The 144,179-nt window shown below is 32.5% G+C and overlaps 4 protein-coding genes across 7 annotated transcripts; 2 read left to right on the forward strand and 2 right to left on the reverse strand.

Annotated features, from left to right (window-relative positions):
* Positions 1–24,468: 24,468 nt before the first annotated feature.
* LOC139086222 (putative lysozyme-like protein) lies at positions 24,469–67,415 on the forward strand. Of its 2 annotated transcripts, XM_070634602.1 has the most exons (8): positions 24,469–24,919; positions 43,578–43,712; positions 43,873–44,025; positions 50,676–50,822; positions 50,894–51,048; positions 51,387–51,577; positions 51,720–51,875; positions 66,541–67,415. In XM_070634602.1, exons 1-8 carry the CDS (start codon positions 24,908–24,910, stop codon positions 66,570–66,572), a joined length of 981 nt encoding a protein of 326 aa, XP_070490703.1. In that variant the 5' UTR covers positions 24,469–24,907; the 3' UTR covers positions 66,573–67,415. The 2 variants fall into 2 exon arrangements, with proteins under 2 accessions (XP_070490703.1, XP_070490704.1); XM_070634603.1 differs by lacking the exon at positions 51,720–51,875.
* Positions 67,416–69,265: 1,850 nt separating this feature from the next.
* On the reverse strand, positions 69,266–75,615 carry LOC139086545 (uncharacterized). The gene is made up of 4 exons (XM_070635010.1): positions 75,479–75,615; positions 75,324–75,416; positions 74,608–75,008; positions 69,266–74,550 (listed from the first exon to the last, which is right to left on the reverse strand). The coding sequence occupies exons 3-4, from the start codon at positions 74,999–75,001 to the stop codon at positions 69,266–69,268; spliced, it is 5,679 nt and encodes a 1,892-aa protein (XP_070491111.1). The 5' UTR covers positions 75,002–75,008; positions 75,324–75,416; positions 75,479–75,615.
* Positions 75,616–81,203: 5,588 nt separating this feature from the next.
* LOC139086165 (GATA zinc finger domain-containing protein 14-like) lies at positions 81,204–89,843 on the reverse strand. The gene is made up of 8 exons (XM_070634520.1): positions 89,706–89,843; positions 87,194–89,556; positions 86,883–87,078; positions 86,681–86,824; positions 86,306–86,615; positions 86,128–86,243; positions 85,533–85,802; positions 81,204–82,343 (listed from the first exon to the last, which is right to left on the reverse strand). The coding sequence occupies exons 2-7, from the start codon at positions 89,276–89,278 to the stop codon at positions 85,534–85,536; spliced, it is 3,120 nt and encodes a 1,039-aa protein (XP_070490621.1). The 5' UTR covers positions 89,279–89,556; positions 89,706–89,843; the 3' UTR covers positions 81,204–82,343; position 85,533.
* Positions 89,844–90,811: 968 nt separating this feature from the next.
* On the forward strand, positions 90,812–94,003 carry LOC139086048 (M-phase phosphoprotein 8-like). Of its 3 annotated transcripts, none has more exons than XM_070634334.1 (7): positions 90,812–90,974; positions 91,084–91,152; positions 91,218–91,354; positions 92,422–92,595; positions 92,713–93,366; positions 93,433–93,581; positions 93,669–94,003. In XM_070634334.1, exons 1-7 carry the CDS (start codon positions 90,929–90,931, stop codon positions 93,700–93,702), a joined length of 1,263 nt encoding a protein of 420 aa, XP_070490435.1. In that variant the 5' UTR covers positions 90,812–90,928; the 3' UTR covers positions 93,703–94,003. The 3 variants fall into 3 exon arrangements, 1 of the variants encoding a protein (XP_070490435.1); XR_011543972.1 differs by having other exon boundaries at positions 90,813–90,974; positions 93,433–93,681; positions 93,755–94,003; XR_011543973.1 differs by having other exon boundaries at positions 90,813–90,974; positions 93,433–93,681; positions 93,816–94,003.
* Positions 94,004–144,179: the final 50,176 nt, after the last annotated feature.

The raw sequence follows: 144,179 nt of genomic DNA on the forward strand, positions 1-144,179 counted from the left end.
CATTAATTGACCAAATAAAATTACAAATTTAAATGAAAGGAATTAATTCAAAACAGAACATGATGAAGACATCCAAAAGGTCAATCAGACTTTTAGGTTGAATATTTTTAGGGAAATAAGCAAGAATCTAGGAATTTTAAGTCCAAAAAGTTGACAACTTTATGAACTTTTCTTCATATTTTTGCTGACAAGCTTATGTCCTTGTGTCGGCAGTCGATGACCCTTACTCTGTGGGTATTTTAGATCTTAAACAGCATAAACAATTTTCCACTCGAGTGAAAATGACAAGGAAAATTCTAAGAAGGAAAAGGAGGTAAAATTTCATGTTTTTTTTTTTATTTTTTATTTCATTAGAAATTCAGGAAACAGCAAATAAAAGCTTGATTAAAATCAAATTAGCCAATTCCAATCCTTCCGAGAAATTCCTTAACATCTTCAATATTTTCCTTATAAATTCAACTCACGACTTTTAATCCATTTAATTTCGCTGTTTTTGACATTTCTTCTTACTCTTTCTTAGAAATCAATCCGTAAATTTTGGTAATTAATTTTTCACAGAAAATTGAATTAATTTTTCATTCAGTCCAGCCCATTCCAACTCTAGGTTCTTCTTAAAATCCAATTTAAATTACATGAAAAACGCCTTTTTAATTAAAAAGTTTTTTTTTGTCTTCATTTTTGTGTGTCTTGAATTTTTGACTGAATTTATGCAACCATGCATGCTTTGAAAGAGATGAGGACCATAGTTATGCATAAAATGTATCTTCATGTCTATGAAGACATGCATGTAGCTCGATGTTGTTTAGGATTTTGTATAGGAAGTCGATTGACTTCATATGAAATTCAAGTCGATTTTGAGCTCTGAATAGGGTCGGGAATTTTCTCGGGAATTCCCGTTTCCGATTCCCGAAATCAGACGGGAATATTCAGAGCCTCTGAATCAAACTTATTTATTTTACAAGAATTTAATGGATGAGTTTTAAGGATTAATTTGACGTGTTTAAAAGACAATCATGAAAAAGGTTAATTTTCATTCCAACCCATCCTCCCCCTTCTCCCAAAAATACACCCCTATTAAGTCACTTAATAACTTTTAGAGAAGGCATGATGAAAACTTATTTAGGGAAGAAGTTAGATAATTAAACAAATTAACTGAATTTTAAAATCTTTCACTTGACATAACACAAGTTAAACCTTATATTCTATGGTACGCAACCTGTGTGCTACGAGCTTACTTACTCACTTCCTTGGTGACGCACGAAGGCCCATTGCCACATTTAGAATTCGTCAGAAACTGGATCTGTCTCCAGATAATTTCTGCCTGTTTCTAATTCACAATACTTTTGCATCGTTGCTCAAATAGCAATTCCATGAACTCTTTAGTCAACCAAGAAATCTCAGTTATACTTGAAAATTTGGAGACCTGCAGCAAAGGCTAGAATTTTGTATGAAAAATTCGCTCTGACAATTAGCAAAGGACGGCCAGCGATAGAATTAGTTTTAGACATCAACTGAGAGAGGCAATGGATCATAGATCTGTTGACCAGCGAAGTGTCTTGCTACACTTTGAGCTTTACAACATTGGTATGCCTAATGATCATTTTTGTTTGACATACTGTGCATGAATAATTTTCTAAATCTGAGTTGTATCGTGACACAAAAAAGGTCACACACCACTGCCTTATAATCATCATCATCATCAGTATATCTTCAACATCAAAATAAATATTCATGAAATATCCGATATTTAATTAGTTAATTATTCATCAGAAGTAATGCTAACATCATTGAAGAAGAAATTATGCTAAAGTAAATCATTTTCTTTATTTCTCTGTTAACTGTTCTAAGAAGATGAAGATGGACATCGCAGCTACAATTACTAATTCATTGGGATTCAGAGCGATGACATTATAATCATCATTTTATGTCATCTTTAATTTTTGAATTAATATTCATTTCTGTGAATAGAGGAATTAGTATGAATGCTCAGTTAGGATAGTTATAGGAACTTAGAGTTAAGGATGAGCTGTGGTAAGGTCAAGAGTCTGGAAATATCGCAAAAAATCGTAAAATTCGTAACTTTTTACAGCTTTTTAAATTGAAAATCATAAAAATTGCAATTTTTTGTGACAAAAATCATTAAAAAGTGAAAATTACAATTTTTAAGGAAGTGACTGATCCCAGGCTAAAGCTCCACACTTTCCAAACTCTCTATGGACATCACTACAACTTGGCTTCAGTATCGTAAAGACTAAAGTATAAAATTTCAATTTTCCTCAATATCCTTACGACCCACAATCATAAAATTAGGTTAGGAGTCCCAACTGACTACAAAAATAATTAGATCCATCGACAATATCCAATTTCCATAAAACAAAGCATTTCTTTTATTATAAAATTATATATCATCAAGTGTTATTGTAATTTGATCACTTCAATACTCATTACTGTCTATTATGGACTGTCGGAACTGAAGGATATTTGAAATGTGATATTTTAGAAAAAAATTTCATACATCTAATGGCACCACCTTCAATGTCGTTTATTTAGAAGCATCTGCAACGTAATATAATGTTGAAACGTAAAACATGAAAATCTGTTTGCAGTTTGATAAGGTGTAGGATGATGATTTCTATGGATGTTAGATTCAATGGAATTAAGGTAAACAATTTGCATCATAGAAGTTATAATTAGAGTAGCACTTCTAGTTTCAATGCGATTTGAATATAATGCCACCTTCCCCCTGCCTTTCTTGGATCAATACCCTTGGAAATCTTCAATTTGCAGGGGTTTTTAGTGAAAATTTCTATTATATAGCTGTACATTATAATGGAGAATATGACTAGATCCCTAACAAGCAAAGAGCATTTTTTGATGGTCCAGAAAGACCAAAACGACACCTACAAGCGGTTTCTATCCCTGTTGTGGGAATATATCCAGAATACTCTCACCATTCACAATACAGATTCCCTCCCATAATCTCTAAATCTAGAACACTAGAACTGAATAATTCACAGAACAGATTATCAAAAGAATACTCGAATTTGATTGAAATTTGCATTCATCAAATGCATTGCCAATAGAATTAATATTTAAAATGATCTGATTTCATAAAATCTCATTTTATTTCAAATCTGATGAACATTTTCAATTCGACATTGTTGAATTCTTTTGTATTTGAAAAAGATATTGAATTTGATAGAAATCGTCCCGATCGATACACATTAAGATAGCTTGGAAACGGAGCTTTAGGACAGAGTTGCAAAAACAGGGTGCTGTGACAGGAAACGGCAACAGATCTGTCACAGTTTTTTACTTTTGAACATGCAATGAATTTGTTTTTGAGCTTCAGCAAAGCTCTTTATTCAGTAGCAATGAAAAAACGCCTTGATAATCACTTACTGCATCCATGGTCCTATGATCGCCTATGGTCACCTAATCTGTACAAATTCTCTTTCCGCATGTTGATTAGACATTCTTTCATTACTGTAGCTTTTAGAGCTTCTGGGCGCCGTTTCCATTGTAGATTCCATCCATGGGCAACCATATCGTTCCCTAAAATGTTCCGTAGCGTACGCTTCTTCGTTTGTGTCGGCCGGGCTTTAGATTTGATATAAAATATTTAAGTTTCATTTTACGGGTGGAAATAAAAATTCAATCAGTGTGGCACAAATGGACAATTGAATTTAGTTTTATTCAAATTATCAGATAAAATTATATAAAAATTTCGTTTGACTCACCAGATGTGCATGTTACTGATTTCAAAGGATGACAATTTGCAGGTAATTGTGAAAGAATTGAAGCAATGAAATTGAAATTTTTGGTGCCAGATGAAAGAGTTTTTGTAAATTAACAAATCAAATAGGCCAGAAGGGGCCTAATTTACAAGAATATTACTCAATGTCAGGATTTTTTTCCTAAAAGTTGATTTTCTTGACTTTATTTTCAAAATTATGTTTAATATTTTCATAGCTCGAAGTCAAGTAGATTCACAGTCGACTTTGGTTGAGTTAAGTCGAGTCGTCTTAGTCCGAGATGCCCTAACTCGATGTCAACTATCTACACTTCCAATTCTCATTTCTCTCCTCTACAAGATTCAATTTTCAAACTCTAAACTTTAAACAATTTCTCACAAAAAAAGCTTCTTCTTTCTTCCTTAAAGAAATTCATGAACTGTTCACAACACGAGCACATTTCATGACAAAAAAAAAAGAACAATAAGCCATAAGATAACGACAGATGCAAAACGTGCGATATTTTTTTCAAGACATTAAAACCAAGCAATTATATAAAAAATCTTTGCATTTCTCCATGATTCATCATTTCTTAAATTTGGGTCACAAATGTGTTCGCCAGTCTGATTAAAAAAGTGTTGTTGTTGCTGTAATTTCATTTAGTAAGTCATTGTGGATTTTCAGTGCTAAAAACATTTATCTCTAACAAAAGTTTGGCTAATTAATTCATCAACAGAAGCATGAATTGTGTTGAAAAAAAAGAGAAGAAGAATGGCCGATAAATGCCTTGCTAAGTTTTGTTAAAGAACGGAAGGAAAGGAATAGGAATCTAGATTGGATAGAGCTTTAATGTTGGATGTTTTAGGGCGCATTTTAAGAGTTGAGCAGTTGAAAATTGAATTTAAAGTTTGAAGCTTTCCCTTAAATTTTGACTTGAAATTGAAGTTTTGCCTCAAATTTGACTCAACATTGAATCTTTGCCTTAAATTTACCTTGAAATTGAAGCTTTGCCTTAAATTTTGGCTTTAAATTGAAGCTTTGCCTTTAATTTGACTTGAAATTGAAGCTTTGCCTTAAATTTGACTTGAAATTGAAGCTTTGCCTTAAATTTGACTTGAAATTGAAGCTTTGCCTTAAATTTTGCTTTATTTCAAAATGAAGCTGTGCTTTACATTTAACTCAAAAAAGAAGCTTTTCCTCACATTTCTTGCTGACATAAATCCAAAAAAGCCATCCAACCTTAAAGGAAGCCATCCAATCATCCCCAAAACTGCCCCAAATCACACAATCTTCACATTTTTCCTTCCTCAAACTTTTCCTCAATCCAATCAAGACAACACTAATGACTAAATCGCAATTAATAAACATCATTGTGATATTTCCAGTTCCTTCTACTATCCGTATCCTTAATTATATTCAGTGACTGTATCACGACAGCTATGATAATACCATCACATCCCTTTTTTTGCAGCTGTCTGATTATCATTCTGCTAACAACAGCTTAACATAGTCATGGTCTCTTCCTTTTGTTCAGAGCTTTTCTTTATAATAAGGAGGATTTTAATTTAGCACAAAATGTTTAATGGTGCGAATGAAACGAAGAAAATTTTTGCGTGAAATGAAAATGAAAATGCGAATTTTTCCGCTAATTAAAAATGTTTTCTTTTTTGCCTTCCTTTTGGGGAGCTTTCAATGACGGCTTTCTATCTATTCAACTGAATTGATTCACATTTCATGCCATTTTTAGTGTTTGGTGGAAAATTGTATATTTTTTGCAAATCTCTTCGACGTGAAATTAAACAGACATTAATGTGAGGTGATTTTAGAGAAATTTATTAGTTTTGGATTGAAGATTTTAAGTGGATATTTAATGACAAAATCTTATGTTTGATGAAAATTTAATTAAATTTTCTCAGATGCAGGCTTGAAATTTAATCTCATAAACATGCTTGATGACGGGTAATTTTGTCAGTTGGGTTTGGCGAAGTCATGGTTTCGATGAATTTTCGAGATCAAAATTGAGACTTATACCGAGACACTGAGATCTGACCGACACTGAGACACTAAGTCACTAAGACATTAAGTCACTGAGACACTAAATCACTGAGACACTGAAACATTTAGACACCCAGGCTCCAACTAAAACATCGAGACACCAAGATACCAAAACTTAAACACCAAAGCAAGCTTAAAACCTTCCTAAAACCTCCTAAAGATAGCATTATGGAAGTAAAATTCGCTACATTTGAACTAATTTGAATTTTAACAGACTTAATTTTTGTAACAATTTTAAAATCCATTGAGTTTTATCGAGCAATAACATTAGATTAAATGAAGACTATGGAAAATGTAACAGATAAGCATTAAAATTGAATTCATGAGAAATATATTTGAGATATTAGTATTGAAGAGCGATTGGATATTTTGAATATTGTGAAAGATTTCGAATATGTGGAATTGAAAAAACTGATTAAAGATATTGAAAATGTTCTTCATTTTTGATTTATGTTAAATAGATTCCTGAATTGCATACGTCGAATAATGGAATAATAGTCGAAAATATCGAGACTCAGGACGACATGATTCTAACGAAGTGCCTGATCTGAATTCGTTTTGAATAGAGTCACGCTGGTGACCACGGTGATTAATCAGGAGATTTTTAGGGTTCGTTCGTTTAGTACGTTATAGAATAACTTTTTCAAAAATGAACAGTGGAATTTTTCGAATTTCCATTGTGTAAATCAGATTACTTAATTAGAATTACTTACTTACTTTGCAGACCGAACAGATCAAGTGTTATGATAAGGATGGCCTCCCTCAGTCGGCGCCTGAAACTGGCTAAATCGCCGTGGCGTAAAATTGCCAATTACCAATCTTAAGAGCGATACTATCTCTATCAAATCAGATTAACCCCTACAATCCTTCTACTGTACACCCTAAAAATTGAACGAACCTTATCTAAGAATGTCAACCTCGCAGCTTTAAATAGCAGCATAATTAGAATTTCTTTTTAGTCCAAGAATATTAAACATTCATTCTCTGGATTCCAAATCAGTTTAAAATTGATATTAGAAAAGTTGCTGTCGACATTTTTTAATCAAGAGATTTTGTTAATAATTTTATGAGTAAGGATGCATCTGAAGACAATGAACACTAAGCGCATCCAACGTAGCAGCTTCACAGGAAATTCTTAATTCCAAAACACAGTAAATTTGCATCTCAATCTCCATTAAAAATAGTTCAGTAAGTGTTAAGCGATAACACTTGTTTGCCAACACCCACAAACAGCAAGCATCTATGCATGAAGCCATACATAAAGTTCAATATCCAATTGAAATTCACATTCAAATCCTCCTATTCAACTTCTTATTGCATTATCTAATTAAAATGAATGGAAACAAAGTCCGTCCATTCACTATGCATTCACATTTTACCCCTACTCGATAATCGATTTATAATTACAATTATTATTAATCCACTTAAAAGGAATGAAATGAAAGCTGTGAATTCAATGTACACTCCTTGTTATTTGATGATAGCAAATGGAATTATATAATAGTTTGCAAGGAGGTTCGTGACATGAAGGATTTGTGGAATATTCTGAGATGATTTTGCACTTACTTTGTTAGATTAAATAGAGGGAATGCATGTTGCATGTGGTTTTGAAATAGACGTAAGGATTATTAAGCGTTGGATGGTTCTAAGTATGAGTATTGAAGGCCAAATGTGTGATTGAATGGGGTACGATATATCGTGGTGTGTGGAGTGTCGACAATGTAGCAATTGGGGTTGGCAATTGGCAAAGGGGAGTCAGCGACAGAGCTAGTTTTAGACGTCAACTGAGAGAAGCTATGAATCATAGCTGATCTGAAAGGTCAGCGAAGAAGAATATGAAGTCATGGAGCGTCTAATTGTTCAAAAACTTAAATAGTCACCTGAAAGCAGTTCTTTATCTTTGTTCAGAGCAGAACATCACTGTTATGTCTAAGTATTGTAAGAATCCTTGCCATATCGACAGCATTCCATATGCATAATGATTGAGAGATCGGTCTCTAGTAGGAATCGAACCCTCGCATTTAGAACTGGATGATACAGATACCCGGTCAGCTGCATAACCAGCCGACCACAGAGGCCTTACTCTCGCATTAGCAAAAAAGCAAATAAATGGCTCGATACCAAAAATTTTACTCTGTTCAGCTACCACAATCACAGAAACTCCAATGTATCCTGATTTTACAGCACTGAATACTTTTTATCGATAAACAAACAAATACTTAATTCTAATTACCACTCAAGATTGCTCCCAAATTCTTCATTCAGTTTTCAAAAATAACTCTCCAGACCATGACTAGCACAAACCAATCTTAACTTAATTTATTGAAAGTAAACGTAACTAAAATTCACTAATTTTCAACTCTACCGGCGCCTAAATTCGTACACAAAAAAAAATCATTAAAATTACCATTATGTCAGCATCTAATGTGCAGCAGTAGCGATCGTTAATTTCTGTTCAATTTAATAAGATTACATCAGATGCATTAACAATCCAAAAATTTCATATTTACTTCTTGTTTTCATCCAAAAAAATGTATGACTTAATTACGATGAGATCTAGGTGCGGCATCTGCATTAGTTTATACGCAATTGATGCATGAAATTTTTCTTATTTTCTTTTCTTTCACTAAATCTCAATTTTTGGCAATAACCAAATTGGCACATACGTGTATATAACCTGTTACTTACTCTTTGGTAAGTGATTTTTTGCGGCTATATGCTTCTTATTATTGTCATTTTTTTGTCTATCGCCGAAAGTCCGAGTGAAATGAGATGATGACAAAATGAATTGAGTCAAAAGCACTTTAATGCTCGGTCAGACGAAATTGGAAAGATAAGTCAAATAACCTTGAATTATTCGCTTGTGCAGTCGATGATTGTAAATCTTGTTTTGTGTGTTGCACGTAATCCTGAAGTCATTTAGATTATTTATTGAAGTCTGGAGAACCTTTCTGTCAATTTTGATAATTGAGGGAGAGTTTGATGTCTAGGATGGGATGTTGAAGAGATAAAAATTGTTATAGTGATGCATTGAGAATATTTAATGGATTGGAGATTTCAATTTTAAGGATCAGAGGATGGAAAGTCTTCTTGGTTCGACATTATCGAGTGGGATACTGTAGGAAATTTAAGTTTATGAAGGCAAAATCAGCTTTTAAGGAGCTTTTAGGGCACACTACTTGTCATTTTATGAGTTATCGTCAATTTAGTGATGTATTGACAGGATGCGGTTCACTTAGATAAAGAAGTTTGTCACTTTTGTCCCATTATCGTCACTTTTGTCCCATTTTTGTCACTTTTCAACTAAGTTCTCCACTTACCATGCATTGGAAACCTAATTACCATCCATTCGTGCCGATAGCAATCCATACAAAGTAAAAACACTAATCGTAGCTAGTTTGTAGTTGTTCAAGTATCATAGAGCATACCCGATCGACACGAATGACTAAAGCTCCCCTGTAAAGCTTATAGGACTCGTTACTCGCTTTTTCTAGTTACTGGAGACTTCTTATTTTCTTATTTACTTACGTCGCTGATCGTACAGATCAATTGTGATCCATGACCTCTCCTAGGGGTCGCATGAAGCTGGCTCTATCGCTGACTTCCATTTGACAATTTCCAATTCCAAGCGCAACACTATCTCTATAGACAGATTCCATCCAAAAGTTCTTTAGTCGTCCGCGAGTTTTTTTACCATCCAGATAGTCAGATTTGAAGAATTTAATTATTGGAACTTCTACAGGTCTCCTAATAACATGAGTAGAACAACCTGGAGACTTCATTGCCTATAAACACATTATAACGACCAATGAGCTCTGCTAAAACTAATCTGAAGCTGGTTCTTTCATTAACTATCAACTGTTCATTTCTAATTTAAAATTCAGCACAGCTACTTACAGCTTTAAACCATTTATTCTTAAAAAATCCATCAAAAATAGCCATAAAATTGCTATTTTAACACCAAAATCACCCAAAATCACATCCAACAAGCCATTACAAACTCCTGCAACCAATCAAAATCGACACTCAATATCCATCTGATTTACAGCCTTTCAAGCTTATCAACTAGAACAAGACGCAAAGACATAAATGACAACCTTTCTCTTTGAATCGCATTAAAAAAAAGTAATTTAATTGAAGTCAGAATAAAAGACTTAAAAAAAGTTGATTTAATTGCCATTAAATATGTAAATGAACTGTGAACATGTCTTACGTAATTGTAGCACGAAACAGTTCCTTTAATTAAACACAAAAGACCGAAACAAAATTAAATGCACCATTTTTTTTTTTGTGGCTTTTGTATTCATCGCGACCTCGACTCTTTCTTGTTAAATTTTATCGTTATTTCATTAAATATTTATTAGACCAAATTAGTCGGTACCTAATCGCAGATGCAATTTTTTTTTTTATTTGGGAAACTGAAGGTCTTGGAATGGAAATTTTCAATCATTTAGAAACGATTGTAAAAATTTATTGCACTTGCTAATGGACGTAATTGTTAAGTAAATATTTAGACAGTAATTGTAAATTAAGCGTAAACTTCGTAGGAAAGTTTTGATAGATTTGTTCAGTAGACCCTAAATAAAATAGACGAATGTTTAAGGCAGACAATTGGTTGACTTGTGTTATTTAACTGTCTACGTGATGGCAGGCTGATTGGATTCGAAGAGTTGGCAATTGCCTGGAATCAGAAAAGCTTGCTGAATATCATTTACCATCAATTTGCATTTGGTATTGGCAATTGACAGGCGACAGCCGGTGATAGAACCAGCTTTAGGCGACATCTAAGGGAGATCGTAGATCACAATTGATCTGTACGTCCATCGAAGTAAGTAAGTAAGTATCTGCAATCAACGGCAATCGACCGACACCGATAATAGGTGTTAACGGCCCCGGCCAGTCTGCGGTGAAAAGTATCACCAAACGGCTTTCGATGGCAGATGTCAACGGCCATCGGTCGAGACTAGTCGCCGTTGAAAGCTGGTCGCCTAAATTAACATCCAGCAGATTGCCAACTTTGTTTAAATTTGTATCAATTTGTGAAATTATTTTGAGAAAAAGCTTTTATTGATAATTTAAAGACTTTTACGCTCGTGTAAGCATGGCACTCTTGTGTTAAGTTTAAGAAGAAGCAATGAGTTCTCTTTAAATCAAGAATAAATATTTCTTTTTTGAGACTCTTATGAGAACATGTCAAAATTCCTGTTTAAGTACGTCTGATGCCCAATGATTAGATCACAGATAGATCATTCTAATTTTGGCAGTTTTGTCTACATTTAGCTTATTATTCTTGATTCTTCACTAGACAAGCATCAATAAGACTTAAATGGATTGAGAAATCAAAATTTTAACAATGTTGCATCAACCTTGTTCTTTTAATAGTAAGATGGATAATAAAAACTGGTCTGATTGCAGCAACTAGCAAGCAAGCGACTTGTCAAAATGTTTTAATGATTTATTGCAAAAGATATTTAATTATTGTAGCTTATTAAGCATGTGTGGATATTATATCTCTGGAATTGACTTAAATGAGTTTTGTTTGATTAAGAATTACAAGTTAATTATATAAGACTTCAAAAGCTGTGTGGCTGGCAACAAGATTCATCCTGAGCGACGCAAAATGGGAAAGGCTTCAACACGGTGCTTTTAAGGTTCTGCTATAAATAGAATCCACAATTGTTGGCAACCATAAGGACGCCAAACGAAGGCAGCTTCCATTTTGTAACAATAAAAAAGGTTTACCGGAGCCTTAAAAGCTCCATAACTGCGCCTGCTCCATTTGTGTCGCTCAGATCTACATATTGTTTGTCAAAAATCAATTTCTAATGAATTCATCCCATTCGTAATGATATCCATGACAGAAACTCAGCTGTATATCATAAACTAAACCAGAAATTGCATTCATATCAGACTCAAAAGCTTCATCAATAAGTTTCGAATTTCAAAGCTTCAAATTTCCATCGAATTGGAAATGAGACTGCAAAAATCTCTTCCTAGATGATTTAACAAAAAAATTCCATTTTTTGAGGTAATTGAAATGCATAAATTATCATCCGCAATTAAATGGCTAATGCAGACCCAAAAATAGCTGTAAGCATGATTAGTTCCAAATTAAATGATATTAATGAATTGAAGTGAAAATAAAGCTTTAAATAAAATTTTCGAGATTACTCAATGATTGATTGAAGTTGAAAAGATAATTTTCATGAGAAGTTATTAAGGCACAATTTATGAAGAAATAATAATTATAAATGATTGAATGTATTTACTAAATAAACGGAGCAAATATTTTTATATCCAAAGTAATTTGGACTTTGAGATTTTTTGAATAAATAAAATGAATGTTTTTGGCACTTCCATGTGAATTTTTTATTGATGCAATGAATTTAAAATTGTTTTATTTCATTAAACCTGTGTGCCGTGGGACCATGAAATGTTTTGAAAATTGAGCCGTTGTTAGTTTGTTTCAGTGGTGGGCCAACTTGTTGCTCCGACTTAGAGCCTGGATTGCAAAAATATGCTTTCCATCTGACTCTGTTTCTGGCTGTATCACAAAGCTTGTACAAATTCTCAGTTTTGACATCTAAATGACATTCCTTAATTACCGTCGCCATGTTGTTCTTGGAGCACCTGGGCGCCTTTTCCCTTGTGGATTCCAACCAAGAGCAGAATAGCAAGGTTTAGTCTCACTTCCAGCTACATCACCATTTCTTAATCCTTCAGCTATCAAGGTGTGCCTCAACACAAAAAGGTTTTCCACCACTGCGTTATTTCATCAAATAATTCTAATTGTTGTCATATAATAAATTTATTGTATTAAATTTGAATTTCTATCAATATTATGGATGATGTTAGTCCAGAACTATGTGAATAATGAATCAGTTCTATTGATTGGATTATCAATTGTAAAGCCGCAATAATATGCAATTTAATTATTGGCTATAAAATGAATTGCTACCATCAACTTACCATAGATTTCAAAAGTGAGTTCAATAAAGCTACTAGCTAGTTATTACCGTGCGACTATAATTAGCTTAAGCACCTCGATGGTACAGAGATCTAGCTCTTTGGTACTTTCAAATTACAAATTCTCAAGAAATTCTGATTGCAAATTCTGGGCTCGAAACCTAAGACAGCGATAATTCAAGTCTAGAACATCCAATTGTTGACAACAGACAGGAATGCAATAAACCTAACCAATCTAAATATTACTATAAGCTCATTCAAGAGGCAATCTACAGAATTTATCAGCTGTACCGACTGTATCAGCTATTATCAATCTATTTTGAGTGACACATAATCAGCTGAAGTAAAATTGGCATGACCAATGATTTTACAACGTCATTTTCATGATGTGTCAATGAGGAATGGACTTATGAGGAAATTAGAACATTCGATGGCAATACAGTCCAAACTGTGTGTCACGGGACACTAATGTCTTGTATATGCCATGTATATGCCGTTTGCGGTTTCGGTCGTGGCTTATCACTAAGGTGTACTGGGACACAAAGAAGTCATGTTCTATGTCATGTCACTTGCAATTTATTTCTTATTTTTTGTTCATTTACACTCACTCAAATGACTACGATATGCCACTCGAGTCCACTATCCCCCTTCAATTCCAAAAACTCTTATTAACCACCCAACAAACAATAACAAAAGGATGCAAATTGCGTGCATTCACTGGTCATTTACCCCTCTATGGAGAAAATTATTGAATTCATTATGAATATATCTTGAATTTACCATCTTATTATGTCCACATATAACATAACACAGCTGCAAGTTTCAACTATAGATGAATAATTCATCTATTTGGATTATGAAAGTAAAAATTTTATAAAAATTAAAAAGAGTATTGCGGATTTGTTTCAGTCACCTTGAAGCATTGGATAATTTTAGAGAAAATTTATGGTTTGATGCGAGATGGGATCATTGATCTTTGAATATTGACCATAAGCAATGCTTATTATTAGCTGTACAATCTAAAGACATTTACTCTAAATCTGTCCATTCGTCACATGTTGTTATTAATAATTATCACAAATATTTTTAATTTTTGATTGACAATTGCGACGACCTTGCTGTATATTATGGACTTTGTCGGAGGTGAAGTGGCTTGCAATATGTATCTTGGGGCAATGAAGTCATTAAAGTTCAATCCTTGTGGGGAATTTTGTGAGAAATATTGAGGAAAATGATATAAATGGTCAGTTCTTGGGTTAGTCATGATGAATTCTGGTTATTTGATCAAGGGGTCTTGGGTGTCAGTTCTTCATGCATTATTTAGGGACAGAAACAATAGTTGTCCTTATTGTGTCCATACCAAGGATGAGGAATTGACTAAAATGACCAAAAATTGATCCAAATTGATGTAAAAGCCTCAGTTCCGAATTAATGCTCTATTCCTACAAAAAGGACCCACATCTGGAAGGTAACCTGCTAAACAACAAACCCCAACTCTGACAAAATCCATCATAAGGGAAGGAAGAATAATTAATCTAAAAATTAATGTTAAAAAAGCTCACATGCAAGTCGCAATGAAATAAGAAAATATCTTAATTATTTTTTTAAATTTATAAGATTGTTTGATGTTGGAGCTGAATAAATTAATACTAAGCATGACAGAAGTTAATAGCATTTTTGTTTTTTTGTTAAGCACAAATGCTGCTAATTAGACGTACTTCTAATTATTGTGGATTGACTTTTTTATCTGTAATTGGAATGAGGTCGAGAAGGGATTAGCTTTAGGGGATTCTTTGAGGTTTTTTAAATGATTTGAAGGATTTGTGATGCAACATTGTTGCCGGAACAACACAGTGTATTCATTAGGCAAAAATACGTTAGAACTAGACACCAACTGGTCGTTAAATTGACATCAACTGATTACAACGTATTTTTGTCCACTCGGGATTATGTCGACGTATCAAGACAAGGCGTGAAGTTGTCTTGATGGCAGATTTATACCTTATTGTGCTGCTCGGGTTGGTTGTTATTGAATATTTAATTAAATTTGAATTAATATGTCAGAAATTCAATTAAATATTCATGTATGCGATAAAAAGCTTTAAATTGAAATTAAATTATTCTAATTCTATGTTAGCTTAGAATACAAGCAGGAAGAATTAATACATTGAATGACTTACTTACTTCGCTGGCCTCAAAGACCAATTGTGAACCATGGTCTCTCATATATGTTGCCTAAAACCAGCTCTATCACTGGCTACCGTTTGCCAATTACCAATTCCAAGTGCAATTCTGTCTCTATCGCCAGTTTCCTTCAACGAAAGACTTAATGGATAGAACTCAGACAAACCTTTGACAATCCAGAACAAACAATTTGTATTTTCAATTAAATTGATTGAGAATACTCATGGAGACGCTCATTTAGATGAATATGTTCACTGTTTATTGGGGTATATCAGAACAGTCATTAACAGGGGCGTTTGATCTCAAAGTTGCTGAATACTCCTCCAATCAATAACTTCCCCGAACAGCACAACGTGTTCACTAGGGTACTGCTATGTTGCCATGTTAACGATAATGCGCAGAGTTGCTCAGATGGCACCTTGATGGCCAATTTCGATCTATTTTCCAGATAAAAAATACTTTTGACTGCATTGTGCTGTTCGGGCTCAAATTCTGAGTAATTAAATTTATTCAAATTGTTACATAATTCAGAATTCCAACAAAAATTATTCACATGAGAAATAAAAACAAATAAAATTTTCCACAAACAAACAAACATTAAACTATCATTAACAGTCCCCAGCTGGCAGCTCCAAAAAATTGAGAACACATATTGAGGAGCTGCATACAAAACAATTTATCATAATACGTCATGTTAACAACAGTAATTTTTCATAGTTTTTTATAGCTAAGTAAGTTATTAATTATTATTATGCATTTGTTGTCTGTACTTAAACCTTTAAAAATACAAAATATGAACAAGTTTTTTCTCTCTTTCTGTTATGTTCAACGAAAGGAACTTCCCCAATGACGCAATCCATGTCAATAGATTAAATGTTAATCTCAAGTTTGTAGAGTGTGAAATTAAGTATATGCTCGTTGGATATGCTTTTTTTTTAACTTGATGCAGATTTTCAGCTTAAGCTCTTCAAATTTGCATGCATTTTTTTAAGGTTTGTAATTTTTAAGTAGATTTAAATATAAAATGAATTATTTCCGGATTGGAATTTGAACTGTTAATGAACTCGACTAGATTGAGCGAGACATAGCAATGAATTGCATTTGCTGCTGTAATAATGAGTTAAAATCAGTCTTCACGGTGGTGTTAGGGCAAATTCATGTCTTATAAATGGATATATGTTGAGTCGGTTTCGAGATCTGGAAGCGTCGCGAAAAGCTAGGTTTTCCCGCTTACCACTCCACTTTTTATCTGCTGCTTCTTTTGTAGGTTGACACCGCCTACCGTTGAACCCTTCAGCAGGTCATCGACGTCCAATCCTTCCAATGTAAGGTGACAACCCTTGTAAAGGTTAATCTGCGGAACGTGGACTGAAAAGCGGTCAAACTTCACTTTTGCCAACTCTGTCAGAGCTTGAAGTTGACTGAACTCACAGCTCGAACAGCTCAAGTTTGATCTTGATGTCAATTCTGAGCTCTAAATTAAAGACAGATTAAACTAAAATTTATTGGAAGATTCAGTAAATTTTATTGTCAAATCTAGTAGAAATTTAATTCAATTTCATGTCCATTTAGTGTCTTCATGAATACGCTTAGTATAAAAAATTGTCTCTAAACTTTTACGACATCATTTCCATGAAAAACTGTTTTCATTTCTTAAGAAAATACTGTTGAATGCTTGACAAAAACAATCTTTCAAATTCACATAACAGTTTATTTTTATTATCTCCAACATATAGCTTTAATGATGTTATTTCCCCACAAAATTAAAACATCATCACTTATAGACAATATTTTCACATTAATTGGTGATTTTGTAAAGAAATTAAGAATACAAAGGCAAGAATTCCACAATTTTTGTGCCAATATTTAATTACAAAGCTATAAAATGTCCTTGTCAACCCCATCCTGAATTTACTGCATCCTAAATTGTTTTCTTGCTGCTTAATCACTTTTTGTTCAATGAATTTTGATACTACGAAATAGAGAGGATGCAATTAAAAGCATAATACCGTACATCTTCTAAATATAACTTAATTAATATGAAAACTATTATTTTTTATACTCGGAACTAACGTTCATTTACTTCAGAATATTTAAACTTTTAAATGGGGTTATTTTGGATGCAATGTTATGCTGTATAAAAGCTCTCAATAACACAATTTGAATGCATATTTTGAAAGCTTTAGAATGAACAAATCTTTAGTTTAAAAGGAAGTGGTGCAATGTTCTTAAAAAGGTTTCCTGAATACTCAGTTTCGACGAATTATTGAGACTAAGACCGGAGCCGAGACCAAGATTGTAACTGAAATAAAGCCGAAACCGAGACCTAAATTGGAACCGAAACTAAGACCGCAAGCGAGATTAAGACCGGAATTGAAAACAGGACCAGAACCAAGATCGTAACCGAATCTTAGACCCAGACTACACAGGAATTCTTCAGAGTTTCGGTCTCGACAAATTTCGATAACAATACCGTGGAAGTCTTAATCTTGGTCTTGATATCCTCTAGCTTTTATCTAAAGCGTCGCAAGAATTGTAAAAGTCCTTGGTCATGTCGACATGGGATTTTTGCAGAGCTTGAACTTAAGTCGAATGTCATATGGAATCGAGTTGACTTCTCTATACAAAATCTGAGTCGACTTTGTGCTCTGAGGATTTTTAAATTTAAGATTTAGAAAAACATATATTTGGTCTGTTGCCTTACCACTCGGCCTTAAAAGCTTTATCCTCGCATGGCTCTTGAATCAGCAAATTCGCATATTTATGATTTAATACCCTGAATTCTTCAATAATTCAACATCCATTCAACTAGCAAACGAGGGCAAGAGAAGAAATTAAATTCATTGAGGAGATAATCAAAATATTCGATTTTACAGAAACTGCACAGATAAGGCATGAAATTGCTCCAACGGCCTCCTTTACAGCTGATATCTGCCGATTTCTATGTCAAAAAATGGAATCAGCTTCATTGTTCTATTCAGAACCAATTCCTAACCATAACATTCAACAACCCCCAAAAAGCACTTGAGAAGTTTGTTAAAACTGAAAGAGTAGACACCACAGCTGCTATCTTTTTACCTTAAATAAATTTTATACAAGAGATGAATTGTAAAAGTTTTGTATTTCAAACTTCATGTTCAACTATTGAAACTTGAACTAGTTTTAAAATTAGTAAAAAAAACTATTTTTTGTGCTGATAAAGAGACCTCCAATTTACATATATGTACAGCATGACTGCTCTTACAACTCTCTCGAAAAACAAATAAATTGACCTTATGAATATATTTTTTTTTGATAAATTAAAAAAGGCGTCAAACAGCTGCTGTTGGACATTCATTCAGAGATTAATTAATATCTCCAGGTCGTGACAATGATGATTGAAATTTATTAGATTCCATTGAAATTTTGTGTCAGTATGTGACCCAATTTGTTTGATATATCATCGCGAAAAAAATTGATATGATTTCTTAATTGCTGAAATATATTTTTTGATACATACTTTGTCAAGGGTGCGGATAAATGCGTGTTTTAATTGATGTTGAAATTGTTTACCCTTTTGACTGAATTGGAATTGGATTTTTATAGAGTTTGAACTGTTGATTGTCATGTTATACATATTAAAGCAGTGGTGGGCAATCTGGCAATTTGGCAATCAGTTGCAACGCTAATGTGACGTCAAATTTCATTGGAATTGTCATGACCTGCATGCTGTGTGCGGTTTGGGTCCTGGCTTATCACCAATTGTTGCTCAATACTGAATTAAAGCTTTTTTTGAGCATTTATTTTCAAATAGATAACTTGTTGATTTGAGTATGTTGCAGTAAGATATGAGAAGCTCTTTGGAATGAATATTTTACTGGATCTAGATGTCTAGAGTCAGACTCTTATTAGTATTATCTTTATTTATTTCTGAATTGAAAGAAAAGAAAAGCCGCCTTAATCTGGAACACTAGAACACGAGGATGCTCGAGGATGGTGCTGATGGAACACCATCTCGAACACTTAGGTCCGTAGCTAGAAATTTGATTGGAGGGGATGTGAAATAGTTTTGCTTGGATCATAAAAATGTATGGGTAGAAGAGGAGTTCTTATGGGATTCTTGATTAAAATCCAAGCAAATTAAACAAGAAGGCCGGAAAATGGTGAACACCAGGATCCTGAATACCTCATTGTAGACACTATTATAGAATTTGAAACATTTTGTCTGATTCAACTTTCATACTTAATAACTTCGTTGATCGTACAGATCAACTGTGATCAATGATGATGATGATTAGTTCCTACTGACCCACTGCAAATCTTATTAATTTGAACTGTGATCTATGGCTTCTCTTAGTAGACGTCTGAATCTGATTTTGTCGCTAGCTGCTCATATCTGGTTCAACCAATTTAGAGTAATTGATATTGTCTCAAAAACGACTGCAATAAATGATCCAAAAATGCATTCTTGTGTAACTATAAATATTAAACATATTTTCCAAGTCTTTAATTTATCTAAATCTCCAAATCTTGATTGCTCTTGATTGGTTTCAGACATCGAGAAAGTATAAAAATTAATTAAAATTTTGTGCAATAATTTCACCAATAAAATCCAAGTCATCAATTGAAAGTTGCTAAAAAAATCATTTTTTTGCACTAAATATCAAGAAGCAAAATGCCAAAAAATCCCCAAAAAAAAGCTTCATCCCATTCATCTTTACCAAAATTAAAGAGAGTACTTTCATCACATAGCTCAATTAATGATCAATTAAATTCACAATATATTCATTATGATCCATTACATCCAAAAGTAAATCTATTTTGATTTTTTTAATGAGTCAAAACATTCATTATTATATCACACGTGAATCACGTACCGATTAGCTTCAAAAAAGTGAATGTATTAAGTAAGATGAAAAGAAGCATCACTAGGCGAAAATAAATAAGTTTTAATGAAATAGCTAAGTAGATTGAGGCATTGCAAATTTCAAATTGCTCCCAATATATCGCTGCTGACTTCTTTTTTTATGAATTTCGAATGTGAATGAAGAAAAAAATTGCACATTTTTAATAATTTTAATATTGTTCATTATGTTGCATGAATTGAGCCTAATTTTGTGCTGTAATCAATTGAATAATTTCATTTGAAATTTTTGGGGAAGTTTTTTTTTTGTCGGGTTTTTAATTGAATTTGGCTATTCAGAGGACATGATAAGTTATGAATATTGCAATATTTACAATTAAAAGGAAAGCAAATCGGCTGATGTTGTAACGAGGTCTACTCAGAGGTTAAGAAGCTGTTTAAGTCAATTTGAGCTTGGCAGTGGCTCCTAAGTGTCTTTAAATTGCCTCTAAATAGCAATGACATTCTATTTACTTATTGAATGTTAAAAATAACCTTTATCTATCAGATCATGAAGATCCAGAGCTGGACAAAGACTAATTATTGTTTAATAAGTGATGATCCGCCAGATAGCCGCTTTCAGTAGACCTACAGTTTATAAAGACATCATAAGCACTTATTTATTGACATTAAAGTCTGTAGCCAACTAAGAAAGGCTTTAAGTATGCTTTCTCGGTATCAGGAACGGGACCGAGACAGGGAAATCTCGGAAAAGTTCAGGTTTCATCTCTTCTCGGTCCCGAAAATCTTCTGGAACTGGGATTTATAGAACGTATAGCTTTAAGTCCGGTTTCCACTTCGTATGATTTGAAAAACGACAGTTGAAGAAATTCTCGTCTCGGAACTCGAACCAATGATAGCAGGGTCAATGTTGTCAGATACGAAGCCACTTACAACTCATTGATAGCAAGTTTTAATTGAATTTCAACGTTTAGTAGTTTTGATCACTAGCAGACCGATTATCAAGCCTAGTCAAATGATTCTTATTTCTACTTGTACTTTCCACTCTAAAGTTGCCATAACTTTGAAAGTCCGGACAGCAAAAGTCCCAAAAGTTGCCTCTACAATCGATTCCTGCCAACTCTTGTCCACTTAATTGCATCGTGACCAAAATTTCATAATTTAAAGCCAATTTTTTGCTACCAAAAAACTTGCAAATTTGCGTCACTAAACGAATATATTTCCTCATCATACAAATCCTTCCACATGACTGCAATGCAAACTTAATAATAATTTTAATCCACAAACACAATCTCAGTTGACCACATGGTCTAGACTGAATACTTTTTTTGATATAACTGAATAAATCCCGTTTGATTGATATTGAGTGCTGTCAAAATTGTGACGACATTTTTGCATGAAAAATTTGATAATTCATAAAAAATAAATTAAATGCTGTTTGGCGTTTTTTGTGCTGATACCCAGCTGAGGTTGATCAATAGATGCATATCAAAGTTGATTTAAAATTGGATTTAATTGTGGTTATTTCAGATCTTTTTGTTAGAAATTTGTTGTCATGGTAACTGTGGATTGATGAAATTTTTTGGGGTTGAAGGTTGAGTCATGTGTGGCTTTTATCTTCTTGTTTGAACCCCAAATGTAGTCAACTTGGGTAATCAGAGCTTGATTTGCCTTGCTTTATGTCTCGTTCTAACCAAAGCGACCCAAATGAGGAATGATTCGCTACGGAGCATTTAAGGCTCCAATAAACCTCTTTTATTAATATCAGATAAAATGCGCCTAATTTTGCCGTCCATATGACTGATAAACGGAGCCTCAACTCTATGATGGAGCCTTTTATACTTGTGTCGCTCGAGGAAGGATGATGCGCCTCGTGAATGTCTATCACTGCTAATGGTCCTTAATTATTTTCGTTTACTGAATAAGTTTATTGAATAAGTCATTAAGATCCTTGACCCATTCTGGGTGTCGTTTGAAACAGGCTTTATCGTTGTCTATCCCTTGCCAATTTTCAATGTCAACAGCTTTCTTCCATCCTTCCAAACTCGATTCAGTTAGTCGTTTGATCAAAAATTCAGCCGCCATCCCAGTGTGACTTTGTCACTGTACCAGATTTAAACCAAATCTGGGACAAAGTTGAAGTTACATTAGCCTGATACAGAATTTTGGATCGATTGACCGACTGTGTCATTCTTTGGATCTTTCCTCATGCTATTTTGCCATCTGGAAAGTCTGAATTATACACAATCTTAAACCGTATTTCTACAGCTGTTACAGCTCATGCAGCCTCTACAGATGTCAAATTTATTGCTGATAACTGATCTTAGACATACAAAATCATTGACCTTTCAATTTCTCTTATCGCTAATCAATAAGTGTGACTCAATTTTGATATGTACATTCATTAAGCCACGACTCAATTTTCACAAACACGACTGCATTGATAAATCTAACAAAACAATCATAATTTACGATTTGTCAATTTACACTTTATGCTACAGCCATAATTCATTCAAGCCGGTTGGCTTATCTGACCCTTTATTGCATATATCCACAACCATATCATATATGACTTTTCCGTTTTTACATCAGCATTTATTTCCAGTCTCTATTACATTTCTGTAAGTTGAATAATCTGTAACAAATCATTGAAATAATCACAATTAAGACACAGAAAATCTCTCTTTTTCGGACCAACAGCACAGTAGCAAGAAGCAATAAAAACAAAAGAAAAAGCATTTATTCTGCATTACCTCACCGGAGTAAATCCGAAAAATTGCTTCCGACTTTTTTCTTTCCATTTCTTTCTATTTATCTGTCTCAAATGTTATTTGTCATACTTTACTGCACACACGTTTGTGCGTAAAAGTCTTTTTTATTCTAGCACAATTGCACGTGTCGCCGTTTTTTTTGATAATGACAAAAATTGATTCAATTGGAGCTTTTTTGATCTTACTTCTTTTTTTGCGCGTAGATGAAGAAAAAAAAAGTAGCAAAAAAGATCAAAATAAATTGGGTTTAATGCATGAAACAAGAAGCAAAATACAAAAGAAGAAAGAAACATATGAAAAGTAAGAAATGGGGATGATGTTGATGGATAGAGCGCATGTTGACTGTTTTTTTTTAATTTATTAATTTTGGATTAACAAATTTGTTGAAAAGTAATGTACTAAGCAAATATGTAGACAAAGCTCAAAGTTAATTCAAATTTTATATGGAGTCTAATTGACTTGAGTTTGGTTCATACAAAATCTAAGTTAACGTTGGGCTCTGTGTGCATTCGGAAGGTACATGAGGTCAAAATGCCCAAAACCTCCAACCCTAGACTAGCGTAAATTTGTCTTCAGGTCGGATTCGATGAAATTTGGCCTTAGGTCAGAGTAAAATTTGTTTATGCCGTGTATTTTCCGGAATAGATTAAGGATCTTTAAAGTATATGAATTTGAATGAAATACTGGCATTATAAACATTCTTATCCATAATAAAAGATCATATTGAATTTAATTGATTAAATTGCCTTAAGTTCACTTCCATTGAAGTCTTGACTTCCAAATTTAATCCACAATGAAGGTTTTTGAACTTTTAATAAATGACCTTTTGCTTTGCATTTCTCTAAAGTTCACATCAAAGTAGTCTTGGAATTTAAAAAAGCCAAATAAATTTCAAAATTTTAATAAAAATTAATTTCATTTCCGTCAACAATTCCATTCCAATTTTGATCGCCTAATTGATAAGCAGACAATTGCAAATATCATCAAAAATACTTTGTTATGTAAACTTCGACAAAAGAAATTATGAAAACAAATCAACAGATAAGATCGTGACCAGGATCAGAGTTCAAAATTTCGATCTAGGCAGTCAAATTAATTTGTATGCAAACATGTCAATCAAACGGATATAGGAAGGTAGGTGTGGAATAATATAAAATATACATTGAAGAAGATGTCTGATTATGAATAAATTTTTGATGAGCATGTCTAATTTTGAAAGGTTTTAAGAGTTGCCTACAAAGCTTTTCTTTAGCTATGACATACCTTGGGTGGCATCGATATTATAATGGATATCTAGAATCGTTAGGCTTAGGGTTTTTAGTATCGATTCCGGAATAAAGAATATCAAAGAAAGATATTTGGTTATTTGTCTAGCCATTTGACCCTATACCCTAAATTCAGTCTCTTTTGATATTATAAACCATTGATGTACAACCTGTGTGCCATCAAAAATTGTAAAAAATTCCATGAACCGTATGTCGCATGCGGTTCTGGTCAAGCTTACCTGCAAAGTGTTCCGCGAAAAATAAAAGGTTGTCCATCACTGTCATAGACTGTTATTCTCTTCTAAGTAATGGAGCATACAATGATTGGTCAACAGTTCTCTAAATATTTGACTAATGTCTCCAAAATAGACACCATTCTGCTACCGTCTCTAAAACCACAAGTACTATAGACAGAACAACAAACAAAACCAGACAAACCGCAGACATAACCTCACATATGCATATTAAATCACACAAAAAAAAACCACGAGTAGCAAAAAAAAAATTGGTTTACAAGTTCGTACTGAAACCAATTCCACCACTCCAACATTGCATTTTACGTACGAATCGCATTAAACGCCAAAGCTGAGTAAAAGCCTATAAGTAATGGTAAAGAAAAAGTTTTAATATTAAACTCAGTTTACGTCTCTTGATGAAAAGATCTCGTATATCGAATTATATCCTTTAAAAATCCTTAAAAATTCGGAATAACCTCAAATAATTATTAAAATTTATTAACCGGCTATCGATTTATTTACACGATCATCAAAAGCATCTGCAAGAGAAAAGAAGAAGAAGTAATAAGAAGAAGTATAAAGTTGTTGTGTGGCTATAAAGAGTGAAAGAGAAAGAAAAGATAAAAAAATAAATAAAAAAAAAGAAAGAAAAAAAAAATTTCTATTTTGAGTCTTTTTTTTTTGAAAGTGAGAGTTGAATAAGAAAAAGCCGATTCCACTCAGTTTCCTCAATACCTTCGGAGGCAACGCGTTAAAAAAATAAATAAAAATTACAGTAAGACTGCTGACTTACTTAAGGAACTTAGATTAATTAATCTCTAGTGATCAATAAATTAAAAATATATACACAAAAATGAATATGAAGGTAAGCATTAATGGCTAATTATTAATACCTCGGATGTTAATCTATCCGCATAGTTTACACAACAATGTCTTGTGCAGTGAAGAGTTTTAAAATTGTATGCAGTTACGGATAATAAAAATTAAGTCTTGTGCAACAATAAAAAAAATTGAATAAAATTTACAGTCGGTGTGAAAGGTCGACTTCCAATAAATTGATACAAATTCATATGTCTGCTAAATTCCGTTTGGATATAAAACGAAAACTTTCCAATTTCAAGTTCAAAGTTTTAACATCAAATCTCTATTTTCTATAATTCACGATCGCGACTTAACGTCTTTTTTTGGTCCGAAGATTTCTACTGTTTCTACATGCTTATTTGATATTCGCATGCATTTTGGTGTGGAAAGAGATCAATTTAAATTTGAAATTTATTAGCAATATTTATAGCGGATTTAATGAAATTGGTTATGAGTTATGATTAGTAAAGGTTGTAGAGAGTTTAGTTTTGTGTTATGAACTCATCATAGTCATGCAAATGCTAATTTGCTTGCTTACTTAACTGGGCATTTCATCAATTCTGGTCAATTGCTTCCCTCAAATGAAGTTTAAAGCTAGTTTTAAGAGACACAATGCAGCAAAAGGCATTTTTCGGTGCAAAAATAGATCAAAATCAGACATCATGCTGTCCTCAGGGCAATTTAGCGTATTACAGTTAATGTCGCGTTCCAATACTGCTTTTCAACTGCCTTCATCCAAGAATTTGGTGGTTTTCCAAGAGCGTTTTGATTCATGCTATAGATAGATGGTGTAATGACATTCAGTGACACCCATTGAGTACGGAAACTGCTTGAAATCCAAACTTCGAGTATCTTCCGAAGTCGTATATAGCCGGGATAGCTCAGGACCTAGTAGGCCTCCCTTTCAGTAAAAGAGCATGCTTTCATGGTACAGTGATTGCCAGAGCTTGAAGTTGAAAAAAATTTTATATGGAAAAAGTCGATTCAAGTCGACTGGACTCCATAAGTAATTTATAGTAATTTATTATCAAAATTTGAATCGATTTCGAGCTATAAGTATTGTACTTTTGTATTTAAAAGCATTGTATTTGTCTTTAGAAGCTCTATAACCATCATATAACCCACAACTGCTTAGACATTCACTCATTACAAATGTATCCATTCATCCAAAACTGTCCCTTAATATTGAACCAATTTTGCTAAGTAATCCATTAAATTCTCCATAAAAAACTTACATTCCAAGAATCTCTTACTTAAACATCAAATTGATTCCATCATAAAGCTTCACAATTTCATTACTATTATTCTCCATTACCATTCAACAAAAATTTCATCATAACCGTACGAATAAAATCACAAATTACACAAATTACTTATGCTAAATAAAAGCCATTAAATACAACTTGAAAAATGTTTAAAGTAAACAATACAGCAAGAAGCATAATCGGCAACATAATAAACAAAAGAAGAAACAACATTAAAAGTAAGCACAGTGAATCAGTGTTTAGTATCAGAAACGGAAAAACAACAATGTGATGATATTATTTGTCATTATGAAGCTTTTGGGAGTTATCGGAAGTGACTTTAATTGATTGTCAATAGAGAAGGGGACTTTTGTGGTTGATATTTGGGTTTGGATTGGGAATTTAGGTTTGGGAATGTTGGGAAATTGAGAAGAATCCAGATTTTAAGAGATTTTTGGGTATTGTTGAGGATTTCTGGTTTTAAAGTGGATTAGAAGTGCTTAAATGCATCTAGATACGTCAAAATGTATGCTAACATGTTGTCCTTAACTCAATGCTAAGCACCAACTCAAAAATCACTTGTTAATCAAACACAAGCCTTCATATTAATCCCCAAAATCACCTCAATGTCCAAAATACCTCAGCATTCATGACACATACATAAATGCGACGAATTAAATTTTCATGCAACAAATTATAAACTAATACACAAAACTAAATCAAATTTAACTTAAATTACTTAACAATCTGCAATTATTTCAAATAATGAGATTATTTCCAGTAATTGAATCTTTCCCCAAAAAAGACATGAAATTTAATTGACTTAAAATCTCACCCAAAATTGAAAAAGAAAATAGAAAAGCTCAACGCATCATTACCGGATAAGTCATAGACATAATGACCCTATCAAAAAAAACAAACAATAAGATTGAGCTAGTGAGATGACAACAACTTCATTCCAAAAGAAATTTATATTCATAAAGATAGCGATCGTACCTCATACAATGAAACAGCGTGGCACTTACTCATGCAAAATATGATCGTAATTGAGTAATGTTTCATTTTGTGTAAGAAATTATTGAAACTTGAATTATCAGTGATTGGCAGCTGGTTTGAGAGGTATTGAATGGATTATTAAGTTGTCAGGTTGGAATTTGTTGGGGATTGATATTTTATTTGAGGAATTTTCATGGTTTTTTGTGGAATATTTTGAATTTTTGAAGGATTTTTTGGGAATTTTGGACTTTAATCCAATATTCTCAGATCTTGAGATATTCTCAGATCTCTATAGCAACAAGTGGCATTTAATTCTTAATCTTAGTGCTCAAATCTAGGTCTACAGCTAATAATAGACTCGGACTCGCGACTTTATTGCCAATTACACTCTTAAATTGGCTGCTGTGAATTCATTTACCGGTATTTTTGATTAAAAAGAGCAATAAGCAGCTCTATAGAGTCATAAACCTAAGATATTTGAAAATTAAATGCATAGCCATGTCTTTTAGGATGGGAAATGGGGATTAATAGAGAATTATAACGTATTTTGAACTGAATAAAATCACAAGAAGCAATATAAAGCCAAGAAAAGTAGAAAAATGAAGGTTTGACCCTCCATATCTCTTCCTGGAACCGTTACTGTTAGGAATTATGAACTATTCACTAAAGTTCGCTATAACCTAGCTAATTAAGCTCAATATAGTCCTCAATACTCCCTTCCAAACCGGAGAAGAACGATTGTCTATAAAATATTGCAAAAAAAATATCAACATAGACTTTGCAGTGGATTTTCATCAATTTTTAGTGCAAATCCGCTGTAAAATCAGTTCATAAACATTTGCACATCCAATTGCTCTCCCCCTGCTTCCATACTAAATACCACACCTTCCATACCTTCCATAAATTCATCATAAATCTCCTCAAACCTACAATGTCTCACATATTTTTTTTCTCTCTTCAATTATGAAGTCATTGACTCACAATCAATCGTGGTCTACAAAAAGAAAGAGCATTTGTTTGCTGTACATGCCGCACACATGAAAACGAAAGTAAAGTCATTGAAGTTTTTTTTTTAACATTTCTATTTTTTTCTTCTCTTCTCCGGTTCCTCTCTTTCTCCCAACAAACCGTGTCTTTTGCGAAAAAAAAACATAACAAAATAAGTTTCGTAATCGTTTAAGGAAAGTTAAACAGCAAGAAAAAGAGCACAAGTTAAGAATACCGTAACATGTTACGGCTATGAGTTAATTTTCGTTGTAATGTTGATGCAGCTTACTTCGAACATAATAAGGAACGACGACGATTTTAATTAATTACCTTTTGGATGGTCTTCTTGAAGATTAAGTTGTGTTGAGATAGTTAAGAGAAATGAGGTCAATTTTAATTGGGTGGAGTGGACTTAAGTGGCTGATTTGGGCAGATGATGGTGAAATGAGATAAAGGCAGTGATTAAGGTAGTATTTGGAAGTAAATGAAGCATCTGGAATTTTAAATTTGGTACTTTGTGAATGATGTTTAAAGATTGGTCCTTAAATCGTAATAATTGAAGCTGATGGCTTAATGACTCCTTCTAGCTACCTCACTGGATACAATCTGTGACTTTTTACAATCAGTGACCATATGCAGCATAGATTCAATTCAGGATTTGATTAAAAATCATTAAAATTCATTTATTTATTGATCATCCCATCCTCATCACAATTTTCCTTACATCCAGCACTTTTAAACTCAAAAGAATCCTTCCAATCCATCAAATCCACATCCTATCATCATTCCTTCCAACAATTTATCTCCAATAATCCCAAATACCTTCCCATTTATTCATCCATCAAAATCCCAATTTAATCTATATTCTTATTACTGTATGCATGACACACTGCATGCCAATACATCTTACCTACTCATATCTCACATGTATCTCATATCTATCTTGACCAAAAAGGAAGCTTTTTCTTCATCTTTATTTCAATTCCAATCTGATTTGCAGCCTTTACATTGTATCAGTCTTCATGACTATACCTTACTATTTATCCTTAGCTGAATGATGTCACGTAATGAATTTTTATTATTTTTACTCGTGCCTTGACTCGTTTGGATGTCTAACGAAGGGACGAAAAGGGATGGCCATTACTTCCTTTTACCCTTGAGTTACGCACATGTGTGGCAATTTGCAATTAAATTTTGAAAGAAAAATGGCTTTTTTGCTTAAATTCTTAAAGCTACCTAAAACGTGGCAGAAAGCATGGATGATGGATTGCACCAGAAGGACTATTCCCAGCTTCTTTCTTAAATTCACTTAAGTGGCGATTCTTATGTAAATTAAAGAATCATTTTCATACAACTCAGCCACTTCCGGAATGATATTTCTGCTTGTGGCATGACTTTTGCATGCTTTTTTGTTGTTATTACTCATTCAATTTTCTCTTTTTTTTATCTTTCATTCTCTCATTCGTTGGACATGGAATGAGTATGGCTTTAATAAATTATGACAATGAGATTATGATTTGTATTCCTTTGGGATCTTCTGTGGGATGATGAGTGGCTGGGGTTGACAGGGATGAGCTGAGGATTAATTGATAGAGATGTTAAAGAGTTTCTGAAGGATATATCCTAACAGAGAATGAGCATACTTACCTAAATGAGCGTGCTTATGAGGCCTGTTTTTGTGACCATACTCATAAGCATGCTCCTTGTCTGTTTGTGATTCTTTTGGTTATTAAATTGTGTTTGTGGCTGAAAATTGATGATTTTGTATTTATATTTAAGGATTGAGACTAGTTGCTTTGTAAAAAGTCTTAATTATGACGTAATGGGTATGTCTGAGCGGTATAAATAGAGATGACTTCAATTATGAGCTTTAAAGGGTCTTTTAAAGTCCTTTTGTTGGCTCTAAATGGAAGCCACCTCTATTTGGCAGCCATATGGATCACGCTTAGTAACGGAGCCTTCCTCATTTGCGTGGTTCGGAATGGAATTGATAAAAATGATCAAGCAAGAGAATAGTCTGCAAATTTAAGAGTTTGTTCCAGAATTTCATTAATTTTTGCTGTATTCTAGCTATTCCACTCCTTGTTTAATCCTAAATTGCTAAAGAAATGTTTCTAAAAATCAAAAATCTTGAGAAAATCCCACGAATCACTTCCATAACCATTCGTCCTCCCATCCACATCATCTCCATTTAATTCCTCACTAATTAAATTAATTAAACATTTCAAAAAATTAAGACAATAAAACCTCATTTCACTCACTATATCACCCTCGCAATTCTGTCATCGTAACACATTAAACTGTCACTGTACCCAGCATAATGAGCAAGGTCACAATACGAACATGAAGAAATGACTTCTTTTTTTATTCGCAGTCATAACAACTTCATACACCTTATCATTATTATTGTACGTGCCAGTAAATAATGATTATAATCTAGTTTCACATGACGTGAAAACTACAATTTCTTGTAACAAGTTGCACTCATTCGGTATATGCTACTCAGTCAATGGCCGTCATAGAAAATCAAAAAATGATAAATTTATTAGTTTTTACGAAATGCGTTAAAACTTGATACAGCAGACTAGGCATTTAATGTAATTCGTTAAATAGTTACCAAATTTTGACCTGATCTCAATTTTAATCTGTCTGTGCACAGACAGACGCATTGCATCTTACGTGATCTTAAATAATAATTTTTCTTTATTATTGTATTGCGGCACTGCCAACGTCTCTAATTGCAGATTTGTGATCTCATTGTGTATATTTATTACCGTACATATAACTTTCAATTGGAACTGACCCATGTCGTCATATGTGTGTGTATAAACACTTAATGTATGCCAAATGAAAGTGAGATTTTTTTTATTTTTGTGGTGCTTGGCGCGGATTGTGAATGCAAAAATGGGTAAAAATAAAATATTGAAAAGTTTATTTTGTTGCTGTAAAGATGAAGAAAAGAAATGTAAAGTTGGAGAAGATGTGATAAAATTTATGGGGAATCATTATGACGATGGGACGTTGACTTATTAAGCGGAAGTAAATGAGTAAGTTTATTGAGGTTTAGTTTCTTGAGGTATGGATAGTGCGGTAAAATGGGGTGTCAGGATGAAAGGATGAGTGTCAAGCAATTTCTAAAATAAAGCAAAATTCCTTTGAATGTGACTTACATAGAATTTATAGCAAGGGTAAGGATCTGATCAAAATGATGTAATAGATGAATTTGTTCTATAGCAAAGCCAAATTCTGATTCCAAAGCTGAAAAAATGCCAATACATGCCTTTTCAAATACACCGATATGAATTGAGCTATTTGCTGAAATTCGGACGTTAAATAATAGAATAAGAGCCTATTCAGACCACCAGGTCTGACGGTAGACTGCTTTACAGTCAAACTTGGATGGTAGCGCTTACTGCCAACCGTTTTTGAAATCATCTTGTCCAAAGAAAGCTCATAAGTTTCCTTTGATTGATCGACCACGGCTCTTTGCTGACACTACTCTTAAACACGCTGTGTTAGTGCATTTAAGTATGTCTATAATAGTTCCAAGTATTTAAAAACATTAAAGTTAGCCTTAAGTCTAGTCAAAACTGTAGCTGAAGCTGTAGCTTCCTTTCAGCTTGTCTTGGGATTTGTCAAGACTGAGTCTTCAGAATATTCCCTCATAGTATCGGTCTTAGTTCCAAAATTTAACCAAAATCAAGACTTCTGGAAACCCTAGTGGTAACTGACTTTTCATGAAAGCAAAATTGAGCAATCCACTCAAGCACACCCAATTGTCCTTCTCCAATAACAACTCTGACTCTCATTGACGACATTAAACATTTTTTGAATGTCACCGAAAAAAACAAAATCGAAAGTAATTATTGACTGACCTAATAATTGCTTTAAACAAGCCATTCACCAATTAATATCAAACATCAAGCTGGTTTTAATGAATTTTTGACACAAATTTCCTCAATTAAATGTCATAAATCCTTAATTTGTTAAATTATTATATCGCTATATGCAAAATGCCAATTTTGTTGTGGCTATTTAGGTTGAAATGGATTCGGTAATGCAAATAAAATTTTGTGCAATTAAAATTATGTTGGGTAATAAAATTTATTAATGTTAATAAAAATTGGAATAGCTACAAATACCTCAATATACAATGTTAAATATCAATTTAAAATGTAAAATTTAGTAAGCACATTAAAGATTTATCTGGAATTGCTTAAGGCTGAGAAACTTATCGCAGTACTTCCGATGATATTCTCAAATTTACTAAGAAAATTCCAAGTCTGACTTTATTTCCATTTTCAACTTGTTATCTTCTTTTTAAAGGCATTAAAGTTTAATCGCTGTGTAGAAAGGCAATTCTGTATAATTGGACAGTTAGGGAAATTAATTCATGAATTTGCATGCTTTTTTTGTTAAAATTTGAATTTTTATCTTTGATTAGCCAAATGTTGTGGAATTTCTTCTTCAAATAAAGTCTTCTTTACGGTTGGGGATTGGCAGTTTTTACTTTGATTTAATGATGGGATTGAGTGTTGGGAATAGAGTGATATTTGCACATTTTTGGGTAGATTAGTTATTGTTATTGTTCATGTTTATCTTGTCTTGAATTGAATGGGCATGATTAGATACATAATTGTCTTCTCCACGACTCAGTGAAGCTGGGTTGAGTAGCTTTTGATATTATCCCAAGTGGGCAACTAGATGATTCTTTTAGTTAATGTCTACTTAACTCAGTGATGGGCAACCTTTTATTTTTTTTTTGGCACAACTTTGTGGAAATGCTCGACTAAAACCAAGCACTCTGGCTCGAATTATTAGAAATCATGGACCTGATTTTATGTTTGATTCGGTTTAGATCTAACATGATGCCAAAGTCACATTGACTCATCGATTAACCAACTCATGCTACCCAAGTTAAGATGAACGAGTAGATTCAGGTGTTGTAGTTGATAATTCCTGTTGTAATACAGCTTGTTTGACTCTATCTGAAGTGCTTAATAAAATATATTTATTGAGTACTTTAATGAGCCATAGACTCACCTAAGTAGGACAACGTAGTCATTAAAACACCATTGAGTCACTATATCAACGCGAAAGTATCCTGACGTCATCATAATGACTGATTTATAAACATTTATATGGTAAAAGATTAAATAGGCCACTTCGGACTGTTCTGTTCAAAACAGTTATGGAAATATCTGTAAATCAGTTTCAAAGCTCTGTCAACGGTTCCAACTTTTTTAAAAGTACCAACTACCTCTAAATTCACAACTTCTCCTCCAAATCCACATCCATGTCCACAAAAATTCATTAAATTCTACATGCAATCCAACCCCCTCAAATTGACCATCCACAAGAAATAGAACATTAAATACCAAGAAGATTAAATAAGATTTAATGAAGTTCTGTGGATATAAAAAGCAAAGCAAAGTCTCTTTTTACCAAATGTCCGACAAAACACAAAAAAAAAAGTTTTCATCCTCCCGATAAATTTCATTTTTTTCTGCCCATTGCGTGTCTTAGATTAATCTAAGATGAATACGCAAAATGTTAAATAAGAATTGAATTTTTGCGTGTTGATCTGAACGGAAATTCCAGATCTTTTTATCGGTTTCCCTCACTTGAATTAGTTTTATGTCAATTTATCCTGGTCAGTTGAATGCTTGGACATGCTCATCTCATTTTGTTGTTAGAGAAACTTTAATTTGCAACAGCAAAAATAACAAATTGCTTAATGAATGAAAAGAGAAATGTTTTTTAATTGAAAATGCAAAAATTGGCAATAAATTTGAGTTTAAGAAAGTTGGTTGGCTGAATATTAACACATTGATGATGAGTCAATTGAAATTTAATAGGAAATACATGCAGGTTTTATTGAATAATTGTTTGAAAATACTGAGAATCAGGATTGAGATGTGGGGATTTTTTGCAAGCTTGAATGGGATAAGTTCCTTGTTGTTCCTTGTTAATTTTGTCAGGGAAATCCAACGATCTTAAATTCGATTTGTGCCATTTGGGAAGCTCACTTACTTACTTTATTGGATCACAATTGATTGATCATCTTCAAGTACAATAATTCAGAATTAATTTGGATTCTTGCTGGTTCTGCCTATTTTCCTTAGCGACACAAATAAAAGTGGTTCCAATATGGAGCTTTTAAGAAAGCTCCATATCTATCCATATCTAATGATTCTCAATAACCACCAGAATATTTCCCATACATTTAATTTCGCTCCTGCTCTTAAGAGCGAAATTCAGAATTTCACTCCTGCTCCTGAGAGTGAAATTTTTTGGGAGTGAAATTAAAAATTTTAAACACTACTTTTAATACTTTGTGACGGAGACTTCTTCGTTTGTGTTACTCTTCTTATGTCTGTACAGAATTATGAGTTTGTAATTAGGTAGCCCTTAACTTTCAGACGTTATTTGTTTGATCTTGGAATCTTTCAAACCGAAATTAAGTTGTTATATACTAAAAGTCCTTTAAATTCAAGCAGGATCTGCTAATATCACGATCAAATCTCACTCAAAACTGTCAAAAAAATAAAAAAAGTCCAAAGTCACCTCATCCAATCCACAATTCCAAAAAGAAGGAATCACCAAATCCAAAACACAATGTAAAATAATTAAATTTACCAATTCCAATGCTTTTTTTTGCATAAGAAATACAATAAAATATCCATAAAAAAGTAAAAATTACTTTTATGTTTTCGCATGTTTGAGCATTCATTGATCCAGCAACAACAAAAAATAATAATAAAATTAATCACACGAAATCAAATTTATTACAACAAAATCTGCTACTTCCTCAAAAATATTAAAAATAATAATAATAAAAGAAGTAAATGAAGCTTGCAACGAAAAGAAAGAGCAAAACAAAGTAGAAGAAATTGTTGTGCAATATTTGCCGTGCTACACTTTCATGATTATTATTACCTACTGTAAAAAAAGCACAAAAAAAAATTGAAAGTTGATAGAGCACCAGACACTCGACACAAAAGGCATATCCATATTTTTTTGCATGTCACTCAGACGCATTTCTCTCGTCATAATTGCATAATTTTTTTTGTTAAGCATTGACGAGATGTTAGGAGATATAGATCAAGCTATAAGTTATTAATAATCCATAGAGTGAAAGGCACAACTGCTCATTATTGACGCCTTTTTTCATTTTTTAAAAGTTGTTTTATTTTTTGGCATTTTTTTTGTGCAAAGAGAGGTCATTTAACTTGTTTGGATATACGACCTGCTATTTAGTCTAATTAACTTGCGTCTTGGAATGGATTGCGACAAACTATTTATTTTGTTTAATGTGAATCGACGGTCAAAACAGATTTTTAATTTGGTATCTTAATTTAAAGTGTCTCAAGGACGTTGTTGATATTTTAATTGAGAGGGAATTGTTGGTCCTTGCTGGAATGCAATGGGTGTATAGCTATTAGCTGTTGTTAATTATTAAATAGGAATTCTTATGAAATAGTCAATTAAAATTGTTGAAGTCAAGCTGGAGGTGCATAAGGAGCTAAATTATGTTGAGGGTCTTGAGGGGGTCATGACTTGTCATACTTACATAATTTCTTCGGATACCGCCTTAAACTGGTTCTATCCCTGGCTTCTGATTGTTAATTTCCAATACCAAATGCAATGCAGTCTTAAATTGTCATATTGATTGAAAATTGACATCTGAAAATTAATTCGGCACCAGGTCAGAATCATACCAGCAAGACTGGATCTATTAACCAAACCTTGTGATATTCGGATAAGCTTTAGACCAGTTGCATGTATTCAGATGCTGAGGTATAATCACACTATGAATTTACATTGGTAAAGCCATTGAAGAATAATCCTAGAATATCCCCTAAATGCACAAGTTATGCACCTAGCAATGTACCCACAATATATCCAATCCCTGACCAAGTCATCCAACAAAATATGTCTTTAAAAATAAATCAGAGCAAATAATTGGGTTAAAAGCAACTCATATGACATGTTTGGGCAGTTTTGCAATACAAAAACCTTTTACGTATCTTTCACCTTCTACCTTTCCCTTTTTTGGATGAACTGACATGCAGCTGGACATTGTCAATGAAACAGATACAAAAAAGTGATTAAAATGAATTATAAAGAAATGCTGAAAATTATATGATTATTAAGGTGCTTAAGCGTCATTAATTGGTAATAAAATTGTAATTATTTTACGAAATTAATATTGACAAATTGTGATTGAATGAGTGGGAAATTTAGAAAAATTAATGAATTGTTTGCTATTTCACAAGAATTTTGAAATTAAGCTTGAGCCCCATGTGAAATTTTGCTTGATACCCACGTGGAAATTTACTTTTATTTAGTAATCAATTAAATATTCGCACAGCTCCAATTCGGCTCAAATTTTAAATGAAGACAAGTCAACTCTAGTCATCTTATCCATACAAAATCCTAGACTACTTTAAGCTTTGAATATTCGAGCCCTCCCAAGTCTAACTCTAACTTGGATTAGGTCCTAAATTTGGCCCCATGTCAGAGTCATGTAGGTCTCTTGCCGGATTTCGGATCGATAATTCAATTTGTGCTATTCAGGGCAATTAATTCCAATGAATTTTTGTTTGGAAATTTTAAAATTTATTAAATCACTCAATCCGATTGAAAATACCATTCGTAGAAACTGATATAATAAAATTGAAAAAACTCTATTTTCCACCCACTTTTTTAATATACATAATAACTTCATTTTTTTCCATATGCAAATTAAAATTATTAATATTTTCAAAGTGTTTCCGTGTTTTACATGATTGTATATCAATTATCACTAATTTTAGCACGACACGTTGCTTGTTATGCTCAATTAGTTGTGAAGTTAATTTTAAAATTATCGCTTTTAAAATTAATTAGGTAGTCTTCAAATTTTTTACAAAATTGAAAGAAATAGTCAGTATTTGGATGGGGATGGAGAGTTATCCTGAGGAGCTAAGGATGTCAAGTCAGTTAATTGATTGAAAATTCGAATCTAAACCGTAGTAACTCTAGCATGGTGTCGGATTCGATATGGGATGGGGACGGTTTTCGGATCATTCGATAAACTCAGGACCAACTTGTGCTAATTAGAAACAAATCACAATTTGGTCAAGTTCTATCATTTCCAGAGCTCAAAGTGGAGTCGGATTTTGTACAGCATCTAGCCGACTTGAATCAACTTTTTCATCCAAAATTTAAGCTCTAATCAGTTCCAAACATTAATTTTTGAATGGAAATTCCAAAAAAACTTTAAAATCTAGAAATAAAAACTCAAATTTCAAAAAACCATCAACAAAACTCAAGCAACCTTCACTTAAAAAACAATTTTCAAGCAACCAGATATGCCATTAAAAACTCTAGATTCATTCTTGGACACTTTATATCATCATATTACATCCAATTCATGCATTTCACTAGATAAGTGTGTCATTCTGTAAAAACACCTCAATGTCGTTTGGAAAAAGTGAAATTTAATAGCTAAAGACCTTCAAAAGTGACAGAATTCCTGTGAATTTCCTTAATGGTGAATTTTAATGGATTGAAAGTTTTTTATTGTGGTACATCATAGGGCTTTTAAGTGATTGTTGAGACTTTTGGTGATCATTAAAATTGTGGAGTGTATAAAGGGCATTGATACATATTTTAGAATGTTGTGGGCTTCAACACTCACTGCTGTATAATTTTTAATTGAATTAATTTGCTGAAAATTCCAAGAAATGTTGTAAAGAGCTTAATGTATTGAAAACTCAACACTTTGAAGGTCATGACAGTTTCCTGTGAATTTTCATCCACTTGAATTCATAAAGCCTTGAAGAATTTTCTAAAATTTTCGCAAACATCTTTATTCCTGACCCAGACAACCTCCATCCTACCACAACAATCTATTGAAATTCACACAATATTCTCGAAATATCCATAATGCCCCGAGCTACACAACATGACGTAAATGTTGCAAATTCAAGATTCTTCATGACATTTTGATGACGTCAAACAGCTGTCACACTATACATCCTCAATTCCAATATGACCGTCATCATGTGCCGCTCGGTACTGAATACACAAAGGACATATCAAAGCCAATTAAATAGAAATGATAAACATTTTACCCGTAAACATTAACTTTACCATACGTGTGAAATTGTGCAGAAGGAACGACATGATGTTTAAAGAAGGTATAAGTGCTCACCTGAATATCTAATTTATCGTTGACATTGCTAGTTCTATCTCAGGTTTACCATTTTAAAATTCAGCATTTTCGTACCTTAGTTGTAGATGTTTGTGCTTTTTTTTACTAGTTTTCGGTAACGATGGAGCAAAAACATAAACAAGTTAGAGGAATTTAAGGTATAAAAAATAGTTTATAAGGATGGAATTTTTCTCACACTTAAAATTGTTCTTATCTTGACAATTTTACATGCTTTTTCTGTATTTCATTCGAATAACGACTTGAGATGTTTACTAATTTTAAAGTAAATGTTGCATTTTGAGGGGTTTTTAATTGGATTTTTTTGTGTTCGAATTGAAATCGGAAGGAATATTGAGTTTTAATTTGAATTATTTAGTTAAAATTATGATGGAACTCCAAAAATACATGATGTAGAAATGGTTAAATATGTTGTTTTAGATCAGCGTGACTGATTTCGCGAATACGAGTTGGTGTGACTAGAAACAACAAAAAAGAATCCGAATCCGACTAGACTTTGCCTGAGATCGAACTCAGATCATTAATGCTGGTTGTCCAACGGTCTAACGACTATGCCACTGTTGCTTTTTTGCTGCAAATTACGTGCTATGTTTCGACTTTTGTATGTCAAGTTTGTAAGGATCTGGCAAGTAATTTTTGAGGATTTTTGAAGTTTCTTTGTAAGAATCGTACAAATTTAAGTAATTTAAGATTCCAGAAGCTCTTCCTATAACCTCCATTCAGAGAGATAACGCTCAGTAGCATGAGTAGCTATCTCAAGTCGAGTAGCCAGCTCCCCCTAAATATATCCTTGTCAAGCGCCTTCCATAATATGATCTTCCATCCTAACTTAAGTTTAATTCAACATTAAGCACAAGATTAAACCTTCGAATTACATCTTTAAATTGCATTAAATCAAATCCAACAGCCATTTCATTTATCTCCATCTATATCCTTTAATTTACATAAAAATAAGTAAATGTAAATCAGCGTGAATATTTAAAACAAAGAAGAAAAATGAAGAAAAAAATCTTTTTCTAGAATCAACAAAAGAAGAAGCAAAGACAAAAAGGAATAAAAAGCTCACAATAGAAATTGCACTTAATATTCAGACAAATCTTTCACTTTAGAAGAAGTAAATTAAAATTGATCTATTGTGTTGCTTGAAACGTTTGTTTGTGCTAATAGAAATGGAAATAAATAAGAAAAAAGTTTAGCAGTTTCTGTCAAATAAAATACGAATGATTGCAGACCCTGTTGCAGACAATAGGAGAGAAATTGAAGGAAAAACTTTAATGCATTTGTGATGAATTTGAATAATAAAAGTTTTATGATTGCTGGTGTCAATCAGAGTTGGGAATTGGGTGACGGCAATCATCACCATTGACAGTCGGCAACTTAACTAGTCTCAATCAGACTTGAAATTGGACAACCATGGTTGACACCTGCTAGCGGCCGGTCATTGTTGACTGCAGATTCCATCAAATTGAAAGCAGAACTCGAATTCGACTCAGATTTTGTATGGAAAAGTCGACTCAAATCAACTTCGAGCTCTAATTGGCATAACGTCAATGACGTCATTTGTACCACCCAGGATGATAGCTTTACAACTTAATTCACAAGCTCTACCCTCAATGACCACCATTGACCATAAAATTTCACATGAATTTAGTTCAAAATCTCCACTTAATGTCTGATTATACACTAAAAAGTGACCAAAACTACTCAATATTCGCAATAAATTCCACCTTATCCAATTTATGTGGTCTGTGATCCAGTTTATAACAACACTTGATTTTAAAGTAGTCATGAGAATTGCAAATTATTATAGATTGTCGATTTTATGATGAAAAAGTCTTTTTTTTTCTGTTCGCCTCATTAATTTCCAAGGATTTTCTGCAATTTTCTTGCATTAATGCACATAAATTTAATGGATAAAGAGGTGAATTTGCACAGATATAATTCATGAATTTATTGTCATACTTTATGGTGCAACTTAATTGCATTTATTATCATAGCTTATAGTTTGATGTTCTTTTTTTCGTCAATTGAATAAGGATGGTAGTTGCTGATTTATGGGGTTTGAGATCAAGTTGAGATTGTCTTTGAACTTTGAGAATTGTGGAATGATTTTTCAATTTTAAAAATTTATAGTCAAATCTCTGAGGAGTACATGACTTCCCAGAAAGCATAGGGTACATAAACAGCCAAAATCTGGTTCCAGGCAGACTTAACTCTGGCTTGAAGTCGAATTTCATTAAATTTGGCTTAGGATAAGAGTTATACTGGTATGACTACGGATTTTATGGCATTTCTAGATACATCGTGTGCTTTTCAGGGTTGTTTGTATTTTAAAGTTGTGTAGCAAGGTAACAGCAGCTAGAATTACAATTTTGGTAACTAGTAAGTCTCAAGATACGGTTTGAGAACCACTTTTGGATTTAGTTCTTGAATTTTGAGTCATTTTAAACATTTCAATCCTTTGCTTACTTCTCCTCAATAGAAGCTAGTTCTAATGACATAATTCAACTGCTATTCAATCATATCTTACCAGAAACAGAAGTTAAAGCTATTTCCAAGTGAAAGATCCCTTACAAATTGAAACTCTCATCAAATTTCAATTTCCTACATCAAGAATGATTAATTAAAAAGTCTATAAAAAAACAACCTTAACATTACCGTAGCTAAGTAACAAACATGTATTCTGGTACTTTTTAATCTACGTCAGTCTTAATTGCCACCTTTGATGTCATTAAAATTTTCAATCCAAGATTACTAAGTCATCAAATGTATTATAAGATTGTTACATAACATCCATATAAAGCTATACCTTATTAAATGCTATTAATAAGCTTCTATATGCAAATAGGAATTTCTGAGTATAAATATCAAAGGTTGATGTACAGTTGTCAAGTTGGTTACCTACCAAGAGGTCGAAGAGAATTTTGTGGCTGCTTTGAAGACATTGAAAATGAAAAATTTTTTGTCATGGTGAAAAATTCTTTATGAAAATTGATGAAAATGTGAAACTTTTTCTCAAATCATTGAGTTCATTTCAATTCAAAGACATGAAAAAAATCTCCAAAAGCATCAAATGTTAAGTCGTAAAATAGATGATGAATAAATTTCAAATTCTACGAAAAGTTTCGCGTCAAAATAATTATAAAAAAGTTTTTAAGAAAGTCTGTGGGACTGAAAAAGGTGAAAAATATTAATTTATATCTATAAATATCCGCACGTAGCACCTACGCTGTTATAGCTTTTAATCAGGCATTGCTTCATGCTAGTCTTACTTTGTATTCAATTAATATTGAGCAGTAATGGTATTTGGCGACCGGATTATGTCAAATATTCTTGCAAATGTCTTACAATGTTGCACTCTGAGCTGTAGATTGTTGCGCACTAAACTCGAATTCCCATGCTTCATGATCTGCTTCAAAATATAGTCAGGAATTCTGGAAATTTTGAAAGATTTGCTTTTTTACAAAAAGGTCAATTTGAGTGGAACTAGTTGCGAGTAGGTGACCTTATGTCTAGTTTACTGATAGGGAACATTTTTCCTTTTCGTGCAACACCTTGGTGATCAGCCACAGTGAGCCGCGGTACGTAAGTTACCCACCACTGACTGGTCTTGTTATACACTTGACATGCTATGACAAGTTTCACATGCGAACTTGAAATCCGCTAATCGTAGTCTGTTTCACTAGTGTGAAGTATTCCCGAATTGCACAAGTCGGGTACTTACTTACTTACTTACTTACTTCGATGACCGTACAGATCAACTGTGATTCATGGCCTCCCTCAGAGTCAAAGTCGATTAATCTATCCAAAATCTGACACAAGGACTGAATTTAGAAATTGTGCAACTTGAGATTCCTGTTTCAGACAAATCCGCCAAAGCTTAGCTCAACCTTATCTATACGCTACCTGCAACAAGCTTTTATCAACCAAAATTCCAATTTTCAGCAGCTAAGTCTGGAACAGTTGACCAATACACACCTCCTTCACCATCCCATATTAATCGACCTCTCTCTGCTCATTAAGTTCTCAAACTACTTTTCGGAAGTACTTAAATAACTTTTATTACACTCATAATGACTCTCATGCATACTTGCAATCTGAATATTTTTATATAAGGTAAAATGAATCCAAGCCGTTGGCGTGGCATGGAAAGAAATGCAATAAGCGAAAAAAAATATTCTCATTTGAACCGAAGAAGTTTCGTGTACAATACTTAAGATGCAAGGCTTCTACACTTTGTGTATGCATTTTAATTGGAACAACGTGTGAGTCGTAAAAAGGTTGGATTTTATCGGCGATTGTGGACTTTTGTATTGTGCTGGATATTATACCTGATACTAGTAATTATGGGGATATTATGGTTGTTGAGATTTTAAGGATAATGAAGAAGTTGTTGTCAAGAGATACTTGGAGATACTCTTTTATGATATAATTAAAATTAATTGAGGGACTTAATGATGTTCGTTGAGGTATTTTGATATGCATAAGCTTGGCATAAGCTTAAAAAGCATCAAGTTTAAAGTATTTGAGACATTGCTGTAGCTGCTATGTTGCAATATGTTGTAGAGGTATTGACAGGACTATAGCAGTATTGGGCAACCTTTATTGTGACACGGCACACAGGCTGCCCATCACTGGACTAAAGTAAATAGCAATCTAAGTGCAATTTCACTCAATAGCTGAGAAGTAGTTCAAAATATAGAAATAAAGCAAAAGTTACTGAATTACTTCCAAATTTCCACAATGTTTCTCACAAAAGAAAGCCTTAAAATTTCCCACGTGCCAAAATAATTTGCATTCTCTTCCAAAATTGGACCAAGGTGTTTGATGAAGCCATATCCAAGCTATATTCAATTATTTAATAATTTTCGTCATTTCCTTTACCAAGAATCTCCCTCAAATTGCCATTAAAGTGATAAAGCCTTACACCTTAGTAACATTAAACTAGGGCAAGTACATGCACAACAAGCACGTTCATATAGTTCATTTTAAATCATTGATACATAAACATTAAGAAAGCTTGTAGTAAGGAATGACATTTTATGTTGCATAAAAATTGCATTTTCCTGCATATGCATTCTATCCTTTATTAATGCTGCTTGTAAAAAAATAACTACATAAAACTTTTTTCACTGCACGAGTTACATTACATGCTGTTTTCCTGCTTACATTCATTCATTATTATTCACCTATTCAATCCTTTGCTTTTTTTATAGATTGCATGCTTTATCATCCTTTCCCTCATACCTGTTGCACTCATGGAAAGTGCTGAGAGTTCAGCTGAATCATCATCAGCCGAGGCAGAGAGAACGAAACGATCTGGATTAGCACCACTCGGTGGAGTTCTTCAGGTAAGCATTAATGTCAAACTCAAGCGGCACACTGGGGCATATAAGCCATTATAGCTGTCGTTTCGGCAAACTCCATGTCATTCTTACAATTTGTCGTCATGTGCCGCTCGGGCAATAAAATGTATAGATAATAAATAACCTAATGTACATCATAAATTAGACACTTCAAAAGAGCGCATTCAGTGCATCAGCATCATTATCACAAGGAAGTGCTAGCAGTGTTGCTGGTTTATCAGGTGCATCATCAGGAGGATCAGGAGGATCTGGTCACGATTCACACTCATATGGTCATGATTATGATGAACATCATCACGTAAGTTTGCAACTTTTTTTACTTGTAATGAGCTTCTATGTAGCATGAGAAATTTTAAAGGATATGAAAAGCTGGATGGAAAAAAATTCGTGATTCATGAAGAAAAATGTGAAAAATTTTAATTTAATGAGAATTCGGTGAAAAAAGTGAGGATGTATAATCATGATTATTAAAATTCTTGGTTATGTTAATGAGAATTGTGGAGAATAGAAGCTGATGTTGGTGCTGAATTAAATTATTAAAGTCAAATCTAGTCAAATGAGCATCAACAAATGTAATACTCAAACTTAGTTGCTCTTAATGAACTCATACAATCTACGCTAACATACAAAGAGCGTACTCATGAGTATACTCAAGAGCAACTACTTTATTATTTATTAACATGCTCACTGTATACTCAGAGTATGCTCTTTGTTAATTAGAGCTAATAGACAATGAGAATACTGGGAGAATACTTACCTAAATGAGCGGACTCATAAGTACACTCTAGGGCAACCATCTGTTTTATTTTAACCGGGACGCTGCTGTACTTTTCTCCCTTGCTACTATGTCTCGATGGTCATCTTAGTATACCCAATCAATTTATTTGAGAGTTTGAACAGTCATGTGCATGTTCCTGGTCTGTTTGGGGACATGACAGCCAAATTACATTGAAATGGCGAGAAATGTAACTCCACACCAGCGTGAGTCTGATTTGATACAAGATATCTTCGAATCTGGCACCAGATCAGAGTTACATGTGCCTGATTACAGATTGTTTGCAAATTTCTATTTCTAAATCACAATTATGGCTCGATCGCTATAGCACACCGTAGTTTACTAGGGCATCCTTACAATTTTTTTAAAGAATCCTTAACTCAAAAAGCTCCCCGTGACGGCACAGTAATAGCTGATTTCAACCAAAAACAAGAAAATTGCGATTGTACAGCTCGGGTTGCTTATTAATCATGCAATATTTATGAATAAATTACCTCATTATTAATTCAATATTTTTGACAAATTTCAATTCATATAATCAGAATTGATAATCAAAAAATTATTCATAAATTACCAATTGGAATCATGATTGATTATTTTAATTACAATTGCATGCAATTCTCACAAATTGAAAATGTCTATAAATATTACAGATTTTGTATCAATTAACATTGATATAAATACATGAATTTCAATTAAAATTTTACATAAATAGCTTACAAATGTTAAGCTTATCTGTAGTTGAAATTGAATATTTCCTAGAAAGTAATAATATCCAAAATCGGATGTAAAATTTTCGATTACAAAATTTCTAAAATCCTTCAAATAACCCAGCAAAATGACAATAATACACAAAAATCTCATCCAAAAATAAAATTTAATTTTCCAAAATATTTTCATAATCCAAATAAATGTATAACAAAATAATTCATATACACATGGCATTCTCATATGTGCTTACAGCGTAACAGAAAATTATTCAACATCCTATCCCACTTGATGAATACTCAATAAAAAACATTTTTTTTGTTCATCTTCATAACATTTACAAAATATGCGTTTTTGAATCATGAATAAAATTCTTGGTTATTGCTCATATTGTCGAGTTTGTCATGGCATTTCTCTCATCAATGCTTCTTCCTTCATTATTATTCAAAAACACTACGAAATGAGACTTTAGGAAGTGGTGGATTAGGGGTAAGAATGAGATGAAGTTAGGAATCGGTGCTGAACAGCACAAGGAGGCAAATTTCAATTTTAGGCATGATTGTGGGGCTTAGATGCAGTCATAACAGTGATGTCGGGACACCTTCATGTATTGTTGTTAATGCAGTGACGTATGATTCCCTAATGACTCCCATAATGACTTTAGGATGTCTTCATCACTACCCCAATGACTCAAGAGTGCCTTTATGACTCAAGAGTGTTTTAGCAACTCCATTGTGCCTTTCGGAGGTTTTGAGAGTTAGTTAAGAGGTTTGAAAAGTCAAAATAAGATGATTTACAATTTAAGTTACCAAACCTCTTATCCAGATCCCTGCCTACAACCCTGCAGCCTCATATCCCAATCCCTGTCTATAACTCTGCAGCTTCCCATCCCAATCCCTGTATACAACTCTGCAGCCTCCTAATCCTTACCTTCAACTATACAGCCTCCCATTCCAATCCCTCCCTATAACTCTGCATCCTCATATTTCAATCCCCTTCTTACACCTCTGCAGCCTACTCAATCCATCTCAGCATTAAAAACCCTTACACAACATTCCATTGCACGTATCTCTATGATAATAACAATAATATTTTTAATAAAAAAGTAAACATTTATGTACCAAGAAGAGGAAAAGAGAGACACACAAGCATGTAAGAACGCAATACAGCATCAACATACAGCTTGTTGACAATTCTAATAGCTAAACCACAATCACGCAAAAATCTAGTCACAAATTTGTCATATGAGAATATGATTTTTTAATGAAGCTACAGTGTCAACTACTTAAAATGCCATAAATGTGAGAAACCTTTCAAGTTGATTTTAGCTTAAAAGCATCATGCGTAGCTAATGAGGGGGCTTTTGATGATTATTAAAAAATTATTTGTTGGTAAGGAAGCTGTTGGTAGGAGGGGTTTTAATTAAAATTCGGGGAAATTAATGCTTTTGGAAATTTTAAGAGGAATTATGAAGTTTCTCGTGTCCTGTAAATTAAAGTGACTGGGTGGATTTTGATCTGTACATGTATAGCATAGACAGTCTTAGCAGGCAAAGAGCATACTTCCATGATACAGAAATACTATTTCGATACCTAAAAGCGGTCACTTTACCAGTTATGGCTGTATTTTAAGACATATGGAAACAACAAATTCAAGCATGTTCTCAAGCCTATGTTACACTTCCAAGTGAGCAGTCAGGATATGTCCAATTGGTTATTCCGAAATCCAATACCAAACCGCCGTGATTCTGGAATACTGTCGGATTCAAACTGAGTCCTGGATCGGATTTTTGATCGCTTAACTGATTTGAGCTATTCGGGGATGGTGCATTGACCGAGATGGGGCAACGATATAGCCTGGGGAAATGCATCGAGCCAGGTATTGGCTGAATCTAGCCTCACTAGCCTAATGTCAACTCGACTCTAGTGTCTCTGTGTGCTACATAGCTCTCTAGTGCTACATTCCATGGATGTCTCCCTTTTCCATTACAAAAACCTTCGAATTTAATGAAAAATTGTCCTAATTAATTAATATTGTTCATAACATTGGCATCAAATGATATATTTATTTTACCGAGAAATTCGATTCCTTTGATGATAATTAAAATAAAAGATGAGAAGAAAAGTAAGAAGCAAGGCTATTGATCGACATTTATTAATGATATTTAAACCAAATGTATGAAGCTGAGCAGAAAGTCGACATCATCCACGCTTTAGCCATATAAATCATTAGTAAATGAAGCCATTCACAAATAGTAGACTAAATAAAAAGGAATCAACTTTTCATCATGCTGTTTACACCAAGAAAAATGATGAAATATGGCTATAGACTTAGTTAATTGGATTAAATTTCATTTGTGGAAGCTCATTCGACAGATGGAAATTGTGACTGAATAGAAGATAAATTAGGATTTTGTGGTTGAATTGGTTTCTAAGACTATACATTTGTGGTCTCAGAAAGTAAATTAAATTTAAGTCAATTGAAAATCTTGGTGGTTCCAGCATTATTTAATAGACTTGTCATGTCACTTTAATGGCTTTTTTTGAAGGCATAAAGCTTTGAGAAATTTATTTACCAAGAGCTTCATTCAATAGCTAAGAATATCCTAATGGCGACTTTGACATTGCTTCCTTGATGTCTAAACACTTGGGTAAATAGAATCATCTATGCAAATATTTCAAAAGCATCTTACAGAAGAAGCTCAAAGTCAAAAAAGTACGCAACAAAAAAATATTCATCCTTAAATATCATTTGCAGCCTTCTTTCTACACCATTCAAATATTCATTGAAAATCGGATGAAAAAAAAAAGCTTCTTACTTTTTCCGCCTAAAAACGGAATCAAATGTCAATAATATTATGTCGCCCGGGTGTCTGTGAATAAATCATCAAATGGTATTGAATTGCTTATGATATTTTGCATTTATAGAAATTTGTGAATCTGTGGGGTTTCATGCGGAACTTGAAAAAAATTTTGGTAGAAGGTGCTCATATGTGGGGTATCGAATGTCTGTGTATCCAATTTCAGACAGTATTCATTGAGTATTTACTTGGAAATCTCTTGATGCTCGCTGGTATTTCCGGTTTTTATATTTTTGGATTTTTTTAGAATTTAAAGTCGTCATGGACACTTTTCTTTGATGTTTAGACAGGCAGTTAAAGCTTTTGGATGACGTTTTTGTCTTATGACTAGAAATGTGTTGGAATAGAATTCATTTAATGGTTTATCAATGTATGGTTTAATCAAAATCAAAATACATATAGAATTTAGATTGCCGTAGGGAGTGAGGATACAGAATGAATATGTTGTATATGACTCTTTGCCATATAATCAACAATAAATCCAGATAGCTCAATGGTAGGAGCAATAGACCGAAAATTGTAAGATGTGGGTTCGAGTCCCAATTGAATCCGATATTCGGAATTATACTTTTTATGTTGGATTGACCACAATTCTATCATAAAATAATGAACATCTAAAGTCAAAAGCTAATTACAAAATCTATCATCTGATATCTAGAATCAAGGCTTACCTGATTCTGTTTGAATCCAGCACCATAAAGATTAAGGCAAGAGCTTGGTCAAGAGTAGCCGGTCTAGGTCAAGAAATCATACGAAATCAAATTTTGGATCGATTAAGCAACTTGTGCGTTATGTTTCATGCTTCTATAGTCTCTGAATCTCTTGAATTCTAAGGTTTCTTTGAAATCTTTCTAATTTAGACAGATTAAGGCAAGTTTTAGATTGTCTCGGAACTGGTCAAGAGTAGCATATCTTCACACTTACACAAGACCCTTAAGGTCAAGAAATCATACGAAATAACCATAACAGTCAAAGAACATGCTCTATTCTTTAATGAGGAAAAAAATTTAAATTTCTTGATATTTATTATAATTAAAATAATTATATCAAATAAATATTTTTATATCTATATATATGAAAAATTGCCATCAGTCACTTTAGCGCAATGGTTTAAGATACTGAGGTCATGAGTTCAAGTCTTGGCATGAGCGAGCTTTTTTTTTTTTTTTGATAAAGTGTGAAAATATGAAAAATATTCTGCAGAATTTCTGCAGCTTGCTCTGCTCTTGAGAAGTTCTGCATGCTCTTTGCATGCTAAAAAGTCACTCCCTTGTTCACCTTTATACCAGATCAATTCAAAAAAGAAGCAAATCAATCCAGACCCAATATTAAAATTACCTCTCAGTACCACATGTCAGCACAACAAAAAAACAGTGGCTGGATAAATTGACGTACGCAATAAAATTCCATAAGAAAACAATTTTTCAATATCACATACCATATTTTATAGCCGGAAAAAAAGCAATGGGTATATAAATTGCTGAGTGTGTTATTCTTTGACCTTGTCACGATTTTTTCTCGACAATTTTATTAAGTTGTTCCTTTAAAGGCATTAAATTCTAAATTTACATTTTCTGACTACAGCCAGAATCTTAAATTTTTGTACAGTCTGAAATCTGAATCTGTGCTTCTTACAAATCCAAAAAATGTTTACAAATTTAATGACTCGTGCTCATATTACATACTTTGTGGAAAGTGCTGAAAGCTTTTTAGGTTTCGGTGTTTGTGCTGCGGTAACATCACGTAAATATTTGTAAATAAGTAGGAGCTTTGCTGTTCTTCAAGGTGAATTTCTTATTGTTACACAATAAAAATTGGATTTTATTGTTAGTGCCAGTGTCTTTAAGGCTTGAGAATCTCAAGTTTGGATCGAGTTTGATGATGATGATGATTAGTTCCTATTGAACCGCTGTAAATCATGAGATGTCATTAAAGGGGTTGAACAGGTTTCGGTTCTTGAATATAATGACTACTTCTGCTAGTTACTTGTGTTGTTGCTCTGCCAGCTTCGCTGTGGCTGCACGTTAAGTGATCAAGTTTGAGCATCTGAATTTAAGTGAGGATTGAAGTGGCTTCCTGCTTTTCCATCTTGCAACACGCTTCGTATTGCCTCAAAAAATCTTTTTAAGCATCCTAAGCATCCTCAGCAGACTTTGCACCCTTACCATCCTCAGCATCAACACAATCCCCAAAATCCACAATTTTACAAATTCAAACTTCAAGAACCAACAATCTACCACAAAATTCCTGCTAAAAACACCCTTAAACACGCATTCAAACCCCAACAAGTTCCTCCGAAATTCAATCATTATTCAAATGTTCACAATCACAGCTTCAATTCACACAAATCACTTCAATTCAGCACCTCTACAATGAAATTTTATAGAACTACTCACTTGACATTCGTTTGCCATTTTCACTGTGGCTTTACATGTGACAATATCACATGTCATGAATATTAAAAAAAAAATGTCATATTTGCGTCGTATCCAAATGATTTTCATTTGCTAGCTTTATTATTCCTTATTCATTTCAATACCTTATGCTTGAGCTACTTTTCATTTTGCATATCTCTCATGCTGTGCTGTGTTATATTATTTTTCAGGATACAAAAGCTTTTGATGGATGGTCTTTGAAGAAATCAATCCTTAATACACTTTTACAAGCTGTGAAGGCAATCGCTGGTGGTGTTACAACATTACAAGGACAACTCATCAAAGGAAGTGGATATTTAGTCACACAAAAGGGAAAGGTGAGCAGTAGCTGCAACTGATTTTGGCATGAAAACATTTTAAAATTGAATTTTTTATGAATTTTTTCCAGCTCATTCAACAAGGTGGTGATGCTGTCTCAAATGCTGGTAAAAATATCATTTCTTCAGCACATTTAATCAAGCCAGATCATGATGATGGACATGGATATTCAGCTGGCGGTCATGGAGGTTCATTCGGTGCATCATTTGGAAGCTCAATTGGAGGGTAAGCATATGTAGTATTTGGTCATTTGTTAGGGGTTGGTTGCTATAGCAAGTCAGCTTCCCAAGCCCGAACCAGCTTCCGCTGCCCCTCCCGTTTGAAAAAAGTCTGGTTGTGGCACTTCCTTTTACTAAACTTATACTAAGCGTTCGCCTTGTCTTGATTTGACCAATTCTTGAGCCCAGACAGAGATTTCTCAGGAATTGTAAATCCAGGCATCAAGAACTCGTAGATATATCCATCCATGCTAGCCACTATGCAGCCCTAGTGTACATCCAGCCCTATTTGTTCCAAAACCACCAAATAACCCAAAAATCCAATAATCTCTTCTCTATTTCCAGTGGATTGGGACAAGCCATCGGTAACTCACTCGGTGGATTAACAAAGTCAATCACAAGCTTATCAGCCGGTTCATCAAGTGGAATCACAAGTGCATCAGGTGCCTCATCAGCCGGATCATCATCACATGGTAGCAGCGGACATTCAAGCAATGGACATTCTGATGGTGGATATACATCATCACATGGAGATTGTAAGTATTAATGTTGTGCTGTACACTTACACATATTGTGTGCCAAAACACTTTTTCCATATCCAAATCACACTTATAACTGTGAGAATGAAAAAAGAGAAAAAAGTTTTAAAGTTCAGAATTAAAACTTATTCTCGATTAGATGCAGCCATCGATCATGGTCATGGAGTTACATATACAAATTCATTCGACAACTATGACACGAAACCAGTTACATACGAATCGTATGGACCACCAAAATCTACTGTTTCACACATTGAACAACCACATGCTATTTACGGTACTCCTGAATATAATGGTGAGAATTGATTCCGTAAACGTAAAAAAACATTGATTTTGATGCACGATAACAAAAAAATTTTATTTCCTGACAACTTACCCGACATAACAATCTGACTGTAATAGGATTTCATACTTATAACATTATCCGTTCATTTCGTTCCTTTATTTCCATCCATCCTGAAAACAAGATTTTGATTTTCTTTTTTTTACATTTATGTAGAACATTGAATTGGTGGTATTTATAGCACATAACATTTTCAATGGAATTAATGTTTTCATCCATATAAACGGTGCATTTTATGTTTGCGACAGGTTCTCAGAAACGAGCAATTGCTGCATATTTAAAGTGAAATTTTGTGGATATTAAGTCTGATTAAATTTGAAATTTAATTTCGGATTTATTCTTTCACGTCTTGTACTTATTTTATTGAATTTTTGAGGATTTGAAGCAGTGGTGGGCAACCTTTGTGGTGCCTAGTTTGTTGCCAAAAATTACATTTACCATGTGCCAATGTGGTTTATAATGAGATTTTATCGTCGAGGCTTACCACCAAGGTGTGCCGCGAATAATAAAAGGTTGTCCAGCACTGATTTAAATTTAAAGACGACAGATTAAATGTCGCTAAATATTGTCATGATGAGACAAATTTTAATTCAAGCTGTAAACAGATTACAACTTTCTTTTCATTGTAAACTGAATGAAGAGACCCGAGCGGCACAAATTGAAGAAGGTTCCACCTCGGAGCTTCTAAGGCTACATCTCGGAGCTTCTTAACTCCACCTCGGAGCTTCTAAAGCTTTGACACGGATCTTCTAAGGCACTGCCACGGATCTTTTACGGCTCCTCTAAATCTCTCTTATTATTAACACCAATTGAAAGCCCTTTGACGTCCATATGACTGTCATCTCCATTTATGTCACTCGGGAGACATTCGGGGTGATTAAATAAGAATGAAGGGGAAGTCAGTCAAGAAAATTCACAGAAATTCTTGAAGATATGAATTATAAAGCTTTATTTCAATTCAATTCTAGAAATTTTTTGGTGCTGTTTCTGATATTTTTTTGGTATTTTTTTAATCAAGACAGTAATATTTTTTTGTTGCTGCTCAGTTGACATTTATACCCACTGGCGCTTTCCTTTTTGTAGAAAATTTCATTAAAATGAACTTGATTCTTGAGACTATGAAATGTTGAAATTTATGTTTATTTCTGGAAGGTATAATTTTTATGGTTATACAAACTTTAAATTTCTGTAAGTTCTTGAGATTCTTGAGTGACATTTTGGTATAAAATGTAGATTGAAGATTAATTTAGTAGCTTAATGGGAACATTAAATCAGTTTGAGGTATTTTCATACTCAAATAATGTCACAAAATTAAAACTAAGTTGGATATAACCAACAATTATATCCTCAAAGCAGCTTAGAAGTAATTAAGCTTCAGTTGTCAGTTAAACCTGCATTTCTGATAAATACTGCATCTTTTTAGCGTCCAAAAAAAGATAAAATGATCAGCAGCACGAGTAGCAAGCTCAAATTGAGTGGATATCTCAAGATATAGCAGCTCCTGTAACTAAATGTCCTCAAAGTCTGTCTGTTACTTACTTAATTACTTCGCCGGTCGTACAGATAAGTTGTGATCCATGACCTCCCACAGGAGTCGCTTGAAGCTGGCTCTTTTGCTGGCTTCCACTATGCTTTCCCAAAATCCCGAAACTTTTCCGGGACCGGGACGGGATCGAGAAAGCATAGCTCCCACCTGTCAATTTCCGATACCAAGCGAGTCTGTCTCTTACCCAGCAATTAATTAAAACAACTTTTTCCAATATTTTCACGAAAACTTATTAAATCTTTTACATTTTCAATTTGTAATCGACATTACAGTAATTCCCCTTGAACTCCTTAACAGATATCCAATAAATTATTTTTAAATTATCTATCATCCTCGAGCACTATCTCATGATTTATTTATAGCATCAAAATCTCATTAAATTCTAAGAATAGAAAACATTTAAATCCCTTCAAAAACATCTTTGAGTTCCTGAAGATTATGAGACACAAATGTCTTTAAGTACACAATTCTTATTTCCCTTTCAATCTCCTTAAGCGTTGAAAAGTTCCCTTTTTTTATTTTAAATGGTTTTTCAGCACATTTTTAATGAAATTACGAAGAATTAAGGATGAAAATTGAAAAGATCCATTTGTGGTTTGTGTGTGGGAATTGATTCATTTTTGTTGGATTTTAATTGGTGAAAAATGGCAACAGAAAGTGGATTATTAATTATTTATGTGGAATAATGAATGAATCAGATGAAAATTAAGCCTTTGAGTCATTTTAATTCAAATTTAAAGAAATTAAATTTTTAAAATAAAGTTAAATCTCGTTGATAGCAAGCTTAAAGCTATACATTAGATAGCTATCGAAAAGTCCTTTATTGTTATCCTTGAGTATAATCCAAATGTCAGTTAGATATTATAGTTAGCTTATTTATTAAGTTTCCGGCTAAGTCCTTCAACCAGGATAGTCATCTATAAAGCAATCTTCAAGTATAAACTTGCTAGAACCTCAAAATATCAATGGACTTACACAATTTCCTCTTCAAATTTTCCCCACTTTTCAACTTTTCTGCAGAGTTAATTTTTCTTTTTTTTCTGTTTTTCTCACAACTTTCTACCTTATGTTTCCATTTATCGCACTATTTCCTTTCCATTTTCTGTTTAATGTCGGAAAAATTGAGATGAAGAAGAACTACAAAGTTTCTTGTGAATATCAGTGCAAGTCAAACTTAATTTTCTGTCTGTCTGTTTTGTGCTTATGTCAGTGCTGTTAAAATCAGAATTGGCAGTATTCAAATGTGGAGGCGACTTCTTGGTGGAGGCGCCTTTATGGACTTTTGTATTCCAAACTCTCTAAGTCTTGCCAACTCTGGTCCAAACTGGGTGAAACTACTACTTTTGAAAAAGCCATGAATGATATTCCTTGAGCAATTTCGGTTGGTGCTTACCACCGAAGTGTGTCGTGCCCCATAAAACTTTAAGCAACACTGACTCATATAGAAAAATCAAGGAAATTCAAATATAATAAGAATATGAGGCAAAGAATTGAGCATTTCATTTCCTCAAATGTAATTTTATTAACACCAATGCCTTACTTTCCAACTTCAAAGATTTCTATTCATCCCTTCTGTTATCGCTACATGTAGAATTTTTCTTCAATTTTGAATAGGATCAATGAATCCAATTTGTATGAAAAAAGGTGTTTGTATCCAACAATCCGAATAACCAGCAGGGATTTTCGGGGATTTTTCAATCAAAACTTAATTTTTTCCAAAGAATTGTTGCTAAATGACGTCTAACCTCGACAAGCAAAGAGTATGCATTTGTGATACAGAAATACCACTATGGTACCTAAAAGCGGTCTCTTTGTCTGTTAGGGTAAGATCAAAATTTTGGCTTTTACAGCCAAATTACACAGGATTGTAGATTTTTTGAAGGTTTTCATTAGTTCTGATCATTTTTAATGCTAAGATGAGTGTATGTGCTTATGAAAGTGCTTGTCATACTCAAAGAGCGATGGTGACCAACCTGTTTTGTGCCAAGTCAAACCTTGGTGATAAACCACTGCAGAAACCGCAAATGATATGCAATTGGAGGCAATTCATAACATTTTCGACAAATGTTGGCGGTACACTGATGTCGTGGGTTACACAGGTTACCCACTACTCTTCCACAGCTTGACACACTTTAACACTTACCTGCCGAACAATTCCCAACCTAAATTTCCATACGCAGCTGTAAGAAAGTAATTGAGTGATTGACCTTATCTAATGCAAACTTCAAAGCGAATTTCCCTTCATTCATCCGTAAATCCTTTAAAAGACATTCAAGGTCTTATACCCTTAAAATGAGATGAAAATGAAGTGAATATAATTTATTTCACTGAAAAAAAAGGCATTAAGATAGATTGCAAAGATCAAAGGTGAGAGATTGGCATTGAGGAGATTTCATTGCCGAAAATGTTAAGCTTTAGACTTTTTTTTGGACATGATAATTTTTCTTTTGTTTAAACGGGCATCATCTCCGTTTAATCAGCTCATAAAGAAGGTCAAGAGAAGCGATAATTTAGAATTGTTCCTTTTCATGCCTGCCAAAAAGGCATGTACTTTAAAAAATATTCAACTCACATTTCAGTTCCACAAAATGTGCCTAAATTACTTCCAAATGATTTGCTTCTTTCCGTCAGAATATTCAGGGTACGGAATTGAAGTTCACTCATATGGAAGTCATTCACATGGGATGTATTTACTTTGTGAATGAAATGTGTAAGTTTGACATGAATTTATGATTTCTCAGCGGCACTGCTTTAGTAAATTTGATGGAAAAATTGAAATTTTTTTGTGGCTTGTGGGAATATAGGTAGTAATTTTGTGAAGGATGTCTTGTGGGAAATTTTCAATTATTTTGTTTTAGTGATGATGCTTCATATTAAGTGTGTTGGATATGCATAGGAAGTTTAAGTATCAATTGTAATGAAGTGTAGAGCATGGAATATTGTAGATTAGTTGCACAGCACGAGATGCATTGATGTCCATCGATTGCACTTATTTTGAGAAGAATGCAGCTATTATTAAGCATTCTTGTTTTCCATAGAGCCTGGGACGTAGCTTGAAGCACCCTAACCTGCTGCCCCTTCTTCTCCCCTAAATATCTTCCTGCATAGTACCCTATAGGGCACTTAAAGAATAATAAACAGCAAAATCCAAAGCATTCTCTCTGCAACACTCAAAAACTATGTCAATGTCACATTGATGTTGCGATAATGTCACAGACACTTCGACATTGCAAAATTGCAATATTCCAAGCAATTTTCACAATAGAGTTTGTCCATTGTTGATTTTTAACAGTTTAAATTCTCTGTTGACTGCTTTTCATGAAAATAAATTGAAAAATTCCATTTTTTCATACAATTGTCCTAAAAAAATTCACACAGCAATTCTAGCACGTCAAACAATGCTAAAAGCCAAACAATAATTGAGTTTTTGGAACAAAAAAAATTGAGAAAATTGCTAACCCTAACATGCCTTTTATTTTAACATAAAAAGCAGCATCCCTGACAGCATCAACAATTTTTTCATGTGTGTAAATTTAATATTCACAATCAAATGCAAAAAGTTCAACCATCTATGCTAAATTACATTTCCATTTATTTTGAATTTTGTCTCAATTCATGTTGAATTTGTGAGCAAAATCACTACAGTTGTAACCAGGCGATACATAATAAAATGGCTTTCTCAAAGTTCGAGCTTAGATTTATTCGAATTAGATTGAAGCTGTCTGTATGTGATGCTCGGGATGAGCTGATGTTTGTGGATTTTTATGAATTTTTAGAATTTGTACAATTTTAGAATTCTGGATTTATTTTTGATTGAAAATGACTGAATTTAGTGCAATTTCTGACATTTTAATCTCAATATCCCTCAAATCCAAAAGTCTCTTCCAATTAGTCATGTCGTATTGTTGAGAATGGATCGTAATCCTTCCTCACCGTGGCAAAAGGGCTGCTTTGGGTCTTACCGTCAATAGCAAGCAAAGAATTTGCTCTTAAGAGCAGAGCAACACACAAGAGCAGACGCATCTAGTATAGTTAAGTTGAATAAGCTCTCGAGAGCATGTTCTTTGCTTGCTAAGGTGTTAATATGGCGACAAAGTAGTGCCTTAGCAAACACAGTGTACTTTTGTCCTGCATACTTCTACATTATGTTCTACATACCTCAATAAAAATGAAATTTCAACCAACTACCTCAAAACCAACTATGATTCAATTTCCATTCATTCCACAGCTTATCGCATGTGTAAAAACTATAAAAAAAATTGTTAATCTAATCAAAAACCTACAAAAGCAATTACTTCCGTTGCTAATGTAAACTACCGATAAAAAAAAGATATGTAAAACTAGCATTAATAATTATCATAATCTTATCTACCCATGTACAACACATGGAAATTTGTCACAAAAACAAGATAATGCCTGTCTATACAAAAACCTTCACAATTTTTATGACACTGGAAAAATTTGTCGTACATCCAAAAAAACTGATCAAATCCATCCAAATAGTTATTTGTCCATGATTGATGAAAAGACATAACAAGCATTCCTATTCCCAAAGCTTCCTCAATCATTGTCTAGTTTTTCATGTAATCCCCTCTCAAAAGAAAATAGATAGAACAAAAAAAAGCCTCAAACTAATGATGCTGAAGGGATGAAAAAAAAGGAAATGATTCTTCTTCCTTCCTTTATCTTTTGTGGATTTCTTGTAAATGGGAATAGTTGGTGACAAGAATAATGGGAAGATGAGGAAATTTCTTGACCTTTTGGGAATATTTTTATTGAAAATGTGGCTATGGAAATTAGAATATTATCTAGGGAATTTATCTGGTGTGTCTTTGAGGATTCAATTCCTGGTTAATGACTTGTCATCTTCAGAAAGGTGATTTCTGACGTATTTCAATCTATATTCAGTCGGAAAAGAACATGTATAGGTATATTCACCTGAATTGGCATGTTTGAAGCTAGCCCGAGTTACATGATGATGCGGCGTCCTTGCAGGCAAGGAGCATGCTCTCAGGAGCAGAGTAAGCAAAGGACAACGCTTAAGAGCATGCTCATCAAGTATCTTTAAGATGTACAAGCTCTCAAAAGCATGTCCTTTGCTTGTTAGACCTTAATAATGTCCCAAAATTCTCTCATTCCTATGTCTTTTGGACCTAAGCTCGAAGTCCACTCAGATTTTGTATGAAAAAGTCGACTCAAGTCGTAGTCACACAAAATTCTATTCGACATCCAGCTACAGTCAAGTCACTGACACAGCGATACCTTAGCAACAACATTATGTGCTTTACAGGTGTTCCTGATATTTATCCCCATTAAACTTAACATTTCTTAGCACGTTTCCTACTCAAAAAAGTCAATTTTACACTCCACAAAAATTCAAAGCACGAATTCCAGTACTTTAAAATTATGTACAAAATCTAGTCAGATTTCATTCCCTTGACAACGTATCTGGATCAAAGGAATGGATATTCCTTCCTACATGAATTTTATTTTTTTATGTAAATTAAAGCTTCTCAATTTTAAAGAAGAACATGTAGAAGAATAGAAAGGAATTTTTAAAGTCATTTATGTCATGATAAAGAAGGAAAGAAGAAAGCTCATTATGAATAAGGAGAAGGAAACAATAGCAAAATAAAGAACAAAAAGGATGAGAGAAAAATTTCGAGAGTTTCGATATCACTCAAGCATAAATTTTCATTTTAAAATGAGAGTGTTTACTCGCATTATAGTCAGTAACAATCGGAATGTATTTCTTACGAATTTTTTAAGGATGTGTTTAATGGGAGATGAATAAGTAATGTAAATTGAGGATGGTTACTGAGGAATTTAGTGGAATATTAGATGATTTGCTTTTGGATGTGCTGTAACAGAGTTTGATTTTGTCCTGAATTTTGTATGGAGTTGAATCGACAATCTGCATTGATTTCTTAAAGATTCATGAATTCCTGCAAAATTGCCTGAAGTCTAGTCGACTTAAACCAACTTTTCCATACAAGATATGAATAGACTTCGAACTCTGACTTTAAAATTCTCGAATTCATGTCAAATTGCCAGGAATCGAGTCTACTTTTCCACACAATATCTGCGTCAACTTGGAGCTTCGACTCCAAGATTCAAGAATTCATGCAAAATTGCCACCTGGAACACCAATCCCAAGCGACAAAACGTAGAAAAAGTCAGCCATAGACACAACCTCAACGTAACTTCCAAAATCAACCCTTTTGTCACCTAGCTGACCAACATTTCATATCCAATCTGTTACAAACTTCCCATGTCCCTCAACCATACATACAATCTAAAAGCCACTAAGATTAATAGAATGACAAACTTTGTTTCTATCCATCAAAAACACTTGCTGGTTACTTTTCATCCTAACCACATCCATATTAAAATCCAAGCAGCGATGAAATATTTTTAATAATTTTTTTTTTTTGTTCCAACAAACAATTTTCCACTTTTATGAGATGTTATGCATGTAAACATTTTTAATTTTCAACTGTGTAATGCATGAATAATACTCGAGTGAATTCTTATAAAATAATAACAGAGTTGGAGGTATTGGGGATGGATGTTGATGAATTTTGGCTGTTTTTTGACAAATCGAGTGTCACTAAGGTCGAAGAGAAGTGTGTCTCTTAAGGCTTAAGACTATACCAACAGCATAATAGCCCATAAAATCTTTTTTAAAGGTTCACATTCTCCAAATGGCCTGACCTGATCTTGTTTGAGTTCTAACTTATTGATAACTCAGAATCATTGATCAGACCTTACAATAGAGGCACATGTCTAGAGGCTTTGGGATGGTACAACAGATGACAGATCGCTGTGCCGATTTTGCCACGCTCTACATAGACCTGCATATTATTACGTAGTATGTGCATGCATAGCCCTACGTTATATTTCATCCCGCTGTATTCTACAATTGAAAATTAAGAATCCCACTCTGGACAACAAAAAAATAATATTTTTCCCCTACATAACGCTTGTGTACATACATGAGTGAGTGTTTATGTGCCATTATTTCAACAATATTTCCGTGTTATGAACTTTTAATGCGGAAATTTTTTTAATTTGGTTGGAGAGGCTTGTACTTGAAGTCGTCTGTGAGAAATTTAAAGTTGCTAACTTGAAAACTAGAGTGTGGAACTGCACGAGCGTAATGGAGTGGTGTTGAGAAAGCAATTAGATGGGAAAATTAAGTAAACAGTCTGAGGGAATTTTAGGGATTTTGATGGAATAGAGGAGATGACCGAAAGGATGCGCGAAGGCTCGGTTTTGATGAAATTTTCAGACAGAGACTCCAAAGGGTGTCTTGTTCCCTAACAGGCAAAGAGCATGCTTTCAAGAGCTTGGTCTACCTAAATATACTAGTTAAGCATGCTTGCGAGCGTGTTCTTAACTTATTCTGTCTTTGAGAGCACTTTGCCTGTTAGGGGTTCTTGATAACGAGTGTCACGTAGGGCCCGATTGGCACATAGAGTCTCTAAAAGCTTTTATAACGTCATTGTCATAATCCCTAACATGCAATGGGTATGCTTATGGTACAGAACTTCGACTAAGGTACTTGAAAACGGTCTAATTGCCTATTAAAGAATGTGTCGCATGGGATATATCAAGAAGCTCCTCATTCTGTTTGTCATCTAATTATCACATCCAAAAGAACTTCTTCTCCCTTTATACAGCTTAATGATACAGCCTCAATGATTTATTTTCTAATCCAAATCAAATCAATCCCAAATTTTCACAAAAATAAATTCATCTCCGACGAATAAAAAAACAGCCCCGAAGCCATCAATTTTTCACGGAAATCTAACCTCATCATCTAGACTCAATTTTGACACATAAAAAAATAATACAGTCAATTCTATCAATAAATTCTCATCTCAAATTTCACATTCGTCAGAAAAGAGCAAATACAAATCAATCATTCTTTGTTCCTCAATCATATCTCCGAGAATCTACTTATCTCAATCAAAATGTAATCGAATATCGAATATGATTTGACTTTTTTTTTGTGTAGACGTAGACAAGAATTAATATCGGAAGATTTCCAATTTCCAATTTTTTTTAAGTGATTTTCTTCAGAATTAAAGACTGAAATGTGTCGTTAAAATGACAAATTGAAGAGTTTAAAGGAAATAAGGGTCGAAACTTTCACGGTCGACAAACTTTTGTGCTATCTCATTCTTAAAAAAGATTGGAAAAAAATCTTAATCAGTTTATGCGATTCAATAAAAAGGCACACAAAAAAAGTTTGTCAATGTTAAGGTCTTCTCAAAGTTCAGGAGTTTTTAGGAGGATTTTGGGAGATTTTTGAAGTGTTCAAGGACATGTTTTGCGGGGAATTTAGAAAACTAACTTGAATGAGCTACTGAACTAGATTAATGTGGGAAACCAGGAAGATTATTGAGCAGCTCAGAACTAAAGCAGTCAAATTTAATCCCAATCAAGTTAATTTGAGCTTCTTACTTAATTTGACGTCAAAACAGAATTCAAAGGAAGCATTTTTGCTGATTTTCATGACATAAATGCATAAGAAATTGTCCACAAACTGTCAAGCTAATAACAAGACATATCGGTCGATTAACGACTTCTTGCTCCACATTAAACAATGATACCCGATCAAAACAAATGAAAATGGTTCATCCACGGAACTTTAAAGACTTTGCTAAACCTCTTTAATTAACATTAAATTGAAGCTGCTTAAATTTGGCAGCCATATAGCCTTATCCTCATTTGTATAGCTCAGGATGATGTCATAAAAATCTCAAAACGTTCAAATTTCTTCAAAATTTCATTCCAAATGTTTAAACTTCTTCTTAGCTCCTTTCTTCAGAATTTCGTTCCATTTCCACTTTAAAAAATTTGGTAAATTTCCCACATAATCAGTTTTCCTTTGCAAAACTGCTTCAACTACGCAAAAATAGATTTTTTTTTTGATATTTGAGTCACATATAGAGAAGTACTTAATACACATACACACATGGAGAAGAGAATGAAAAAGCAATGAAAGCGAAAGTTTATTTAAAGCTAAACAAAAGGAAGAGAATAAATCGATTGAGAATTGAAAAGTTTTAATTCAAATTCCGATGATGTTCAATTTTAGATTGAAAAGTTTTGGAAAAGAATATGTATATGGACAAAGATTTTGTCAGGATTTCCAGGTAAAGGTTTAAGAGATCAAAGCAATTTTGGGCCTTTTTTAAGCATCGCAGTCTGAATTCTCATTAGGATAGAAAAGGAACTAAGTCCGAGAGTGATTCTTAATTTCTTACCTCTATATTGTTTACCCTTCTTTTACTTGGGTTATCCAAATCCTCGTATTCGACGAATTTTCCAGACCAAGGCAGGGACCAACACGTCAATGGATATCCCTGAAGACTTCTCAGACTCGGTTTTCAGAATTCTTCCTTTTAAACTCTTCAAATCCTTTAACAAAAAATAATTTCAAATCAAATCAAATCAATTTAATCTAAATTCCATCTAAGGATGCTTACCCAATTCATCATGCTTACATTATTATCCACAAAATTTTAAACTCATACGTATGTAGTTCATCATCAATTCTAAAGAAACATTCAAAGAGAAAAAGTAGAACAAAACAAAAAGTTTGAGTCTTTCAAGTTCTTTCGATGATTTTGCTTCTTATTTATCATCCGTAAGAGGGTATTTTAATCTTCTCTACAGGATTACTCGATATATGCTCGAATATTCAACGGTAAAGAAGATAAATGTAATGAAAAAGTATTTTATTGTTGTTGGAAAAAGTTTCAATTTTGAAATTTTTGCATCGGTTCGCAATTGAATGTTGAGGATAAAGTTTTTTGAGGGATGTGTAGCTTGTGAGATGGTTGTGGATATCGATTAGGGATTGATGATAAGAAGATTGTTAAGACAAAGAAGGAAATAGCAATAAAATTGATATTCATTGCAATTTATGTATTTAAATTGAATTTAGAAGTAGATTTTTGATATTTGAGGACTTGCTTGCTGTTCCTTATCCAGAGCAGTATAGCATTGTTGATGAAGGACCGCTCAATTGTCATGTTGATGGCAACACGTTAACATAACGTTTAAATCTCATGAATGACATCTTGTCAGCTCTTTTAGATCCATTTTGTCAGTCAAAAACGTAGTATTGCTCGGGTAAACTGCTCAAATAGTAAAGAAATCTACTTCCATCAATCATATCCCACTCATATTGTAGCCTAAAGCTTTTAAAAATTATTCACAATCTTAAATTCTTGCATAATAAACTATATGAAAATGTGCTGCAAAACCATTCAGAATTGACAAGTTGTTGTGCATTTCATATTCAAATCCATACCAACAACATACATTTAAATAATAAGCATCTTATGATGATAACTCCAATGCAAAAAAGCTTATGCAAAACTAAATAAAAACACAAAATGTCGTTTTGTGAATAACGTTTTGGAGTTGTACGTAAATGATGTCTAATAAGCTACTATCTAACAGAATCCTTTCTGTACATAATCCCACAAAGCTCTAAAGCTCCTCTCTCATGTTTCTGAATGTTAGACATCATTTACAAACAATCCCCAAAGTCGATACACAAACAAAGCTTCAAAATTCCTTGTAAAAGTATGTTTAAACTTCCTTTTCATACCTTAAGTATCCTATTGAGAGTATTATAATGCCACAATATACAAAATGTATACAGTGCCTGGTTATCAGCAGGTATTTATCATGAAAACAAATTCCAACAATGTTTAATCCACAAATGTGCTATTGTTCCACTCAATAGAATAAAATATATTTTTTTTTCCATTATTTCCTTACATGCCATTATACATCCATGTCCTTATCCATCCATTTCATGCCGTATAAGAAAATGAGAATTATTTTATGCCTTATTATTATTATTGTTACATGAAAATTATTTAGATGGCAACTACAAATTTGCCGAGACACACACATCGAGTGATGATGCGGATATGCTATCGGTGATATTAAAAAATCTTCCACATAAGCCAATGAAGACAGTCGGTCATGTGTATTCGAGTGGTATATCCTTAAATCAAATTCCTATTCCTAATGATATTCGACCACCACCATTTAAGCCTCTTAAAAATCATCAATCATTTGATGGTCCTGTCTATAGTCATGAAACACCACATTCTCAGTATGGTGTACCACATACCGAATACGGTACACCACAAAAAGAATATGGTGTCCCACAAAAAGAGTATGGTGTACCACATAATGAATATGGCGTACCTGATAATGAGTACGGTCCACCAACTCTTTATTCCTCTTCATCATCCGATTATTCCCAAAAACAGTCCATTATTGTTGATCCAAAGGCATATGATGCATATCATTCAATGAGACTTAAACTCTCAAAACCACAATCAACAGCGACAGCATTGCCGGGACCAATTACATTACTTGATGGTATTGTGAATCATAAAGGACTTGAGATACAAAAAAGCATAGAATATGAAATTAGAACGAGATAAAGACATACACATACAACCTGACCGTTAATAAATTAAATTGTTACTTCCATTATTATAAAAAAAAATTCTCCCGTCTTTTTCTGATCTATGGCTATGACGAAAAGTTAATTATTTGTTGAAAGACTGGAAACATTTTTATTCAGCATAAAAATTTACGTCAGTCTACATAAATGAATTGAATTGACCAAAAAAACAAATCACAGAATACACAATCACAGACATAACAACATGAATAAAGCTTATATACACATAAGACATAATGTACACTATCATATTTATGTATATACAATGTATATATTGTGATACTACATATGAGACATAGGTAAAATGACAATTTTTTTTTGCTGCTTTCTTTCAAATGCACCATATAAAATTTTATTATTCTGATTTTAGTTCTGGCTTGCTTTCAATATGTATAAACGGATTGCTGGGCTTGCAGATTGTGATTAAGGCTTAGAAGCTGATGAACATTATATTGACTATTAGCTATGTGATTAAACTCTATTTAAACTAGGGTTTTCAATCCCGGGATAAAAATGTATGTAATCCCGGGATTGCACATAAATCAATCCCGGGATTGAAACCCCTAATTTAAAGGCTCCTATATAGGATTAACTCAGAGGCTCTTCTGCTAACTACAGAGTGTCTACTCATGCTTAATATAGAGGATCTACTAGTTTAACCTTTTGGACAGAGTTCGAAGTCGACTCGGATTTGACTTAAGGCAACTCAAGTTGATATTTCCGTACAGAAAATTGAGTCGATTTCGTGATCTGCCTAAAAGGGTAAATAAGTCGAGATAAAAGGAAATGACGACTTAAGCCGACTAGACTCCATATACAGTACGAGTCGACTTCAAGCTCTGTCTGTAGGTTATCACTGAGCTCTACTAGAATACTTGCCTTGTTCAATTTTGTTGGGCCTGTTTCATTCATTCTCTGTCATTTGAGAATTCTGGTCACACATATTAAGATTTGGCCATATCCTTGAATCATTTCTTGGCTTCTATTTTCTTCATCTTTGACAAATGATGTCTGAAGCTTTTATCAAAATAGATAGACTCATTTTAGCATGCAGAAATAATTCAAAGAATCAACAACAAGACTTAAAACTTCTTTGATCTAGAACAATGGTTGGTAATGTGCTGCAGTATACAGGTTGCCCATCACTGAACTAGATCAAGGCAATAAGTTTGAGCGATTTCTAATCTCATATCTAGTACCTTGTGGATTGGAACAGTGTTGTCTAAACTGTGTGCTGCTGAAATTTTTGGCAAATTCCGAGAACCGGCATGCGGTGTTGGTCGTGACTTAACATCCAGGCGTACCATAGTACACAACAGTTTGTACAGCACTGAATCAGTCCATCATTCAATTAAAAACCACAGTCAACAAGCCTCGCCACAATAAAATATTCAATTCTATTTTTAAAGCTTCATCAGTTTCATCCTTCTTTCCATTTTATCCAGCACATATTGAAAGCAACGAAGAAGAATTGCCAGAAAAAAAGTCTCCCAAAAAGCAGAATTTAATCAAATTTTTTTTGATATTTTTCCTTATTAAATTTTAAATTTTTTTCTTCTTTTCAGATCATTACTCAAATCGTATTGTTATCGCTTAAACGTAGTGATAGACTTTATTTTTGTATAATAAAATGATCCCCACATCATCCAATTCCTTGACCTGAATCCAGTATCCTAACACAATTTTGCATCGACTACCTTCAATTATTAATATTAAAATCATTCATTTGTCATTAAAAAGAGTCCGGGTATTCAATTTTTACTATTCTTTTTTGGTCAATATTTGCTCAATGTCATTTTGTAATCATTATTTTAATTGTAATTATTATTATTATTATTATAATTATTATTATTATTGCTATTTATATGAATGTGGTTTCATAGTCCATTTTATCCTTTTTGTTCCTTTTTTGGTGTCAAAACAAATATCCATAAATTGTAAATTTATTTTTCCAATTTAACAAATCCTGTTCTAACAAATTTGCATGCTATAATCCTGATTGATGGCTGTGTTGGGCCATATTAATGATTTTTTTTTGTGTATATGAATAGCTGAAAATCCGCAAATTTTTGAGGATTGTCGTGTGTAAATCAATTTAGCGTCAATGACCTCAATTTTTGACAATTCTTAATGTCTATCCATTAATCAGGACCTTAATTCCTCTTAGATTTCCTTAAACTTCCTCAAACCTTAACAAAGTACAGCCTTGTACCTTAAATTTTATCCTTAATTTAAAAAGTCATCTGTTAACTCACAAATCATTCATTAGCACCCTCAACTGACTTAATTCCTCCTTGGAACTGTATCATAAATATTTCATGTTAAGCAACTAAAATAAGTCATTCACATTCATGACTGTAATGGTATTGTGAGATAAAAAAACTCTTCGAAATTATAAAAAAAATATAATAAAATAAATAATTTTGTATAAAATGTGAAATTTTTTGTTGTTGTTTTTTTCAATCATCAGCATTTATATCTGAGTCTGTTTTGGCAGTGGAAGCAGATTTTTTTACTGTAGAATTTATATCGTACATCGTTGAGGATTATATGCCGAAGGGAATTCCAAACGTAAACATTGAATGTCATCAAGTCAACATGTGGTCGGTGAATTTTCTTATTTGTGGTTCTTGTGGAACTCAGACTTGGAAGTTGGGAGAAAGATTTGAAAATTCTATTCATTCCACTGAGAATTGAGGATTTGTTTTCTCTGTTTTGGCTTGAAAATTGATTTTTTTCATTCATTTGTCGACATAATAACATAAATTAAGGCACTCGTATCTTCAATTGGCATAACTTGATACTTTTTGGTCCGTTCTATAAATAATTCATTCATAAGGTAGTCTTGTAGCTCTGTTTCCGCTTTTTCGTACTAAAATTCATGATCCTGCCTCGTTGCTTAAGCCATAGAGCTCCAATTTTGTCCTGATCTCGAGCATTAGGCAGTCAAAGTATCAAAGCATCGGAACACATTTGAAAATGGTTGGGAATTGAACCGAAAACCTTCAATTTACCACAAGTCCATGGTCAAGCGCTTCATGCTGGTTACTCCACAGATGCTCATAAACATTGAGTTAATTTTGAAGTATTGGCACATTATTGCAACTTGGCTAGTATTTTATATACTTACTTACTTCGCTGGTTGCACAGATCAATTGTGATCCATGACCTTCCACAGGAGTGGCCTAAAGCTGACTTCCACTTGTAGTTTGTCGGTTAAAATTCAAATTTAACAATAAACAAAACTTTCCCTTTCAGTTCCAGTTTAATACATTCTTGTAGACCAAACTAGCAACAAACTTGTAACAATCTAATTAAAGTATCCAAACAAGCATCACTAGAACTTTAAATCAACAAGTTACTTCCATTAGATTTCTAAAAACCAAAATGCGCCCATTCAACCCACTCACATTGCCATGCAAAATTCTCATTCATTTAATTCGTAAATTGAAAACTTTGCTTTTTGTTCTGTAAAGCTGTGTACAGATTTATAAACTGAAATGTTGTGAACGTCATGAAGTACAAAATTTGTTGATTCTATTATTATACGCATTGACATAAAAGCTTTTCTTAGTCAACAAATTCACAATTTTTATATCCTTCCTCTGTTGTAGATGGGAAAGGAAGAATGTACGGCTGCGAAAGAGCGAACAATTGAAATAAATTCCAAGTATAGCGTTGTATTAAACAATGAGGTAAAGGATGTGCTTATTTTTTTTATTGTTTTCTTTTAGTGAGATTTTGAAGATCTGGAAAGAGCCTTCCGATGGAAATTTTTAATGCTATTTTTGTTTTAAACAAATTTCTTTTTATTGTATTACAAGAAGGAATTACATGGATTTTGATGGAAAAGGATTTATTTATGTAAATAGTTTGGTAAGATTATGATAAAGATGCAGGTGAGCCATTTTATGATAAATTGAAATTCCTTTTAGAGGCATGAAAAATGCAAATAATCGCAAGATTCTCTCCAAGACTTCTTAATAACTCGAACGAATTTGGTCAATTTGTTCAAATTTTATGAGGCTTTTCACTTTATTGTAATCGCTTAAAATTGAACTAAAATAAATAATTGCAGAATTTATAAATTTTAAATAGTTTTTTAATTTTGAAATAATTTTTGAATAATTTTCTTAAATTCAAATTTATTAATTTTAGGTACTATAACTAATAGTTATTTTAATTTCTTTCCCAGAAATTTCTGTATTTTAGAATTTTAACTGTGTCACAATAAGGCAATTGAAACTTTTTAAATGGAACAATTTTATTTGAATGTGCTGTTTTTCGTTTTTACGATGTCAAGTTCACACAATTGCGAAAGTTCTCAAATTTTTCAATAAAGCATTTTTCGTTATCTTTATCATAAAAGTAATCTACATACACATCATTGTCATGAATTATTTCGATTTCATTTAATCGAGGTTTATTAGAATCAAATATTTCTCTAATAAACTCTTCTATATATGGATAAGTATCGTGTGACATATATCGAAAAAATAAATTACTAAGCGATTTTGATATGAAGATATTTTGTAATTCTTCCCATGATTTTTTGTACTTTTTATAGATTGTGATAAGATATTCTAATTGGTAAGGATTCTTTGGATTTACAACTGTTCCTCCTCCTAAGAAATATAATTTTTTATCTTGATTTAAAATTATGTATAATGGATTAAAATTGTCTTCATGTTCATCAAACAAAATCTTATGCATGCAATCTTTTACAACATTTTCATCATTATTTGTGAATTTTTGTAAAAACAATTCAAAGAATTTTAGATTTTCTGGTTTTTTAATCAATAAGTCTCGGCTTTTATAACTAATACAGTTAAAAATTAAAGATTTTTTTGATTCAAAAACTTCATTCAAAAATTCTTGCAATATTTGAAATGTTGATTCATTCACTTCTGCAAATATTTCTATCAAATTTTGTAAATTAACAAATATATTTTGAATATCTTCCCAAGAATTATTATACTTAGTATAAATCTCTCTCATAAATTGAAATTTTGGAGTTAAGGACTCTGTAGCAGCCTGCAGAAATAATTGTTTTTCAATAATATTTTGATTAAATAAAAGTGGCCAAACAATTTTTTGCACTTTATTTTGATCATTATCATAAAAATCAGTCAAAAATTTTTCAAAAAACTTGAATTCTGATTCATTTTGTAATAAGTTCATTACAGCAAATGAGAAATTTAGCTCATTTGAATAAAGATGTTCATTGTCTTCTTTAAAAACATCTTTAATGAATTCAACAAATTTCGGATGACACTCTAAACTGTAATTATCAAAAGAGATGAATAAACTATTTTTAGTTACAAAATCATTACGAATCTCCTCAATTGTGACATATTTTAGAAACATATCTTTAATAAATTCAAATTCATTTTTGTTTTTAAGATTATTTGTTAAAATTCTTGAGATGTCAATGCGATCAAAAATGATTTTTCTCAAACACTTTCTTGCATCTTGTTGACTTTCGGAAAAGAATTCATAGAAAAATTTCTCAAGTAGAGAAAATTTTTTAGTTTTTGAATTTATAATTGATGAATTGTACTTAACATAATGAATACTTTCAAGTAGGACATGCTTGTTTGCACCAAAAATCTCATCGACAAGCTTTTTAAAATCTGGATAAGATTCATTTGGCATATACAAAAATAGTTTTGATAATATATCCCAAGATTTGAAGTAATCATGAAATTCTTCAATTGAATTTTGATATTTTCTTCGGATATTTATAAATTGTTCTAAATTACCAGCAGAATAATTTAAATATTTATCATCTTCATACAAAATTCTTCTCATTCCTTTTCGTATCAAAACTTCATTTCCATCAAAATATTTCACCAAAAAGTCTTCAAACATTAAAAGTTCTTCTGTTGTAGAGACGCTTCTTAGGTCAATTAAACATTCAAAAAAGGTATCATTATTAGATCCAAAAACTTTTTTTACATACATCGAAAATTCCGCGATAAATTCAGTTGGCATTTCTACTAACAATCCAAAAATTCCACTTCTAGATTTGAATAAACGTTGAAATTCTTCATTAGAATTTTTAAATGTGTCATAAAGATCAAAGAAAATTTTGAATTTTTGAGGAAATTTCTCGTTCTTGTCTTTTACTGATGAAATATTTCGAAGTCTGTTTCTAATTCTAGACATGCAATTTTCATCGAATAAAAATTCTCTAATTTTTTCACGATCATTTTTAAAATTTTTTTCTAAAATTTCTTGCAAACAATTGAGTTTCTTGAGATCGCTTACGCCATTAATAATTGAAAAAACAATAAATATTGAAACATCGTCATGAATTTCATTGTATTTCAAAATTTCATTAAAACATTTTTCAAAATAATTCCCATGAAGTTCATTAAAATTCTTAGCTAAAAAATGTGCAATTTGAAAAAGAAAAAATTTTCTTTCATTTTCATTAAAATTTGCTTTTGCTAAAATTAAGAGTTTATAAAAGTTTTTGAAAAAAAAGTGTATACGTGGGAAATAATCATAAATATCAATTATTGATGTGCCTAGTTCACTTTTATCATCAATGATCAGGTCTTTATCACTGTTATTTAAAATTTTATGCCAATTTGCACCCAAACAATATGTTACAAAATTAAAAATACTATTATGATACCAATAAATCTCTGGACTAAAAAGTATTTTATTAAATAAAGTTTTTTGCTCATTCACTTGCCATAAATTTTTAAGAATTTCATGATCATTTCTCAAGAATGGACACCAAAATGATAGTGAATTAAAATCGCCATATTTAGCATTTATTTTTGAAGATTTTTGTATTTCGTCCACTATCAGTTCTATTAATTTTCTATGAATATTTTCATCTGATACATCCCAATGATTTTTTAAATAATTCATCATAAATCTCCTATTTTTAAGTTTAATTAACTTAATAAGTTCAAATATGAGCTCAATTTCTTTATCATTTCTACTTTCATCAAAAATATTATGAATAATGTAATCAGCTACAAAAAATTCAGCAATTGAATAATGAATAAAGTCAATTGAACTTCTCCTTTCATTTTCGAAGAACTTTAGGTCTAGAATTACAAATCCAAAGCGTTGTACCTTTTCTATAGTCCAACTTTTCTTGTCTTTTTTAAATTTTTTCAAAATTTGTAAGTCTTTAATTTCATTTTCATTAAAAATGAATTTTAGTGCCAAAACTCGATGAAGTGAAGTAAATTCTAAAAATGGATTTCTGTCCTCACTTTCGACTTTTGAATCATTTTCCAAAAATTGACTATCAATAAGTAATTTATATATTCCAAAATAGTCATAAAACCTATCTTTTAAGTCAATTTTACCATTTAGGTATAACTTTGTCACTATAATAATTAGCATAGGATTGTTAAAATCTGAATAACTCTTAAGGAACTCATATATATCATAATAAAAATAATTATAATTTTTGTTAAATTTTTTACAAATTTGAAAAATTAATTGACTTTGTTCATTGTCACCATAAGGATTCAAAGTAAAAGCTTCAACATCTAAAGTTCCAGTAAGCTCATCAACATGTTGTGGACGTGTTGAAACCCACAACTGATTGTTCGTATTATTTCTTAAAATTCTCAATATAAGCATCATGTGTTGATTACATTTTGGACATACTTCATCGATTCCGTCAAGAAGCAAAATGACTTTTCCAGTATTAAAAAGTTTTTTAAAAACATTATATCTGAATCTAAACTTTAAATATTTTCGTTTTTCTTTTGAGCATGGAAAAAGTATATTCGTAATAACATTGAAAATGTCATTAAGGACTGTTGTCTCGCCAATAGTTATTTCATCAAAAACTGACCTAAAATTTCTTAACTGTATAAATGATATCCAAAAAAATTTATTTTTTTCCTTTAATTTTACGGCTAAATTTTCGAATATTGTCGTTTTACCTTCACCAGCTTTGGCAGCAAGAATGAAGCGTTTTGATTCCTTTACTTTTTCGATAATTTGATCAATTTCTTCAATTTCTTTGCATTTTTGATCTTTAATAAATCGAGTAAAGCTTCTTTTAACAAAGCCGTATGAAGTGCTTGCTTTACAAACTTCACCTAATTCTAATATTTCATTATCAATAAGAATATCTTTTATATCATTTGAAGATAAAAACTTTAAAATATCTTCATAATTTTCAATAATTTCATAAATGGATGTCCTTTCACCTTGAAAGTTATAATTTCTTTTAAATATAATTTTAGCCTTCATTGGCTCTGTCAGCTCAAAAAACTCCACTTTCTGATCATCGTCTTGCAACTTTTTCAAAATTGGCAAAACTTTGAGCAATTCTGGCTCAACAACTTCCTTAAAATACTCAAAAAGCTCCGAGAAAATTAACTCACAATTTTTAATTATTTTTAAATTTTCACTATCAATTTTGGAATCTTCAACACAATAATGCATCAACATTTCACAAAATAAAACAATTATTTCCGAATGATGATGTTCGGGTATGTATGAATCAAAAACATTACAGACCATATCCTCTGCTTCCTGATTCTCACGACACTGTTTTACAACCTTTTCAATAAATCTTGTTTTATCTTCAGACTCGCCAATTTGATATGGATCAAAGTCATTGAAATAAGTCATTAGCATAGCAAGATGACAAAACTCATGGATAATCACTCCAAGTACATTATTCTTTTCATTGTCATTCAATAGATCTCTAGCTCCAATATGTATTTCCCCAGTATTGTATATAATTCCTTTGGTTTGAATAGAAGACAGCGGATCAAAGTAGTATGTTGTGCTGTGCTTAAAATCAAAGAAGATTTTGAGCCCGTTGCATGCAGCAGCAACTTTAAGAACATTACTGCAGTGTTCATTTTTATCGATTTTCTCATATGCTTCCAAAATATGGTCTGAATATTCAGGATTTTGATAGTTGTAATCAGCAACTTTCGACTTTACATAAAGCATGTAAATGTGAACTTTTGTAAGACATTTTGCATTGGTTCGATTATTATTACGTATAATTAAAAAATAATCCGAAGCTTCTTTAGTTTCATGACTTCCAATAGATAAATTTAATGATTTCAGAAGCGAGAATGTGTCTGAATCTATATCCGTTCTAAGAGCATGCATCAAAAGTGACACATTTGCTTTATCGTAATAAAAGCTCAATTTATAATTTTGAGATTTAATTTTGTCTTTCAAAGTTTCATAATTTCTCGATTGAATGTACTCATGTAGCTCAATACGATTATTTACTAATTCTTGAACTTTTTTTGATGCATCTTTCATGTTGAAGTTTTTTGGAAATTTAGCATCATAAGACAGAAGCGTAAAAATGATGTTGTTGCTTGATATTTTGACATTTTCTCCTTTTGCTCTTGTGTAGGTCCTCCAAGCTAAGTCAATCAAACTGACTTTTAAATTATTATCTTCTTTAAATTCAAAGTCAACATTAAATTTATGCATGATAAGTTTCTCAACGACTTCATCATTATTTTGTGTTATTGCAATTGAAAGCAAATTATGTTCATCTTTATTTCCGATATGTCGTGGCTTTAAAACATTTAAATCTTCAAAGATTTTAAGAATACCTGTTAAAATTAGAGTTATTCAAAAGAATATCCAGAAAATATTTAATTAAAATTTACCCATTTCTCCATTTTGTAATTTGTCAACCAGAAATTCATGACAAAGTTTTGTCAAAAATCTATCTGAATGATCAGAAATTTTACACAGCTTGAAATCTTCTTGAGCTTCGGTTTTCCAAAAAATTCTACTTTTATTGACAATCGTTGAACTTAATGTGATTATGGCTGATATTTTTGCAACTAATTGATGATCCAATGATAATTTGATGTCTTGTTTATCAAACTTTTCATTGATTTTTAGATGAATTTCAATTATCTGTTTTTCTTGGATGGACTCATCAAAATTGCATGATGAAATTAAATTTTGTGCTTCATCGAGTGAAACAGGAACATCAATTTCACAAAGAAGAGATTGTATTTTAAAGGTGTAATTTTTTTGTTGGTCGGAATCCATTGTGGATCTGCTGATGGAAAAATAAATTTACGAATATGAATCAGATAGGATCTAGGTCATGCTAAAACGGAATTAGAAATATTTGAACGCAGCTTGCCAAATTGGAATTTTTAAAATGAAAAAAACGACAAAAATATAATCAAAGGAAAAATAAGAAGAAAATGTTATAAAAACACACACTCGAATGTGTATGAATAACATGATATGGAGTTGATATGTCGCACTTCTGATATTAATATTTAAATGCCAATTTATACTTATTAAAGAACCAAATGTGATTTTTCAATATATTAAGATCGTTTTGGTTACAATTCATACATACCTTATGGTCTAGTGTGCTCTAATTTGTTTGCTTCTAATAGAAATGTCACTGAATTTTATTGAAGGTGTTTCAAGACTCTTCGAACTAAGTTATCTTATCAGAAATGAACTTTTATTAATTTCTAAGAAAACATTTCTTTAATTTATTAATTTTACTTCAACTTGATGTCTTCTATACCAATTAAGAAACTGTAAATTATTATAAAATTGCTAATCAACTCGCGGAAAGTGTTAAAACGCAAAAATCCGAGCAGTTTTAAATTTTAAATTAATATAACAACTTCAGTATTGAATGTTATCAAGTTTAATGTTATATTATTTGGTAGTGTTATAATTCAGTATTTACACTTAAATATTATACGTCATAAATTAATGAACAATAATTTCTTATCTGTTAGTCATTTATTTATGGATTGATAAATAAAGAACTATATACTGTTTGTTTTTAGTAGGACTTCAATCGCTAAATAGCCAAAATTTTAACAAAACATTAATTCCTTAGTTTTATGTATGTTACATAAGCTCTAATGCATCGCATTATCTTCTTAAAGCATTCGTTGTGTTCATTGTATCCTTAAACTTTTCATCACACATCCGATATTGAGAACTAGTGCTTCAGATTTTAGAAATGAATCCAAATTCACTCCAGGAATAGCACTCGATGATTGTTTATTGATCTTTTGTTTATAATTAAGCTTGAGTTTTGAAAAACATTTGATATCTCCCTAACTCCGATTGTAATCATTCCGAATATAATCAGATCACCCGTTTAACCATTAAAATAAGTAACCCACAACCGAAAAATAGTGGACGTAAAATACTTGTCAAATACAAATTGCAGAATATAATTTATTTGCGTCAGCAAATATTCGATAAAATATCCATAACAATTTAATGGCTTCAAATTTCTATTTTAAGCAATAAGTAGCCAACAATCAATGCTTTTATATCCTCAACAATCTATCAAAAAATAAGCAATAAATACTGAAAACAACATTTTCGAGTACTTTAATGCGGCGCTACAACTTTAACGAGAAGCACGAAGAACAAAAGAATTACGTGAGAATGAAAGGTGAAAATTGGATATTAGCAAGCATATCTAGTAATCCAAATAAATCAAATAACATAAAAATAAATTTATCGATGTGAGCAACGAATTCGTGCGTTCAAAAACATCAGTCAATATCAATATCCAGTCATTTAACTCATTTTCTATTATTTTCAGCATAGTAAATTGTTTTGTTTCTTGGAAGTGCTACTCAAACTCTTTAAGTTCGACGAACTTTAATAGAAGTAGACAAGAGTCTATGCTAGCTTATTTGTAGGAAAATTCGATACCGTAAGAGATTTTAACGTAATTGAATAAATTATTTTGTATGTATAGCTTTAAGTGAGGATATGGATAAGAATATGAAATATTTCAGGCAAAGTTTTTGTACAGCAATCATGCGGATGTGGAAGAAATAGTGTAATTTATATAATTCCTTATTTTTTAACTTGTTTGACCGTCTAGATTAATATTTATTGAGCACTTGCCTCTATTTTTGATAATGTGCCATAAAATGACGTTTAGATTGAACTCAGCACAGTTGCAAGACTCAGGATATATCAATGCAATGTACCTAGCCACAATTTGTGTGTCGTGAATACACAAACCGAGATGGTTGTGATTAGAAATATCCAAAAAATCACCAGAATCCGACTCGACTTTCCTGGAATCGAACCCTGGTCGTTAGAGTCGATAGACTGACATTCACTACGCCACTGCTGCATAAACATCCAAAATCTGTAAGTTTTTCGTTCCATTCACTTAAAAAAATCTAAATCTATGACACACATGCTTTATATTTCTAAAATGTGCATAAATCTCATAAAAAATATTTTCTGAGTACTTCATTCATTATAAAAATAGAAGTTAGTTAAGCTTTATGCTGTAGATTTAGTCATATGATGAATTCTCATGCTATTTTCCATTTAATTTAATATATTCGAGTGAAATGGCATTAAATGGAATGAAACTTTGTGGCAATAAACTTTTACATTATGAGATTTTTGTAAAAGAATTGACAAAGCTTTGTAGCATATTTAATATATGTAAGTATCTTGATAAGTCTTGTGAGTTAATGACGAAGACTGCATTTATTGACGACATACTGTCCGGTTAGTAGCATTTTGCATGTAATTTATGAATTAGTGATTATTTAGGGTCAAGCATATTCAACATAATTTCCAAATCTAGGTTCCAAATAGACGGATACTCTCGTGTCAATCTTCTGTGGACGTCACGTGATGCTTTCTGGTCCAATTTCAAGCTTAAGGCAACTTGTAGCTCTTGTCTCCATCTCTAACGGTACCGCTTCAAATTCATAACCGGTTCCTTAATCCAATGCTGCCTAAAAATGTATGTGTCCTAATGTCCTAAGGGGTAGCTTGATTGGTAAAAGGTAGACCAAGTCAAAACAGACAGAAATATAGATAAGATCCACCCTCATGTCAATTTAGTACCAATTCCATGCCAAATCCTTCTTTTTTGATAATATGCAGTAATAACTTTCTACTTCCCCAAAACGTTCATCACAAAAATGTGAAGAATCAGGAGTAAAAATTTATTCAACTTTCCTTCCACGTCCATAACTTTATAATTTTTTTCTCCCCTTTGAATTTCTTGCATGAGTTGTCATTTTAACATCAATTACAGTCTTTCTCTCTTTTTTGTCCTAACAACTGGAATTGGAGCATAATTAATTGGTGGACGATATGGTTACTTCTTTACTTTTTTACTGTAGAATACACTTTTTTATTAAAAATTCTTGTGTCTTTAGTTTCTCTAGTTTGTCCATCAATTAGTTACAGGAAGGCAGTGTTTCTGAAGCTTGTTTAGTTTGAGTCATTTTGAAGATTCTCCAAAAGATTTTAAATTGGTAAATTAGCCCAAAGAGCACAACTTCTTCGCTAGGGTATTGATGCTTCACTGGAATTAACGATTCTCATTGCAAACAGTCTAGGTATCACTGCAGTACTAAGTGTGCGGCTTGAACAACTATTTAATTTTAGAAAAATTCTTTTGAGAATCAAATCACATCCTTTACATGCTGTTCTTGGTGCTTTAATGAAAAAACATTTTTCATTTTGATGTAATAACCGTAAAGCTCATATTTATCCTTTAGATAACATCCATGGATATATGAACAACCTTTTCAAATGTTAGACAATATAATCATTCCATCATATTAAGCATGTTAATTGTGGATATATGTTTTTATGCTTGTGACCTATTTGAGCAGAAAGTTTGCAACAAGTTTGTTCTAGTCATTACAAATGTTAATTGAATAAATGTTGCCATGTTGGACCTAGTTGATGTACAAAAACTTTATCTAATTTCTGGGAATAAAAGATGATGAATTTAATTATTTCTATGTTCAGGAAGACAACAGAACAGAATATAGGACAAATGCTAGAATTTAAGAGCAATTGAGCATTTTTATAGGCAAGTTAGAGAAACTTTTCCTTTCATGATTTGTTACGGCAGTTCTCAACAATTCGTATGATTTAATGCTTGTCAAGTTTACTCATTTCCTTCCTGAACTATGATCTAAGCATGACAACATCTGAACTTAATTAATATGCTGTCAATTGATATGTAAACTGAACATTTTTCTTTGATTTCAATCAATTCCCTAAATAGAACTGCTATAATAATTATATACACATGGGACATGATAGCTATATCATGGATATACTGAAAGTAGGAAGACCATCATCGAATGTAGGATAATTAGTTATTACAGCTTTTATTGTAGTTGATGACGAGCTTTTAGGAGCCTATTCATAACAAAACAGTTTCTTAAATGAAATCAACAATTTTCTTTGATATTTTACGTATACATCCATGCAAGAATCAAGGGTTCTCCATATGGCACATAAAATATGTTAATTTTATATACATACTATCTATTGAGGTCATATATCCTTACGTGACCAAAAAAATGTTCGAGCTTTTTACACAGCAGATAATTTTAGTCAAATTTTCCAAGCCGCAGCATTAAATTGTCATTTCCTTATCGGCTTTAAAAGAATTAAGCTCCTTTTTGTGTATATCTTCCGAAATTTAGGTCATTCTATAGGAAAAAGATGTAATATATTCATGAGAGACTGCGTCCAAAAAGCCTTCAACTTCCTAAAAATATCGAAAGTTCAATAATCCGTGTCAGCATGTCTTGCTTCATAATGCCATCAAATTAATAATCATCTTCAATGTTTGTTTTTTAAGGCATGTAAGTCTGTACCGACAACAAAGCATGAAATTTGATGATAATAGTATCAAAAAGCAATTTCACGACCTTTTCACACGACACGAGCTTCTTATGGACAATCAATTTTAGTGTTGAAATGAAGTAATCCTGCTTACTGTTTGATGAATTGTGATGGAACTGTAAGATGTAAGGAATAATATTTTGAATGTTGTGCTAGCTGTAAGTTTCAGACTGTGCTTTTGTTCCTGGATGTAGACGTCTTTATATCCAAAATATTAGTAACTAAGTCTTCATTGTGCTGCTTTATCCTTGAAAAGAGTGATTTTAGAATTTCATAAAATGCTCATTCACTTCCAATGTCATGAATGATTAAATCAAAGCTTTTCTAAAGCTCACAATCCTTTAATAACTTTAGACATGCTTCATTACTGGCTACGTCTTTGTAGCTATTATGTAAGCAGATACAAACATTGTAGCATATTGAATAACCAGCATTGTCTACATTGTCCACAGCTGTTAATGACTACAACATTAAGCCCTCCCCAGATGCAGTCACATTCCTTGTTGTTCCTATTCAATTAGCATTTTCTCACACAATCCTGTCCAAGGACATGCACTCATTATGCTTAAATCATTTTCTCATGCCTCATGTACACGTGAAAATAACAATATGATAATAATTTATTACTTTCACTTCCTTAATTTACCGTTCAAGTACTTGCTGTGTACAATTCATGTCCCATGCAGATATGTATGTATGTCAAGCTTTAATGTGTATCATGAGGAAATTATATACGAAAATTTTGTATCGTATTAAAGCGAAGATGCACAAGTGCATTTGAATAAAGCACTATCGTTTTCAATTATGGATAATTGGCTTACTGTTGATAAGTAGATCAACATTTGAATAATTTGGTATTGTTATCAGATTTTTTTTTTTTTTTTTGATTTTACCATATTTCATAATTAGTAAGGGGTAATCTAACCTTGTCAAACATCTCAACGTGCGGATAGAGAATTTGTACAAACTTCATACTTGCAGAACAGAGCCTGTAACAGAGTCAGGTGGAAAGCCTTTTACTGTAACCTAAGTTCCACATAAGGGACATGGTTGCAGTAAGACAGTAACCCTGTCCTGGATTTACAGATCAATTGTGATTCATGGACTTCCTTAATGGCGCCTGAAGTTGGCTGTCACTTGCTAATTACTAAAAATGTCTTATTTTACTCACTGTTCTAGAATTATTAGACCTCATTTAGCCTTCATGCTGTAGATTTTTGGATCGCTGGCTAGCGATTCCTCTTTAATAATACGATGTGCAAAGCTTTTTGTATCAAAAATGGATTACTGTCTACGTATATGTTAAATTCTTAAGTCAATACCAGTGGTCCTCAAGCTTTGTCGATCGTTGTACAGTAAACTTCATAAATTATCTTCTAAATTTGATTTGTTGAAATCCTCATCGTCGAAAATCTGAAGCTATTTTAGTGTGTTGTAGTATGCTCCATTGCATTTTTCGAGTAGGACTGCTCAATAACCTTTAAATTGCTAGAAATAACACAATATTAATACGAATTCAAATAAAAATATCAATAAAAAAGACTCAAAAAAATTTTAATCTCGGTAAAGTACTTTATTGCTGAATAATGAAATACAAGAATGTTCCAAAAAGTTGTAAGAATTGAAAAATAAATTTTTTTTATATAAGGAAAAAAACATAGCAAAAGAAAGTGAAAATTATACAGAGAAAAAAAAATTATTTTTAAAAATATTTCTTTGAAATTTTTTTTAACATAGTTAAATCAAAAAAATCGGAATTGAATCCTCGTGTCGTTCCTACTGAGCCTAGCTACTGGAACTACCGTGAAAAATAAAATATATAAATTTTCCAGAAATTTTAAAGACAAAAATAAAAAAATTTAAAAAAAAAATGAAATTTTGACATTTTTGAGCTCAGCACTTGCAAAATAAGAAAAGAAAAAGAAGAAAATCGACACGAAAATTTTACAGAAAAAATTTTGTATATAAAAAGTTTAAACACAGAACAAAAAAGAAAAAAGGAAGAAAATAATAAATTTTTTTCACGCACTCATATTAAATATTTCTTAATTCTTGATGGCTTTTTTTTTCTCCAAAAATTATAGCCTTTAAGTGACGCGAATCACACGAAAGTTTGAATAGCCACAAAACAGAAATAGAATTTAAAAACCATGGCTTTTTTGGACAAAAATTGTCGGAAATTTTTTTCTGACATTTTTTTTCGGCTTTTGTTTTTTAAACTTTTTTTTTAGGTTTTTTTTTTTGGTTTTTTTGTATTTTTTTTTTTTTTGGATTTTTTGAAATTTTTTGTACTTTTTTTGAATAATAAAATTCAACTTTTTAAATTTTTTTTTGTTGTTTTTTTGGTTTTTTTGTTTTGTTTATCTTGCGGATATCCATTGATTGTTGTGTCTATTCTCATTTGAATTCGTTAATTAAGTTAATAGATCAGAAAAATATTCGCATCAATGATTGTCCAAATTACTTCTATAATATATATACGGGATGAAAATAATAATAATTAACATTGAGATGATCGACGATGAGAATTGCTTGGCGATGATTTTTTTGTTTTTTTGTGGATGTTTCACGAGCTTTTTTTTTGAAAATTTTTTAATTTTTTTTTGTTTTGTTTGAAATCACATTTTTTTATCAATTATCTCATTTTTTTTTTTTTGGAAAATCATCACTTCTTGTATCACTAATCTAATATTCGTAACTTAAACATCTAGAACGAGAAATGATTAATTTTTTTTAAAATGATAATTAAGTTACTACGTCTCATATTAATGAACGAAATACAATTTTTTTTTATGTCTTTTAGTTTCACAGCCTTCTTAGTTTTACTTCTTTTTTTTTTTGTTAGTTTAACTAACCTAAGTGGACTATTGTTTATTTTACTGGCTGTAGGTTTGGTTCTAAACAGAATTGCAAAACAGCCAACTGTCACAAGCAAAAAACCATACAATTGCTTAATAATTTGTATGGTTTTGAAAGAAAAACCAAACACATTATTAAGAAATTGTACGGTTTTCGTGTGACAGGTCCCTGTTACACTTTTATTTTGCAATTCTGGTTATAAGGACAGCAAATTGAAATACTTCTTCATTCCTTCCTAAAACTAAAGCATACTCGTCAATCAATCCCCAAATAGACAAAAATACGTTAGAACTAATCATATCCTGGACACTAACTTGCCATCAACTACTTATAACGTATTTTTATTCCCTCGGGATGTCATCAAGATCCAATTTGTCGTCCTTAGAACCACACACACAATCAGTCAAATAACCATCAATCCACTAAGGTAATGTCTAGTCATTTTGAAGATGCAAGTTCTCTTAAACATTAAAAAATTTTCTTTTTTTTTGTAATTCACTTTAAAAGTTTGATTTAAGTAGATTTTTAAGTGGAATATATATGGCAGTGATGGGGTGCTGATGAAATGGATTTTTTTACTTTTATCTGAGACAGTTTTGGAATTTGTTGGATTATTTGTTGTTAATTTTCGTTAAGAGTTATTTAGGTTTTGTCATTATTATTGAATAAAATCATCAAATTTATTTAAATCTCAATTTTGTCGTTTAAACTGGCCTAAAGCAGACTTCATTGTGCCATTAGGGCGTATTAATGTCAATTTAATTTATGGAGCAACGATTACGACTCCACTTTTAAATGTAAAGAATTTACGAAGTTCTTAAATCTAACTCGATTGCTTGCTAAAGTCGCAAATTCACTGAAATGTTTGTCTGCGTGAAGCTCGAAGTCGACTCGAATTTTATATGAAATCAAGTTGACTCAAGACAACTTTCTCATACAAAATCGAAATCGAATTTGAGCTCTGGCCCTGTCTAAACAATTTAATCATTAAATTAAAGCAACAAATAATCCAAAAAAACCTATTTTTTAACAGTTTATTTCTATAGTAAGTTCTAAATATTAAATTCAGGTCAATTTTTCATGTAACTCAATTAAAATTGAGTATTGGAATTTAAGAAAAATTGAGAATTGATTGAAAAGTTCTAATTATATTTATGATTTTGTTAATAAATTTTCATTAAATTTGCGAAAATCAACTTTGATTTTGCATGAAAAATCTGATTCGTTAGTATAAAAGTAGTGAAGAATTCAAAGTCGACTCAAATTTTGTATGTAGTCGATTCAACTCAAATCGATATTATTATACAAGATCTGAGTCGACTTCAAGCTCTGGTTCAAATTATTCCTAAAATATCCAAACTAGTCCTATTGTAACCTGGTGCATTCTAAAATTTAGTATCAATAATAAAATGTCAATCAAACTTTTCAATCGATTCTCATCAGAATTTCCTAATCACAAAAATGAGTCAAAAATGGCTTTGAGCACATTCTTGCATGAAGACACTGTCACATTTGAATGAAAATGGAATTATCTGGAAGTTTTATCGTCAAAAAGTATTTAACTAGATAAATGATATGGAACTCTAGAAACTAAACATTATTATTTTTTTTTTTTCATTCAGCCTTATTCAAGTTTTACAGCCAAAGCATCCTCAAAATAACTATCGAAGAAAATCTGATTTTTTTACACATAATATGTCGTTAAATTCCTTAAAATCTACGAAAAAAAATTGAAGATAATTTTATCCTCGAATTAATGTTGTTTTTTAGAGGCACAAAACTTACATAAACTACAAATACATAAGCCTTTACACACCTGACACATTAATTAACTATTATGATGTATTTTTCTTTCATTTGTTAATTCTAACTACTTCACTAAGGACTAGATTCTCTATAATTTTTATTATACCATTATATCCAAGAGAAAGAAAAATGCTTTTTTTAATTAAATAAAAGCGCAAATTTTTTCTTTAAAAAATATTCTTCATTGCGCTTTTTTTACTCGATTTAAAAAAACAAAATGAGCGAAAAATTTGATTTTCCTTTCAATAAAGATTTTTTTTTGTTTTTAAGCCTAAATAAATAAATAATTTCAAAGTGATTACAATTTCTTAATAACCTATTTACATGATACATGACTTGGTATTTGATTCGAGTTAATCTTTGGGATGGACGCTGATTGGTTGAGGAATTTTTTTAATTTTTTTGAAATAAAAGAATGTTAGAAATTACCTTTAAAATAGCCGTTAGAATTTGAATTTAAAATAGCCGTTAAAATTTAAATTTCGAAAATCAATTGAATTAAATTTTAAAAATTCGGCTATGACTGAAAGTCAAAATTTGAATTTTAATACGTTACAATTCAAATTTTATAATCTGTTAAAATACAAATTCAAAATATTCGTTAAAATTCAAACTTGAAATATCTGACAAAATTCAAATTTAGAATACCCGCTAAAATGTCAGTTGAATTTTGCACATATGAAATTCTAATCGTGAATTTACAGATTTAGCCTCAATTGTCTATCTTCCTCAGTCACCCTACATCCATCTCAAAACGTTTCTCACAATTCTCGCGACGAGATAAAGTACTATACAATTTCTATACATACTTTAAGTACAAAGACTAATTTTATCCCAATAAAATTTTTTTTTTTGATCAGTCTTGGGTAAATTTTTTTTGTTTTTTCTCACATTTTTAGTTTTTGGGATGTAAAAATTTAGACCTTTAAGTTCACATTATTTTGTTTTCACAATTATTTTTCTTGGTTTGTTTGGATAATCTTTGGTAACACATACGTAGACGTTATGGACGAACTGGAAGTGGAATTGATTTGTGGACTATTATGCTGCCTAATTCAGATTCAAAAACTAATCTTATCAATTTAAATCCTTAGATTAATTTTTAATCCCGATTTAAATGCTCAAATTAGCTTAAATCCACTAATTTCAGCATGAATCCACAAATCAATTCCACCTCACAATACACAAATGTTTCCCACTCAAAACCTCAACATTATCTTCATTGTCATACCTCATGAAGCGATCTCAGAATTCATTTGATTCGTTGTAATTAATGGCGATGAGTTCAATGTTGGATTCGATGCATAAACAATGTATTTAATGTCACTTAACATTTGTTGTTGCTGTGATGTTTGTAAGACGAACAATTTTTCCTGAAACAGCGAATCGAGTGTTCTATATTCTCTTAACAGGCACCACGATTGGAAGAAGACCGACTTGATTTTCTCAAATATTTCCCCGTCATATGCTGATCGGGCGGTGTTGGTCAAGTCAAATGGTTCTGTGGAAATTGGAGAAATTTATTTGATTAATTTTTGTGTAATTCGATAAAAAGAAAATATTTAAAAAATTAACGTTAAAAAACTATTTGAAAAATAACGGCCAAAAAATATTTGAAATGAACACGGAGAACAATGAATTGCCGATGTTGACAGAAGCAACACAATAATTCTTAATACATTTGAATAAACAATATTCTTAAGCACTTGTGAGTTGTCCTCAGGCACTGCACGTGTATCTATACGCTTGTATTCAATATGAATTAGATACACGAGCTCCAGTCTGTTTACAATAAAACAATATGTAAATAAAAAACAAATACATACCTTCAATACACAATGTCTGCCAATGATTGGGATCATTTTTGGGAGTTTTCACGTTACGACACTCATCAATCGACAGTACACCACCCGTTCTTATCGATATGGCATTTCGTGAGTAACTATTAAATCAAAAATGAATTAAAATTACATCAAAAGATCCTCAAAATTATCAAAAACTTACTCAAAATTGCTATAATAATCTAAAAATCGTAGAAACAGTTCTCCCAGTGATTGATAATTTTCAGATCTCCAATCGGTATCAAGTCGTTCCATCATATCAATCGTGGTTATATCATGCAGCGTTTGAAACTTTTCCGGATATTTCTGATGAAGACATGGAAGTACAGGCGGTGATATTGCTGATTGTAGAAAATGTATGACCATTAACACTAAGCTATAGCTTGATATTGATCTATTTCGAGCATCATTTATATTATGATGTTGTGCCCAACGTTTTACAACAATTGCTAATGGACGAAGACGCCAATCAACTGTAAATGTGAAAAAAAAAAATGTTATTAATTAAATTAAATTATAAATTGCGTCAGTTACTTACGTTGTGCATAACAATACAGCAAATGTGTGTTCCGTACACCGATGCAATTATTGTAATTTAAGTCCACTTCTATTGTATTTGTTATGTCACGGAATCTTAAGATAGGAACTTTTGCATTAATCAAGGAAAATTCTTGAAATGGACCTAAAAAATGACAAAATTAATTAATCAGGATCCAGTGTCTAATTATAGCATTCCGTACTTCCTGAACTTGTGAGGTAGTTTTTTAATGCACTTAATGTTATCATTGCCTCAGTCCTTGCATCCAATTGCGGTGCTGTTTTCAGTACTAAACACATATCTACATCAGAACTGTCAAGTCCAAATCCAGAAATCGTTGAACCGACTAGAAATAATCCCCATTTTGGACATGCTCGCTGTTGAAATAGTGGAAATCCCTAGAAAATTATGAAAATTATTTTTAATCCAGTTGGATTTATTTTTAATCCATGGATTAAGATTAAATTTAAGGAGCCAAATTGGCCAAATATCGATCTACAGCAAGCAACTCACCTTAATAAATTCATAAAGATCCCGCCACAGAAGCATCTTACTTCGATATGTCTCACGAGTCTGCTGATATTTTTGAAATTTATTCCAAATCTCCAGTGACACATGATCCCATATTGATCCACAACTTAAATTAATTGGTTCGTCACGCATTTCACATCGTTCACCTCTTGCATAATAATAATCAAATGGATATGTTGGATCATATGTTGGTAATGTAAAATTCCTTGGTATCGGATGTGTTGGTGTTGTCGTTATACCATTTGCGGACGGTGGACGTTTAATGACTGTTATTGGCGTCTCGATATGTCGCAAATTTAATTGTTCAGCACTAGCACTTAATACATTATTTATCGGTGTAAAATGATTATTATTAATCCATGAATTAACAGTATTTTCCTTATTGCTCGTCATCTCATTATCCGTCGATGTTGGTGTGAGCAATATTGTCGGTGTCATTGGATGTTCCTTTGATCCACTTGAAAATGACATTGCTGATTGTGTTGATGACGTTGAGGCTGAATCATCAATTAATTCTGATGTCATTGTCTCTTTTGTATCACAATTTTTATTATTATTATCCTGAATACCTGGACTCGCTGACTTTACAGATGATGGTGGTGTTGGCGATAAACTACGATAATCCTCGGAATTTGTACGAGCATACATGAGATTTTTACGTTTATTCTCTTCATATTGAGCACTGTCACTTTTTGAATGAGATAGTCGAGCATTTTGTTGATCACTTAGCTTCTTATTGTTAGAATTATTATTATTATTATTATTAATATTAAAATTATTACGATCATTTGTACTATTTGCATTGTTATTGTTGCCATTATGACGATTCTTACGATTCTGATCGCGATTTTGTTTCGCACGATGATTTTGGTACTGGAAGGAATTATGTTGTTGTTGTTGCTGCTGTTGCTGTTGTTGTGATGGATAATATGCATTATGATATGAATTTTGCGTTTGTTGTTGACGATTTAATTGTGGATCTTGTTGGTAAATTCTTTGATAATTATTATTATCTTGACGCGGATATATTCGAACTCTATGCTGCATGTGTTGCTGTTGATTCTGATAACGAGCATAATTTTGTTGATATTGTTGTTGCTGTTGAAAGAATAATTGATTCGTATACATCGCACCGGAAAAATGATTATAATATCCGGAATTATCACCAAATGCCATCTTAAGTGCTATTAAATTATTTTCGTCAAGTACTTTTTGTTGAGGTGGATTTTGTGGCTGTTTCTGTGTCGTTTTATTCTGTACGATTGAATTAGCCGAGATATTCTTATATTGATATCCAACTTGATGCAGGAATTCCATTGAATATTTATGATTTATTGTCTCACTATCGCCAGCCATTAAATGATCATATTTTAATCTCGTGTCTACATTATTTGTGGTACTTACGCTTGTATTTAAATGAATACCGGAATCATCAGAAACGTTTTTATCACCATTTGATAATTGTGTATCAACTCGTACCGTCTTATTATTTGAATAATCATCATAATTTTGACTTGCATTTGTTGTTGCTTTTGTAATTCGATGTTTTGGTATTGGTTTCTTTACTTGATTATTGTTAGCATTATTACCATTTAACATTTCTTGATAATTATCACTTTTTATGGCATTATTATTTGTTGGTGTTGAGACTTTTGCATTATAATAATTATTATTACTATGCTGATGCTGCATTTTATCATATTTATTGCTATTATTATTGTTTGTGTCTAATCTTTGCTTTGAATTGTTATTGATAAACTGCTGCTGCTGCTGCTGTTGTTGTTGATGTGATGGACCATTACGATTTTGGCGATTTCCATTATAACTTGGTATTCGATTCGGTTGATATCTGTTAATATTGTTATTATTGCTATTATTACGGCGAGGTGATGTATTTTGATAATCTTTTCCGTCATTTAATTGCATTTTCTTCTTACGATCGTGATTTCTCTCATCAATTTGCTTATCCTGCTGCATATTATTATTATTATTATTATTCCTATCGCCTGGATCTGATGTTATTGTTAGTTTTGTATCTGATGTTGTTTTTGTAACTTCCGTGTGCATCCTTAATTAGTTTTTACACAGCATATGACACAAAATGTCGTCAATAAAATAGCAATTATACATACAAACACATACGGTACGGATTGTTAATAATTCAGTAACTTGTTTTTAATCCAGAAAAAAAAATTTCCTTGCACATTTGATTAAAACAAAATTCGAGCCTAAAATCTTTGCTTTCTATACCAATTATTTCTTCTTGTATTAATTAAAATAAAATATCCTTTTTATCATTTGATGTCTCTTATGTGATTTTAGATAGTCTTTAATTCACAGTTAATCTACGAATTACAAGAAAAATAGTAAATTGGTTATTTGAGGACCTTTTTTTCAAATCGCTCATTTTGCAATTTTTTTTTTCTTTTTTTGCGAGTTAAAAAAAAACACGAGAAATGAATTTTTTGATAAAATTAATGAAATTTTACATTACCTTTTATGACACAAACAATCCAGATATTCTCTAACAGACTCAGAAGCTTTACGTCTACTTTGCCATTGAATATCAAGTTGTTAATTACGAAAAAATGATTTTTAATTAGAGAAATATCAAAAGTGCTCGATAAAAAGTGATTTTCTCACAAATCATAGCTTTTTGTCCCGTTCGTGTAATCCAATGTCAACTGATGGCTGATTTTTAAATTTTATTATGCGTGAAAAGTAGATTAATTAACCTAAATAAATTACAGTGAGTGCTGAGATGATTTTTATTACTAATTTTAAGAGTAATTTTTAAATTCCTTGGCTTATTGCGATTAAAAAATTTATGTTGAAGAATTATTTTCTCCTGGACCCGAAATAACGGTGGAAAAAAATTTAAAACAAGTAAAGTCGAAATGAACTAAAACGCATTTTTTTAATTGGCAACAGCAGAATTGATGTATGAAGAATTGTATATACTAATTTTGAACTGCATACGCAATAGTGATTGTTGAAAGTAGCATGTTTAAATAGCAAAAGTTTTAAAATAAGAAAAACATTTTTAACGGAAATTTCAAATTCAAATTTCATTTTGAGGGGAAAAATGGTCTTAGAATTTTCGAATTTTTCCGTTATACAAAATAAATGGATTAATTGAATTTTGGAGTATATGAAGCATTATAGCACCCAAAAATTCAATAACCATCTCAAAATCCTGCATAATTTCAAAATTTGTTAATTTTAATCTGAAAACCATTCAAATTCTCATTGGCTCTTTAAAACATTTGTAGAGTTTTGAGGCATTTCTGCAGAATTTGTAATGTTTCATTCAAATTTTCACAAAAAATCTGTTATTTTTCATCGATTGATGATTTTTGATATGAAATACCATATTAAGCCTTTCCTGGATGTTCCAGTAGTTCCAGTAACAAAACATTGTAAATTAATATCATTCAGCATAACAATACAAACAATTAATTAAATAAATCAAATTAACAGCCACAAATCATTCGAAAAGTTTCTGTATTTTGATTCCATACAGTACACGTGAAACTGTGTATCCAAGAGAAATCTTCTTAATATGTGTTAGTAAATACGGCCAAAGTGCACGTGCTGAGAACACATTTAACACGGCAGCTAGCTAAGTTTACTGATGAATACAATTTGAAACTTATTTTAGCGTCATAAAATATAAAATAAGTAAATACTTACATTCATTAGTGCTCTCAAGGGTGTATGTACAAAAAGAAACTTGCAATGGAGACATCCAATAATCATGAAGGTATAATAAATAATTAAATATTAAATATTATGTCAAATATTTAACATAAAAACTTTTTTTTCTTCATCATTTGTTGTTTGGAAATACACAAAAAAAAATAATAATCCAGATTCTATGGAATCGATAGACTCTGATCCGTTGGCTCAAGAGGAATCATCGAATGCATTACAAAACGGCGGTAAGTTAAATTAATAATAAAAAACATAAAATCCCGTGATATTAAACGGATATATTTAACTATAGAAAATAAAAAGCCGAAAAAAGGCACGAAAACCAAGAAACGCTCAAAATCGACCATCTTAAAAGTCACTGGCAGCAAAAAGAAGGGAAAGAAAACCAGCAATGAGACACCAGGACCTGATGAGAATGGTGAATATGAAGTAAGTTTGATTTATTTACAAAAAAATTTGATATTATCAAAAATGTTATAAAGCTATAGCTAAAATGGCGGTTAAGATTCAAGTGGAGAAAAATGCTAAGTCCACTACATCTGATAAATTTTGATAAAAAAAATTCTTGAGGTTTTTTTGTTTTGTTTTGGAAAATGCTATCGCTGTTTCTTCCTGTTTGTCTTCTTCTTATGTCGTTAATTACATTGGTTATGCCAACTGAACAAATAACCGTAAATCAGTAGGGCTTCTAATGTTTCGAAACTATTTTGACACAAAAAATTCTAAAAATCTAAATTTTTTGATTAATTTAAGGATTGATTTCAAATTTAAGTTTTAAATTGGATCTTATTTTGGATACAATCTTGTAAATTTCCAATTGTATTCTCATACATTACAAAACTTTGTATGTATGTGTATGTTTACGTATAAAGTTCACGATTTTCTGGAAATTTACACTTTTGCATACAATTCAATATTGCATTTAGCGTTCGATTATATGCTGACAATCGGAGTTCATTCATGTTTTGAGAGAATTCTCAAAAGAAGAAGTTGTTTAAAAAATTTCAAATCTAAATTTTCATATTTTTGTTTTGATCAATTTCTTGATGTTTATTATTCAATCTAAATTCCTAAGGACATCAACATGTAAACTACTATGCATCAATCATTTATTCTCAGTTACTAATCCAGATCCCCTAATTTTAAAACTCAAATTAGCAAAAAAAAAATTCCAAAAATTCTAATTAATTCATCAGATTCTAATAATTTGATTCACAATATCATTAATCAACTCATTTCAAGTTAAAACTCATACAAAAAATATCCAAAACAAATCTTTCTTCATTATTGGATCTTATAGTAAACATCCATACAAAAAACTTTCCCGCCTTTACTGATTTTGCTATTATTTTCTACATTCTACTTATTTCACGACAATCAGAACAAATTACATTCATTATTCTCGAAATTACCTTACCATTATCATGCATGCTACCTGCTAATTGGACTCTAATAAGTTAAATATTTACATTTTCTTATCACTTGTATTATTTCAGGTTGAAGCTATTGTTGATCACAAGAAAGAGAAGGGTAAAACTGTTTATCGTATCCGTTGGAAAGGATATGGACCTGGTGAGGATACATGGCTTCCAGCTAATGAACTGAGTTGCAAAGATCTCCTTAAAAAGTACAAGAAGAAACTCGAGCGTGAGAATAAGGATGTTTTTACTGTAAGTTGAGTTCAATGTTCTATGTGAAACCTGATCCAGTTGTGAGTTTTCAATGCTCACTGGATCTTGTTGGAAACCTTTAAACAATTACTAAATTACACTTTTCTTCAAATCCAGGTTGAATCAATTCTTGATCATCGCCGACTACACGGTAAAATCTACTATCGAGTCCGTTGGGAGGGATATACATCAAAAGATGATACATGGCAGGTTAAAGAAAGTCTCAATTGCAATGAACTGTTGAAAAAATATCACGATGAGATGAATGAGAACATTTTGAAACGTGAAGAAGAAAAATTAAAGGCCAAAGAGAAGGCAAAGAAAGCGAATAATGAATATGAAGTTGAGGCCATCATGGATAAACGTACAACAAAAGGAAAGACAAAGTATTTGATCAGATGGAAGGGATTTGATGAATCTGATGATACATGGGAGCCAGAGGAAACACTTAACTGTCCAGACTTGATTCGCTCATTCAACAAAAAGAAGGGAAACAAAAAGGAAGTTATTAAAATAAAGAAACCAGCCAAGAAACGAAAGCGTTTAACAGATTACAATTCTGATGAGGAAGAATCTGACGATTCTGATGATTCTGATTATGGCGCAAAGAAAGCAAGAATTTCAGGCGAATATGAAGTCTCAAAGATACTCGATGCTAGAATCACACGCGATGGAAAGTGGGAATTTTTCGTTATGTGGAAGGGTTATGGTCCAGAGTCGAATACATGGGAGCCAGAGAGGAATTTGAGCTGTACTAAACTCATAAATGATGTAAGGATTTATATTAATTTAAACTTGATGAATGGCTTAATTGATGACATTTTAATATATTTCTAGTTCCTCGGCAAAAACAAAGTTCCACGTGTCATTCAAGCGAAATTGGAGAAATTAACAGAAGAGGTCACAAAACCGAAATCACCAAGGAAACCACCGACTGAGCGTAAGGCCCTAGCAGCGAGCGCAAAGGGACTACGTGGACGCACCAAGTAAATAATAAAAAAAAAAATGTCTATACACATCAACTGCCGATACTGACGGAAACAAAAAAACTTTTTTTTCTTCTATATTTTCAGGGGAGAATTAAAGGTTCTTAGATTTTCTCTTTAAATATATTTTTAAGATTTCATAATCTTAGTTTTTCATATCTCTTTGCTTTTAGATGCATTAAACAATTTGAAATATAATTTTTTTGCTTATGACTCCATATTCATTTATTCCAGACCACTAAGAATTTTCGATTAAACGTATGAGCCTGATCATTTACATTTAAGAGCTCTTTATTAGCACTACAAAAAAAAATATATATATATATTGCGCGAGAAAAATCAGTTTTTTATTTCCTTTACTTTTTTATTCAATTTTAATGTTTTTATTTGAGTTTGAGAATTAAAGATTACAAAAAAAATCATTAACTTCTTTTTTCCTTTTTATTTCTTTAAATTCTAATTTTTTCTATAATTTTCTGAATGAAAACTTTATTTAAAATTTATAATTTTTAGAAAATATTTAAATAATTTATGTTCTGATACATAAAGTTTTTAAGGTCTTTCATTCAAAAGATACAAATTAAAAATATTAAATAAATATAGATTTTAAACCATAATCGTTGATTTTGATCATTTGGGAAGTTATTCTGCATACTGTTTTTGTTTCAGCTACTCAATCTAGTTACAGCTCTTCATTCTACTCGAATGAAGCTAGTCAATCTAGTGACAGCTCTTGATTCTACTCAAATGAAGCTATTCTGGAGGAAATTTAAGCCATTCTAGTGGAAATTTCAGCTACTCTACTGAAAATTTCAGCTATTCTACTCAGAATTTGGCTATTCAATGGGCTATTGACTTGCAGTAGATTTGAGAAAAAAGGGATATTTTTTGAGTAGCTGAAAATAGCGAGAAATTGTCATCGAGTAGCTAAAACAAGACATTATTGGTTCATAGATGGCGTTAGTAGTTCTAAAATGAAAGGTTTCTTTCAGGAAATTCTGCTTTGTATAGATTGGTTTGCAATGTTTCCTAATTGAAAATGAGCATACTCACCTAAATGCGCGTCCTCTTGAGTATACCTAATCAATATAATTGACCATGTTTAAGAGTATACTCAAATATACTTGAGTATACTAACGAACATGCTTCATGTTTTTTCAGGGTTTTTCATTAGGATTGTTGGATCTATTTGAGTCTAGTCAATGGAATTTCAATTATTGGATCTATTTGAATCTAATCAAATCCAAATTGCAAGAAGTTCTCGAAAGAAAGAGCTTCCATTAGACGTTGTCTTTGAGCGGCAATGGGCCCACGAGCGCCCAGTCGAGGAAGTGAGTATAATATACTAAAAATCAGTAATTCAGGATAATTATTTTTTTGACATAAAGAATCGATTCAATTGATCACAATTGATTAGTATGGAAGATACAAGAGCTGTAAATTCACTGAAAAGTGCTGGTTTACTTATAATAGAGTTGACATGAATATACTTCTAAAATCTGAATAGGGGTTTCAAATAACTTAAAGCAGAATAACCTATGGAACTTAAGGAAAGCTACTCCATCATCTATATTAATATCAATGTGTTAAACCCTTCAGAAATCTAATTTGGATCACAATTGATCTAGTGATGTAGCAGATCTATAAATTCTTCAAAATATCAATATTCAAACAGTCAATTTCCAATGATTATCATCTATAAATTCATCCATGCATGTCTTGCCATCATTTAACTTATCACTTCAAATATCTCTATAAATAATTTTTTACGCTCTTATTCAGCATCTTCAGTTTCATAAGAAAACCAATTTAATTTTATAGATTGATTAAATATTTTCCACACATTTTACATTACTTTTTTTTTTTTTTTTTGATTTCATCGCGTAAAAATTATTCATCGGCAATTTAAGTTCGATGCCACTTTATTTGTTTGCGGAGATATTTATGCGGTAAATTTTTGCTTTCATGTTCAATAATCGCAGTTTAATGGCACATTAAATAATTTTTTTTTTTTGAACAAAGCTTTATACTCGTTCAACGACAATTTTTATGTTTTTTTTTTTTTTTCGGAATGTAATGTTCATTAAAAATTATCTTGCTGGATGGAAGAAGAAGCTGTAAATGTCGAATAAGTATTTCTTTTCAGAGGAGGTGTTTGGTGATTAACGTTCAAATTATGATGTAGAATTATATTTGGTGTGATTTGTTGTACTGGATATTACTGAAAAGTTGACACGAAAGCAAGTCTCAATGTAATAGTAAGTAATGGATCGCGGTTGAAGACAATGTCGAGCTGCATAATATCATGAAGAATTTCTTAAGACTCTGAATTCTCTGAATGCTAGCAATTTTGATATACATTTTTAAACTGGCATCCGCTTCACTTCCGTTGTCATTTAGAGCAATTAAATAACATTGCTTATAAGTCTTCACTCTTGAGTTGAATCTTAGATTCGGTACTTAAGTCAATTCTTGTTCAAATTTTAGTTAGTAATATATAATCCCAAAAGGCATACGGCTTAGAACAGCTCCAGCCCGCCATAACTCTGATGTGGGGCTAAAGTTCATTAAATGAGAACCTATTCCATGGTTACATGATCAAAACGCCACAATCGAAGAGGTTTCCGAAACCGAGAACAAGACTTCCAAGTCTCAAGATTTGTCTAGGCGTAGACTTTGAAGGATTTCCTTGAAGCTTTGGTATCGGTTTCGAAAATTCATCAAAAACTGAGAGTTCGAAATACCATAATTGTGACTTCCGAGATCGTATCCAGGCACGTTGTACTCTTAGTTCCTATCATTGCATTGCTGCACTTTAGAAGCCAAATTTCTAAGCTTCCGAAAAATTACTAGACTGATGATGAGATTTGAACCCAGAACTTCATATTTAACCAAGGGTCAGACACTCCAGTGGTACAGTACTGTACTTACTGTACTTACTGTACTTTTCATACAAGTACAGTAAGTACAGTAGGTACAGTACAATACTACTGTACTTTCATACAAGTCTAAGTATTGTAAGTATTGTACTGTACTCACTGTACTTTCATATAAGTACAGTAAATATTTTACTGTACTTACTGTACTTATATGGAAAATATTCTAAGGATTATTTTGTTAAATTCTCTTGAAAATATGTGAAATTAATGTTAAAAATCTTAAAATTGTAATTTTTTACCTTAGTTTTCTAATAGTAATGTAAAAATAACTACTACAAATCCGAATTTAATTTAATTCTTCTTATTTTGACCTGAATTTTCTTATTTGAAATGAAAAATCGTTCTGAAAAGCCTGATTTGACCTCGAATTTTATATTTAGAATGAAAAATCACTCGGAAAAGCCGAATTTGACTTCGATTTTCTTATTTGGGATGAAAAATCTCCCGGAAAAGCCGAATTTGGTCTGGACTTTCATGGTTAGGTTAAAAAATCACTCGGAAAAGCCGAATTTGGCTTCGATTTTTATATTTGGGATGAAAAATCACCCGGAAAAGCCGAATTTGGCTTCGATTTTCTAATTTGGTATGAAAAATCACCCGGAAAAGCCGAATTTGGTCTGGATTTTATAAGTTAGGTTAAAAAATCACTCGGAAAATCCGAATTCGGTCTCGATTTTCATATTTGGGATAAAAAATCACTCAAAAAAGCCGAATTAGGCTTCGATTTTCTTATTTGGGATGAAAAATCACCCGGAAAAGCCGAATTTGGCTTCGATTTTCTCATTTGGGATGAAAAATCACTCGGAAAAGCCGAATTTGGCCTCGATTTTCATATTTGGGATGAAAAATCACTAGGAAAAGCCGAATTTGGATTCCATTTTCATATTTCGGTTGAAAAGTCTCTCAAAAAAACCAAATTTTGTCTCAATTTGATGAATTTAATTTGGAAAATTCTTAAAAATGTAAATTAGTACATCAGTTTTCTTATATAAAGGTGAAAAACTTTGAAAGACATTCCATTAAATTCCTTTAAAATTAGTGAAATTTAATAATTTTTATCACTTTTTTACTTTAAAAATGATAATACAAGTATTGTAAGTACAGTACAATACTTACTGTACTTTTCATACAAGTACAGTAAGTACAGTAGGTACAGTACTGTACTTACTGTACTTTCCATACAAGTACAGTAAGTATTGTAAGTATTGTACTGTACTTACTGTACTTTCATATAAATTCAACAAGTACAGTAAGTACAGTACTGTACTTTTGGAGTGTCTGACCCTTGTATTTAACACCAATTTATGAGCCCAACATCTTACTAAATGAGCTATCGGGAGCTATCTGGCCACTTTTGCCTTACATCCACTTGAGTTCAAAATATAATTTAGTTCCAATTCAGTCTAATTCCCTAACAGGCAGAGAGTAGCTTTTAGATACCCTGTAACATGAAATCGTGCTTTTAATTTCGTGCTTTTCAAAATTTATTCTCTTCCTGTTTCATCTCCATTCTCACATCCAAGTTCATTTCACCTGTGCAAATAATTCTCCCCAAAATCACGACTGTCAATAAAATCTCATCAAGAATAATTCAGTCGGTTGTCTCTCGCCATCATATCAAATTAAATGTCATTATGTTTTGCCAATTGCCGTGAAAAATTTTTCCCATCGAATTCACATGAAGTAAAGGGAATTGATTGAAATTCAGTTGCATTAAAAAAAAAGTAAACTGTTTGTTATTGTGTTTTTCGTTCATTCCTTTATACTTTGTTATGGGGCGGCAAATTCGCAAATTCCAATCAATTTCAATGATCAAAGACATTCCATCAAATTCTCGAATAAATTCTTTAAATTGATTTTGCAGTTCATTTAATCATTTACGCAATTTAATTATCTTGTTTGATATATGTCGGGGCTCCTTTTTGGCTTTTTTTCAATTATTATCGCTTCACATGGATGTAATTGCATTTGACCGAAAAAAAAAATACAAAAAAATTAAAAGTGATTGCAGTTAACACGCTAGTAGTGGACGAGCAGCAATGACAATTGAAATCAATTAAAACAAATTGATAACAATTACATGCTTCCAAAAAAGGAGAATTAATTGATTGCAATTTTCGATTTTGGTGCTGTTGGAACGTTCAATAATTTTTATGGGGAGTTATTAGACTGGAATTGACTCGTGTCAATATTCTGGTAATTGTGATTGAATTGTTTCGGTTTGATTGGTAAATTGATGATGTGATTTTGAGGGAATGGTGTGAAATTTTGGAATTTCGATCGATTTTGTCCAATGTTCTGAAGTATGGATGGTTGTTAGTCTAACGCACTTTATGCTCAATCAGAGAAGTCAATATACTCTATTATGCTATCCTGAGATTGCTCCATGATAATGGTAAACAAGTTGATCCATAAAATCATATGTTTTCCGCGTTGAGCATATTTAGAGCGGCAATGACAAGAAGTAAGTAGCTAATGAGCCCTTTTTTACCTCTACAGACTCTTAGAAAGATCAACAATTTAACTGAAAACTAAACTGTGTAGATAAAATGCCTTTATGTTGCAAATTTCACATTTTTCACTGACAATAACAGACAGAACATCGTTAAGGCACCACTATACAAACTGTCAGCACATCGATGTAGCAAAGCACTTCAGTGTCCAATCAGCTCGTTCCGTGTTTCGGGAACCCAAATGAATTGACCAACCATCAGGTTGCAAAGAACAGGCTCTCGAGAGCTTGATTTCCTTGAATATATAATTTAAGCATGCTCACAAGCCTTATTTTCATCTTGCTCTGATCAAGAGCGCAAGTACTTTACCTGCTAGACCAAGAATTCCAAATCCTGCTAATTTTCTCAAAATCCAGCATCAATAATCAAGAAAACTGCATCATCATGCATATCAATAAATCTCACAAAAATCATCCTCAAGTCCCCTCTCTCACCTGTTAAAACTTAATCTAAGCCATAAAACATCCAAATTAATTGTTTAAATCAATAAAATCCTTGTATGGATCACCAACCTTAAAGATATTGTGGTTAAAAAGTCGCTCATTCGTTAAGAACAACTACGTGCACATGCAATAAAAAACGGAAATCAATTTCCATGTATCAATTTATCAAAAGACGAAATCACGTCTAGAGTGGTGAGCCGGTTTTTGTTTTACATATTTTATCAATATACAATAATGCATTATACGAAATAAAAAAAAAAAACACAAAGATTTCACGAATGAGCTGGCATAAAAATAACGACACAGAAATAAGTATCAAATAACAAACACATTATTCTGCATAACAATGATATAATGAAATAATCTGAATTATCCAATTTCGTTATTGTAAAAAAATATAAGGTGCATATATAATATATATTTTTTTGCAATTCAGTGTTGGGAGGGTAGGGTAGACTAGAAACCAGATGAACGACTATTTTTATCACTATTTCTGCAATTAGGGCTACTTTTCTTCTGTTAACAGCCTTAGGGTATAGTCTAGAATATGACTTAAGGACAATCTAGTTCATTTAGATCTGGCAGAAGTTCTCGAAAGATATAGCCGACTTTAGACGTTATTTCCACGCGACAATGGGTCCACGTGCACCCCAGTCGAGCAGGTGAGTATAATCTAGCTAAAAAGGCTTTGTGATCTTGTCTAATGTCTATTCCAGTATGCAACTAGACATAAAATTAGGGACACTCCATTTTTCGATTTGAGTGATCGGTTTCTCTGGCAGCAAAGTTACAAAACAGGCAACGGTGACAGGCAAAAATCTAACAAATTCTTGATAATTTGTAAGGTTTTCCCTACAAAACCGTATTATCGTTTTTTAGTTTTTGTCTGTCACAGGTGCTTGTTTTGAAACTTTGTCTGGTAGGAATCGAACCCATGTACGCACGGGGTAATCTGATGGGAATCAGACTCACGTGCATACGAAGTGATCTGGCGGGAATCGAACCTACATATTCACGTGTTACAGAATATCGGTCTGTTGCCTATCCACTTGGCCACAGAGTCTTTAGTCTCACACTGACAGATTTGCCTTTATATGGCACGATACTCCAGATTCCATTCTACTAAGAAACCACAAATATGAACAGATTCTTGATTCTCTTCTCATTCTAACTTCCTAACGCTGTCATTCAGACGATGACAAAGTGGTACACTGCGATTTCCTGGTGGCTCCTTTGTGTTGGTCGAGATCCAGATTCCAATATTGCGCTGTTAGAGTTCCAAACCCCAACTCTGCATTGCAAGTATGCACTAATCTCAATTTCCTCTTCGAACTTGAATGCGTTGTATTGATATCACTCTACTGTGTATACACCTGAACAATTTAAAAGAAAAGCATGTTGGATATATCACTTCTTTTATATGCACTCAATCGTAAAAATTACAAGGTATTATAGACATCGACAAAAATGCTAAATCGACAGAAAAAACGAGCGACAAAACAAACGATGTGTAATTAATATCATCACAATAACTGTTTTATATCTCACTCGAATCTCTCTTATTACTTACGTATTTTCAGAAGCGATTATTGGGTTTCGATTCGTAATTGTTTTGCTGAACAAAAATTCCTCAACATAATATAAAGTGACTTTTATGGCAAGTGAGTAAAGTGATGGAATATGGATGGGGATTAAATGTGTGTGAATATCACTGATTGTTTGGCGTCCAGAAGCATTAATGTGAGAACTAAGGTATGAGAGAGATTGTGGAGCAGGTTTGGATGATTGTTGAGGATTTATGGACAATATATGAGTAACTGGTGGTCCTTACTTACTTCCTTACTTATTGGAACCATGCTCCGATGTGGAGCCTAGATTTCTCCAAAAGGACTTCGATCTGACTCTGTTGCTGGTCTTATCACAAAGTTTGTACAAATTCTCCGTCTTTGCATCTAACTGACATCCTTGTCTTACTTCCTTGGCTATTAAGAGCTTTGGCGTCCTTTACAGCACATCCAATCCAGGGATTCTTATGTCTTAATTACGATTTCTGACCATCCACAAAGTATGCAGTTGTTATTTTAAGAACTGGGGCATCACTAAAGCCTCTATATACATGGCTAGCCCATCTGAAGCAATTATCACGCAGAACTGTCACAAAATCTGCGTTCTGGTGATCCCACTTGATGCTTTTCCCATTTGACACCCTAAAATTGAGACATTCCTGATTTGACGTAGTATACCTTCCATAAGTAACCCAAATTAAACCATAAATTGCTCCAAAACTTCCTAAACATCCATAAACACCTCAAAAACTGCGCCAACAGCATCCAATCCCACCAGATCCAATTTCATACCACTTTCATTTAATACCTACTTACAATAAGAAGTCGTCATAGTAATCTCTAAATGCAATGATATTAACTCACATCAACTTATGTGCATAAATTTAAAATTGATACTGTTAACATATTAAGCATGAATGGATTTGTAAAATGAAATTAAGATTTGATTTTGACATGTATGTATGAATCAAGAAATATTGTTGATTTTTATTGTGTACGACTACCTTAATATGATTTTACTCTTTTTTCTTCATATTATTAACATAGATGGAGTGAATGCAAGCGAATGAGTGAGAATAGCAAAAAAAGAATCGAATCAATGAATAGTATTGCATAGTGCTATCATATACAAGGATCAGGTAAAATTTATTGCTGCACTCACAATTATTAAACATGAGCTGTGTTTTTTTCTGGTTGGAAGAAAAAATGCACAAAGGAAGGTAGTTTTGTTGAAAGTGAGATGTTGAGATAGTTGTGGTGTTGGTTGTATAGCGCATTTTTAGGGTTTATTCAAGTTTGCGTTTGAAGTTATGTTTGTTTAATGCAGTGGTGGGCAACCTGTGAGTGGCGACACTCTTATATGAACCGCATGTCATTCCTGTCGAGACTTATCACCAAGGTTTGACGTGAAAATTAAAAGTTGCACCAGGTTCCACTGGTTTAATGTATACTTGCATACCCTTGCATATAATATTAAATTAAAATGACACTAGCTCGGAGACTCAATGTATGTAGAAATTAAATGCTGACCAAACAGTTTAAGGCTCAAATCCTATCTAAAACCAGTCACAGAATAAACTTCCTCCCATTTAATATAAGCATGCTTACCTGCAAGACACCTGGTATTGAAAATACGAATAATCAGGCCCCAGCCTAGAATAGCGCTAGTTTAGAGTCAGATTCGGCGAATTTCAGGATCAAACCAGACTCACGCAAACAGGCTATCAAACTCCTCGTCATTCTTATAGCGTGTGTTTTGCGAGATATTTACTTCGCTGGCCCTACATATCAATTGTGATCCATGGTCTCCTATAGATGTCGCCTAAAACAAGCTATATCTCTGTCTGTCGCTTACCAATTCTGTCTCTATCGACAGCGAGTTCTTTGTTATTTTACCATCTACAACGTCAGACTTAAAGATCATTCTTAAATGAGCTTTTAAAGATCTCTAAGATTCTTAAACCTTGCCAAATTTGGCAAGGTCTACACCCAGTCAGACAAATAGTAGCATAATGCCACATTTTCCATCAAACCATCCAAACTCACCCAATAAGAAAGAGTTTGTAGGAGCGTTAAAAACATATCCCAATAAAGCCATTGGCATGAGGCTAGACCAAGAGTTTAAAAATAGGCATTTATTATATCCATATTCAAATATATGTTATATACAATGAGAAATGAGAAGTTGATACTGATTATAGACTTCATTTAAACATGGTTAAATACAAAATAAACAACATTGAGCAATTCTATCCTTCTCATACACATACACCGCATGTTGACTGCCTTCGCTCCTTCACTATCAATTAAAATGGCATTCAAATTAATATCCAATGAGTGTGAAAGAATGATTTAGCAAAATGTACTTCATTATTAATTGCTGTTTGATAAAGCGTATAATGCGATTAAAGGCATAAAAACTAGGTTAATAGTTTTTGAACGATTTACACGATTTATGTGCTTGTAGACATGAAGTGGAAATAGATTTATTAGAGACACAAATGTGAGAAATTGAATGACAGAATTATTGATTTCAATTGTTGGCATTTTTGAGAGATTTAAGGTCTGAATATCATGAGTTAAATTGTTGGATTAAAGCAATCCTTTTAATTCAATCACATACCTGTACTCATTCACTCATGTAATGCGACAATTTTGCGTTACTTTCTTCATCGTTACCACATTTGGAGATATTGAGTGGATTTATTTCCTTCGTCTTATTCAGTTTTTTATATTCCTTCATACTTCATGGGAAGAAGAATGTAATAAGAGTAAGATTATCGCTTGGATGTGGTTCAATGTAGAAATTATTATTGTTTGTGCTCAATTTTTTGTAGTCTTTTTGGTGACAATTTGGAGTTTGGAGCATTTTGTCAAGGTGAGGAATTGGATTTTGTTGGCATGGCAACAGAAACTGCTATGACTTGGAGTTTCTTTTGCAAAAATAAAGATTATGGTCTAACATTGATAGCCAGTATCAGGGTCAGTTTCAGGTGACATCAGAGTACAGCCTGAGATATGTACGGCCAGTGAAGCAAGTCAGCAAATAATATGGCATAGGTGACAGCTTTGAATTGAGGAGAGCCAGGTTAGCCTTTAAATTGTTCATATATTCCCTGTTTAAACCTATCAGCAAGGCAGTACTGAATTTATACGTCAAATATACTAGACAATATTGCATTCTGAAGCTAGACAATGTTTTATAGTTTGTAATTAATTCTAAACGTCCACTGATTCTTAGACGCAATCAAGATGAATCTTGGATAATCGTCATCCTTTCCAGGTTCAGTGGGGTTACCCGGAAGGTCTCAAAAGCTCAACCTTACCGAGTGGACAAGAATGCGTTTGAACTAGTCATCAACTAAACATTAACTTACCCTCAACTAGGACTTAGAAGCGCAGCCCTGGTAATGATGCAATCATGAACGATTCCTAGCTCACAGTCAAGATTGAATTAAATTAAGTCTGACTGAGTCCAATCCCAAGCCTGTTTAAGATACCATTGATACCATTGATTGGTCACATGATAATATTACACAGAATTGAACTCAAAAGATGCGCTCTATCCAATTAAACCCCAACTAACAATCACACTAAACATTCCATCCTCTCCAATCATCCCACTCAATAAATAAAAAAATAAAATCACACAGTTTAACTGCACACAGTCTAAACTCAATGTGTGAAGTATCATCTTATGAAGCATAAAAAATGGATATATGCAGTCTCTATTTGGAAATTGGCATATTTGTATTTAATTTCAAAATGTGATATAATTCAATAAATTCTCCTTTCTCTCTCTCATCTCCATTCCATTCCTCACACACTCATTCATTCTTCATCACAAGATGACAATAATAAAAGAATGTGAAATGACAATGCAGGAATTAACTCAAATAAATCCCTCACGAGAGTTACGGTTGATATTTTGAAGGTTAGAGTTTTTCAATAACAATCTCTTGAAGTTGTTTTTAAATATTTATTCTGCTATTCTGCTTGTGGATGCTTTAAAACAAATTAGTAATAATTAATATTGATTTTTGAATTGCCATCGTCTTTGCTGTAGATTGTAAAAAAATAAATTTCTTCTTGTTTTTTCTTGACGTGCTCTACTGGTGTGGCAAATGATGGGTAAAAGATGAGGAGAAAGAAAAAGAATATGAAATGTTCTCGGGTTTTGTTCAGGGTTGGGATGAGGTTGTTATAGATTGAAGTTACTTCCTAATCTAATCCTTTAATATTGATATTAATTTATTACTAGATTACCTGGATTATCCTAAACGCACACTACGAAGAACTAGTTTTATGTTAACAATAAGCTCGAATATCACATGATTTTGCTGGGCTACCATACGATACCTGGTAACAAGACTGAAACGAATCATAATAGCTGCCATTTCGATTCTGTACTTTTCTCCCTTTCTGCTCGCGTCTCACAATTTCACGATTTTTCCAGAACTCATACTAACCTAATGACACCGTGACAGTTTCGCATCATTATCAACCTAACTTTGGCCTTACCTGTTAACCTAGTCCTAGCACAATAACATGGCCAAACCTTAACTATAGCCTAAGTAAGTAAGTTAGTAATTAGATGCCTTAATTCCTCAATCTAGTCTTTTCCTAACCCAGTTACCGCAACTTAAACTAGCTTTTATAATCTGGATTAATCTAAGCCAGTGAGTCGAAGTGGCTTGGTGTTGGAATGGTTTCGTAATTCGGTACATAATTAATTCCCTTTCTTGAATCGTGTACAGTAAGAATTCCCTTAATTTGGATTAATCAACCAAATTACATAAGTTAACTAAGAACTCGATTTCTACTAGAAATTGGATCAACTATCTCTAATGGATTGGTGGGCAGCATGTGAGACCGTCAATGTCATAAAACGCAATCCGTTAACGGTTTCGAACGTGATTTACAACCAAGGTGTGCCTTGAAGAATATGGTTGCCCATCACTGCTCTAAAGTAATTATTGTCCTACTTTGATAATTGTAGACTAATTAACATCAAAACAAATCCACCAACTCTGTCCGCAAATGTTTATTTATTGGATTGGAATGAAGGCAATAGAAATGATAATTTCAATTTACATATTTTCTATTTCTCTCTTTTCCTTCAGAATTCGTTCAAATCAATTTGTTTATTTACATACGGCGATAGAATTGAGATGATTCTTGCCATCTCGAATCTCTTCTTTTTCCTTCAAACGGTTTTATAATTATTATGGCATAATATGAGTAGTCAGCTATAAACAAATAAACTCTATAAATATTGATGAAATTCTATTCTCTTTAAGTTTAGTCTATATCGTAACAAAATAGAAGAATTCACTATTATCTAAACAAATTTTAACTTTGCCCATATTGACTCGCGACTCTGAAACACAGAAAAAATTTTAATTTCATTTTATTTAAGTGCGCCGCTTCAGACAATTTCGTAAAACAAATAAAATTGATTGATATGAACACATGTGTGTATTAAATTCTTTTGTTATTTTTCTTTCGCTGTGCCTTTCTTTCTTTTTTTTACTGTGAATCTCTAATGAGATGATGCTTGGCAACTGTTGAGAGTGATTCTTTTGTATACATTTTCATTTTCGATGAAGTAATTATAATAGAAGAGTCATTAAAGTATGTTTATAAAATCAATAGATTATTTTCTCATCTTCTCAGTTCAGAGTCGTTTTTATTTTGTATTTTTTTTTTTTTGGGGATTGTTTTGTTTCGTTTCGGTATCTGAATTATTTTCTTTTAATTGTTCGGATATTTTTTTGGCAGAGATTGCTTTGCAGTGATGGATGAGTTTGATGGGGTTTTGAATTAATAGCATTGGTCATGGGTCAATGGGTCATAGTATTGTGCCCTTACTTACTTTGTTGGTTATACAAGATACTTACTCTCCTGATTATACAGGAAAATTTACGTCTATTGCCTGTTCCATATGTAGTTTAAGGAGCTTTAATCATTATCTTTATATCCGATGTATCTTTGCGTAAAATTGAACATGATTAATTAAAGGATTACTCACCGATTGGACAAAAATACATTAGAGCTAGTCATCAACTGGACATTAGTCCGCTTGGACACTTGATGTTGGCAATTAGCAAACAGCAGCCATAATCAAGGACTAATAAGCATTCAATAGACAATAGATCAATAGACAAATAGATATTCTAGACAGAAGCAATCCTTGATTAATCCATTTTCAATATCGATCCCGAATTGAGGACCCTTGGCTCAATATCTTAAATTGGATCAATATTCTAACTCGATCGGCACATATTGAAATGTTGCCACCACGGCGACGAGTCGGTCTTATCTACAGCACCAAATGGCTCCACTTGAGCTAAGTCTCAGTTCCAGATGGCAAACCCAGCTTTACGAACTGGAGGCACTGCGAATAACAATCTGTTGTACCACACCCTTTAGAAAGTCCAGTTCTAGATCTTTAGCACAATATGTTGTAAACCAACGCTCTACCATTTTAGTCCACTGATGCCATTTCAATTCAAAATATCCTAAAATCCCATCCCATCACAGCTCACCCACCACTGATTTTCAGATACATTGAAAAAAGAAAAACACATCATCAGACATACAGTTAAAATATTTTGATACCTGATATCAAATGATGCCATAAAAAATGAGAGTAAAATTAGTTCATGTAAACAATAAGGAACAATGTGGATATACATAAAAATAATAAAATAGTTCAGATAGATTTTGATTACTGAAGAGGTATTAGCATGTAGATTAATTAATCGTGACAGCGGATAATAAAAATTTTGAATTTATTACTTTATTTTGCATTATTTAGAGCAGATGAGGTACTTTTTATGATTGGATGTATTTTTAGATAAGTCAATTAATTTTATATTGGGAATTTGAAGGTTGTAAGGAAATTTGACGATGGTGAAATTTGATGATGTTGGCTACAAGTCGAAGCATTGGACCATCCTAGGCCTTATAAGCTCCATAAATAGTGTCAAGCATAAGAATACGTCCAGATTTGGATGAGCTTTGGTTACAAATTAATGGATACACCACCAATCCGCAAATCATGTTATGATGATTTTTGGATATTCATAAGTTCATCATATGATACTTGTGTGTCATTCAGGGTAACATTGACCATAAATAAATGATTTAATAGAAAATCGACAGTATTACAGTTAGTATTAACAATTGATAAGCAATACCCAACAATATGGAGAGAAACTGTTGATATCGGCATTTGATATAAGTAATTAGCAGACAGATGACAGTGATAGAGCCCGCTTTAGAAGGTATCTGAGGGAGCTGATTGTGGCCAGATGGAAGGCTTTTTGTAATAACCTAGACTCCAAGTCGGAGCATGGTTCCAGTAGTAGTAAGTAAGTAAGAGAGCTGATGGATAGTACTTGATCTGTCCGGCTAGCAAAGTTAGTAAGTAAGCTAATTGTAAAGCCTGCTTTAGGTACCATCTAATGAAGTTTATTAATCACAATTAATCTGCTTCTAGCGAAATAAGTTAGGGCTCTGGATACCGAGACTTAGGTCGAGACTTCCCGGGTAGTCTAGGCTTCGGTCTCGATCCAGTTTTTGGGAATGTTCCGAGTCCGAGACTTCCGGAAATCTTAGAAGTAAGTATGATATCACCAATAATTCTTCCACTCCCGTCCCCAAACCCCCATTAATTCCAATTCCTCAAATTTCAATAAATCCACTCTACTAATAAATTAATGACTCACCTAACACTAACTATAGACACTATAGTCTAGCCATTACCACGTAAATTAGCAAACAACATAGAAAATAACAAATTAAATCATGTAAATAATAATAATAAAATTTGCAATAAAAGTCATTAATATAATTTTAATATTCATTCCTCTCCTTATATTCTGATTTCGCCTCCGCATTGGCAACAAAAAATTGTTTAATCATTTTTCATATGAAACTGAATTATTGCAGTAAGCCACGCATCGGCATAAAAGTCATTAATTTTCCTTTTTTTTTTTGAAAAAAATTTGCGATTGAAGCGTGTGAGGTAAACAGAAGCATCAATTTTGAATAAGAATATAAGAAACGAGATGAGTATAAAATAGCATCAAGCACAAAAGAGTAAGATTACAATTTCGGATATAGCATCATACTGCGATCCGATAGTCCATTACACGAATTAATCTGTAAATACAAAAGAGAATAAAATCAGCCAGCTACTGTACTCAAAAGAGCGATTTTTCGAGGATCATTTTGTAAGATAATATTATTTTCCATCAAAAGTCCAATAATCATACAGCTACCAGAACCCCCCACGTTGATGTAATATTTTTATTTCTTTTCTTTTTTGTTCCTCTCTTTCCTCCTTCCTCCAAAATATATTTTACTTATTTAAAGATTTTTTTATGAATACAAGAAACAAAAACTCATCGGAAAACAACAGACATGCCAGGCAAGAGCAAATGCTGAGTGTGAGAGAGATATAAATGATTTAAAGAAATACACAATTGAACTAAAGATTTATAAAAATAAAACAAATAAATGAGAGGAAATAAATCGCTGATATTAAGATGAGCATAAAAATTCTCACTGGGATCATTTAAGGCTTTCTCTTTAGGTGTTATACTGCTTTGTTTATTTTTTTAACAGCATTACAGTGGGGATTGGAAGTACTGGGATTTATGAAGAGGTGTATTTTTAGACATTATTGGTGCAACTTGAGTGGAAATCAGGCTATTTTTCGGATTGAACAACTTGATATATTGTCTATTTAATAATTAGACTTAATATGTGATTAGTCGACCGTCATTTTGTTTATTTACCAGAAATTATGGCAATTTGTCCACTCTAGTTTGTTTTCTTCCGGCTTATTTAAATTATACTTCAAATTCTTACTTGACTTAATCAATTTCAACTTGACTGATTTTTAATTGACTTTATTAATTTTTCCTTGATTCATTCTTACTTGATTTGATGTATTAATTTCAAGTTTTGATCAAATACTATATGACATTACTCATTCTTACTTGACTTAGTGTATTTCTACTTGATAAGACTAATTTTAACTTACAGATTCCATTTCTACTTAATTAACTTGATTTGACTCATTCTTACTTAACTTGACTCATTCCTACTTCAATTGACTCATTATTTCCTACCATACTTGACGCATTTCTACTTGACTTGATTCATTCTTACTTGATTTGACTCGTTTAAAGCTGATTCAGTTCATTACTATTTGATTTAACTCATTAAAACTTTTTGTGACTCATTTATACTTTACTTATATCAATCTTACTTGACTTGACTAATTACTAACTTGACTTGATTCATTCTTACTTGACTCACTTGACTTCAACTGGCTCGTTAATTTTATTATTGCTACTTGATTTGACTCAATTCATAATTTGACTTGACACATTCTACTTCATTTATTACATACTAATTTCATTTGATATATTATTCCTTAATATAACCAATTCCACCTTGACTACCAAATTCTCCACCTAAGAAAGCAGCTACTGTACTCCTGTATTTGCATAAAATTAATTGTTACACAGCATTAATGCAATTACTTTGGTGTTAAAATCCATCGATATTAAAAGCACTGTCCATAAATCATTTGAGAATACTTTTGTGCCTTAAAAAGGCAATTATTGACATGAAAAATTGATCAGAAATTACACGAATAAATTTTAAAAGACACATGGAACCAAGAGATATTTAGAAGCAAAGAAGTCCACAAAAAACACGATAAAAGTCAAGGCGAAAAATTACTTTAGTCAAACAATTTATTAATGCCTTTATTCTTCTCTTTCTCTCCTTTGTGTATGCCTGTTCCTCTATATCTGTTTAATAAAGAATAAGGCGAGAGATAAAGAAGAGAAATGAGGTATTAATTATGGTCAACATCGAATCATCGCACCAAGATATTTATAAAAATTTATAGAAAAAAAAAATAAGTTTTTCATATGCAAATGACTTTAATATTCAGTAGCTAAGTCATATTTATCATTTTTGTGGATATAATAGGCTAGTTTGACAGAGTTGGTGGTTGAGGGTGATTGACTGCTTGGGTGGTCGGAAGGAGATGATGATGGGAGGCGAATTGAAGGATATTGGTGATTTGGTCTAATTGGGGACTTAAGAATCTTTTCCTGTTTTTCAGATACCATCATTGAATAAGCTCCTTATGTTCTGGACAAACAAATCTTTCAATCCCAGATGGCATGCAGTGGTGAATCTCATTATTTAAACTGATCCAATGGCAGCCTCACTTTATCGAAGACAATGTAGCGGGACTTAGGCATCCTCAAAAGGAATAGACACTGACCAGTCAACCGTATGTCTAGTCATGAACTTGACTATACACAGGAAATTCCAAAATTGTCGAAATCCAATCGAGTTCTATGTTGTGTCTTTCTTGAACTCCACCCATCCCTAATCCTTCTTACTTACTTCGCTAGCCGTACAGATCTCCCTCAGATATCGCCCTAAACTGCCTCTATCGCTGACTTCCATCATCCAATCACCAATCCCAATTACAATCCTTTCCATTACTAATCCAAACCACAATAATCAACTCTGCCATAACTCCATACTACTTATCATCACAGACACAAGTACCCGTAGACATATGGTCTGGCATGTATCGCGCAGAGCAACAAACCAAAACGAAAAAAAAACACAATTGGAAAGACAAAAAAGGCATTTCAAAAATGTCTTCGTCGAATGACGAGTGTGGTTGATCATGCCGTATACGAGACACACACATCATGTATCTTATGTCATATTTCGAGATTATTTCCTCTGATCTGTTATAATTTTATGTTTATCTATAGCATTTCTTATTGTATTGTCATTATTTAATAAGAAAATTTTTTATTTTTATGTATTTATACCTGAAAAATTATCCAATTTTACCCATTCACTTTGTTCTTATCTCATTCATCGTGTGAATGACAACGATTTATTTAAGTCATATTAGTGTTTTGTATCGCATGAATATCCATTAATCAACAATTAATAATCAGGCGTGTTACAAATTTTTAAGATGAAAACACCGAGAGATACTTTGTGGCTAGTTAAAGTTTGTAGGTTTTTTTTATTAAGGAGAATGGAACAGATTGGAATGAGATTGTAAAATTGATAATATGGATACAAAAGAACAAGACTTTTTTTGTTTATTTTCTAAGTGGGAAGTCTAGTTTGGTGTCGGATGAGCTGGATTGTTTGGGGAACCGTGAAATTTTTTTGGGATAATTTGGAATTTCATGGAAGGATTTCGGGGTAATGAGCTTGAAGAATTTCTATTGAGTAGTTTTAATGAAATTAAATAAGAATCAAGCTTATAAATGTCTAATTAATTCAGTCATAATCAATTAATATTCATCACTTAATTCCAATTCAATTTTTTGAAATTCTCTGCGTTTGTAGATCGATATTGAGTCATCCAGCTATTGTGTCACATCAGGTACGAATTCCTTGAACTTATGTCCTGTTTATTTAGTGAAGATTCTAGTTTTTTTTATTAAATTCTCACTACAATCAATTTTTTCTCACTTTATTTACACTTTGTACTAAAATTTTAGAACAATCCAAATTCAAAAATTCAAAAACCGTTAATTTAAATCTTGACTAAGGGTGATTCTTTGGATGAGTTGAATTTTTGAAAAAGAGCTTTTATAATCCAAGGTTATTTCAATTTTAGTATTAAAAAATGTTTTTACAAAAATCCTTTCTAATTTTTTGTTTTGATAGTTTAAATTGACTTTAAACAGTTTTCTGTCATTAATTCTTGCTGAATTATTAGTTATTTAACATTCAAATGCTAAATTAAGACGAAAATTTAAATTTTTTGAAATTTCCATTCGGTATTTTTCGTCGCGGATTAGGAAGAAAAAAGCTCAAAAATAACTCGATGACATGATTTTTTACTCAAAGAATCGAAATATCTCCTTAATTAATGAATAATGGCAAGAACTAAGAGCATGAAATGATAGATTTTTGTATGTTTTATCATCTAGTAGCACTCATTTTCCCGTAGTATATCTAATTTTGTCTATTTTTCGATTCTTCGGATGAAAAAAAATGAAAGTTCCGATTTTTGTCATCGAGTTATTGACTGAAGAATCGAAATAACTTAATTAATACAGAGTTTAAAGATCCATAATAGAAGGAATATGATAGTTTTTGGTCTAATGAACTTGTTAAAGCAATAATATGAAGTACTTTAGTGGAGATATTTTCCAAAAATCGATTCTTCGGTAAAAAATTTCAAAAAATCATCAAAGAAATCCCCCTAAATACGTTACAAGTTGAATTGCAGACCATAATTTTATCCAAAAGGAATAAAACTTGACAATATTACCGTTGACATTGGTATACCTCAATTCCTACTGTTACCTAGCATCATACGCACAAACCCCCAAAAAAACATCAATCGACATCCAAAACGACAAGAATTATGAATACTAAATTTAGATCAGATTAATCCACGCTCCATTTCTCATTAAATCTGCTTCTTTCAATTTCTTTTTTTTTTTGAAGCATTGCCGTCGATAATTTATTAAGTAGCTTCACGTGCTCGCTGGTGTCTTTTACGTAATCCAATTCCAACTGTTCTGATTGATAAGGTGATTTGAGTTTTTGAAGCGTGCCCAAAGTAATTAATTGCTGGATGGTAGATTGCCTGCTGGACGATTGAAGGCTTAAGAATTTTTATTTGATTGATTTTTATTTGAGCGATTTGTTTATTTTTTGGAACTGATTTTTAAAAGTGATTTGAGACATTGTGGCATGGGCTGTTTATGGCTGATACTGCATACTTTCAGAAATTCCATGTTGAAGCATGGAATGCGCTCTATCGACTGACCAAGAAAGATTCTAACTAGAATTCCAGCTCATTCCATTCTGTGCCTATCCATATAATTTGACAGATCGATAATAATGTTGCATGTTTTGCTTCCATCTGGCATTTCATGTTTAGTATGTGATCAATATAGTCCCACTCAATGAACGATAGATGAACGTGTAAGAATGGACCAAAAAAGAAGCTGGAAACATAGAATTAAGAATGTTATTTATTGTGAATTATGATTGATATTTTATGAAACATTTGACAGTTTTTGCTTGTTATTTCTCAAATTTATGAGTCGCTGTGCGATTAGAATTTTTTTATTAAAAAAGAAAACAACAAGAAATTAATTTAATCAAATATTGAGCTGACTGATGGAGAAATAAATGCCCTTAGGGGTGAATTGGGGAAAATTTGTTAGTAAATTGAGGAACAATTTTAGGAATTTGAGCAAATCCATTTGAATTTGAGCAATAATTTCAAAAAATTGAGCAATTTCATCAAAAGTTTGAGCAACAATGTCATAAAACTAAGCCAATTCTTCAAAATCTGAGCAAAATTTTTTAAAAAATGGTCAAATTCATTTAAGTTTGAGAAACAACTTCAAGAAATTGAGCAAATAAATCAATAATTTGAAATAAAAATTCAAAAAACTGATCAAGTTCGTTAAAATTTAAGCAACTTTGCAAAAATATGGACAAATTTCTTTAAATTTTAGCACGAAATTCAAGAAAATTAAGCAAATCTGTTTAAATTTGAGCAGCAATTCAATATAATTATAGGAAATATTTAAATTTTGACCAAATTTGTTAATAAAAATGGCAACAATGTTCAAAAAATCGCAAGGATTTCATCAATAAATCCCTCAAAACATCCAACAAGGGAAAGTAAAAAGCGCGAGTCTCACGATTACAACAAAATTCTCATTTAAAAACATTTCATTTCATTATTGACATGTAATATAATATTCCCTGCAGGAACTCATCAAACAGATATACGAAATAAAAAAAAGAATATTCCACTTTGATACTCCTCCTGATGCCCAATGTAATTCAAATTAGATGAGGAGAATGGAGAGCGAACATAAATAAAAGGAATAAAAAGAGCTGTATGTATATAATCTTTAATGTCAATCAATCATGAAATGATATTTCTCTCCTTCAGCCTCATAGCTTGAATTGTTGTTGATGGAATGAAATTAAAGATTCTTAAAAAATATTTTTATTTTTTTATTTTTTGCCAATGTCTGCGCTCTTATTAAATTTGATTTGATGTTTTTATTCAAGACGTTTCGTTCTGATAGAAAGGTGGGGATTATGCCTTATTTTATGCCCCCATGATAATAAACTGATAAGTAGTAATTAAAACTCAATACCTTTATATTTTAATTTTCACATCAGACATATCAGTCAAATAATGACAAGTGGATTAAAACTCGATTAAAATATTTTCATTTTATTTCATGTTTTTTTTTTTTTTCGTTTCATTTGTTAACGCGTATTCGCAACATATCAATATTATTTTGCGTCTGTTGAATTTACTGATGAAGAGAGAATGGAATGAAGGAATAAAATAAAGGAAGAGCATAACAAGTTTGAAGTCTGGTTGGGTATTTTTGTAATGTTCAGAGGAATTGTGCGAATTCTCATATCCACATATCATCCCTGTCATAAAGACAACACTCTATATCAGTGCTGTGTCCAAACGGTACATATTGGTTGTAAGCCTCGATCAAAACCATACAAGGCATACGGTTCATGACTTTTCCTAAATAAATTAGCGACACACTAGTGTTTCGACAACACTGCTCTTTATAATTGATTGAGAGATTGGTCTCCGCTGGGAATCGAACCCAAGAACTCACTAATCAGTAATACAGATATCCGTTCTGTTGCCTAACCATTCGACCACATAGACCTTGCTCTTGCACTGACAGATTGGCCTTTATATTGCTCGATACCCCAGATTCCACTCATAGACTACAGTATACTGCGAAGATAGGGTTCAATAGGTGATGTAATGAAGCATTATTAGCTTGAACAGCACAGTACACTCATGTTAACGATAAAACGCACAATTGTCCTATCTGCAAACTTGAAGACTGACTATGACACATTAGTATGGCAAATAATGTGATTCGCCGCATGGTGTCGCTCAGGAAGACTTTGTAAGATATTGACCGATGCAAATTTAGCACCAAATGACTCAAGCTTATCAAAAGTACTCCGAATTCAGGATATAACTCATAGCCTCAATTTCCACTTCGGTACAACACAAAGACAACACCAAACTGCAACATCCCAAACAACTCCACCAATATCTACCTCCAAAATCATGCTAATAAAAATATATCGCTTAAAGGCAATAAGTGGAATCCTTTCATTTCATTCACATCTTCAGCATTCTGACGTATACTGAAAAAAAGATGAAAAGGGCATCCCTATTTTGTTTACAATATTCACTCATTCATCTGCTAATTTCCACACACGAAAAAATTCTTACCATTCATTCAATCTCACTGAATATCATTCGTGCACTGATCTGGCACTACAATTTGTGACTTGATGATAAAAAGAAGGCTGCAAAAGATTCGAAAATTTATTCAGTTTACTCTTCGACTGATTTCTGCCCTACTGTTGCAGCACAATTTGAATGGCATTTAATTGCAACCTGTCAATCTCTCCATATTTGTACAATAACAGATAGAATATTCAGCATAACAAAGTGGAAAAAGGCTTAAATGCTTAAATAAAATAATAAAAAGGCACAAGAAATACTCGCAAAGATATAATAAAAAAAAAATGTTTAATTCGTTATCGTCGAAGATTTAAATCTGCATTGGATATTTCTAGGTAGTTTGAAATTATGAAAATTAGTAATTCAATCACATTTGAATATAAATTCCAAATCAAATCAATTGCCGACAAAACAGCTATTTTTGCCGATGAATTAATGGACTGAGCAGTTTGTCAGATGGTTTATAGTTGGCTATAGATGTGGTTTTGATGAATATGAGGTTGACTCAATTAAACATTCAAATTTCAGACTAGACCCGAGTGGAACAAGCTGCGATTAGTCGACTGCACATCTAGTTATAAGCTTGCCATCCTTTAACAACCCGGGTGGACTAAAATACGATAGATTTAGATATCAACTGGATATTAACTTGCCACTGACCGGTCCACAAATGACAAGTTTATTGGTAGAGGGATCCAGTTTCGATCAAAAATCTAGTACCAGAATGCGTGACTTACACGGTACCTAGATTCAAGAACCAGTTATCAGAGTCATGCCGTGTAGTGTCCATTTTGGATCGATTAGCCGATTTTTGTTCAAGTCGACAAGTTCAAGTGCCAACCTAATTGCAAGCTTAATCATAAATATATAGAATAATTGAAGTCAGGGATAAAATAGAAGAAAAGACATTATTCGAGTGTCGAAAACAGATTAAAGAACATCTCAAAACCATGGATGTGGACAATAATGATATTTTCTACAGCATATTACATAACTAAGTAGCTAGCAGCAAGAACCCGAATATCACAAGTCTATTAATTGATCCAAAATCCTGCACATGCCTTACATGAGCTTGCGTAAGCTAATATGACTCTTGATTCGATTTAAATCTGGTACTATGTCTGTAACAGGCAAAAAGCATGCTCTTGAGAGCTTACTCACTTGAAATATACTAAATGGGCATGATCGTCAGCGGACTGTTCTTTAGAACAAGCGCTTTGCATGCTTGAGTGTCAAAATCTTTGTACATCCATAAAATGCGCTACAATTCCAATCCCCAATCAATAAATCTCAACCAATAAAAATTTTCTCTCGACAAAAAATCACAGTCGAGTCGTATAATATGTCAGATTTATTTATCTGCCTGTCCATAGATTCCAAGCACGATTTCTTTCCGTTTTTTTTTATTTCATTTGAAATTACCGTTCAATGATTATAGTGCTTTATGCTATAAATGAGCGAAGTGTTCAATTTTTATTTACCTCTCTCTCACTATTTCTCTGTCGTTTCACGTCTTCCGTGGCTATATTTATTTTTTATTTGAAATCGATTTGTTCTTCTCCGATGAATGCGATGGTTGTGTACTCTAAATCGCTCCGATATTAGACTACAACTTAATTTGCATGCAAATTCGTGTCTAAAATTTTGATGACAAATATTATTCCCACGGATTTAGAGTCAAAAAGTGATTGAATGCCACCTCGTATGGGGTATTGGATTGTTCAATAATATTTGTTTGCTTTTGTTGCTTTCGCAAGAAATCGACAGTTGAGGTAAATGGAATTTTATGCAGAATGATAGTGACTCAGACGGATTTATTGGCGGGTATGTCTAGGGATGGAAGATTGATGGTATTTGATTAGTGTACAAGCTGTTGGAGATTGAAATAATCGAATTGTGAAGTTTGAAAGGGTATTGACTGGATGTTATGGTCATTTGGTACAATTTACTCTATTGACGATCAGTATTGCAGTGCTCTTGGCTTTTAGATTAGTATAGGAACACATCGCATTGCTGGAACCCTTCTACATCAATAGGATCACTCTGAAGTTGACATGTTCCTTGAAACCATCCTTCAGAATTGGTTTAATGACTCTACTGCAGCTATTGGAACTGTTTTGAATGGTTTATACTATATTCAAGCCATCCTCTCATAAAAGAGCATTTGACATGGGTATTTGGCAAGACGTCTTAGTGTTACATCTGAAAATAAAGGTCATTTGAGTATACTAATTAAAATAATCCTAATTATATCAAGTTCGAGCTATATATTAGGTTTATTTGGTATGAGCAATGATATTAAGCTATAATTTCATCAAAATTGGACCAAATTTATCAAAAAGTTAAACAAAAACCATTGCAACATCTCCTAGAATACCAATAAACATCCACAAACCTCACCAGCATTCCCTCCCTAGCTCATCAGCTACCGTTCCATCAAATACCCTCCAATCTCAATCCAACAAGCAAAAAAAAATATTCAAATTTCGACAGCATGTCTGCGGTGATATTGCGGATTTAAGTATTCAAACAACCTTGAAGTCCTCAAATCTTTCCTTTTCATTTACTTCTGTAATGTGCCGCCTTCATGACAAATAATAAAAAAAAGAGCAAGAAAAAAAAAAGAACAGAAGTTGAAGAAGGCAAACTTAAAAAAAAAGAGCGAAAAGAACTGTCTGGTGGCATAAATTTTAATTGATTTGAGAGACAACACAGAACATACAACAAGAGTAAAAGAATGCTTGAAATTCTTAATGATGATGACTTGAATTATATGATCGGTTTATTGATGAGATTATAAATACAAATTTAAATATAAAATCGCCGACATCACTACACAATATAATTTATGATTTAAGTGAAACTGAACATGATAATTTCATTGTTGTTCAATATTAATGTGATTTTGTTCAACAAAAATTGTACGTGATTGAAATGTTGAATGTTGTGAATGAACTTCACTTGAGGAGAGGCCTGAGTTGCTTTTTATTTGCCAGTGCTTTTATGAAATTATGAGCGAAAGGAAATTTTTTTCATATTTTTATTGCATGTTTTGTGAAAGTTGGAACTAGAGAAATATTATGGGAATTTTATTTTAAGGAGATTTATGAATTTTGCATGTTTTGAGGCATGACTGGCAATATTTGCAGTCATAATAATTTTTTGATACAATTTTGAATTAAATAGAGTCATTGAGGGGATTAGGAAAGCTGAAGTCTGACTCTGAAGCTGACCAAATGTTGCATATATTTATTTTACCACTAAATACACCGCTGATGACTGAGCTCTGTACCGGGACAGATTATGTAAAAGCCTATCCAATCAACCCTGCCTTAAGGATCGCAGCCGCCCCACACTCAGGATAAGAATGGAAAAGTTTACAAACAATCATCTTCGAACTCAACTTGTACAAAGAAAGCAGTAAAATGTGAACTGGCCTAGACCAACAACGACGACTCAACGCAAATGACAATGGACAGCTATTGGTCAATAGAACATAAGGACGCTCTACCAGATAGACAAATTAGCACATGTATACAGAGAACTCAGCAGATTTAAGACCGGCTAACTGAAAATAAGGTGGACTAAGAGCGGCGGTCAAATTAAACATGCAGCACACTAGTTCTGTACTCAGGACACGAAACAGAGCATAGAAGGGGTTTTGGCATTCGAATTGAGCAAGTCGATTCAGGATTCACTTTTAGAGTGGAAACCAGTGTCAGATAGGATTACTGTAGAGTGGATAATCTGGTATCTCATTTGTTACAGGGTATGTAGAGTGGATATGCCGACTTACCCTGTAACAAATGATCATTAACTGTCAGAGGTGATTCAAGTTAGGGAAATTGTTCTTTAAGTCAATAGACAACACCTAAATCATACATAGATGCAAAACTGATGTCTTTCCAACTTTTATTACCCACCAAAATTCCCACGAATTTCAAATTATCCTCCAGAAAAGTCAAACAAGTCCTCATCCTCAAAGGAAAACTTCCTGCTTCAATCAAACCACCCTCAATATAATCTAAACCACACACAGAACATTTTTATGACCACGACAGATCACATCACATTGTATTTTTCACAAGAATTCTATCACAAATATCCCCAATTCCACCTTTTTGGATCTTCAAAGACATTACCTTCATCCAGACCGAATGCCTTATAGGAACATCAAATACAAACTTTACAGATGTGATCTTGAAAATCAAAAGAAATTTCTCATTCAAGATAATTTTGTTATCATAAAACGATAATGAGATATAAAGCCTGAATTTTTCCCAGAAACAAACCCACCGGCAATAAAAAAAAGTTAGCATCCTAAATGAAGCATCATTCATTGAACGATGAACATTTATGGATATAAGGTCAATATTTAAACAGTAAATATCTATTGTAACAATTCTGTGAATGTTAAGGCATTTCCTTGTTTTATTTATGATGCATCTAATATTTATAAATATTGTGTACGGCATATACATGCACCGGTAACAAATATTAGATTTGCATCCTAAATCAACAGATATGAAAGACATCTTGTACTGATACTGTTCCCGACAAATGAATGAATGAATGAATGCGCGGTCATAAAACATGCAAGGTGATCATAAAACAAACTTCACCTTAGTAATGAAAAAAATATAATTTTTTTTGATGGGAAAGTTAGTGATTTGAAGGAGATTTTTGGTGGTTTTAGGACGCAGTTTTGGGTGCTGATTCAACGGCGGTTATTTCAAGGTTTACGGTGGCATCGATAGAGACCTTAGAGATTTTGAAGCTAAAAAATCCAACTGTAGGCTTCGAATCCAACTCTTAGTCAGTCACGAAGCCCTGTGGACTCTATAAAAACCTTATACTATTCAGATCATTGATTAAAATGCGCCAGGCAACTGTACTCATTAAGCCTACAGTTTAAATTGGGATCGAAACGCTCCTTTGATGACGCTGTTGCCAAGCTATTGTCTTTAGTCTCCAAATGGACTCTGTGAGCCTGCGTTTAAACTATGAGCACTATATTCCGACTTTTTCATGCCGTGAGTCTTCCGTATAAGAATCCTTACGTGTGAAAGTCAACGAGGAGACTTGACATGCCTGAGTAACTGAATTGTGCTGCTCAGGAGACATTACATTCAAAATTCTAGCTTAATCTTAAAAAATAAGAGCATTCTTAACCCAAAACGCCTCATCAACCTCAATTACAATTCCCATCCAAAACTGCTAAACAAAACTAACTCCAACGCGTACTCTCGTCACAGGAAGTGATGTGTCTTATTTTAAGTGCTATGTGTTAGAAACGAAATCATCCTAAACCACGGTGTGGCAATGCTGATAACATTGTATTATTTATCTAACCATGAAACAAGCTCATGTTAATCATTTTTAATTTCTTTGATAAATGAGTCCATTTAAGAAGCACAAAACAACGAATACAAAAAAAGATTCCCAAACACTTCCCGTTAATTATGACAGAAATATGATAACGAGACTTGACTTTCTATTTAACAGAAAAGAAATTAATGAAATATAATTAAAAAATTTAACAAATTTTACGCATAAAAATATGCTATTTAATATCATCTTCACTGCTTCTTTGTTTCATTTGATGTGTATAACAATAATTTTTGTACTGTTACAGATCCATCAGAATTAATTCATCACTTTGCTGCTTACCTTTTCAATCCATGACTGACTTTCTTTAGCTTGTTTTTGTTACGGCTTCTTCTTTACATCTTGCTTTTTTTTGCTTGACTCATTATATTTATTCGATCATTAGAGAGACTTCTTGAGGAGATGGCAAGTTAGAGGTTAAGTGTGACTTGTTGTGGATGGTTATAGCGTTTTTTGAAGTTGAAGAAATTTGGATTATTCACAAATTTTGATAATAATACAAATTCATTGCAAATTATGTTGCAAATGAAGTTATTCTACTTATTAATACTGTTTACTTGCTGTAAAGCTGATTGATGACTCTGTAAATGAGGAATTTGTAGTTTAATTGAATGATTTTCTTATGAATTTGTTTATTCTTAGAAATTCAATAAAAGACTGAACTTTTGTTCAAAAAGGGGTTTGCAACTAAGTACAATAAATATTATTCAAATCCAAAATGAACGTTATATGCAGATATGTTGTGATTATGTTAAGATCGAGGATTTTTGGCAGTATTCAAGCTGCTGATTTATGAAGCAAGATCCTAGCTTGTTTATAGCTCGATCGACGTATTTTTTTCATGGAAACCAGACCAAATTCTGGTCATGATTGACTGTCATTGGTATCTGAATCAATAGTGGTAAAGAGTTATAGTACAGAACCAATTAGAAGAGCTAAATTCATTGAAATTAAAATGCAAGAGTAGACTGTCCAGAGAGTTGGAAGCACCGCTACAACGACCAAATAGCAGACAAAGTGAACAGATCATTCCATAATATCACTTATACAGTATAAAGCTACAATAAGTAAATAATACAGAAAGACCATTGGAGATCTGTAAGCTTATGATGAGAACTATGTCCAATTAATTAAATAAATTACTATTTATAATTATTATCAGTCTCGTTGATCCACTAAAAGAAAGGAGAAAAATTCCCAAAAACAAGCAGCAATTGAATTTATGACTGAAGAATTCAATGGAAGCTTAAGAAACTCCTCAAAAATTGTATATTTTTTTGATTTATTTAATATTTATTTCCATCCATGTCGTGATTCATCAGAAAACAATGGAAATTATAAGTTTATATTAATAATATTGGAGTTGGATGTTGGATAAAATTTTTCTCACCCTCACTACTCCCTGCTCATGGCACACAAAAAAATGCCAGCAGCAAAAAAAAAAACCTTAATTTGGTAATTTTCATTTGTGTTAATTACTATAAGAAACGATTCAATTCAGAAATTAATGCGGGACTTTTTTTTTTCTTCCATAATAAATGTGCGATCATATTTTTTTTATTATAATATTTCATTTCCAAGATTCTAATCGAAATTAGTTTTTGTCGGTGGAGCTTGTGTGTTAGATGAGATTAATGGCGTTAGTGAAGCGCTGTTAGTTTTTTAATTGTTATACCATAGACACATCTTTCTATGATGTTCAGTAATAATAAAAGAAGGCATTTTAATACTATTATATTGTTGAAAAATTGATGCGTGGTTCGGAAAGTTGTGGGCTAAAAATTGGCATAGATTTTCTAGATTTTTGTGCAAATTTTTGGATTGTGACATGAAATTCTGACATTTAGGTAAGATAGGAAAAGAAAATTTTTCATAAATTTGTTGATTTTAGGGAAATAGGCTACCCCAGTATGTGCCCCCTTTATCTAACTTAACAAATAGCTCAAAGCAAATTGGTCGAACGCCGAACTGCAGTTTTTGGTTGAATCCCACTGCAGTAGCTCACCCCTAACTCCGACCCTAGATCAAACTAGCAACTACATACTTCAATATTGTCTCAACCTACGTAAAAAGCTGGCTTACCAGCGATAGTTCGAAGAGGATATCAGTGGGTTCTTGTCGAAGATGATGGGAAAGAAATTGTCCTAATTACCGTACATATGTGCCCTTATATCATGCAATCTTTACATTTCTTTTTCCTTTTCTGAAGGCACACGTGTGCCCATTGCCGTTCGGCTGTTTCTTGAATATTCCCTTTGCGTTTCGTGGCTAATGATTGTTTAAACAGGAATGGCCTAGCTAAGCCTCAAACTGACAAATAACCTTCTCCATTAATATCACACCTTCTCCATATATACTGGATTTAGACCAGTGATGGGCAACCCTTTGTATTCCACGGCAAACATTAGTAAGCCTCTACCGAAATTACACATGATAAACCTGTGATGGCACACTAGCGTGCCGTGACTTACAGATTGTCGATCACTGGTTTAGACGGTTTGGCATGGCGAGGATGCAACAACAAGAAGATAAGAAGTAGATGTTCGGATAAGAAAGGCTCAAAGACGATGAATTTCTGTACTATGCATCACTACCCTTGACAACCAACACCATCCATTAGATCATCAATTAATTACTAATTCTACCACAGCTAATGAATTAACAACGCCTTCTACCAAGCTTCTACTAAACCTCTAAATTCAACTGCTCATCTCTTCTCCGAACCCCACTTTTACACATTTACATTGTGAAATAGTGTATTAAACATCTCGAAAAGCTGATTAAGATGATTTGTTTCGCAAAGTTACACTCTTTATTTTATATTCATATTCCAACGTGTATTTCTTATTTTTCTCGTGACCACGATTGGTGATAGGGAAAACAATGGACGCGAAAATGCGTAACATGTTCACAATACAACAAGCAAACTGAATGATGAGCCAATGAGTTCTCAAAGCGGATATGAAAAACGGTACACAAAAAAAAAAAAAATAAGAGTAAAATAAAAGAAATTTCTGTTGGAAGTTGTTACTTTATACGCGAATATGAAATTAATTTTGGATATCTGATCAACCTAACTTATAGGGTATTTAGTAAAAGCAATTGAATTAATTAGACGGCTTTTTTTGGATGATGCTCAACTCTTTTATTCGAAAAATTTCCCATGAACTATTTTATTGTCCAATTTTCTTCTTTACTTCCATAAATAAGTCATATTCAGTCAGTAAAAAATAAATTAAAATTTTTCTCATTTATGATAGTGATTATTTTTGGATAGTCACTAATTTACTATGCTGCCTATCTCTTTTAATGTTAGGGTTAAAAAATTATATTGTTCTAGATCAGTGGTGGACAACCTTTTTCTTTTTGCGGAACACCTTGATAGTAATCCTCAACCAAAACCACACAGAACATACGGTTTTTGACATTTTCAAACATTCTTAATGTCCCGTATTATAAAGGTTGTCCACCCCTGTTCTAGATGATGCTTTGACAGCACACTGAGTGCTGTGACTTAGCAATTCACTTACTTAACCCGCATTCGAATTTTATTAAAAAGCTCTCAGTTATAAACTAATAATTTTCATGTAAATAAAGTTATTATAATTCCAAAAAAATATAAATTTTATACAGAATTAATCTCAAATTTATTCTCTAAGTAATTGAGTAAGTGAGTAAGTTGGATTGGTGTAGGGGTTCTGAAGGTTAAATGAGTCTTTTGGATGATGAGTTTATTAACATTTTTTGGAATTGTCAATTCCCAAACTGAAGACTGAATAGAGTTTTAGTATGATTGGTAATTGGGAAGTAGTGACCAGCGATAGAAGATAGCCTCAGATGTAAACTAATGGAGGCCATAGATCACAATTGATCTGTATGTTCAGCGATTACTTAGTAAGCATGACCGTTATTACTTAGAATTGTAATCTAGTTTGACAAGCTAGTCGACATTTTGGACTTACTTTTCTTGAACTTAAATTCTATATCTATAACCACACTCCTTACTTTAAAGATTGCATCACCCAGGGTTAAAAAATACAATGTACCTAACCCACAATTTGGGAGTCCCGAATCCCACAAAATGAGTTGACGTACCTAGAACAGCGCAAGAGCACTCAAATTCAACTAGACTTTACCTGGGATTGAACCCGAGTCATTAGGATCGATAGATCCGACGCTCTAACCATTATGCTAATGCTGTCTTATCTAAGGCTTGAATCAAGTCCACTTTTCCAAATCCCTACAAATTCATCAATTAATGCAACGGTTATCAACCATTTATGTGTGCGACATCACAATTCTAGGCAAATTTTCGCATTAAACATCTAAATCAAAAGAGGTATTGAGTTAATACCCATTCAAACACACTCTGATGCAAGAGGGTTCCCAATTTTCAATTAATATAGTAGGGTTCGGTTCCTACTAGTTTGATCGGAGACTTTCGTTAAACTATCATTTCCCAAGAAATGCATATTTTGCACAACTTTGGATCTTAATGTCTGAACAGCTAAAATTCACTTTTTTATAGTAATTTTAGCAAAAAAGTAAATGGTCATCATGTCAAAACGCAATTTAATATTGAAATGAATATTAATTTTTGATAGGATTTGAACCCAAGTATATTGAAGGTTTCATGTTTTTATATGCTGGTCAGTATCTAAGCAACAAATTATATGTTCGGATGTAGCAAATTTCATATTTGAACAAATTCTAGCAAATTAAAGCGAAATTTCCATCATTTCGACCAGCTTGACTACATTCTTGTATGAAAATACAATTTCAGTTCCTAACCTTCTCCTCCACAATCACCTGTTAACCCCTAATCTTATCCAACTTTAAAACCAAAAATTCTTCTTCAAAACTCAATTCAATTTTTTCAAAAATAATTAATTCTATTTATTTGATTGAGATGCACAGTTGATGATAAAATGAAATAAAATTGGAATAGAATTAATTAGAAGAAGTCATAAAAAAATATAAAAAGCGATAATAAAATAATCTCTATGTGATATCATTATTCCATTTGTTGGGATTACTTGGAATTACATGAAATTTTCATCAAAAAAAAAGTTGTTAAATTGTAATTAGAATTTTAGATTCAATTTTTTTTATTTTCGGAGGGTTCGAGTTGGTTTTTATGATTCTTAAGAATTTGTTCTTTGGAATCTGATATGCGTTTGAGATTGAAGAGGGTATATGGAATGATCGTGGATACATAAATTGGTATTTTGGTAGATTTATGAATTGAATTGCGAGTACGGACTCCAAAAGTTCAAAATTAAGCATCTACTATGGAGTCGCGTTCCAAAAAATGTAGTGTCGCCATCCAATGGAATCCGGACACCAGCTGAGGTAAGAATCTGCAAAATGCAGAGTTTGAAGTCAACTCTGATTTAGTATTGAAAAGTCGACTCAAATTCATACAAAATTCCGGTCAATCTCGAGCTCTAGCTCATTCCAACAGCATTAAAAGCCCCTCATCTAAACGCTTTAATATCATCTCAACAGTCAACTCAAAAAAAACCTTGAAAATCTCAATTTTTTCCCATCAAATGGTTTCTAATTCAAAATTTAAATAAAAACAATAAGTCCATTACTACCACATGCCAGTTACTAGTCATTCGTTCATTAACAAAACTAATTGCTAATTTTTTCAAAAAAATATAAAAATATAAAAAAATCTTATTTCATAAAAAAAAGCAATAATTAATTTTTTAGCGAAGGCATATGCCAGTGGTGGGTAAGCTGTGTGCTGCGGAATGATAGTCTGAGCGACATAAATGAAGGAGGCTCCGCCACGGTGCATTTAAGTCTCTTCTTAATCTCTTTAATTGATACCAAATGGAAGCCACCTAAGTTTGGCAGCTTTATGGACACCAAACGGCCATATGGACGCCAAATGGAAGCGGCTTCCATTTGGTGTTGATAAAAGAGACTTAACGGAGTGTTAAAAGCTTGTTGGCGATGTCAACTTCATTTTTGTAGCCGAAATTCTTGAAAATTCCATGAACCAAGTACCGTGTGTAATTCTTCTCGAGGCTAACCTCCCTAAAGGCTTCGCCATGGAGCTTTAAAGATTGTTTAGCGTCCATTTGGATGCTAAAAATACACGGCTTCGATTTGGTGTTAATAAAAGAGGTTTAGCGGAGCCTTTTAAGCTTTATATCGGAGTTTTCCTCATTTGTGTCGCTCGGGAACTAAGATGTGCCCTGAAAAACAACAGGTTCCCCACCACTGCCATCAAAAAACTATGAAAAAAATTGAAAAACGTTGTAAAAAAAGCCACGTGATCACTATTCGAGCACTGAACTTGCCCAATCAACGACTAGCTTAAATTCAGCAGCTAAAAATTAATCTATTGTTTCAAATATTTACGCCATATAAAGTATTAATGCTGTATGTGTACTTAATTCATGATTCATCAGAGAGAAAATGAGAATTTTTGTTGTCATGCTTTGGTGATTCCAATTCATTTTCAATTTTTTGTGAATTTGTGGAAATAAATGAAAGATAGAAGAGAGTTGAATAAAGTTTCAAACGGCACCATTTGATGTGAACTGAGTTCAACTCAAGCGTTGATAGGTCGAGAAAATTAATTAAAAGTTTCGAGAGTGTTTAAAAGATTAATTTGAATTGAATTGACTGCTTTTTGCTGTGTGTTTCATTGTGGACTTGTATGGAGAAATTCAGGAAATTTTTAGTCATGCATAATGACACCGCTGGCGATACTCATTAATTAAGTTGCATTTGTTAGCAAAAAATTAACCTAATTTATAAGATATTATGCAAAAAAGAGAGAATGAATGAGTTAAGAAAGTTTCAAGTTCGATGAACAGGAAGGAAAATTTGTTCTTGATGAAATCTTGAAATGTTTCAGCACATTTAGATCTTAATACTTGATAAGAATCTTCTTTGTTGGTTTGAGCTTTAATTTGAACCATACAAATTTAAAATTGATCGCAGTATGCTGTTTACTTTGATAATTTGTATTATTTTTATGTTGAAGAATTCTATTGTGATTTTTGATATTGTGCAGCATTTAATCATCAATATTTAACAGAAGCAGCACCAAAGAATTCTCCAGCAATAGCAAATTTGTCAACGCTTGTCCGGAATGCTTCGTAACGACTCCATTATGGACACAATTATCAACACTGAACATCGATTTAAAAGCTCAGTGAACTGATTACTTACTTTTACTTACTTCGCTGGCCTTATTGATCCATAGCTTGATAATCAATGATTCTAGAGGATTCGGAAAAGACTGCCGGTAAGTCAAGTGTCTATTTTTGACTTCACTTAATAAGCGAACGACCCTTTAAAGACTGACATCTTTTGAATCAATACCAATCTCCGAGTAACACAAGTATCAATGTGACAGCAACATACTTAAAAGCTGGGGAAACAGATCATTCCATCCAAGAATGTTTATTATTTGTTACGAAAACTGTTGGAATGGGTTTCCTGTATTGATCTTTAGTCTCGAATAAGCCTTGATAGCTCAGTAGTACATAAATGCGATGTAAAATCGTAGGACAAATGTTCGAGTCCCACTCGAATTCCGTAATTTGTAAAAATTTCAAATAGATTTCGTTATGGATTCATTACTGCTGACTTTAATTACTTTTGTCAATCAACATTCATTTGAAAATTTCTTAAAAATTCAGATTGAGTTTTTCATGATCTCTCATAACCAAGATCCATCTCATCCAAATGATCAATAAATTCCCCTCCATTACATCTCAGTAATTACTTCTAATTCATCTATTGAAAAACTAGTTCCCTTATTCTTCAATTATCTTACAAATTTCACAACAATACATAAGCCTAACAGCACCTTTCAATTCCACATCAGACTCATCTATTCGACTCAATTCTAACTTCTTTTCAAAGTTTAACATTCAATTGTGTAAATCAGTGGTGAACAACCTTTTATATTCTGTGGTATATCTTGGTTGGTAAGTCTGGAATTAAATCCCACATAGCGTACGGTTTGTGGCATTGACAAGAATTTTGGATACACTTGATTGCCGCAGCAAGGAATAGTGTGACGCAGTACGCACTAGTAGGGCGCAGTACGCATTAATGTGGCGCAGTACGCATTAGTGTGGCGTAGTACGCACTAGTGTGGCGCAGCACGTACTAGTGTGTCGCAGCACGCATTTTTGTGTCGCAGCATGCACCAGTGTGTGGCAGCAAGCATTTTTTTGCCGCAGTACAAAGGTTGCGTACCACTGCTGTAAATGTATCATTTTCTTGAAGTCAAAAAACTTTTCAATATATCGAAATAAATTTATGTCTATCTACACATATAGATGAATGAATGAACGAAAAACAGTTTCTATTCTATTCCACTTATTTTTCGGTTATTTATGTACATTTAACAATTTCGTATGATATTAAAAAATCATTAAGGGAAGAAAAATACAGAAAAAAAAATCATTATTTTTACTTGACTATATATTTAAAGACTTTTAAATAGAAGTTCATTCAGCAGAAAATATTGTGAGATGGATATAAAGAGATAGTTATAATAAAGAACTGAATGTCGATAATGAGCTTCCTTTTGAATTGTTTTGTATCGCGCGGTTGGAATTAATATTTATTCTTTTAACTGTCTTCTGGTTCATTCCTCATAAACAACCCCGAAAAAAGAAGAGATAGAGACACTGAGAAGCTTAATGACATTCAACTTTGCTGCTCTTTTGATTCACTTCCTCTTTATTCTGACGAGATATTCTTGCTTGGGTATTTTTTTTTTTGTTTTGGCTGCTTCAATTGTTCAATTGATGAAATGCATCTTTTTTTTTTGGGAAGAATGTGAGACTGATTGTTTTTTGTGGTTGTGAGGCTTGATGCTGTGTGATGTTAGGGTATAGAGTGATGTTGGACGATTTTCAGCACTGATAAAGGAACTGTCCTGTTTACCTTGTGTTGATTTCTCTGTACGCGTTGATTTCGGGAATGATTGATTGTAAACCTTACAATTCCCAACCTGATTTTGGAGCTGCAACTTTTCAGATGAGGTGCTTTGGTTAGGCTTTTATTCTATACTTAAACGTTCTTATCCTGGCAAATAGCTGTGTGTTCAGTGGTGTATTTAACGATATAAGAGCATACCATGAGAAGGAATGCACTTGACATTTAGTCAGTTTTAAAGAGAGATGTTGGCTTCCATAATCCCTCATAAAGTAGTTGTAGCCTAGTGGATAGGGTGTCTATCTTCACCACAAACGAATGACCAAGGTTCAAATCCAGGGCATGATAAGTTACATTTGACTCCAACATTGAATTTCGAATCTCAAATCATTTGCTTCGAACCAGTGAACTTAATTTTTCGCCATAAAAATAGGTTATGGTATCATTCGTCATGGTACCTTCAAGGCAACTTCGCGTTTATACTCCTGCAGGCAAACAGTGTGCTCTCAAGTACAGAGAAATTTGAAAGTAATGCCCACCGTTGACATGCCGACGTGGTGATACCCTAGCAAACATGCTGTGCTGTTTGAGATCAGTTGCATATTCAGCAAGTATCAAACTGATTTGCGCTATTTCTTCCAAATTCCAATAAATTGTCACCAAAAATTCATAATTTTTTCCAATATTAAGGCAATAAAATCTTATCATCAAAATCCTGTAAGAAGCCAAAATTCCAAATCATTTCAATTAAAATCCTAAAAACTCTCAAATACCAAATATCTCAAATCATCGATAACTGCTTCCACAATGTCAATAAACCTCTAAAAATCTCTTTCCATTTCTCCATGTGGTCAATTCTGATTTTATTCCATTTATTTATGCGTATTTCTAATAAAGACATAAAGATCATAATCAGCATATAAAAAACTAGAAATTAACGAGTGATTCTGAAGCTTCCAGTTCAAACAGCTATAAAGCCATAAAAAACAGTAATTGATGAATTCTTGCAGAAAAACTGATAAAGTCTCATCTGATAAATTCAAATATTAAAGAAAGACTCACATGTTGAGCATATATAATCAGCATAAATCTGATCTGCAAAGAGAAGAGAGAGTTCCCAGACCTACATATTTTAAAAATAAATAATAATCAGCATTTCAGTTGTGCAGAACAATTTTTTTTAGTGTGTAAAAAAACGACACTTCAGAACTGCAAAAAATGAGGAAACAAAGAAGAACAGTCAAGAGATATAAAATGAATGAATGACTGCTTAAATTAACCGATAGATTTTAAATATGCAAATGAAATGCAATTTTCTTTCACACTCATCGCACTTTAGAAATAGAAAAAAATAAAATATATATGCACCATCATTGCTGCAAATGAAAAATTGTTGATTGAAATGACAACACAATTAAAGCTTAATGCCATTTTTTTTTTTCAAGCTAGAATATATATATATTTTTTTTTTCAATTCAAGATGACGACGTTGTGATTTTGAGATGTGCATTGGAAGTGAAAATTACTAGTGCAGTTGGGACTTCCCCTTGAGATGGTTTTGTGGTGGTTGGTGTTATTTGGGATTGTATTGAGGATCTTACTTGAAAGTATAATTTAAATGACAATAGCCTTAAGTATTTAGAATTTAATTAGTCGCTTTAGACAGGAACAGAAACTTGTTCAACCGCTTTATTAACGCCTTGCAATTCACAGTGGATCAATAGGAGGTTATTTTCAATTAGACATTAAGCTCTACAAGCCAGTGTTACCAATTTACTATATTTTGGCAAAATTCATCAATTTAGCATTTTGGGAGAACAATATTGGCACTGATTATGTACTAAATGAACCGGTAATGAGAGTCTTTTTTATGGAACATAGATGATAGCTCTAAATGCAGTCTTATCTGGTTGCAATATCTTGAAAATTATGCTTTATATATCGAGAACTCAAATTGCAGTGATTGAGATTATCTAGTAAGGATTGGACCGACTTACTCACATAAGGAATTCTGTCCTGTTTCCTAACCATTCAGCTTATATCCTCGCATTTACAGAATTGCCTACATATGCTAGAGAATCTAGATTGTTAGGACGTTACATCAGTTTAGCCATTGACTGCCAATTAATTTATGCCAGTATTTTGTATGTTCTAAATACCTAAAAGCCTAAAATTTCCTAAAAATTGGTTACTGAAACTAGCAAAATCAATTTCATTCTTGAAGTTTCTAACAAAATCACCCTACCAATTCACTAGAATGAGGTATGAACATCAAGTGAGGAAGTGAAAGAAAATAAAAAAGAAATCGAGATATTCAGCATAAAAAAAAGTAGAATTTTGAATTCTTTTGTATGGAAATTTTTATTTTTCTCTTCCACTTCTGCAAAGCTTTGCAATAATTTATTGTTGAGTTTCTCGTTAATTTCCATTTGACGAACGCTGCTCATAAAAAAAATATATTTTAAGTATGACAATAGAGTATAATTACTTGTTTATTATGAAATGGCACAAAAAATAATATACACGAAATATTATACCAAAACAAATTACTGAGATTGATCGATTTAATTTCAAACATAAAATGAGATGTAGTATGGAATGGAATAGGAATCAATCATTCTACAAAAATAACACAATGCATCTCAATCGAGAATCTGGTTATTTATGTTTTAGCTTGATTTTTGAGGGATGTTGATGGTCTTTTTTTGGGTGTCAGATTGTCTGGGATGTTGAATATGAGGTAAAGGTTGGTGTAGTGATGATCACCGTAATGCCTCCACTAGAAAAGTACCGAAACTTAGTAGATCAGTGATCTAATTGGAAGAAGGTTGATCCAACATGCCAAAGATCCTGAGTTCAATCGCTGGTAATGTCTAATTTTTGAAGCTCTTTTTGGAAGATTATCGATTGCAGTGCCTCCAGAGCATAAGGTTCTGTCTTCCAACATTATATGCGAATAGAGTAGCGTACGTCCAAAACTGAAGACGAAAGACGAAAGACGCACGCCTACAGCTTTTTACGAGCTGTAAAATACAGTCCAAACCTGCATGACTGTGGATCTTATATCCAGGAAACGCAGCTCTGCGGTTTTTTTGCCGAATCCTAGTATAAAGTATCAATAGAACAACTTTATAACTTGGGACTGATGGGCAAGCTATATCACACAATTCTATTTGCCCATTATTAACATGATGCTCGAAGTCTACTCATCCAAACAGCACAAAATCGGTTGATTGATCAATAATCTGGATTAAGCCTGACTTGACTCAGACTTGAGAAAAAATTCAGTTTTAAATCCGACATCATGCAAGAGTCACGTCGACCAGATTTTGGATCGATTAATCGACTTGTCATAACAGGCATAGAGCAAAGTTTCATGGTACAGAAATACTGTTACGGGATGTAAAAGCGGTATCTGTGGTGTAGGGTTGTGGGTTGTATGGCATTTAGGGTTGTGCTATTTAAGTATATAAAAGATGACCCTAATGAGTCTAATTAGCTAATTTTCGCAAACTTTTCCATCAGCATGCGCCTCTATCCTCCACTCAAATCCACTCCCAACCATTTCCTTCTTAATCATTCTAATAACATTTCAAAGCAATTTGATGTCTGGAATTTTTATCTATTATTCCTACTATTTTCTTGTTATTATATTATTAATTTTATGTTTATCTCCCTCTTACCATACGCATTCAATCCAATACCATACGATTTTATTTTTTGGCTCGTTCCAATCCGGTAGTACAGCATTAACAGCACCAAACTATGAAAAAGCATCAAAAGAGAGAGAAAAAAATAATAAAAATCCAGTAGCATTTTTTGACAGTCGATCATAATCAAAATTACTTGTAATAATAAATGATTACTCACCGATGTTGACCCCTTATGATGTACTGGCTTACTCATAATGTTATTTAAGTTAACTGATGAAAAAATCATGTTTTTTATGGATTTTGAAGCTATTTAATAGATTATGAATCAGGTACTCAATAAATCCAACTGTTAATGCAATAAATCATAAGCAGTTGTTGCTTAAATTGGATCAGAAGTGAAGGAATTGAAAGACAAATTAATCATGTTATTGGATTTGATTTGCTTTATACAAATCACATTTATTACGGGCACTGTAAGCTCTTACTACTGATGCTTTAATTATTAATGCTTATTAACATTTTATGTGTCATATTCTGTATTGAAATGTATGAATAAATTGATGGAAAGGCAATAATTGAAATATTAATTCACACTATGAGATGAGGGATTGGAATTATTATTGGATGCACTCATGTGAAGTTATTGACTGGTTTGTTGGGGTTTGGAATGTGATAAGAGGTTTTGTTAGCTAATTTTTGAGATGTAGTTTGATAAATTAACCTAGAAAGTATAAATGATTGGAAACATAATCCGACCACTGTACTGGTTATGCTAAGATTGCTATTACACTGCTCTTTCGGTATCTACGGATCATATTAAGGCAGTAAAAATGCAAAAAAGCATGTGTCAGCTGAATCTGATAACAAGTTGTTACGACGGTAATCTCGCTGGACATTATTGGTCTTTTGGAAGGATTTGGGACATTTTCTGACTAGTAAATAAGCCCAATGACATTTTCCCACTGACAAGTAAGTCCACTGGTAAATTTGCTTACTTGTACAAAAGCACACTTTTAGCTAGGGCTGCCATCTGCTGGTTTTTTTTTTTTTGCTGGGACGCTCCTGAGTCCTGATAAAGCCTTAAAAAAGTCATGAATTATTTCCAATATTGCCCCGATATTTTGCGAAAATAATCTGGTCACGCTCCTTATAGATAATCCCTTTTGGTGACGTGTATCATCCAGACTACCTTCTATTTGAGAGTTTTCAGATGAAGATTCTTGATATGTCCTTCAAATCTCCATTTTAAAGTAGATAATCCAAATTACAAGCGATTCTTATGCTTAGATCTATCTCATAATGCATATAAATGCTTGATTACGGTTTAAGAATGTCAAAGGAAATGTTCAAAATGTTTAAGAAGCCTGTACTAAAGTTACGGAGCTTATCAATTATAGTTTAGCTAATTTTGTCAATTTTGATCAATACTATAACCCTAATCGGTTCCAAAAATCAGTTAGTATTTAAAATAATAATCTCAGTTTTAAGACTACTGCTCCAAAGCTTCGTTATAGCCAATGTAGCCACTCTAGAGCTTCATAGCTCCATTCTTCACATACTTTATCACAAAACCCCTCAATAACACATATCTCCTCCAGCATCATCCAAAATAAATGTGATCATTATCATCACTAAATCTCTTATTGATTACCTTATATACCAAAAAAAAAATAAATAAATAAATATTCTGCACAAGCAAAATTGATGAGATTTCACAAATAAATGATGCAAAAATTCTGTAATATCATGTTCATATTCTTATGAAAGCATTTATATCCAATCATTTTGATCTTAGTCATTTAACAAAAATTTTTCGTCCATTCTTTATCTCCTTATAAATATAATGTAATTTAAGTTAACAATACTGAATGATCTTCTATACTATATATGTATGTATATCCTCTCAGTTCATTCATGTTCATATAAATGATTATGATCATTTTCACGAAAAGAACATTCAGACAGGCACATCAGAGGATGGAGGAAACGAAAAGCATAATGTGGAAAGAGAAAAAAAAATCGAAGGGAATCTATAAATAATTGCCTTTACCAGAGCAGCCCAACATTGAAAGCCAATAATTAAAAAGACATCAACGGCTCAGAGGATCTTTTCAGACCAATCAGTCAAAATCAGAATATTATAAATGTAGCAATAATTATTTATTATTGCTCCTCTTAAACAATTTTTTTTTTTTATTTTTTTATCTCCTTCTTTTCTTCCTTCTCAATTTTTTTAATTTTTGTGTGCTGAATGAAAGCGCTATAAGCGTTATATGTATTTATTATACATATATATAGGGAAATTGTGATTGATAGTCTAGTGATGTTGACTTCCGTGCGGGTTTTTTGTTGGGGATTGATGATTATTAGATTGATAATTTTAATGATCAAGAGGCTCAGGTGTTCTAAGAAACTCTAATATAGAGAATAACATGGGATACTAACCCCATCTCAGCTATAGGCACAAAGATAATCCACCACAGCTCTAGAGTCAAATCTGGCCAAATCCGATTGCAGTGACTTCATGTGCCTTTCGATTAATTTTGATTTGGATTGACTTGAAATCGTGACTCAATTTGTAATTCGCTTGCAGATTCAAAGTGCATTGGATCAATTGTACCTTTGGATATACCTTATCTAAAGTCTAGTATGAGACTAAGTCTAATTAGAGAGAAAGAAGCAATTTCTTGTAAATGATTGCAAAGATATAATCAAAAAATAAACTCTTGATACCATGATATCGATAACATAACCTCAAAATGTAAGATGACATTAGGAGCCTCGTCTTCGAGATTATTATGGTAAGGAATAGAACATTATGTCATTATATTGTTTGAAACGAGTAGTAATGCCCCACCCTATTGTCATAGTACCGGAAAAATCCATCCTAACCTCTGCTATTAATCATCAAATATTTATACAAAGGCTCAATTAGAATTCCAATACTTTAGCACTAGTCAACGGCAAGTCAATGTCCAGTTTATGTCTAGTATCACCACACCCTTATCTTCAAGAATTAGATCTGATTTCGATAGTTGCTCCCATTTCTGGCAGAAATCTAACTCATTGCTGATTGACAAATGGCTACCAACTATCTGTAGCAACTTTTCAAGTCGATTCTAATTTTATATGAAGTTTTGTCAACTTATAAATCCAAAACCTAATCCACTCCTTACTTTGAGTTACAACTCCATGATTACACAATTAAAACAGTCAATATCACCACCACCAATAATCCACCCGGAAGTTCCTATCGTGAGGGATTCATTAAAGGCAATTTCTTGGACATGATTGCATCCAGTAAATATATATGAGTTGATTGGAGGCTTCGCATTTAATTTCTGTTATATCTTACATATTTCCAACCTTTTTATCAGACAACATATTACATATATTGTATATACATATCCAACAACATAAGGAGTTGATGTATGCTAAAGAATCATTAATATGTATATCTTTTTTGCCAGTATATCAGCATATATACATTCAATATTAATATGATCTTGTGTTCTTCTGTTCAATCAACATCAATGAACTACAGAAAAGGCGTGGTGGTAAGGCAATCATATTGAAATAAATCCACAACAAACCTGGATGAAATTCTTATATTTTCTTATGTCTCGAATATGTGGTCTGTTTCGGCACTGAGCTCTTGATTCATTTCGTTTTTCTGATGTTATTTTGATTGATTTGAGGGACGCATTGGATGAATGTAAGGAGATAAATTTTTTTATTACCTCTTTTGTCTTTTCTTGTGAGGGATTTCTTTTTGTGTCGATGCCGATGGAATTGTTGTTTGAAATTTTTATATTATTTTCGATGGTGAGGAAATGAGATCGATGGATATTGTGGTGGTCATTAGGAGAGATTTTTAATTAGTTGTTGATGTAATGAGTGGTTGTGAGTGCTAGACTTGGTTGTGGATGGATATGAAATGAAATTTTGATTGTTTGAAGGATGTTTGAAAGGTCATTTGGATATTTATGATGAAATGCTAAAAATGAGGATTTGTATCGGATGTTGATCCATTCTTCAATAAATCAGAATAGCACTAGTCGGTTAATTGATCTGTAATCCGTTAACAGAGGCTAGTATGACTTTGGTATGATGTTGGATTTAAAGCAAATCTATTTCCAAGTCGGGATTATACCGACCTCGACCGATTGACCGAATCGTGCTATTTTGGGAGAATGAATGATTCTAATTTGAACTAAAGACATTCAAACCCTTAACTTCTCCATGATTTTCATAACTATACACAACTTTTAATCCTTAATTCAATTTCGAGCGGCACAATGCGTCGGACATCGCTTTCCATTGAAAATTTTGAGCAGTACAATGCGATGAACTGCATTTTTCACCGTAAAAATGATTAAAAATCTGTCATCATGATGATGTCGCGGCAGATTCTTATCTTACCGTAAATTCGACGGCGTACCAGTTCCTTAGCGATCATACTGTGTTGTTCAGGAAATGGGCCGAATTCAGCTTTGAAAGCGTTGTCCTGGAGAATACGTTCTATTGAAGAAATGAGCAGGTATAAGCTGTCAAAGCAACTCAGAATTGCAAATCAGGTGCCTGTGACAGACAAAAACAGTACAAATTATTGATAATTTGTATGTATTTCCTTCCAAAACCGTGTAAATTATCAAGAAATTGTATGGTTTTTGCCTGTCACAGGAACCCATTTTGCAACTCTGGACTGTAACTTTATGTCATATCGTTAAACCGGCAATGCAGCTAAACCCAACCAAATTCGTTCTTCTATTCAAAATATCTCAAAACCATCCAAAACATCCAATCCAACACATCAAGTGTGAATCAAAACTCTAAAAAATCCATACGTCGCCACGTCGATTAATATCTCAATCTCAATCAATCCAATCTATCAAAAAAATACACTAAAAGCGTGTCAAAACATTTCACATACAGCACGTGGGAACTAAGTTAAGTCAGACTTTCGTCCAAAGAGCTTCATATGAAAAAACAAAAAAGAATTCCAAAATCTCTTCAATTGAGTACTTGACAAAAATCAAGAGAAAAGAATCGAAGAAAATAATCATAATAATAAGAAAATTTTTGTTGTGTCATTTTGTACTCGATTATAATTTTTATTTTTTATCTGACTTATTTCTGATTATGTGACTATGTCTATTCGATACGGTACTATAAAAAAAATGTTTAATTCGATCGCTCACTGAATTTCTCATGATTATCTCGTCTCTCTACTCAATTGCTTCTTTTTTTTGCCATAAAGTTGATTGGTAAAGCACTTATCGAAAGTGTATTGTATACCGCACAAGCTATAGCTTAAGTGTGATTATAATGTGAAATGGAAAATATAGAAAGAAAGAGAGAAAAAAGCATATAGTTTCGATGATTTTAATCAAATGGTTTTATTTTCTTTAAATAAATAGGAATAAGTAATGCTCTCAGTTCAATTTAAATGTCGCGTTGATGTACGAGACATGAACAATTTAATACAATGAGAGAATGTATATTATGACTTGATGGTTAAGTGCTATTGAACAGTTAATTGGTAAATTGTAATTTTTTTTATTAAGGTGAGCTGGATTTGATGGAAATTTGAGTCAATTGGGGGAGAAAATGTAGTCAGTTTGGGAGTGATTAGGTAGATTTTGATAGGTATGTAGCTACTTTCTCATCTAATTTGAATTGTTGGGTATTTGGATGTGGTTCCGACAGTGTATAACTCTAGACCTTCTTACCTTAAGGCTCATCATTGTCCTTTACTTTAGTGTAAATGCCTCCTGAGTGAAATAGGCTTCGATTAGTCGACTGTAGCAAATTTCAAAGATATCAAAAAATCGACCAATCTCAGACTCTTAAAATGTCATTGCTGAGGCAGAAACCCTCGGATGGAATCCGCAAGCAAAAATGCGACTAGGAGCTCCGAAAGTACTACCGAAGAGAAGGAGGCAGAGCAGCAATATAAAAAACTAGCAGAAGCAACCGTTTTAGTCAGGAACAGAACCCTGTTCAACTGCTTTATTAACGTCCTTAGATTCACAGTGGGGATCAATAGGAACTAATCATTTATCTCAGACTATTACACTCGGTCTGATCAAATGCTAGAATAATACAGCTTCATCAATCTAGCAGTCAGACTAGATACACCAGACTTGAAATATAGACTCAGAACAGCAAGCAAAGGATCGTTTTCTGAAGGTAATCCTTATATCCATATTTTTGAAATAAAGCTTAAAGCATAGATAGAATTTGATAGGAATCGAACCTTCGTTACACTTTTAGCACTCAATCGAAGATTCTAGATCCATTCCTCCTACCAATCCACTTGACATATTATGGCTAATTGTCATACACATGACCAGTTTTCTTTTAATCCACAATACATACACTCTATGAATCTATGCGCTTTATCCCTCGTAATTCAAAAACCAATAAATCTCCAAACAACATGCTTACATGCTGTTAAGTAGATATTCAAGCATTTGCCTCTGTTATATCTCTTTTCTCTCTTTCAATTTCGTTTCTCATTCCTTTATGGCAAATCAAAAAGAATCAATTTAGAAAATTGATTTTGTGACTATTTCAAGTGCTCACCTCGTCTTTGTTTGTCGAAAATTATATTAAATAAGTGAAAAAGAAGAACACAAAACAACAACTGAAGAAAAAAAAGAGAAAACGGCAATAAGTTTACGAACGAGTGATCATTAAACTTTGAAAGAGATGAGTTAATATGGTTTTAAAGTTATTTTTTTTTTTTATGGAGGACTTTTTAATGTGGTAAACGGCAGCAACGGTCAGAGGCCCTTAAAAAGTACTTTGTCATGAGTGACCCCGAAAGAGATAAAAAATTGTTTTGGAGATTTGTAATTATTTTTTTGGATGTTTGTTAATAGGGAATTAACATATTTTGAATATTATTTAAATGAGGGGTTTGGTGGGAATGTTTGGGAAAATTTGTGGATTTTAAAATTGATTTTTAATTCTAAATTGCTAATGTTTGCCAAGTTTTGCTTACATTTGCTTAGTTTTGGTCAAAAAGGCTACTTAAATACTTCCTACATTACTAAGGGCTCATTGCAACAATTATAGTTAGTCGAAAGCTGGATACCAAGTGGCTAATTTTTGGTTAAATTCACTAAATTTTGTTCAAAATTGCTCAGTTTTAGTCGCAATTGCTTAGTTTTGGTCAAAATTGCTAAATTTTGGGCAAAATTTGCTTGTCAAATTTCTCACTTTTGGTAAAAAGAGAACAGAATTGAGCAATTCTGGTTAGAATTACTAAGTTTTGGTAAAAAATGGCTCATTTTTTCAAATTTGCTCAATTATTGTCAAAATTACTTAGTTTTGCTCAGATTTTCTCCGTTTGAGTTAAAGTTGCTCAGTTTTGGTTATTATTTTGAGCTTTTTTTAGCAAAATTGGTTAAGTTTTGATTTATGTTGTCAAATTTTTGCTTGAGTTACTCAATTTTGGTCAAAGTTGCTCAATTTTTGTTTGTTTTGCTCACTTTTGGTCAAAGATACTTAAGCTTGCTCAATTTATTGTCAAAGTTGAGCAACTTTGCTCAGTTTTGTTTACATTACCACACAATTTGTTTTGAAATTGTTCAATTTTACCAAAAACATTCTTAATTTTCTTCAAATTTGCTCAGTTTTCTTACAATTCACTTAGTTTAAATATTCAAATAACTTTCTAGCAGCCTCGAAAAACAACCTTACAAAACAAACGCATGACGAACAAATTCAACACAATCCATAAACTTTGTGATAAATAATCAACAATTCAGTGACTTTTGAATTTGAATTCCATCTTGCAACCATGTAAGACAATTAAGAGTTTCCGTTAAAAACCAAATCCAAAAAGAAAAGGTGAATATTTGTTATTTGCATACAGAAACAATTGTGTCCGCTACATAAAGTTCCTTCCATGGCGTCATTTCTATACTAATTTAAATATGTTTGCGTAAAAAAAAATTATATATCTTAATTTTTTAATTACTTTGCATATGAACATAAAATAAATGTAAGTTTGTACACATCAAATGAAAATTATGAGCTTTAATTTTTATTCAAAGAAGAAATAAAAATGTGTAAATTTTCTTTTAATTGCTGTTCCTCAACATGATGTAATTCTTGGCTTTAATTTTTTTTAAACAAAACTATTTGTAAAATGATCTGAATTTTAAATTGCACATGAAAATTATTGAATAAATCATTGTTTTACTCATTGTTCAATGATAAAATACATCCATCAACAGCTCTAGCTTAAAATATTACATAAATAATTTTTTTTATTATAATTTTTTTTTATTACATGAGTTTAAAAAATTATTTATTCATATTGAGACAACATTACACATCTGCGAAAAAAAAAGAGAAATGCAATAATATGTGAATGAACATCTTATGTCAAAATGTGAAAACAGTTTTATGGTAATTATAATTATCTTTCTACACATTCAGTTATGATGTACTTATGATTTTATTTTTGTGTGTCTAACATTAGGGATTCTAGAGAGTCGAGTTGATTAGATGAGTGAGTTTACAGTATGCAGAGTATATGCATTAGTAGCAGTTTAGTATACACTTAAGCAGTAATCTAGCATGCGAAAAGCTTTGCTGAATTGTTTTTCTAGGTGAAATGATTTTATGGAATATTCTTTAAAATCTTTTCTAACTTTTCATACTTACTTACTTCGTTGATCATACAGATAAATTGCAATTAATGACCTTCTTTAGATGCCTTTAGATGATGTCTTAAAATGACTACCACACTTGCCAATATCAAGTACAATTCCGAGTCATCAAGCTCTTATTTTTCTAGTTATAGCTTGATTATTACTGCATCATGAACTAGTCCATATCAACAAGTTCAATATCCAGAAACACGCATTGCATAACAATGGTGAATAATCGGAATCCAGGACGACATGAGCCTGCACCAGCTCAGGCTTGATTCAGATTTGGTAAAACCTGGTCTATGGCTTTCAGGTAAAATCATGTCCATCTAACTACATCATCTTACTGTCATGCAGAGTTTCGAATTCTTGATTGCAATAGTTAAATAACAAAGGACGTAACCATTCCGCCGCCGAGTCACTTCTACTCAGTATAAACCTGCTTTAGCCTTATTTAACCAATTTAGTCGACTATACAGCCTATAATGTGTAGAATAAGTGGATCTCAAATAATCTGTTGAAAGGATAGGAAATATGGGGAAGGAAATATGAATCCCGCGGGAAAATCCTGCAAAAACCCGCGGAATTCCGCAGAAACCCGCGGGAAAAACCCCGTTGTGTCGTTGACCAACACTCGGAAGTAAGGAAGTTAGTAAAAATGTCTAAAATTATATGTCCAAGATTCATTACTAAGTTGAATTTCATATGAAGTTGAGTTGAATTTTCTATAAAAAACTTCATTTGACTCCCAGGTCTAATTTTAACATCTTAAATGCAAAATTCAGCTGCATTTAGTTGAACAATAAATGTCAAAAAATTGAATCTTCTTACACCAAAATACCAGTCATTCCTTGCTAAATCCCCTAGCAAAAAATATTTTCTAAATAAAACTGCAAAAAAAAAATGCAATTAAAATGTTTTCTAACACGCGAACTCTAATAATAATTTTCAAGATTATATTTGTTGTTTATTATTATTGAAATGTCTTTTTTATATTTGTCTGTAACATCCACTAGACGCGCATCAAAAGACTCTTTATTATAGCTGTATAAAAAATTAAAGAATCTTCAGATTTTCGCGTCTATGACATGACATAAATTATACTATAAATAAATTACTTATTATTTACACATTCACTTATGTCGAATATA

This window comes from Chironomus tepperi, unplaced genomic scaffold (genome assembly GCF_022539635.2).
Source record: "Chironomus tepperi strain 1889 unplaced genomic scaffold, CSIRO-AGI_Ctep_v1 contig_85, whole genome shotgun sequence".
Lineage (NCBI taxonomy): Eukaryota > Metazoa > Arthropoda > Insecta > Diptera > Chironomidae > Chironomus > Chironomus tepperi.

Bases quoted from the DNA above. Each gene is read 5' to 3' on its own strand.
- LOC139086165 (XM_070634520.1), bottom strand. From the start codon at position 89,278: ATGCACACGGAAGTTACAAAAACAACATCAGATACAAAACTAACAATA. The intron at 87,079-87,193 runs GTGAGTTGCTTG...ATAATTTTCTAG, and splicing joins ATCTTTATGAATTTATTAAG to GGATTTCCACTATTTCAACA. The intron at 86,244-86,305 runs GTAAGTTTTTGA...TTGATTTAATAG, and splicing joins GATTATTATAGCAATTTTGA to TTACTCACGAAATGCCATAT.
- LOC139086222 (XM_070634602.1), top strand. The intron at 43,713-43,872 runs GTAAGCATTAAT...ATCATAAATTAG, and splicing joins CACTCGGTGGAGTTCTTCAG to ACACTTCAAAAGAGCGCATT. The intron at 51,876-66,540 runs GTGAGAATTGAT...TCTTCTTTTCAG, and splicing joins CGGTACTCCTGAATATAATG to ATCATTACTCAAATCGTATT.
- LOC139086048 (XM_070634334.1), top strand. From the start codon at position 90,929: ATGTACAAAAAGAAACTTGCAATGGAGACATCCAATAATCATGAAG. The intron at 90,975-91,083 runs GTATAATAAATA...ATAATAATCCAG, and splicing joins GACATCCAATAATCATGAAG to ATTCTATGGAATCGATAGAC. The intron at 92,596-92,712 runs GTAAGTTGAGTT...CTTCAAATCCAG, and splicing joins AGAATAAGGATGTTTTTACT to GTTGAATCAATTCTTGATCA.
- LOC139086545 (XM_070635010.1), bottom strand. From the start codon at position 75,001: ATGGATTCCGACCAACAAAAAAATTACACCTTTAAAATACAATCTCTT. The intron at 74,551-74,607 runs GTAAATTTTAAT...TAATTTTAACAG, and splicing joins ATTACAAAATGGAGAAATGG to GTATTCTTAAAATCTTTGAA.